Consider the following 144179-nt stretch of genomic DNA (forward strand, 5'->3'; position numbering starts at 1 on the left):
CACCAGTTCTAAACATTTCACTGGCTCCTTACTGGAAGAAAATTAGGTTGGATTGGAACAGAAACACACAGTACACCTAACTGCAACAAATCTCCCTGGTATCCTCCCAATGAATTGATCAGAGTAGTAACACCTCAGAAGTAAAAGGTATTCACAGAATCACAGAACTGTAGGGGTTGGAAGGGACCTCGAAAGATCATCGGGTCCAACCCCCCTGCCAAAGCAGGTTCCTCAGAGCAGCCTGCCCAGGTAGGCGTCCAGACAGGCCTTGAATATCTCCAGAGAAGGAGACTCCACAACCTCCCTAGGCAGCCTGTTCCAATGCTCCATCACCCTCACTGTGAAGAAGTTCTTTCGCATGTCAGTGCGGAACTTCCTGTGTTCTAACTTGCAGCCATTGCCCCTTGTCCTATCCCCACAAACCACTGAGAAGAGGTTGGCTACATCCTTCTGTCCCCCACCCCTCAGGCATTTATATACACTGAGGAGATCCCCTCTCAGTCTTCTCTTCTCCAGGCTGAACAGACCCAGGTCTCTCAGCCTTTCTTCATAGGGAAGATGCTCCAGGCCCCGTATCATCTTTGTGGCCCTCATTCCTTGTCAGTATTTTGTCATGTCCAGATCCTAAGGAATGGGCACTCTCCAACATCAGCTGGCAAGGTTGTTGGAATTTATAAACGCTTATAAAGGCTTAAATCACTCAGCTGTTCCCTAGTGGGAACAACCTTAGTAAATTACTTAATTCTCTCTTAACACCAATATACAAACGTATGGTATTAAGGTGGTTTTGGCTGGGACAGCCAAATTTTCTTTATAGTAGTTTCATGGTGCTGAGATTTGGATTTATGATGAAAATGGGGTTGACAACACACCAATGTTTGAGCTATTGCTGGGCAGTGCTTACACAGCCTCGAAGCCTTTTCTGTTTGTCACGCTGTCCTACCAGCAAGCAGTCTGGGTACGTACAAGAAGCTGGGAGGGGGTACAGCCAGGACAACTAGCCCCAAATGACCAAAGGGATATTCTATGCCATAAAACATCACATCCAGCAATAACAGCTAGGAAAAATAAGGAGGAGTGTTGTTGGGGGACTTTTGGAGTTACAGCTTTTGGCTTCCCAAGTAAACATTACATGTGATGGAGCATGTGATGGAGCCCTGCTTTCCTGGAAATGGTTAAACATCTGCCTGCCAGTGGGAAGCAGTGGATAAACTCCTTATTTTTCCTTTTTTTTTTTATTTTTTTTTTTTTAATGAGCTTCCCAACTCTTACTCTTCTGATTCTCTCCCCAGTTCCACCACGGGGAATGAGCAAGTGGGTGTGTGGGACTTTGTTGTCTACCAGAGATAACCCACAACAAAAGGAAAATAATTTTTTAAAGAAAAAACTAACAAACCTGTCTTCAAATAGCACAGAGATAGATAGCTTCAGGCATCACCTTTCCCCAGACAGTGTAAATTACCATTTAATCCAGTGTCACATCTCTGGCCCTCTTATAAATTATTGAAGTGACTGTTGCGGTCAGAGTTTTAGCTGGAAAAGAGATAAGCAGCCCAACTGCGATGAGATCTGAACTCTCAACTGAGATGAGATATGAGTTATGGAAATTCATGTAGTCACAGGTTCAATTCTGCTAGATGTATATCCTTACTGTTCTTTAACATGATTATAAATGAAGATTCAAATCCTGACTGTTTTAATCTTTTTGTTGTTGTTGTTGAATAAGTTGTTTTTTTCTGCAAAAGATGCCAAGACTGAGTGGATGGGTGAACTGGGAGCTATTTAGTCTGTGTACTTCCTGAAAGAATTTACAGTACTTGAAAAGTTTTCTGTGAGCCAGAATCAAACTAGGAATTTATCAGAAAGGCCTTCACCTGAGAAACGGTAAGGGAAACTTAGTAGGAACTACTGAATCTTGTGATGCTTGCACATGTGTGTCTACAGCTGAGATGTGATGGGTTTCTTTGGGGTGACTCAAGGTGACTGGTGACTTCCTAGCCTTACATCCCAATGCTCATACGGTTGCTACTGGGGTACCTCTGTTACAGTCCATCCTGTGCCTAAGACAGTTGTTCCAACAACTCAGCTGCCCTCAGGAATGTTCCCAGTGCACAACTGATCTGTTCTATCTCCTTCCCAGTTTCCAAATGCATGCCTTGAACTCCCAAAGACTGTTGGAAATTACCATAAACAAATGGGGAGAAAGCAAACAGAAAGTAAAAAAGCAAAAATGTTATCTGGACATACAGTAAATGAAGAGCTTTAGGCTCCATCATAAGCTCTTTCTACTCCCTTCTTGCACCAAACACCTGTCTCTGCACTTATTTCGCATTTCTTTTGGTCGTATTAAGAAACATGGCTATTGTCTCTCACATGTTCTCACACCCCCTTACTTGAGGAAAAGGATGAGTTTTGGTTTTGAATTTATTTACTGCACACTTGGTTTTAAACATGTGCTGGACCTAAAAGTGGTAAGACTGATATGTAGGCTGGGATGATTAGTTCCAGAGAATCCATTTCTTCAGACTTTGTCTAGTTTTAAGAAAGTTCTGTCCCAGGGCTGAAGCTGTTGATTGACTATACCTGCAGAGTACAGTCCGTTTGAAAATCTCCCCAACACCAGCAGGTGCTACAAAACAGGACACAGATATGTGCACACTTCACAATTGCGTTCTGAGGACAGAATACAGGAGCCAGAGCTACTGAATTTCCATCTTTCCCTTTTGCATCACTCTTAGGATTCATCACTCATAAAGGCTGATCCTGGCCTGCCTGAGCTACTGACCTCCATAACCAGTTCTTTGGCAGTATTGCACAATGTGAAACACAACGGCCCCTAAAAATGAGTGGAGCTTTACATCTGCACAAACCTGCAGATGCACAAATATTTGCAGCATCAGTGTTATCCCATATGGTATCTCTTCATCTAAATTATCCAAGTAGGATATTGACTGGGCGATGCCTCAGCAGAGCGATGCATGTGATAAACAACTGGTTTCTTTCCCATACATGCCTACTCAAACAACAGGTAATCATCTGGCAAATGCAGGAAGAAAATTTATGAGAACCGTGAGAGTACTTGGGAAGAGGAATAGAGTTCAAAGATGAAGGGAAGAACACATACAAACCATTTCCTTAAATGAACTCTACCTTTGTATTTTATAGTGTTTGCTTGATCTTTCTAGGGAATCTGCTTTGGCAGGGGGTTTGGACCGGTGATCTCTTGAGGTCCCTTCCAACCTCTACAATTCTGTGATTCTCAGAATGAATGCCTGAGAAAACTAAGAATCATCCCTAATAGCCACCATGCTTTTGCCAGACTTTGTAGAAATATATTCTTCAGTCTGGTGGCTTAACATGAAAAACATCAACATGGTATGTACAGTTCTCACCAGCTCTATCAAGAACTTAAGCTGCTGCTCCCAAAACCTACCTTCAATCCTATAGTATGAATCCTCAAATTCTGTTAATCTGCATCACACTGCAGCGAACAGCCCCCAGTACCAGCCAGCAATACACTGGCAGGGCATCACTGCTTTGCTCCTCAGAAGAGCTCTTGGCATCATCCCTTCAACGCAGAGCTGTTCCACCACAACCCTGCAGGCTGCCCTCTGCCAGACCTCACATAGGGCCCTGTCTCCTTGTTCGTACTCTGACTGCTGGTCTCATCAGAGATCCTCTATATGATGGCACACCATGGAAAAGGAAATTAAAGTCCTGTTTGCTTCATGTTTCTAGCAGCTCTTTGCAAGCCTGCAGACCATCATAGATGTGGTTAGAGGCACAGGATAACTAGACATTTGACAGACATTGGGGGTTAAGACTTTTAGGTACTTCATGTTATGTTCAGCTGTAAGCCAGACTACCTGAACCTCAAATTGTTGCTCCAGTGTTTTCAAAACTGAATAAAATCTATCTCAGTTGAGTGGTTTCTCTGGGTAAAGGCAACATCACATGTCCTAGGAGATTTCTGTATATCTTTTAGGCTTTGCGTTTCCTATGCTTTTTTAATATGCATTACTTTCATTGTCTCTTTCCTATGTCTCGTCTTTTTCCAAACTAAAAATAAGGGACAGTACTCAGGTTCACCTATCTTTTGCTCTTCATCTGATCCCTAGTATCTATCAATATCAGAAATTACATAAACTTTGTACACCCCATATGTTGGTATGCGGTAGAACTAGGTAAAATGTAGATGATTCCAGCCTGAACTAAAAATGTAGCATGGTGTTAGCTCAGACTTTAGCAGAGCACTCATCTCTGTCTCTCATTGAGCAGAGATGTCAGAGTTACCAATCCATAAGATCTTTCATCAAGCAATCACTTTTTTGGCCATTCCACAGACTGCTCACTACTTCATAAAGTAGACTTGTTTCTACAGTTTCTCTAGGTTCTGTTTACTAACAAAGATTTGCTTCACTCTGTTTCCCCACATGAGGCAGAAGATTATTAGCACCCACATTCCAGAGAACCTGCTGCACAGGCATCACTTTCCTGTGGTGTTCTTCTAAAAGCTCATCTGTCCATAATAAACCACAAGTCCTTCTGAAGATACTTAATAGTTAATTTGCTGAAGAGACTGGTGCTCATGCAGGAGGATTCTATTTTGTTTGTAGCATACCTGCCTAAGGATACAGAACATGTCCTTCTGGCCATGGTCACAAAGCCAGTTTCAGTGAGGACTGAGCCCCTGCGCTGACTATAATTAATTCAGTGGTCAGCAATGTTTACACGGAGTTCATGCAAATTGTTTGGAAGAAACAAGAAATGTTGTTAGCATCCTGTCTGAGGAGAAGTTTATATGATGTTTTCAAACTTCATTCAAAACTTGGGAGTCCCTACTGGAACAGGCTCATTCAGAGCAAACTGGTCTTTCTGTGTTGTGGTACTCACCGACCAACAGTTTTAGGGATATATGTGTAATACCAAGTATATTCCTTTTAAATTACCTCTATTTTCATTCTAAGATTACCTAACAAAAAAGAATTGTCCCCAGGAAACTTGCAAGTGCAGTTCAGAAAACAAGTGGCAGGTGTGGAACCAAGGACCGTGCCAGCTTCTGTGCAAACCACAGTAGCAGAGACCACATTCGTATGTAGAAAGTATTTGAAAACAGCTGGACTCATCCCCATCTTCATCCCAGAATAACATGATCACTGCCCGAGACGAGCAGTAGTACAAAGCAAGACCTGTAACAGCCTCAGGGAACATGAACCCCCAGGTCCCTGCTAAATAGCCTAACCACAGATTAGGTGCCTCTTAACCTTTCCTGCTCCATGGTGCAATTTGGTCTTTCAGTATGTCACGCAAAGGTGCTATTTATCATAACATATCTCCACTCCTTAAGTACTGCCAAATCAGCACTTAAACGTCCTCGCCTATACACGCAGACAACACACAACACTCTATTGCTGCTCTTAAGTGAATTTTGATTTCCTTTTTTTTTGGCATAAGTTTCTGCCAGTGAATCAGTCCACTAGCAGAGACAGACAAGGGACTGCAGCAGAAGACAGTGAAAGGCAGTGAAAGAGAAGACAGAAGACAGTGAGGCAGTGAAAGCAGAGGTAAGTTGCTTGTATGTATGTGTTCGTGGTCTCTGTCTCCATTGCCTGTCTCCATAAGATGTGCAGTCTTGGTTTCGTGCAGTTGCTTGTATGAGCAAACAGCCTGCATCCTCTCTGATCTGTAAGCCTGTTGCTATGCGTCTAAGTGCATGTTTTCCAAACTTGAGTAGAGGAAGAAGTATTTGATCAGCTAAAGCAAAAAAGGAATAACTAACAGTTTCATCTTGCTCTGCTTATGTTTATTTTTTTCCTGAGACCATCATTGTGGTTGAGTGAAAATGTCAGCATAGAAAGAGTGTGCATAAATTGGCCATTTTGCACTCAGTCTCAAATGCACTTAAGCTTTCCTCATAAGTTAACCATGAGACTCAGATATCTTCTAATTGTCCTGGTGGCTTTCAGTCCCACTTATAGTTGAATGCGAAAAAAAATATTATGACTCTCTCAAGAGTATGTTGATGAATTTCTAGAAGGTTTAAAGCTTATTTTCATTAAATATCAAAAGTTTCCAGAAGTTTGGAATAGCCTTTTTAATGTACCTTTCAAGTGGTCTCTTTCATTACTTTTTTTGTTGTTGTTTTGTTTTGTTTTTTATTAAATATTTGTTAATTTCAATTTGCCATTTAAATGCTTCCCTTTACCATTGTTTCATAAGATAAAAAGAGTAGATTGTTGTTCAAGGTTCCTACAGTCAAGACTTTACCTCTGAAATTAATGAGACAGCGTGTGCCAAGCTTTGTAGTTAATTGGTGTTCTCTATCTGATTTAGAAAGCATTCATCTGGAAGTGCCTTAAAGCACTAAGATGGGTGACAATATAGGACATGGAAAGAAGTATACCTGAAAAGGGGCAACAATTTTGCTACCCTCTTGCCTCATCTGTTAGTAGAAAAACAAACTATGACTTAAGTTGAACTTCTGAGTTTGCTTCCCAAACTACGTTCCACATGCAGACAGACACAAAGGAGCATAATTTACTTCTAATAGAACAGAATAAAACAGTAGAAAGCAGTGAAGAGTGTCTGCTATAAAACTGTGCTACCAGTGCACACAGCTGGGAGGATCTCCCTCTGTTCTATTGACAGAAGAATGGAAGCATTTGCCTATATAGTGAATAGACTAAACTTGGATGCTAATATTAAAATTGAGGGTATTTCCCAGCTTTTATTTAACCTGATAGTTCTAGTGATTGAAGGGGACAAAATATTTAATAAATAATTAAAAGAACTGAGAATGCCCTCCCTCATTAAAAAGTTCAGACAGAATGAATCTCTTGGTTATCCCTTCCAGGCTCTCCCAACTCTTAAAAGTTTTCCCTGCAATATGCCAGATAGTACACTGTTTTTACAACCTGTCTGGTGTCTCTGTGCTGATCATAAAGGTGGCTACAGCCAAAAAGAACATGTAACAGCTGACTGCTGCCAAGCAGGGCACTAATGAGATAGATGCCACTCTGCAATTTCTATTCAGCAACACTGCCCAGTGACCATAAGTTAACCCCCTCCAAAACACAAGAAAAGGGAGTCTTACCTCTAGGTTGCCAAGACACATATTTACAATAGGAAGACCATATGTGAGAAAGAAAGGAAGAAACTTAAGGCACAAGCTATCACTAATGTCCTACAAGAACATTCCCTCAGGCCTGTTCCACATCCTCCTGGAGCCCCTGACTCACTCCTGACCCTTGTTACCTGACATTAACTGTAGACAGTCCCTCCTCACAAAGGTATGTGTTTCTGTCAGCCCCTTGGGGAACACCCGAGGCAACCTCCAAGAGACTCCCCACCTGGGTCTCCCTGTGGAATTCCCCAGCTCTCCCTTCCTACAGCAAACGCACATGCCTCTGCTCTTTCACACAGCCCCGAGATGTGGTGCCTCCTCGTGCTGCTCTGCTCCCAGGGAGCTGCCTTTTCAGCAGGGTTCGCAGCACCCTTCACTCTTGGCTCAGAGGGAAGACAGCACTTGAAGCACCGCAACCCTGAAGACTTTATGAACGTTGTAAGTTGTGGCACTTTCTCTGCCTTTCTTTTAAAGTTTCTCTCACAATACCACCACCACCACAGTACCAACTCTAACAGCCCATGAGAGAAGGCTTCAAGAAGGGCCCCCTCCTGGTCACCCGTTTTCCCAACCTGCCTCTTTCAAAGCCACTGTGTTAGGGCCAGGACTGCTGTGAGCACCAGCTCGGGATGGGCCAGGGACAGATGGGACCCTTGTACATCACACACAGCACCAGAGCAGTGTGCTAGCTGCCCCTTTTGGCTCAGAGGCCAAGCAACTCCCCAGAACCTGCTGAAGGGCCCTGGATATCTGGGTTGCTGAATTTTAACCCCAGCAGTAGGACTCAGCTTTAGACTGTGGCAGAGCACACACAGCACAGCCAGCACAACAGGCTTTTTCTGCCTACATTTAGAATGAGCCCCAACAGATGCATGAACATGTGGCTTATAACTGTGACACCTGCTTGCACAGTCACCTTCCTCAACACACCCAGATGTTTCAGACTAGTGCACAAAGAAGGGGAGGGTAGGATCCTGGCAAGAGGACAAAGATCCTTCCAACATTTTGATAGGGAGCACCCACGTACAAGAAACGTCGACATCTTATCCAAACAGTCAGAGCTGCCAGAGAGAGACTCCTTTGCAGCAGAGGCAAAGGTTGGTTTCTACTCTCAAGAGAAGCAAAGTCCTCCCCTTTAACAACCCGGTTCCTCAATATGGTGGCAAGGGAAGTTGAATCCCTTCTTAAAGCAGTAGATTCTCACAACACAGGGTAATCCAGGACCCCTTGTTCTGACTCACCGAAGCTTTCCTCACAGAATTGGCAGGAGTGTAAGAACAGGTGGTACTGTGAGTTTGTAACAGGAGCTCCACCCTACACAGCTTACCTAACCGCACTTTGGCAGGAAAGGACTCATTTGGACCAAAGACTGCATCTTCTGGCACAGTCTAATACTGATACTGCTGCATGTTTACCCTCTAGAAAGATACCACCTGTATCAGCCTTGCAAAACAGGACAAACTATCTCACTTGCATTTGCTGTGTGAGCTGAAGCAGTCTCCCCTTGGGAGGCAGAACCTGAAAACAGTGAAACCTGACTTTTCACGTTCCTCTCCCCAGCCACCAGACTTCAGAGCAAGCAATGGACCTGTCTGCTTTATTTTCAGACATGCAGGTCTAGTGAGGAGGATGTAGGTCTTTTTGGCTTTGTAACACACAAAACGCCAAGCACAGCCAATGCTACCTTCCTGCCTCCCCCTGTGCATCTGCTTCATGCAGTGCTGAGGGACAGGACCCTGCTGAAACACAGTTCTGGCATTTCTGCTCTGGCTGGGTGTGACCCAAGAGCTGACTGAATGCAATGCTGCACTCAGGCAAGCAGCTTAGTTACCCAGTACAGGTCTGCTCTGTCTCACATGTCATCAAAAACCTGACCACTACCACCTATGCAGCTCTGAAGCAGGCTTTTGATGCATCTTTTTACAAGACCTGTAATATTTGTTCTCAGCCCTAAGCCTCGTTACATATTATGGTCCCTGCAGCCACAGCCCTTGCACTACTGCCCAGGAACAGCAAAACATCCACACCATTCATCTTTCTTACACTCCAAAATGGGATGCTTCATCCAAGCTGTTTAACTACATCATCCTGCAGCTCCAAAAGCACAATGATGCATTCAGGAGAGGTGGTGGGAAGCACTGGTATGGACAAGAAAATCTACTCCTCGAGCAGTCCTAATACATGACACATTCAAACAAGCTCCAGAGCCGAGGAACATTCTCATTTCCTGCACAGGCGATCTTTGTCATCTTACCATTCTTATGAGCCTGAGTAGTGCTCAGGTACCACTGCCACAGCAATTACTACCCAGCCAAAACCTAAACAATAGTAGTGTATGTCTGGAATGCTCCAAGTATAATTAGATGCTTCTACCCGGGCAAACTTTGAGAGATACAGCATTAAACAGCATACACAAACCACATCAATCAAAGACAGGTCAGCTTCTCTCACTGTTGTTGGCATCCTCCAGCCTCCCTTTCATGGCTGCCTCACCATATATATCTGTTCATCCCCAAGAGAAACACGGCCAGAAAGCTGTGCTGTCCTGCAGGAATCTCTGTAGGGTCCCTTCCTACTAGTGTAACACAGGAAAATAGAGAATAGTCCAGCAGCATGGAATCGTGTTCATCTTCCTGGCGTGTTCTTGGCTAGCTGCACATCCTTGGACAGAAGCAGCCTCTGGACACTTTTTCCATCAACCTCTACACTGTAAGTGCATGTTAACAAACTTTCCTTTGGCTTCCCACAGAGTGAAATGATCAGATATTACGGATACCCCTATGAGGAGTATGAAGTTACCACGAAGGATGGATATATACTTGGTGTTTTCAGAATTCCCAGTGGGAGGAACATGCAAAATACAGGTGTGACACGGGTATAGGACATAAGGAAGGTCTGAGATCCAACTCCTACATGGGTCCCCCACCTTTCAACTTTGCACATGTAATGGCATGTTCCACAACTTTCCACCTCAGAAAAAGCACCTAGTCAGGAGCACGGTCTGAATTCTGAATCTATCTGAAGACCGCAAATTTAGTGTCTGTGTTCAGACTTCAAACTTCTGTGATTTTTTTTTCCATAATTCCCCTTCTTGTCTTTCACATTTGGTACAACTGTTGGCAATATCTTTGTTGACAATAACTCTCTGAGTTGACATTGAAATAGGCATTCCCTGCCTCATGAAGGACAGTCAACTTAAAGTCAAGAAGGTGATTGATTTTTCTGTATCCATCTATTGGGTAGAAATCACGTCATTGGTTGGGAAGAAATAGTTTTTCAAATTTTCTTAGTAGAATGACAATTTGTTCCTGGAATTCAAAGGTCATAAATGCGGGACAGTGCTGCTCCATTTCCTGCTCTTCCATTGTCATCTTAATATGCTATTTTGTCTTTAATTTTTTATGTCTAGAAATCAAGGGATCTGTAGATTGGTTTCTCTGTGAAAATGGATGTTGGCACTGACCACTTGAATGTGTTCTTTTTTAGCTAGTCCTGACATGAAATAAGACAGCTTGCATGGAACCAAATCCTCCACGCATCTTACCCCAAAACCCATGGCCAGCATCCATCAGTTTCTTGAAGAAGGAATGTTAAAAAAAACACTCATATAAAATCATATTCTGCAACTCAATTTTAACTACACATTACTTCTTACTATAACATAAGAAAATGCTCTTCTGTTTCAGGGAAAAAGCCAGCAGTCTTGCTACACCATGGTACTTTTGCAGATTGCACTTACTGGATATCTAACCTGCCCAGAAACAGCCTAGGCTTCATCCTTGCAGATGTTGGCTATGATGTCTGGTTGGGAAACAGCCGAGGAAACACCTGGTCTTCAAAACACAAGACCCTTAAGCCCTGCCAGAAAGAGTTCTGGCAGTTCAGGTACTCTGTGGAGAAAGAATATCTGAAGACAGCAATTTTCAGGGGACTAACAAGTTTGGGCAATTAGTATTGGTAGACCCCTTCCCCTTCAGGCAACTGGTTTTCATGTAATCTGACTTCAAGTGGGATGTACAACTTCTAAGGGGACCAGACCAATTCTTTGTGGATGCAGCCACACTGGGCTTGTCAGGGAGATCAGGGGAAGGATTTGGCTGGTTGGTCTGGACAGGCCTTTCTGGAATCAGGACACAAAGAAGCACAGCTGGAAGTAAACAGGTCACCCACCATCTTTGTACATATGCAGGGCTGGTTTATTTTGGGGAAAACATTTCCAAAACTGGGAAGAGGCATCTTTAACCTGGTGGTCTCTTGCTAGACATCATTCTTCCAAGTATGGACAGGAGAGGACAATACACAGCCGAGTCTAGAAATCTGATCTATCACACCTGACATTAACTGACAGAGAAATGAATTTTGTTACCCCTGCTAGTGAAAGGACTCAAATCCACATCCTGGACTGGCACCTCCTCAGCAGAAAGTCCAAGGCATCAGGCAGCCTGTCAGTACAGTTGTGTCCTTCTGTCCCCTTCCCCAGCTCACAGAAAAGAATCCAGACAAAGTGTGCATCCTCATCTTTGAACGGGTCCGGCTTGGTGTTATGAAGAAAACTGACATTCAGTAACTCACGCTGTGATAAAGTACATGCCCCTCTGTCAGCTTTTTGTGTTTCTCCTTTTTAGCTTCCATGAGATAGGTATATACGATCTCCCAGCTGAGCTGGACTTCATCATGAATAAAACTGGACAGAAGGATGTATATTATGTTGGTCACTCAGAGGGTTCAACTGCAGGTAATGTTAGGACGCCTGAGTATGAAATAGTTAACGTCACTACCTGACTGGAATCTCTCTCTCTCTGTCAACTATCTTCTTCTCTCATAGAAAGTTATTAAAGGGAGACGTACTTTTAACTTGACACTTGCAAAAGGGGAGGGGGGGGGAAGAGGGGAGGGATTTTTTTCTATGATCTGTTGTATCTGAAACAAGCAAGTAACAGAGGATCCAGAAACACGTTTAACTTCTGAAAGGATTACTGATACATAAAAGCTAGTATTTACCAGGTACAGTTTTCTAAGTATCCTTTTTTATTATACTCTTGCCATTTATTGTTATTTTTTCAGAGTCTTCTAGCAATGGGATATTTCAGCAACAAGGAGCTTTTATTAATCTAAATTCTTAAAATGTATACCTTATGGACTACAATAATCCTCAATGGATTAGACCCAATAATCCTCATGGATTAGATGTAAATACAAAAAGCAACAATCCATAAAACAGTTCTAAGGACAGGAGACCAAAACAAACAAACAAACAAAAAGAACACAATAACAAATTAAATGTCTCATGACCTAACACCAGACTTACTATTTAAAACGTAGTTAATGTACAACTATAACTCAAAACATTATTGTTTTAAAACAAATTACCAGACACTAGAAATTAGAAAAGAAATACCAATGCTCAAAACTTCATTGTTATTAGCTCCTCTGTAACATCAACACACTTATGGTCTTTGAATGTTGTTAGTGTTTATTATTTATGCATAGGATCCATGAAGAGATACTGAGTTTTATGCTATTGTGTGTCATTGCCATTGTATAAAAATAAACCTCAAAAACTGAGGAGAAATTTGGTTGGGGGGGGGGGGGGGAGAGGGGTGGAGTTGTATTTGGCCATTTTATTAGACCATTATTTTCCTTTTCTCTCATAAGAGCATTCTAAGTTTTTGGAACAGAATAAATCACTCAGACCAAGATATCGTCATCCTTGTCCACAGGTACCTCTGTTTTAGGCAACCAGCTAAGATTGTCACCAAATCCATCAGTGGAAAAATTTGGACACATTCAGAAAACAAGATAGGATGTACCCTTTTTGTTTTCCTTTCCTTCCTTTCTTCCTTCCGTCCTCATAGGGTTACTTTTCTGTGCATTCACTTTCACCTGAGTTTACACTTTGTTGCAAGTCAAAAATTCTGCTCTTAGCCTCCCAGCCTTCAGGTATTTATTGCATTACTGCATGCCATCATCAACATACAGAGACTTTTAGAGACTACAAGCTGAAAAATTCATTATGGTATTAGAGTTTGGGGAACTTTAGCAGGAATCTGAATTCAGAAAATCTGATTGATGTATCATCTCCCAAAAACCGGCCTAACAAAAAATTGTCAATTCTGAGAAAATCAATGTTTGGACATCCTCTAATGAAGATGTATCCTTAGAATGAACTCTTTCCCCCAAATAAAGTTTCACGGATCAAACACTTTCCTTAGGTCTGCAGCACAGAAGAGGACAACAGACAATGGGTTGTTATTCTACTGTCATTTTTTATTTGCCACCTACTGCTTTTTATATATTTGGTCTGTGGAAGATCTCTTCACTAACTTGATTTGTGTCTCCTGTGTTTGCAGGCTTTGTAGCATTTTCTACATATCCTGAGTTGGCTCAAAGGGTTAAAGTGTTCTTTGCTTTGGGACCAGTAGCCACAATCACATATGCTACGAGTCCTTTCGTAAAGTTTGCACGTCTTCCTCAGCCACTGATCAGGGTATGTCATTCCTTCTAAAAGACCTAAATGCCTGCCTTGTCTCTACTGGATTCACTCAGGCTGAACTGAGTTTTAAGGGGGTGATGAGTTAAGAATGAACTTAGGGCATCAGAGCATTGATAGTGCTGGTAGACTTCAGACTTTCCACAAAGATAAATTACAAAGCTTGACACAACATCTCTTTGGAAGTTCGTTAGGGAAGCCAGCACTCTTGCACCATTACTTGTTGAAATCAAATATTTTTGAAAGAAGCTCACAAATGCCATAAATAAAAGGTATCTACATAATCTACTAATCTGAGCCTTAAGCATTAGTAGAGAACTACAAATAAAGTATTCCACAACTTAAATTCATTAGACATACCATTGCTTTATGCTCATGAAATATTTCTTTGTAAAATTATAAAGGAAATTTAAAGGGAAATTTAAAGGAAATTTAAATCTGTTTGACACCATAATTTGCCAATTTAATAGAATGTTCTGGAAATGGTAGAAACCCTGTATGCTGTAGTTATATGCCAAACTACAGAAGCTCATGCTCTTTCTGCCCAAGCTGTACCCAGTATGTGACTATAGAGTGCCCACTTCTATACCCTCTCATTTGTCTTCTCCCCCTTTGCTTAGTATCAATATTCAGATTACAGTTTTGTGCACCTGCTTGGAAAAAGGACTGGGGCAAAGAGTGTCTCCCTATACTCTACAGCCATGACTGCAGCCAACTGCCCTTTCTCATTGAGGCCTGTGCACTAAAAACAGATGGATATCAACCTCCAAGACTCATATCCAATAATAAGAGGCAGGAATAATGTTCTGTGTGCTCTGGGGGAAAATGCACTTTAAAGGATAATGGAATGGCAACCAGTTTCAACCATCTTAGTTAAGAGGCTATGCTGTTGGAGAAAGGGAGAAACAGTTCCCTGCATGTTGCTCCTGCAACAAGAAAAAGAAAAAAATTGCACTTTTTTGCCCCTCAGTTACTTCTTGGCTGCAAAGGAGTTCTTCGCCAGAATGAACTGACAAAAGGGCCTACAACACTGCTATGCGCAACTCTGGGAAAACTTTGTGCCAGAATCTTCTGCTTCATAGCTGGGGGCAGTATACAAAATCTGAACACGGTAAGCACATCCAAGAACACCTTTATACAAGTAAAACTGAAGTAATTTTGAAGAAAAATGATTTTTCTGCCTTATGTCTATATAAATTGCGGGGATATATAGAAATGTGTTGGGGTTTTCAAATAATGCCAACTAGGGTCTCAGCTGATGATGAAATCAGCCACCTGACATTCAGATCACACAAGGAAGAAAGGCTGAATTCAGCCTAGTTTCATCTTGCAATGATGTACCTCTTCTGGGACTAAGCCAAAGAAATATTGGCCAGATACCAAAGCTCTCTAAAATGAAGAAATGGATGATGGAGAAAGATCTTTTGATTTTGCAAAATTATGATTTTTCTTCCTAAATAGGATGACAACCAGATCTTATGAACATAGGAGACTGTTTATTTTTGGTCCCTACATGTCAAAACTTTTCCAGCCAAAACTCAGTCCTGAAAGTTGTTTCTTCACACTTCTCCACTTCTCTCAATGCCAATATATCTTTCCTTGACTTTGGCTGCTATCTTTTTTTCTTTCCTTTCCTTTTTTTTTTTTTTTTTTTTTTTTTCCAGACCTTCCACATATCTGTTCTCGGTGGCTTTTGCACACTCGTTTTTTAACAAGTCTTCCCATAAAAAGCTCACATACATGGAGTCTCATGTTCAAGTCAACAGCCTACTAACAGTCCTTCTCTAATGACTGAGCAGAGAATTACTTAAAAGCATCATGCAGACTGTAAAAACTCAGAAAAGATAAAGCCATACATACTCCTTGAATGTAGCTTTCCATATGACTAAGCACTAATGTGGGAAAGACTCTCTTTGTCTTTCAAAACAAAGCATAAAACTCTACATAATACCTCCTACTGTAAAATCACATTATATGGGAGTCGACCATTAATTTTGTTTAATATTTGAAAAATATCCTACAATATGGTCAGGGCTTTAACACAGCAGCTATATGTTGCTCAGGTCCTTCACAGCTTTATTCTGTTACAACACTGAATCTCTGCTTTTGTAACACTTCTGCTTTCTCTCCAGAGTCGAACAGATGCATTCGTAGCACATTACCCAGCTGGAACATCAGTACAGAACACTATTCACTGGCATCAGGTATAACTGTGTACTGACATAAGCAGACTCGTACTACTGCTTTTTATGCAACTGACAGCCTACAGGGAAGTCCACAGGTGCTGGTTCTGGGAAATTACCCAACACGTCTTCTCGCACAGTGCCGTAAGCAGCTGCCACCAAGGAAGCACTGCTTCCCGTTGCTCACCAGACCATTACCCACATTGTCCCTTTCATGTCAGACCTCTCTGCATGTTAGGGTCTAGTGGCTTCCAGCCTTCAGCTCCATTTGTGAAGGCAATTGCCTTAAAAGCTGCAGAGGAGCGCTCGAGCACAGTCGAGGCACTTGGCAGGCAGTAGGAAGATAGCGGAAATGTGAACAGCTAGGGGATGAGCCAGAACAAAGTGATCCAGGTTAAAGCTTTTCTCCCAGAAGGCTAATTGCAGCCTGGATCACCTCCCAAAGCCAGTTAACCACACAAGCACTTCTGCTGGCACAACGGGAAAGTGGGGATCCGCCTTTCTTGCTGGAAACTTACGCCACTCTCAGACCTGAGCTTGAATCAGACCAGAGCAAGAGCAGGTCTCAGAAGCTCAGAAGCATGTTACAGCACGTGCTCAACACTACGGCCATTTCTGCCAACACTTGGTATGGTCTTAAGTATGTGCATGCTCCTGCATTCAGCCCTGACTAAAATTTCCACCATCCAGACACTCAGCACACAGATCCAGCAAATGGAGGCAAGGTAAGAGATATCCAGCACATCCTCAATTACTTAAAGACTTGAACTCAATACACTTATCAATAACTGAGGAACAATTTCATAATGACTCTCACCTTGCATTAGATAAAAACACTAACAAATCAAACCACTAATCAGGTTTGGAATTTAAAAAATGCACTCACCTTTTCAGTGACTTTTTTTTTTTTTTGTAATTCAAAATAGATTCCAGACTACTATTTAGTGATAGACTATTCACACCCCAGACTACTGTCAGCAGACCAGACACTGCTGACACACAAAACAACAACTTGTGGGAGGAGAAATCATAAGCTACACTAGATAGCCACTGAGAGCCCTGACAGGTACTAGACAGCCTGGCCCTCCCACCAAGGTGAAAACTGAGCACAACTCCGCATCACAAACGGGAACACCACCTTAGTTAACTTAGTCAAACAGAACTTTAAAAACAAAACATAACAAGGGTGATAGTTGAGGATGAGGAGAGAACACTAGCAAGGGCAAAGGCAATAAAGCCTCTCATCCTACGACCCATCCTCAGTACCTGTGGAAATCTGAAACTGGAGGAAGGGGTGGGAGGAAGCCACAAGCCACCATCTGAGCCTTGGGTCAATCACAGGGAGGAAAATACCTTCTGCACTCTGCTCTGTCTCTTATCACTAACACTTTCATTTTATCTTTGTTAAAATATTCACAGATAGCACATGCAGACCGATTCCAGGCTTATGACTATGGCTTGAAGGAAAACATGAAGAAATACAACCAGGTAAGGCAATATCGTTTTCCTGAGAACTCTTCCTTGGGTCCTGGCAAAACTAAGAACAAAGAACTTCAGCTTTTAGAATCCATGAGCTCCACTGCTACAGAAAGGAGAGAATGCTCTGAGATAATGTTTCACCCAAACCTAATGTTGCTATGTGTAAAAGTCTATTCACAGACAGTTCCTTGCGGGCAGCTAATAGAAGTTCATTTTCCCTTCCCTACTGGTGCAGGGATGTATCTAGTGACATGCTGATTTACCTGCCATTCCCCAAAGGCTCAGAGTCACAGCCTGGCCATAAAAAGAAAAAAAGAGAGAGAGAGAAGAAAATGCATCTCTCACCTTGTTTTTGGAAAGCTTCTTATGAAATAGAAGGGATGCTTCAGAACAGCACAGTGAATACTGCTGTGGGGAACTAATGTACACTGTACAGAAAAAAAGGATAAAACAGATAAAAACAGATAAAACTTGGTTACTGCCTAGTCAGCCCTCAGAAATGCTGCTCTCCTCCCGCAACACTGAGAACTGGTCTGACAATTTTTGAGATTTGATCAGATCTGTTGACTTCTGCTAATATTTGTGAGTCAGGGCAGGTTGTTTTACATGTGGCATAGGTGGATAAATATTCCAAAGTATATTTCCATCTATTTTATAGGTGGAAAAACACTCCAAAGATTTCTCAGACACTTTCCATTCATATACGATCTTTAAATACCAAAGTTTGAATTTTGGACTGGGTGAAGTTCTATTCCCAGTACACTTAATGTTTAGGAAATGGTCAAAAAAATAAAAAAGCAGACTGAGAAATATAATAGAACTGTGTTTAAATAACAGCAGTCAATTTAAAATCATTTTTTGCTATGGAAATAAACACTAAGAGGGTTGGCTTACTGTTTTCCTGTAGCGAGTGCAGAAGGGAAACAGAGAGATGTCTGCACAGCATCCTTTCTCTAAACACAGTTTCTGATATAACAGCATGCACTAAGGTCTCCTCCCTTTCTTGCAGCCTACTCCTCCTGCCTACAACATAGAGAGGATAAGCACACCCATTGCTGTTTGGAGTGGCGGACAAGACAAATTTGCAGGTCCAAAAGACATTGCAAAGCTACTTTCTCAGATTACTAATCTCTTTTACTATAAGCACTTTCCTGAGTGGGGACATCTTGATTTCGTCTGGGGCCTTGATGCAACTGAGAGAATGTATCGGAAAATCATTGAACTAATGACAAAATACGCTTAAAGCTTCATTCAGGGAGCTCATTCATGCAGTAAACCCCCTCCATTTTCTATTTAGCAGCAGAATATAGGCATAGGGACTGGTATTGGGGTTTGTATTTTCTTGCATTGTTTTCTGTGGCATTACAGTATTTTGGTGACTGGAGTCTCTCTGAGGAAGCTGAGGTACATGGGGATGACCAGTGAATATACAAACATTAGAAGGCATGCTTCAGAGGGTGGCTTGCTTTTTTAAAACTGTTACAGGAATGAATTTGCTATAACCAGGCTTTTATTTTCTCTCCCTTGTATATCAATATTACATGTTCCACTTGAGACAGAGGTGATATCACATGAAAACATAAAAATTGAATATATTCATTTCTCTGTTGAAGTATTGCCAATCTTCGTTTAAATTAAATCATCTATTGTCTTGATAAAGTTGCTGGTCTGTTTTTATTTCCTCACCTTATCAAGGCTGAGCCACAAGACCTTCTGCCATAAGACTACCCTGCCATCTAAACATACAGGAGCTGGCTTCAGTGGCACAAATCCCAGGAAACCCAACCTCGGAAAGTCTATGCCAGAGAGAAATCACTTAACCGTTGGACAGACACAGATGCTCTCTTGTCTTTCATGCCCACACACCAGTGAATAGTTTGTTCACCCCCTGACTACAAAGAGCACAAACATCTTCACATCCATCACTTGGCAGCTGAGGATTAAGGATATGCAGACATACCAGGCAGCCTGCACACCAAGGACTAGAGCACCCATCCCAAGAAACATTCCTGACACTGCCAGTGAAGTTGATCGTAATCTGGGAGACTGACACCAATATATAAGCAAAACATGTTTGTCTCATGCAATATACAAAACATATGCAAAGGAGATGACACAACCTGTTTGGCACCTGTGGTACCAGGAACTGGGATCACAGTTTCTGGAGAGGTTTGCAGTCCACAGCTCAGAGCAGCTACTCTCACCTACACCATATTGCTTGTGACCTGAGCACCCCAGAGCTCAGCAGAGGCCTAGCCCTGCTCCTCAGCGTAGCAGAGGAGACATGGCTTTACACACAGTACAAACAAGAGCTCCAGGTCTGAAAGGCAGGGAGCAGGACCAACAATTTGAGCTCAGGTAAAGAAGTGAACACCTCTTTAAATGGTCTCTCAGCAAAGCCCCTCGCCTCTACTCGCACCCTCCTGCAGCACCACCTACACTGACACAAGCTGCACACCAGAACCTAGCAGCGTGAATCTGCACAAAACATACGATAAAAGGACCAGAGAACACAGAATCCCAACACCAAACTCATCCCACCCTCACCAGGGGTGCCCTTTCCCTGCTGCAGGATCGGGGCAAACCAGGAACTGCCTCAGACCCTCCATGGACAGAGCACACAGCTCTGCCCGACTGAAGAGAACAAAGGGCAGGCACTGGGGACCGTGCTGTGTGGGAGGTGAAAGAAGGGGGACCTGGCAGCTCTTCAAAACCTGGCTGTGTGGATACAAGGCTGACAGCAAGCTCACTCAGCTTGGGAGCAGCCACCAAGGGGCACTCAAGGACACTGGCATCTCCAGAGAGCTTTCAGTGCTCTGCAGGAAGAACCAGCCACAGACAGACACACCCTGCAAGAGGTCAGAGGGAAGCGTTCAGGTCAGTGAAACACCGCTCAGAAAAGAAAGCAACATGCAGTGTCTTGCAGACTGAAAACCTAAGTGTCATGATGGAGAACTAATGTTCCAACCTAACATCACCTCTGACCCAAATGACGTTTACAAAGGGTTGCCAAATTGTCTCATGGAAGACAAAAACAATTTCCAAATAGTTTGATCGGAACGCTTGCCAATATAGTTTCCTGCAACCAGTCATTATCTTCATACTAGAATAGATCATGAGTGTAATCCTGTAATGGACAGTGTCTGGACAAAGAAAAAAACCCACCCTTTATACCTCCCCTCACAAGACTGTCACCCCTGCAGCACTGCGAGGAGCCCATGCTCCTCTGCGTCAGGCTGGGCTTAACTCAACAGTCCCCCCAGCACCAAGAAACCACACTGTTATAAATGAAGTCTCAACTCAATCTGAATTTAGTAATATTTATAAAAGGAATATTTATAAAAGGCATAAAAGGCAAGTAAACAGCGCTGGTTGTGCGGGGAGTCTACGCTCCACCAACACACACACACAAACATAACATTGCTTTTACATACTAAAACCGAGTACGCCTATACATATGTACAATCAGAAAAGGTAACAAACAATCCTTTAAATTCCATGACTTAACAGTCTCCATTTTCCATTCCTTTTCTTGATTACAAACAAGTCTCCGTTTTCCATTCCTTTTGAACAATATGTCTTGCTTTAAGTTGTCAAGCAACTCAGTCTTCGGGCCTTATGTATCCTGTTCTTCCCGAATCGAAGAAAAGCGTATCCATCTCCTTTTCAAGGCCAACAGGGCCTGGGTCAAAAGGCACCTCCAGGTCAGCAGGGGGCGTAACAGCAAAAGCCTTCGATGGCTGTAGCAGCGGAAGGGCCCATGGCGTAGCAGTCAGATCAGTAAAGGAGCCCGCAGCTCCCTCACGATCTGGCAAACCACACGTGTCTGACTGTGGTCCCACATGGCTCTTTAAGGCCTCAGAGACTGCTCGCCAGGTGCCGAGCAGTCCCGCTGCTACCTTGTCGTTTTTAGTAGCAGAGTCCCACACCTTGACCTCAATTTGGTCCCATATTTCAGGATCATAAACTGTCTGACTGTTAATAAGGAGAATAAGCTGTAAGGTTACCAGGACAGTCTTTGTTTCTAAGAACGTATGATTCCCCATAATGTGCAGCTGCTTACCAGCGAGGGGCAGTTGTGTGTATGGGTCCACTTCTCTCAGTTCAAGCTTCTTCCCAGCTCCAGCATGCCTATTTCCAAAGACTTCCTGTACGAGCTTCTCTGAGTGGTTTGCTGAGTTTGGCTGAACCCATATTCATGAGGCAATCAAAGTGCCTGTTCCGTCTTGGTCTCTGTCCTGCTAGCCTGTTCCTTTTCATTCCTTCTTCCTACTTCTTTATTGATGACATAACTTCATTGTGTTGCCTTCTTTTTTTTTTTATCTTGAGGGCAGGCTCCCCTCTTATACCCTTCTCTCCACAGCAGTCCTTTTCAAAACAATTTTTCATTGGTCAAACAACTTTGCATATAACAGCAACAGCAAACACCCAGAAACTTCCATGCCTTAATGGCTGGAGAACAAGCAACCCTGAGACTGCATGGAGCCTCCTGAATCACCCTTCTTTGCTCCCTCTACTCTTTTACATTCCTGATGGCCTCATCGTTCAGAGTCTAATGTTATCATCAACCACAGGGCTTTCCGACCCCTATGGCCACATTACCACATCTCCCCCTTCTTTACTAATATCAACCATTTTGTCGACACGAATTACCACTCCATATATAACACACACCATGGGGCAAACTGAAGACTTTATTTTATAACACCTGATTCCACATTTTGTGAACCACCAGTTGGAAATATGCAAGCAACCAAGGCAAGACAGAGCAGGCTGGCAGGGTGAGCAGAGAATCTGTCCCTTGACACGCTGCTTAAGCCTCTCTCAGTGCCACTGGGCGCTGCCAGCTCCCTTGCTGCACCAAACGTTCGCCTTGTTCCAGCTTCAGCTCCGCAGCCTTGGAGCCCTTCTGCAAGCAGCACGCTGACCACGGCCTCTCCCCTCGGTAACTCTGCTCCCGCCCGGCTCGGGGCTCGGCCCCCACAGCCTCCCGACCGAAATGGCGGCGGGCCCTCGGCAGGCGGGGAGGGGACGAGGCCCGGCGAGCCCCGCCGGGGGTGCGGGAGTGGCCGCAGCCCCCTGCCCTCGCCCCCCTCAGCCCCGGCGGCCGTTGGGCTGCAACGGCGGCCCCGCGGCACGGCGGCGCCCGCGGCCGCAGGGCAGGCAGGCGGCCCGGCGGCTCTGCCGGCGCTGGCTCCTCCCTTCGCCCCGCTCCGTGACCCGGCTGCGGCTGCGGCAGCGCAGGGCGTTGCGAGCCGCTCCGCTCCGCGGGGAGCCCCTCGCCTCGCCCGGCCCCGCTGGAAGCAGCTGCCGCCCTCGCGGTCGGTGCCCGCGGCCGGGGTAGCGGTGCCCGCAGGCAGCCCCGGGCCCGGTGGGGCGGGAGCTGCCGCTGCTGCGAACCCCCCGAGCCTGCGGAGCGGCGCCCAGCGGAGCCGAGAGGTGAGGAGGGAGGCAGGTGAGGTGGGAGGGAAGGATGGGGTGCCGGCACCCCGCTTGTAGGCGTCTATTCCGTGTAGCTCGGAACATAAAGTGAAAGGTTTTTTTTTTTTTTAAAAAAAAAAGGTGGGGGGTGCGTTGCTTGGCCGTCTGTAATCCTCTCGTAAGGTGTTTCTGCTCGTGTGCTGCGTTTTGTACCTACGGTATCTCCGCAGGACCTAAGTTGCCTCCCCATAGCACAGCAAGCAGCACAACGTGATGTCTCCAAGGCGTGGATGCACTTTCCCTTTTCAGAAGGGCGAGGCAAAGTCTCTTCTAGGGGAAGTCCTTTTGGTTGGGAATTTCTTTTGTTTAATGTGCATGTGGTTCTGCCTATGTGTCCGGGAGGTCATGGGCACGCTTCATGCTGAAAAAGAACGGTGGTGGGGTTACGTGGTCTTGGGTGGCTGGTGGCTCCTGGGGCTTCTTTCCTCAGGGCAATTTGGAGGAACTCCTGTCTTCACAACTGGGTTTCTCCTCATTGTAGGCTGAAGTGGCTGACTGTCCAAGCTGGAGTCACATGTTTTTAATAAATTGCTTTGGACCAGCAGGTCCTAGAAAATGGGGTACAGATCCATAATTTCATGAAGTACCCCTAGGAGGAGGCAGTCTAGGTTTGTTGTGAATGTTGCTGAGGCAACATAGCATATTTCTCTGTAACAGCTGGATTTTCTGAAGCCCCAAAAGCATTTATGTCTTGTGTACTGTATATCTGTGTGCTCAGGGTATTAACTGAATCAGAGGCCATTGCGGACCAATCCAGAGATCCCTAGATCATGGAACAGAGTGGAAAGCTTTGTTTGCAAGTGCTATAGTACAGGTGCAAAATTCACGTTTATGTTTCTTCTGTAATATTTTAAGCACTTGTAATTGCAGGAATTTTATTTTGCAGTATTATGTTTAAAAACAGGGTTCGGTGTCTTGATCAATGAGAACACTGTGAAGGCATTTCTCATGGTTTCCTTTATGTGTCTAAGTAAGTTCAAGATTAGGCCGTAAGTCACTTCCTGGAAGTTAATCACCATGCTGGGGGAGAGTACAAGGTGAGGGGTGTCACGAAATCTTCAACTGCTGCAGGAGTTGCAAGGTGACTTACACATGAAGACACTGAGCAAATGCAGTATAGTAAGAAATGTTTGGTCTCTGTTTGCCTAACTTGTATGCATAGGTTTTGTTTTTGTTTTTTTTTTTTTTTTCCTTGGCCTTATCTGACTCCTGATATTTTATTTCTATATCAAAGGTTACACATCCAGTTTGTGTGCTGAAACTTAGGTTGCTGACCTGTAATGAAAGTCTTTGTCTACCAAATTTTAATAAACATGTAATGTTTTGATTGCCTTGCCATAAAACATATTTTCTGGTCAAAGTTTTCATTGTAACTAGAAGTATCGGTCCCTGAAAGCAAGTGATCATGCCAACACAGTACAGATCCTGAATGATCTGGTGCCTGAAGGGTCACAGTGGCTTAGTACTCTTGCTGCACAGGCATCCCTCTTATAAAGATCCACCATTTTGAATCATATGTGGATGATGATACCTCGTGTGATGCCGTGAGTCAGGCACCTGCTCAGACACGACCCTTTGCCCACCACTTCCTACTGGTAGTTCTATATGACTGACAGTTCAGCATGCAATGTGTTGAAGTGTGTTAGGGAGGCAGTGGGCTCTCTACATAATCATTGCAGAAAGTGCCTCCATCCTTTAGTGTCTCCAAATCACAGTCAGAAGGCCTTCAGAGATTTCTAGCCCTTTCCATTGATAAGGAACAGAGCTTGGATAGGCTGTAAAGATCATCAGACTCATCCTGAAGGGACAAACGATGAATTTGGAAATTATTTTGGCTCAGAGATAGGCTGTGCCTATCACTGGGATGAACAGCCTGTTGAGCTGCATGTGTATGAGTTAACTGCACATCACTGTGCTATTAACTTTGAGACCCTGGATAATTGAGCCAAAGTAAAACCAGCTTACAGGGCTGCTTGAGTTACATTCAGTGCCCCTATAAAGCACATGCTTATCATTGTTAATCTTAGCAAACTTACAAAAGAGAAAATATGTATTGTAAGATACTTTTTTTTTTTTTTACAAGTAGAAAAAAAAAAGGACTAAAGCACATCAAATTCTTCGTATAAAGTCAGACATTCCTGTTTTTTTTTTTTTTTCCATATACTCATAGCATGAGAGATCCTCCAGCTAGGTCAGAGCAGGAGGTCAAAGACTTCATTATGAAATCAACAAACTGTAGTATCTTGTATGTTTCTGTAGTATTTATGTATGTTTCTGCAGCATGATGCTTATGCCTGGTTAGGTGGTTACTTGTGTTAGTTGACTACACTCCTTCCTGTAGGTAATAGCACTATCAGTTTTTTTACCAGCACTTAACCATTAGTGCACAAAACAATCAGAATCCATTGAAGTAATGCCCCAATTTGTGTTGTTTTTTTTTCTTTTCTTCCAGATTTGAGGCCACAAGACAGGCATCATTCTTTACAGATAATTTAAAAGACATGAGGTGAACTGTGAATTTGTGTCAAAAATATCTGCTAAACTTAATTCTCCCTTTTTTGTTACCTATGTTATGAGCCATAACAAATAAGGCAGGATAGGAATTTGTCATCCAGTAGAAACAGAAATTGATTGTTGCAGCTGGTTACTTGCCCTATTAACAAGTGTCCTAATTAGAGGTTATGGAATGTCAAACTGTTACAGAATTAAGTAGCAAATACTGTCAAACTGTTGTCTTTTATAGGAAGAACAGGAAGACTTCTAAACCTTCCTGAGGCTTTGTCTCTGAGAGAAGTAGGGCTACAGGCAGGAAATCTGTGAAACCTGAGAATTTGCAAGTAATCATGCTTTCTCTCTTTCTTGGAAATCTCTGAAGTGTTGCAGACCTCTGTGCTGATCTTAGCCTCTCATTTGTTTCCCTTGGCAACACAGCTTCTTGTCTTCATGATGGAAGTTAGTTTTATCCATGATGATATGTGTTGCAGGTATCTTGCTTCAGTATGTCAGCTGAACCATCAAAGAACAAATCATATAATAATAGGCATTTCTTTTGTTTCTTCCCTCTTCTGGCTTAATATGCCCAGGTACACTAACTTTTATGGGGGACTGTTGTGGATTTCCTAAAGGAAGAATAGAGCACTGTTTCTCTATGCAATGCCTAAAATATCCTTTTAACGGGTTATTGGAGAGATGCTGTCCTGTGTTGCATAAGTATATTTCAGTCACTGCCTAAAAATGCTACTGATCTGTAAATCCAGTTGTTCTGGTGATACTTTATCAGTTACATCAAAATTGCTTTTCTGCTGAAATTGAATGGTGCTACCAAAAAGGGAGAGGGAGAAATTGTGTTTTGTTTTGACAGAAGAAACCACAAGACAAAGAACCATCTGAGTTCACAGGCCGCTGGTTCACAGGTGCATGTTTTGGTGTTCAGAACCTCCGGTCTGTTTTTCCAGACATTCCCTTAAAAGCAGCTAATAATTGGTGTAGACAGAGCATATTAATAAATCAGGTAGCGAGCCATCATTATCACATACAGCACAAGTGCACAGGGTTATGTAACAGTAGCACAGACGTAGCAGATCTTGACTTCAAAACAGTCTGTGTAAAAAGGAATGAGAAAATAGATGTGGGTCAGAGCCCTTTGTACTCTGAAGTGATGGGAAATGTCTGTGGGTTCCGCAGTCATAGTCTTTGTAGTGGTGGTGCTTCTCCCCAAAGTGATTAATTCAGTTTCGTAGTCAACTTACTGATACCCTAAGTTTAAAACATGCATCAGCACAACCCTCCCATCTCAGTCACTGACCATCAGCAGTTAACCTCCGTCGGTTGGATCAGTGTCCTGCCAGCTGAATAGGTAAGTGCCAGATGTTAGGGAGAAACCGAAAGAAACTGTTCCTAAATTAAGATCATGGCAAAGTGGAAGAGGTCTGAGTGGTGGAATAAACTGTCAGTTTTGAGTTACTGCTTGAGACGGCAAGTGAGGTTTTCTTTATGTGTGCTTCCTTTTTGTGGAAGGGGAAATAATGAGATGGACTTTATTACCCATGGGTAAAGATAAGAGACTTTGCACATGCATTTGTGTTGTATGATTTTCTTCCTTACCAGTAACAGAAAGCGTAGATGAGAAAACAGTTCTTTCATGTGTCATGTTGGGCATTATTTGCTTGTTGTAGTGGTTTATCAGATTCTCAGCAGACCTGATAGCAATCTAATTTTATTGAAGTGGTTTCTTAATGCAGTAATGTTTGTATCTGTTCCAAAGGGAAAACTGTCCTTAGAAAACAGCCGATGGTATGGAAGTAGCTACATTCACAAACTGCAGTCAACCAAATGTTTGCTGAGCAACTTTAAAAGTCTTCAAAGAATTGTTCTCACTTTTTTAGCTGTTGAAAAACACATTCTTGTAATTCATCTTGTTTAGATGAAAATAAAGCTCAATTTTGTGATGTAAGATTGAGCAATGAGTGGTGTAACCATACAGGGAACATTTGGGTTTGGCAGATCAGTGCATGGAAGATCTCTGCACATGATTTCTCCCTCTCAGTACCAAAGGGGGTAAAGATGATACTGCTTGTACACCACCAACAGTCTCCAGAAAGACCTTTAGGCAGCATCTGGGGAGGTGTGTGGGACTGGTCCTTCACAGGAGAAGAAAACAAGGATATAACCATGACCCACAACCAGGAGTAAGCATTGTGTAGCTCAGCAGGTGCCTGTAGGTGCTAGTGAAGCCTAGGAGGAGATCTTGTCAATGCTCTTTAAATGTAGCCACAGGGCCAAGAGGCAGTGTTAAATTATGAACCGTTACTGAGACAGGCTTTTCTAGTGCCAAGACTGGTAGCTCCTACTATGAAGAGCAACTTCTCCATTGAATGATGTGGGGTTGTCAGCAAATGGTTCCTTGTGGTGCTTCTCTCTGAAAGGCCCTTCTGTTGTTTTGTGTTAGTTGTGGGATTTTTTTTTCTCTGCAAAAGAGAATGATCTTGCCATGACATTCAGTGCTTTGTTGTTGTGTTTTTTTTCTTTTTCTTTTTTTTTTTTTTTTTTTTTTTCCAGAAGAGGCTACTTACTATAGTAGCTGAATCACTTGTTGTAATGGGGAACTGTTGTTTCAAAAAACATGCTGACAGATAAACATGCTGTTTCTTTTTGGAGAGAACCAACAGAAGGCAGTTTGCTGTTTAAGCTGTTTTTAGCATATTTTACATCAAACCCATGTGTGTGTAAATGATTATGTTCTGTACCAATATGCTTGACATTTCAAAAAGGGCTTGAATGAGATAGGTGCCTGTATTTCACTAAAGACAGTTTACATCCACTTCAAAACACACAAGTATAGGTATCTGCATGACTTGTTGGCATGAAACAGTCATTTATCTTCATGTAGCAATGACTGGATGTGCTCTATTTTGGGTTTGCTGAGACAATTGAATTCTATTATTGGCAGTTAAAAGGTGTTTTTGCACTTGCTAATTTGACTATTTTAGTGAGGACGGGCCTCTGTGGTTTGAGACATCTTTATTCTATAGTCATCACACCTGATAGTGTAGTAAAACAGACTATTACTGTTTTAGCTTCTTATTGCAGTATTAAAGTAACCTTTTTCTTTTTTTATCATAGAAAGAATGTAGAGCAGTGCTCTCAGGAGTAGCTTATAAAAAGTGGAACTGTGACATGTTTTAGATCTTTTACTAGCAAATATTTCTAGACCCTAATCACAATGAACTGAAGTGAATGGTTTCTATGGGCATCACATCTGGGCTCTAATTCCACCAAAACAGCAAACAAAGGATGGATATTTCTAAAATAATTTACTACTAAAATAGGCAAAGAATAAGGTCACTGTTATTTTTTAACAGAATCATAGCCAGTGCATTAAAAAGTGCTGTGGAAAATTTTACCAGTGATCTGTTTAATGCAGCTTTTTAGTAAGACCAGCATTCTAACTATTGACAAGAGCTGCTGGAGTAGTGAAATCAGCGTGCTATGACTAAGCAAGACCCTTGAAATTGAAAAAGTATGTTACAAGGGGGGAAAGTGGAAACTAATGATTAAACTAATACATTGTTAAGACAGGCCGTTACTTGTTTATAAATCTAAAAAGCTCATTCAATATCTAAAAAACTCTTGTGAAGACAGAAGAAAGAAAAGCAGCCTCAAGGCCGGAGCAAGGAGGGGAAACCCATCCTGGTGCTTCTGCAGCCCAAGGGTCTCAGGGCTGCTGTCACCCCAAGCCCCCCACCGGGCCGTGCCTTCCCCAGCAGGACTCGTCAGAGCCTGGCCATGCGGCCTGGCTGTGCTCGCAGGTCGCACGTGGCCGGGTTGTGCTCCCGGGGCGTTTCAGAGCCTGCCCAGCTCTGAGCAGAGGTGGTACACACTCCTTCTGCCCAGACTGTGAGCTGGTCCCACACAGGCATCGCAAGCACAAGCTGTGGGGCTTTGTTAGCTTGGTACTGCACCGGAGCTAATTGGCCCTGCTGTATAGCCCTGCGTACCGCCTTTCGCTATCACAGGGCACGCTTCTGTAGCTTCCAGAATCAGCTGAGGATGTGCACAGGCAAAGGGGCTCTTGTTTGTCCACGTCCACCCACACTGACAGTTACAAACATGCCAGTGCAGCATCCTGTGAGGGTGTTGGAGAATTTGTGGTGAATTATGGTGTTGTACCTCTCAGAAAACCCATGAGCGTGTGTTCATCTTCTCATTACCACCTCTGTCTCGTTAGCTTACTCTCGACTTTTGATGATCTTGAAATACTGTATGTAGTTTGATGTGCTATTTGCTTAAATATGCAATACTTCCTGATAAAATTGCTGTCTTTCATTCTCCTTTCACTTGGTACCATGCTTGTTAGCCTGAACAGAAAGAATGATTTTAATGCCATTTAAAGTTCTTGCTTTGCTCTGTTTCCTGTGGCTGAAGGCCTTTGATTTAATTAAGCTGGATTTTCAGAATAATTAATCTGTAGTATAATAACGTGGACTGAATAGGAAAATAAGTGGTTTTCTTTTTGAGATGGAAATGGGATTTGGTAAGGAGTGTCTGATTAAATTAGGAAAAATATCTTAACTGTTGAATGGATGTTACATTCTTATATTCTTATAATGATTTTCAGAAAGTTCATCATTAGAGAAAACTTAGCATGCTAAATCTACAGACATTTCTTCTTAACCAGATGTTACCTATGTCCCTCTAAATTAGCTGGAGTGCCTGAAATCGGATAGCAGAAAAATATGTTTACTCTTAGAATTTAGAGCACTTCACACTCTAACAGACTCTGACAGCTCCATGCTGGTGTTGCTACTTATCCCACATGCTTGGGGCTGGATTGTGGTTTACTGTATTTGCATAACTATTTTGTATATCTGAATATAGTTAGTTTCAGTTACATGGAGAGGTCTCCTACTTGCCTTTGTCTTTGCTCTTGTAGAGTAAAGTATGTGTTTATTCCACAAGATAAGTAGTCATTGCTCAGGACTGGGCAGCTCTTGGTAGACTCTGTACAAGTTCATAGCGGGCATTTTTAAAGCCAGCTCCTGCCAGTCATGCCCTCTGAAAGGGGCAGTCTGTCTGTCACCACCTCCACCTTTCTACCACCTTCTGTACGTCCTGAGGTGAGAAATCACTCAAAGGAAGTAATTAATTAAAATGAGTCTACTTAACTTGAATTTAGGTTAGATATAACTCGCCTTGAAGTCACTATCGTCAACAAAGCAGAGGTAGAAAAAAATATGGCAAGGGCAAGAGTGCAAAGCTGCAGCATGAGGAACATTATGCGTGGAGGCATACCGGGGAACTGACAAATGTGTTTGTGGGGGTGGTTTTAGTAAAGCTTAATCTTCTGCCTTTTAATGATTTATAATTCTGGCCAGTGTGCCTGCATGTTAAGGGTAATATATAGTAGTGCGATCATAAAGCAGCAAATGATCTTTTTAGGACTCTTTTTCCTTTTTTTTTTTTTTTTTTTTTAACTATGCAGCCACTTGTAATAACTAATGCATTTGAATCTTGTTTTGCATTTTTGTAAACGTGATACAAATTCATCCTAGTATTTCTTCTTCATTTAAAATGTCTGGGTGTTAACATGCTCCTGAAGCTAAGTTTAAAAAGTCCGTTTCCTCTTTTATCTGAGGCAATTTTTTTGCTAACCCCTCGCGCGGTGACCTGACTGTGCTCGGTGCCTTGCTCTCTGCAGGGCTGCTTCAGCTTTTCAAAGCCCTGGCACACTTTTGAGGAAGTGTGAGTTTCTGCTGTTACCAGATGTCTCTTGTTTAAAATAACCATCGTTAGTTTTTTTTTTTTTTTCTTATTATTAATGATTCTTTTTGTTAAAAATTTAAATGAGAAATGTTTGCAAGTAAGGGGTTCTGTGATGCCTTCTTCTGCCAGTTCAAAAGATTTTGGCTGGGGGATACCACAAGCTTCTTTAGCAAGGACTTATTTGAGAATGCTAGCAAAAAATAAAATAAAATAAAATAAAATAAAATAAAATAAAATAAAATAAAATAAAATAAAAATGGTGGTTTCTGTGTTCCCTACTTGCTACACTAAGATTTTTCCACTTGTCTACCCACTAGGCTGAAAAGTCTTCAAGCTGTGTTAACAGTTGAAAGAAGCATATAACCCATATCCCCTCCTTTGACTGTTTCCATGCTGGATGTTGTAGAAAGTCCATAAGGACAGTGTTTGAAAAGCAGTTTTCTTATATAAGAACTGCTAATTGAAATAGAAGTAATTGAAATAGGAATTGAATAAAAATACATTTCTGCACCCTTTAATTTTGAACAGTATTTTCTGGAATAAATTGAACGTCTAGACCATTTTGCAGCATGTCATAGTTATATGCATACCTTAGATCAAAGCCAGCCTTCCAGTCAGTCATTGTGGATCTCCCAGTTGCTATTAGGGGAACTAAGAAAAATATTTTAAATCTGCAAATGATGGATAAGGGAATAAGTGGTTTTAAAATACATGCTTTTTAGTTCTGAGAGTGCTTTTCCTTGTTTGTTTGTTTTATTAATGTTCCTAAGCCACACAGAACATATGAATGCAGCCTCTTACTGAAGATTTGTTCTGAGCATCTGAGCTACAGGGACAGAAAACTAATGTGAGCTCTGTGCTGACCTGGCTTGTAGTCCTCTCCTTTCACAGCCTACCATGGCTACCATTTTCCAACTAAGAAGGCTCTCAAGTGGAACTAGCCACAAGGCACTATAAACATAGCTTTGGTATATACTAAAGCAAAAATATTTCATTATCATGGTCCCATGAGATCTTTCTGCAGCCTGTGAATTGGCAATGAGTAGGGCTTTCCTGCCAAGCTAATCCAGTTTACACCAGAGCTCCATCTTTATAAAATGAAATTGTTTAGAGAACTTTTTCCATCAGTGCTACCACCTCAGCTAATGTTGATATTTTGAGTGCATAAGCCAAGCTCTATTTTTTTCTTTCCAAAAGGGTATCACAAATCATGCAAGTGTTTTGAATGCCTTGAATTGAAAGAAGCTGGCCTTGAAATTGCATTCACAGGTCTGTGAGATACCAGATGAAGAGAATAAAAATCTTGAAAATGCAAAGCAGGGTTGTAAAGTCAAACAAGAATATATTACTTGAGATTAGGTCATACATAAAAACGGGGTAAGGTTGATTCAGTAAGTGTACCATTACAAAGAAACAGGATGATTCTGATTATTTTAAAGAAAGCATCTTGCTTAAGTGAATGTAATGTCTCCTCTAACATTTGGTTATAACATTAACACTAAAGATTAAAAGTAAAGGCTGACCTAATAGATAGATGTTGTTAGTTTTGAGAAAAATGAAGACCCAAATACAGAAATCAATACTTTAGGAGCCAGCTAAAATGTGTTAGGATTGTTCTCCTCTAACCCAGAATTGCTTTTAGAGAAGGATGTGCCGAGAAAGTATCTTCGCTGAACCCTCTGTTTATGCTTCTGTGAAAGCATAAAGCATATGGATTGCAATATATGAAGTGTCTTTGACATTTGGAATCAGATCTGTTTGGATTGAGAGCTCAAAAGTGAAAGGCCACATTAGCAGCTTCATTTTCATATTTCCAGTGTAATTTAAATAATTAATTTCCCTTTTTTTATGATGACCATGCCATGTCTAAATATTTGTCTTTACTTGTTCAGAGCTGTGCAAGGAGCGACTACTATCAGTCAACTTGTCATATTTCATTGTGTTTTGAGTGGTGTTGAAGTCAGCAAGTTGTACAGGTGGAGCACAGAGTGCTTGAAATATTTCCTGTATGTTATATTACTGATATGAGTTTATGTGCTAAGTTTTATTTATAATTATAGGCGTAGTAGGAAAAAAGGTGCTAGATTGATGCTGTTTATAAATATGTTTGTCAAAACATATGCTCAAGGAAGCAGATTTTGTGCTTAGCCTTTGAAGTTTTTTTCACTTAATGCTTGAAAGTTGGCTTGCTTGTGTGTTTGTGCTTCTTGGTTGCGTTGTTGTTTGTTGTTTTTTTTCAAGTTACTGTTAAAATTGTAGAAATAATTTGCATTTGAATCCGCTGTAATAATGTTAGGTCAACTAGCGCACAAGTGTCCTGCAAGGCCTCATGCATTCCTACCTTAAATTCTAGATGTCTCCTAAATTCTAGATTGTTATTAAGTATGTAAGTATTGTGATACTGAAGTGATGAGTGGGTGCAGGCATGCAGACTGATGTGACATTTGAATGTATTTTTAATCTGAATGACTTGTCCTATTTCTTCCAGCACCCAACCACAATCAGCATATTGCTGTTAAGTTTCCCTTGGACTAATAGACTCAGAGGCAGCCTGCTGCAAATATTGAACTGATTGATACTTCAGTCATCCTGTCCTTCACAGTAAGATGGAGACTTCTGAGAAAAAGAGCGATCTTGGTTTGCAGACAGAGAACAACGTGGAACAACCATTCAGTATTAGTTCCTTGGTATGTATTACGAAAAATGCTTTAATGGCTTAGCACCCTCTTTCAAATAAGCAACAGTTTAAGACCTGTTTAGCAGTGCTGCTGTCAGCTGGAAGGCTGTTTTCTCAAATTCTGCAAGTTCCTCACATGTTCTGCTTGGTTTCATTGGAATTTTATTTCCATGTGTTTGGCTTATGGTGATTTAGCTTGTTTCAGTGATCACGGTTCTAAGAAGTTGAAGTAAATGTTTTGAATAGAAAAAGTAAACCTTTACAACAACATAAGGCGAAACAACTTGCAGTAGCCACTTAATTTAACCACTTAACAGGAAGGTAATGATTACAATAAGCAACTCTGCTTCTTCTTCAGTAGAATCACTTTTAGGTTCTTCGACTCTGCTTCCTCTGAAACTGTAAAATTAACTGTTGATTAACCAGGAAAACATACTGCTTTTTGTTAGGTGACCTGTACCCAGAAGTCATATCCAATATAACATATAACAGTAGTTGGCTTAGTCATGCAGATTATTTTAGTAACTTAAGGTAGAACCTTACCGAATTTCATATTTGGGGGATTCTGAAGAGGACGCACTGTTGTTTTTGATCACTTCTGCTGAGGTTTACTGTTGTTTTTTTTTCCTTTTATATGTATGCATTGAGAGGGAGAAGATTTGAGGAGAGGGATAAGATAATTTTTTACTTTTATTGCAATTGAGAAACATTAAAATATTTTAACTGTTGCTAGTAGTGAGGAAACTGATACCTATTTTGAGAAGCTGAAGATTTCCCTTGAGTTTCTTGAATGACATCATTTACTGAAAGAGAATTGTAGTATCTGGCTCTCCTTGCTAATCTCTGTTCTTTTTCAGAAAAAGCTAGTAGCTATTCCTGACCATACAGACATCTCTGTAACCCCAGAAGAGAGAGTACGTGCCTTAAGCAAACTTGGCAGCAATATCACAATCAATGAAGACATCACTCCACGTCGTTACTTTAGATCTGGAGTAGAGATGGAGCGAATGGCATCAGTATATATGGAGGAGGGAAACCTGGAGAATGCTTTTGTTTTTTATAACAAGTTCATAACGTAAGAAAAAGTTTGTGGTCATTAGAGCTTACAGTTCTGAGTAAATTAAAACGAAGATTTGCAGTGATAATGGGGCAACCCTTTAGATCAGGAGAACAATGTTTACTGTTTTCTTGCAGAATAGCTGTGCTCTTTAGAGATCTTTACTCTAACCCATCTTTTTTACAATTTCATCTCAACTGTTAGGGTAATATTCTTATCTGTCTCTTAACTAGCAAGTGTGAATTAACCTCATTTACAAAGGCTGAAGTTTACTATACTGTAAGCTGTACAAAAATCGGGACATAGATGATAATATTGCACAGCGCTATTTAAAAAAAAAAAAAAAAAAGATTTTTGCCTTTCTTTTTAGTTTTCATCCCCAAGCGGTTTAAGCATATTTTTTTTGGAAAAATATATTGATAGCAGATTTAAACTTTTTGTCTAGCTAGCTTTGCTGTAGGATTGGTTAGTTTGTTTTGATACTTCTAAAAGTATGCATATCTTAAATTATTTTTTTTAACAATAAGAAACCTCCTTCCCTCCCCTAATTTTCATCATACTCTGAAAAACTAAGCCAAATCTTTCTTATTCGACTTTGTTTTAAATGTATGTATCTCTATAAAGAGGGTCTGGAGGTGAACATTGCATAAATTGCAGAAAAAATTATTAGCAGCTGAGAATCCTAAACTTTTCTGCAGCTAAGCATTGACAATTCTGTGATAATTTAGATGTCTGGATGGGTTAATAATACTGCAGTTAGCTGTGCAGCTTAGTCTGGTAAAAATAACTACTTTAATGATAGTCAGCGCTTTATTTAAGATTCAGCATTTCAGCTAAGGAGACAGATTAAGACAGCAGAAATAAGATTTAGTAACACTGGCCATGGTGGTTTTTTTTTCAGGTGCTGAGTTCTAGTTAATCCTGTTTTAATCAAGCCCACTACTAAAGAGAAACACAATATATTCAGGTGTAGAAAATAAGCTCCTGTCATTATCCTTTGTGTCCATACAAGTCCGTACAAGAGATTAAGTGGTAATTTAAACAGATGAACATATAGAAACCTGCTTGGAGTCATGTGGAATTCGATGTCTAACAGTTATAACTTGTGAAACTGATTTCTCTGCCAAAGTAAAAGCTAATGTAGTTATTCCTCTGGTTACTAAGACAAACATGCTGTTTAATTTTCTAGCTTGTTTGTGGAAAAACTGCCCAGTCACCGAGACTATCACCAATGTGCAGTACCAGAGAAACAAGTTATTATTAAGGTAGGGTTACTGTTTCCTGAACTTCAAGAAATCTTTCCTCTATTTCTATTCTTTCCTATCAGTCCTTTTCTCCCAGTGCAAACGTAGTCCAAGGCAGCCAATGCAGTTTGAAATTCTGATAACTTTGTCAAGTCATTTATGTTTTATTTTGGTTTAACCACTTGATCATTACTGAAAGTTAATTTATCATTCTATAAGGAGAACAAGAATGGTCTCTGAATAAGTCAGTACATTGTTGGAAACACAAGTATATTTCTGAAATAGTAGTTGGCCCTAGTTTTTTTTATAAAACACATCTACATCAAAAATGTTGGTTATCACACACCTGTTAAACAAGACAGATAACAGATCACTAGAAAAAATGATCTTTTCCTAAGATAGCAAGTAGTCTTGTTATAGGTAACTCCTTTCACTGATAGAAACTAATACGGCATTATTTGAAATCAATGTACTAAGCTTAATAAGCTGATGATTTATTGTGTATTTCTTATTTTCTTTCCTGGGAGAAGAGCAGTATTTTTTTATTATTTTTTTATTTTTAAATCCATATTACAGATGAGTGGTTTTCAGGTGGTCCTTTTATGAAGTAAAAAGTTAACTTACCTGTCTTTCTACCCTACCCCATCCCACCCCACCTAAAGAAACTGAAGGAGGTTGCATTTCCACGGACAGATGAACTGAAGAGAGATCTTTTAAAGAAATATAACTTAGAGTATCAAGAATACATGCAAAACAAAGTAAGTTTTATGTGGTTATGAAATCGTTGTTGTATGAATATTTTTCTATTGTATAAAAATTCTTAAAAATAAAGCAGTAAAATAGCAGTTCTGCAAGACCATAGTCACCCAGCAGACTGTTTAGAATGACTATTTACATATTGATAGTCAAAGAAAATCAGAATAGGTCTTCAGTACACTCTGGTTCAATTTTATAGATGGTATTTTTCAGAGATTTTTGTAAGTATATAGAAAACACTTGTTGACCCTGAATTTGTTAATTTCAATTTATCCCATTTGAGTCTTTAAGTAACAGTAAATACCTGCATATTTGTAATGAAGTCAATGAAGACAGGATCTGCAGTTTTAAAAACTTGTCTTGGAAAAGAGTGTCTGGGGAAAAATATCTTTTCTTTCCTTCCCATGAAATGGACCTAGGGAATTATGGAGAGGGGGAAAAAAAAAAGGAAACCACCACACCAAAAAAAAAAAAAAAAAAAAATCCTGTCACTGATTTGTTTGAGGCTTACTTTCGCATTATATTTGGGATGATAAGAAATGACTTTGTTCCAGTTTTCTTATTTGCTTTTAAAGATGCTTGGTGCTCTCCCTGTAATGGGGGTAGGAAAAACTGTTGAAACCTGAAGCTTCCCTATCTGGAAGAGAAGTTGGCCCGGGGACTGGGGGCAGAGCCCAGACAGGTGGCAGAGATGGCATTAAATGTGTCTGAAAGTGGGGAGGGCATGCACAGAGAGTTGAGATAAGCCCCTGTCAGTACAAGGAGCAATCCAGGGAAGGCTAAGGAAAGAAAGAAGCAGGAGAAAATTGACATATCCAAACAGCAACAACAAGCAACAAATCAGGTAATAACATGGATTATGAAATCTACCCAGAAAAGCAATGTGCATGTGGATCTCTTGCTGCACTGCAAGTTGTAAGGACTTCTCATCTCTTTACCACCACTGTTCTGAAAACTCCTTCACTGCCTATATTGCAGTGGCTTAATAAGGCATGTGCTCTCACTACTGAAATAAAACACAGAGCATCATAGGTAGGCATGCTGCAAGCTTTGTGTTGGAAGCTTCCTTGCTTGTGGTGTTCCATTCCATATCTTGCTGCTCTGGGGGCCAGAGCTGTATTTGGCACTTCAGCCAACAGGTTTCAAAAGGCTTTTAAATGTTAATGACAGGGTTTGATGGTTTTGTTGAACAATTGTATTGCTTCTTTCCTCTCATTTTTGTAGTTTATATGTATATATATAAAATTCTGAGAATGTAACTGTTTTGCATGTTTCAGAACAAATGTAAAACTGAATTTCTGAAGAAACTAGAACAGCAGAGGCTAATAGAGGCAGAGAAGAAAAGAATCGCACACATGCGGCAACAGCAGCTTGAATCAGAACAGTTTCAATTCTTTGAGGATCAACTTAAGAAGCAAGAACTAGCTCGGGATCAGAAAATTAAAGACAGCATGGTTATGTCTGAACAGATAGATGGAAGTATGCTATCTTGTATTTCTGTACCTGAGAACAGTTCCTTATCTACCACATTGCTTGAAAAAAATGAGAAGAGTGGCTCAACTGGACATTCACCTCCAGTAAACCGGGCCCTAAAGCCAGCAGCTGCTTTAAGTTCTGTTCAGAGTAAGTGCACAGATTTTGTACTCTTTGTCTGCTTATAGCAGTCCACACATTGTATATGCATATGATGATGGTTGGACTTGATGATCTTAAAGGTCTTTTCCAACCTAAATGATTCTATGATTTATTCCCTTTGAGTGTGTCTGTAGCAAAATAAGCATGAATAGGTTAATGTACACACAACAGTTCTATATATTTTCCTTGTTTTAAGAGAAAAAAAATTCACATTTTCCATCTGAGTGCCAGTAAATGGAGATGGAACCTCAGTTTTCCTATGGAACGAAGTCTGAATATTGTCAAGGGCTTCAAGGGAACAGAAGCAGAACCTGCAGGGGTCTCAGTCAGAGAGGCTTTTTGAAAAACCCTGGCCTATTAAATGGGATCAACTCACTGTCACCTCAGATGCATGCTAGCTAGGTTATACCTCACTTTGGCATGATGTGCTTGCACTGTAGATGTAGTCTCATTAGAAATGTGTGATGTGATAATTCCTTAATCTTTAATAATTTCCTGTAACTGTGTATATTGCCTTATTTTAAGGAACTTCACTGTGTAAGCTACATATGCCTTTTTATTTCTCTCTCTCTCTCTGTCTCTCTCTTTTTGGTTTTGTTTGTTTGTTAGCTCAATTGGCTGAAGCACTCAGAGGTGTAATTTTACCCAGGGATCTCTGTCACAAATTTCTGCTGCTAGCAGAGGCAAATACATTAAGAGGAATAGAGACATGTGGAATTCTCTGTGGAAAACTGGTACAGTTCAATCTTCAAATTCATATGGGGAAGACATTTTTGGTAGTGTAATATTTTCCTGTAATATGCTGACTTCAGAGCAAAAGAAGATTTAAACAATTAGTCTTTAATGTAACTAACATCATATTATAACCTGAGTGGTCACTTCACCAGTGTGGCCTGCAGCTCCCCTTATTGGGGGAATACTTGATCAAAGAACCCTGCTGTTGTCATAAATTTTAATTTTTTTCAGTATGCTGTACAATACAGGCTTTTTCAAGTACTTTCTTAGCATTCATCTAAGCTAAGTGAGGTTTAGTTACAGGACAATGGAATATAAAGACTGTTAGAATCTACTGGGGTCATCAAATTCATAACAGCAACAGAACAGAAAAGAAACCACCACCCCTATCAACCTGTAGAACATCTGATTTTCATTTTTTTTATTTTTTTTTTTCCTGTTTTATTTTTCCCTTGACCTAGATAGCAGTGTCCTTTCAGAGCAGGGAAAGATGTCATGACTAATGCTGACATACAAAGAATTTTGAAGATGATGTCCAGTTGTATTTAAATCACGTAAAGAGAAAGAATAGCAAGAGTAGTGATGTTCCAAGGTGCACAGAAAATAATAATTCTCAAACCTCTTTTCATTCCAATGTTTTTATTTTTTTTAAATGACATCTTTTTCACAGTGGTTTCTGTGACCATTTCAATACAACAATCTTATGCTGTTATTCATAATACCCTGTATGTTTCCATGATAACATGCTAGGGCATGTTTTCAGGTGTACTAGGTCAGCGTACTTTTCAGGTGTACTAGGTCAGGTAGTGATGTGGCAGTCACTGCAGATACACCACTTTGGTTTAGCTGAAAGGCAGACCTGCTTCAGATTCTCATTCAGCGTTTATTCAGTAGTTCAATTGTTTCACTCTAAGTTATCTCAACTTTTTTTTTTACAGACACACAATGAATTTACTATTACCCATGTAATAGTGCCAAAGCAATCTGCAGGACCAGACTACTGTGACATGGAGAATGTGGAAGAATTATTTGGTATTCAGGATCAGTATGATCTCCTCACTTTGGGCTGGATCCATGTATGTATATCTCACAGATTCTGGCTTTCTGCATCAGCTCTGCATACTATATGTAAACAACTCTGTAAAAAAAAAAAAATAAAGAAATAACTGGCATAATACAAATGAATTTGCTCACCTAATTCTAATCATAGTGATGTAAATGAACTTTAATGTTCTCCGCAGATAATGAGAATCTCTTAATCTATGAAGTTGAGGCATCCTGTTTACACAATAGAGCCTGCTTTTGCCATTGCAACTTTTGTTTATGTCTGTTTGTGGGTATTTTGTTACATTCTAATGCTATTTCTTTTCCATTGTATTCAAAATCCTTTCAAAGTTTTGGGGGTACTGTGTTGCTTAAATTCTGTATTAATTACGTGGAGTGTGATTTCACTCTTAGAGATTTTGAACAATCAAGTAATTTCCCTTTTGTCCTGTGCTTCTTCATTCTACTTTTTTTCCCCACCATGATGAGAAAACTGCTTGTACATCTGGGCATGAATGTGTTCCCATGAACTTCATAATGAAAAGCTACTCTAGCAATGTAGAATCTGGGTTAATCGTAAATTAAGAAACCAATCTGGGGAAAGTACTGATGCATTTATGAGTTAAAAATTATTGTTTCTTCTCGAATGCATGTTGAGCTTGACTTATAAGGAGTATTTCATGATGTTGAGTTTTCCCTTCCTTTTTGTAGACACATCCAACACAAACTGCATTCTTATCCAGCGTTGATCTTCATACGCATTGTTCTTACCAGCTAATGTTACCAGAGGCCATTGCGATTGTTTGTTCACCAAAACATAACGAGTGAGTTCTGATTTTTGTAAGTAATATGGAGATATATTCCCCCACTCCTTATCTTAAAATGTGATCAAATGCAAACAGCACATGTCAACTGGGGTGAAGGACAGGAATGGGCATATCATGAGTTTTTCTTTAGTCTGTTTAGACTTGCATTCCAGTCAGTCTGTATGCACAGTATTGTTTCTGGCTTCTCTCTCCTCCCCCGTTTGTAGCTCCAGGTTTTAAACTTTGATTTATTTTTATACTCTACTTAACCAAGTAGTAATAACAGGAGCTGTTTTACTGTAGACTTCATTGCCTGTGGCTTACCACAGAGCTCTTGTCATTCTGTCTGATGAAGGAAATGGAAGGGTAAGACATTTCTGTGACTAGAAATTTGTAGGATGATATGAAAATTGCAGTTTTGGGAGTAGAAAGATAAAGGACACTTTCCCTATTAAGGTCCTATTTTCGTATTTCATAAAATGCAAGCAGTAAGTATGTGGAAAAACCTGGAACTGTATAACAAATGATGTGAAGATTTACAATGTAATAGGCTATACAGAAACATTGTTAAGTCTCCATCCTTGGAGATAAAATTGAGTGGAATAAGGTCCTTGGCAACTTGCTCAAGGTGATTCTACTTGAGCAGGGAGTTTTGACCAAATTATCAGAGGTTCCTTCCAACTTTGACAACTATGTGATGATTCTTTGGTGTGCTTGACATTGCAAGTCTCTGTGGCTAACTCCGTTGTTTAGTTTGTACCTGTCTTCAGCCTGCCTTTCTGGTCTTCTGCCCACATAGATGACTCCTATTATAGTTGGCCAACTTCCCATATGGGCCATTCAGGTAGCAGAGCTGTAAATAAAGCTTGAGTGATAAGTGCATGAACATTAGGCTTTGTGACTTTGAGCAGCAGCGTTTGCATACCTTCAGAAATCTCTGGCCTTGTAAACTGCTTTCATAGCTTTTGCTCGTCTGCTACTGCTGTCTGTAACATTAATTGATCAGATCTTGTCCTGCAGTTTTTAGGTGATTACTTTTTTGTGAAAATAAGCATAGGTTTAGGTGTGGCCATGGTAAATCAAATAGATAGCAATCAGCAGTAATGCTTTATAAGTGTTATATACATTATATATATATATTATATAATATTATATATATAATATTATATAATAATAATTATATATATTTTATATATAAGCATATATGTTTATACTATATATAATGTTTATTATACATATTTATATATTAAATGATATGATGTATAATATATAATACTTTATAATTCAGTACTACATATTGGGCTACACTTTGATACATCCTCACTAGATATTTCTTAGATTTTGGTGTATCTCTTTTTTGGAACTGGAAGTGTCAAGCTGCTTCTACTGCACCCTAAATGCAGCAAAAATGTTGCTAACAGGACTAGACTCTGGTCAGATTTTGTGGCCAGCTGTGACTGTGCTGTAGATGAGTATCTATGGAGCATTTTGTTGAGAAACAGTTACAGCATATTGGCACGCTTTGAGGTAGGATTCTTTATGCATCTGTGATATGCACAGCAGTACTCTGTGCCAAAGCATCATCTACATGTGTCAAAAGAGGTCCTTACTTACCAGTATGCTGCTTTCGTTGGTCTAAGCAAGATCCCAAGCGTATGTAAATAAATAATGCAATAAATGCTTCATGCTTTTGTTTTCTCAGTTTCCAAATCTTTTTCATCTGACAAAATAATGTTGATTTCATGGAGACTTCTTACCTGAATATAGATTCAATATCCCTCCAAAGCCAGGCCTTTGAGTCGATCTGTAGAGGCAGTGTTGTTTTTTTGTTTTTTTTTTTATAGATGTGTGGTTTGTTTTTGTTTGTTTGTTTTTAAACTACTTATTCTGTACTCAAAGTAGAGTGTTAGATCATATATATTCAGCAGTGTTCTTTTTGTAGTGCTTTGTATTACTTGATTACCTAAAGCTACCTAGAAGAGTGATTGGGGAGGATGTATACTCCCAGTAGCTACTTACAGGGCTTCAAGGCTGTTCTTTTTGTGTTGCCCCTCTAGAGTTCAGTGAGTGAAATGCAATCCAGAGCAGACATGGATGCTATGTGGCTGTTCCTATATGAATTTACCTCCTGCCTTAGTGGGCTAAACTGCCTAATAGGAATAGCACCAAGTATTTTGTCTTCTCCCCCCATTTCCTCACCGCGTCTCCCTTCGCTGCAAGGTGACTCCTATAAGGTTCAACCCAACCTTAGCTCCAGTATATCAGAGGTTATTGAGTACCCTCACATTGTCCTTCTGTTTAGCTAAGTATGTGAATATGTGCAGTTGTATTATGGGGACAATAAATAACAGTAGTTCCACCTTTTGCTTTCCAGCACTGGCATCTTCAGACTTACTAATGCTGGCATGCTTGAAGTTTCTGCCTGTAAAAAGAAGGGATTCCATCCACATACAAAGGATCCTAGGTTATTTAATGTAAGTATATAATCTATATAATCTGGTATGTTTTTGACTATTCAAATTCTTTCCCGTGGTTCTAATGCAAGCAGAAATTGTAGCTGCTTCAGATTAGGTTTCCTTATACTTTCCCCCATCTTAATAACTCCTTATGCATACTTCTCTGACAAAGGCAGACATCAGGAATCTGTTCAAGCAGTTGGTAGCAGCCCTGACATGACTTTTGTTACACACTGCTATTGAGATAGTGGACAGCCAGAAGCAGTTGCTATCAGTTGTTTTCAGAAGAAGCAAAAGCCACAGATTCAAGTAGGAGTTGTTCCTGAGTGCTTCAGTTTTTAAACAAAAAACAATTGTGTTGTCCCACCAGAACATCCCAGCTGCTAAAAAGTGCAATTATGAGTAGATTAAATCCATTTCCTTCATTTCCCATTTTCTTGCAGCTTCTCAATAAGCTTTTCTCAGTAACTACCACATCTTTTAATGTTGTAATAGCATGATATACTATATGAATGACTGAACTGTATAGTCATTCAGAATTATCAGAAATGCCACTGCTATCTGGAAGAAAACCATATTTATCTTTGAATAATTAAGATTTTTTTTTTTTTAAATGAGACTCTGTTAAAATAGACAACTAGTCATACCTCTAACTCAAAGTAAAATGATTAAGAGCAAGTAATACTAAAAGATGACTTTACCAAAAAGAAGTATTTTTTTAGAACTTCCAGAATATCAGTACTACTCAAGGAGAGTTTATGTGTTTTGCTTTGTTCTTACATCATTGACCCTAGGGGTATTGAGAAGGTAGTCCAAGTCAGAAAAAATATTTATGCTTTTGTTCCAGATAAGCTCTTTTGGGTAGTCCTTTACTGACTTAGTTTACAAATTAAGTTACTGGCCACTTTAGCACATTTATAAACAGTAGATGCATTGCTGGTATCACATATCAAACAAATATCCTTGCAAGTACAATCCCCAAAACATATTTATCTGCCAGTAAGAACAGTAAGATCACAGACATTTTTCCTGGAGGAAAAATATCAGGGGTGTTAATATAGGAAGCTTCCTGAAACCTGACTAGAAGAAATCTAACATGCATCTGTCAGGTTTCTTAAAAAAAGCTCTTATCCACAGATTCAACACATGCTGTTACTTAGAGAAAGGCTGTGGCTAAAGACACAAGCTAGTCCTAAATGCTTAAAAAAAAAAAAAAAAAAAGTGGGCAGATAGCTGAAGCTACTGCAGAAAGAGAACAGAGTTTATGCTTCCCTTGCTGTTGCCCTCCATGCACCTGATCTAATGCAACACGCAGCTCCTTCTCTCTCCCTTTCAGATATCCCATGCTGTGATATGTAAAGCATAGCACTGAACTATAATCTGCTTCAGAAGCCAAGCACTAAACTATATCCTCTGTAGAAATTTTCTGTTTCCATGTTGTAGTCCTTGCTTTTATTCAGCAGTCTACACCTGCGAAGGTAAGGTTTGCCTGTAAACAGGCACAGTGATAGGTATAGTCCAAGTTGAATATATAGCACATTAAGCAGGCTCAGAAAATTAAAAAGAAACTATTGTCTAAAATACGCAATTTTACTGAAACTTATTTGTGAGTAATGCATTGATTTCTTCTGCAGCCATGTACCCACGTGGTTGGAAAAGACATAAAGATAATTGTGCTGGATCTGAGGTGATACAGATGGACAATAACAAGTTGCTAAATAAGTGGTCAAAAGAGAAAAATGGCTTCCTGTTTTTCCTACATTTTCAGAAATGACTTTTATATTTATACATTTTAGATTGAATGGTTTGATATTTATTGCTTTAGCCTGTTTTGGAGTTATTTTGTTGCTCTGTCAAGATGGAGTTACCCCTGAATCTGTAAAAGCATCATCTCGCTAAAACCAACAATAAAACAAACTTCAAATAACAGAAATGAAGTCGAAATAAGTAATGCTTCCTTTGTCATTTGTTAGCAGTAATTGCTCTCTGAGAATTATAGTTTTTTTTTTAACAGCTTTTTAAGACTTTCAGCTACTTAAATCTATTCACTGCTTCAGTGAATTTACATTATATGTGGTAGAGACAAACACATTGGTTCAGCGATTTTTGTTTTCATCCTTATATAGCTCATGTTTCGACTAAGCCATTAAACAGAAAACACAAGTCCTTTACCTGAGTGCTGACCCTCATAACATCCTGGAATAGCAGAGAGGTTTTGGAGTCCCGTGGAAAATTGTGTTTTCTCCAGCAACCCTCTAGCAGAAACTCCCATTTGAAATCAAGTTCTGATTCTGCAAGGGATTCCCTGGGTCTGTCTAGAGCTAGATTAAAAGATCTGTCTAGAGTTAGAAGGAAGAATCGTACAAAAAATATTTGCTCTTACAAGAGTTTATTTAATATCTGCTCCAAGAACCTAGATGACCTATACTTTAAATAATAAGGTTAGTACAAAAACGTTTGGAACGTGCTAACAGTCAGAAGATGGACAAGATCTGAAACCCAACAGTTACACAGTCACAGTAAATAACAGGTGCTATTGCAGAGTTTACAGCTTGAAGATAAGGAGTAACAGGTAAGTGAGGTAAATAAACTATTGAGTTTAAGACAGGAAAAGAGGTAACAAAAATAAATAGCATCCTTTATCCTGAACTCTAATGAATACAGAGTGCAGCAAGTTCCTTAGAACTGACCTTTTCCAGGTCTGCCTCGTGATTACTTTATTCATACATATATATATATACTTGTAAGACAGTAGTAGTACTGGCTTCAACTTCTATGCATATACTTCTATTTTAATATCAATTTCAATGTATTTAAGACATAAGTGGAATCAGAAAAGTCACAGAAAAAGAAAAAATTCTAAAAACATTTTAATCTGCTCTGATTACATTATATCCCCTTACGTATCCCACCCCACCCCTGCAAAAAAAAAAGTTCTGAAGAGCAAGTGTATTAAGCCAGCTTAATTACCCTTTAGACCTTGCTAGAAATCCAAACAACAAAAATAGACTACACTCATCCTGAGGACATGTAATAGAAAAGTCACGTGTTCAATCTAATATCAGAACTTAGGTATGCTCTAAAAGAACAGGTTTTGTTTCTTTAAAGAAATCACCTGGAATTGCTGTATAAAGCATTGTACCTCTGGGCCATACAATGAGAGAACTTCTTCTAGCATGACAGCTGTGAATTAAGTGATGTAGACAGATAATATTTCTGGTTAGAGCAGATGCAGAGCAGAATGCGCATGCACATCCTGGTATCGAACAGACACTATGCTTCTTTAGTGCTGCCCAGAGCTTCAAAAATCAAGACTAGCTCTGCTTGCAGACTAAAATGCGGCTAAACATCAACAACATGCTGCCTGATAGTCCAGCATTTTCTAGCACTGATACCATTGAGCAAGAGGTATTTGCTACTTTTTCTATTAAGCCCAGTATAGTGTGGTAACAAATTTACGCCACAAGATGGAGCTTCACACCAGCTGTAATGGTACATCCAAAAATGTGTCTTTTTAAAATAGGCGCAGCAATCTCATTTGCATATTTAAAATTTATTCCAAAAAATACATAGTATCCAATTAATGAGTCATGATGAAGGATTTATGGAATGAAATTATAAGAATGTATTTTCCTGAATACATTCACAGTAATACACTAAAAAGACATATAAAGATAAAGCAATTTAAAAGCACTTGCGGTGAACAATGGATGGGCCGGCTTCATCATATTCCTGTTTGCTGATCCACATCTGCTGGAAGGTAGAGAGGGAGGCAAGAATAGAGCCTCCAATCCAGACTGAGTACTTACGTTCAGGAGGAGCAATGATCTGTTTAAGAAATAAAAACATTAAACACAACTTTCAGCTGTGAATTTGTTATACAGAAGTATTAAAGCAGTGATATTTGATATTAATGAAAACAGTGTATTTGTACACATTAGTGTCATCCCTTGCCATCCCAGTCAGCAAGTCATAAAGTTAAAAAGTTGTTATTGAAATCTGAACCTAAGTCCTCAATTTTTACAACTGAGTCAGTTTGACCAGTAAGAGTGTATTCATGACTGCAAGTGAGAAAAGAGGAAAAGCAGTTTTCATATAATATATGAGACAAAACACGCAATGGTAGCCAAGGAGGGTTTGGAAGAATGAGTGACCTAGAACACCCTTACTGGTATAGCTGACAAAATGTTTGCAAAGCAAGAAAGGGGGAAGATTCAAAGCAGCAGAGAGAAGATTGGCTGGTGAGAATCTCTTTCTTTACTGAATTGTAGGCTGAGGGCAGAGCCAGTATTTCTCCTTCGTTCCCCTTTCCCTTAACCAAAAAGGGCTAAAGAAGCTTGATACAGCCCCAGGAAAAATTATAATTTATGCTGTTAGGGCAGTTTGCAGAACATAGCATGAGAAAGAAAGTCAGAGGAGAGATTATCTTCCAGCAACCAGGGTGATTCTTATAGTTACCAAGCAATTATTATTTACTATAACATACAGACTTGATTGAAAAAGAATTTTGTGAAGTGTTACTGTTTTTCATTAGATTTTTGAGGATGTTGCACATGCCAGCTAAAGTAGTCTACAAGTAATTGTGCCATACCTTGATCTTCATGGTGCTGGGAGCCAGAGCAGTTATTTCCTTTTGCATCCTGTCTGCAATGCCTGGGTACATGGTAGTGCCTCCAGACAGCACATTGTTGGCATAAAGATCCTTTCTGATGTCTATGTCACACTTCATGATGCTATTGTAAGTGGTTTCATGAATGCCAGCAGACTCCATGCCTAGAGAAGTTACATCAGAACACTGAGGAAGCAACTCCTTACAGGGACTTTAAATCGTTAATACAGAACGGACAACATGAACTGCAGTGTCTCTTTGGAAGACACCAGTCTTCAGAGCTACAGAAACTGGAAAGTCTTTCTGCAGCTGTTTAAATTATTGGAGTTCCTTGAGGGTACAGCCCTCCCCTGCTTACACACACAACGCCTCCTTAAAAAGAAAGCCAGGGGTGTGGGTGTACAGTCTCCACTAGGCTTTTGCAGAAATCTCATAAGTCCAAAGAATTCCTTATATGGTCCTGGAATCATTTGTTGTTTTTTTTTTTTTTTTCCTTCTTCCTTTCTTTAACTGAGACAGCTCAGAGACAGAACAGTCAAAATATGTCCTAATACCTCTAAGTATGCAGCTACTGTATCAGTTTCTAAGCTGAAATTTACCAATCAGCAGAAACTACACGGGATTTTTACATGACCTTGCTGCAAGCCTGCCTTCATAGCTATTGATTTGCTCTGCAAATGTACAGAACCATGGATTCAGGATTTGGAGTAGTCTTTTGGAAGAATAAAAGTACTGGGTTTTGTTTTGTTTTTTTTTAACCCCTCCCTGCAAGCACATTCAAACTACAACCCTCACACTATTTAGAAAAATGTCTCTGCAGCCATACTTTTTGTAGTAGCCAACTCCATAACATACAAAATGGTGTGGGCCCGAAGCCAGGAATAAACATTCAAGGTTTATTTTGGGAAAGTATTTTGCTTTACTGTTTGACATAAAGTTCCTCCCACTGTATTAATAGTGCTGTTTTAAAGATTAGTTTATAATGGGCAATAGGACACACTTGTGTATACATCTAAGTGTGCTAGCAAGGTGTACAATCAAACCAAAACAGGGACTTAATATTTATGTGCAGCTTACCAAGGCCAAACAATCACTCAACCTACCAATGAAAGATGGCTGGAAGAGGGTCTCTGGGCAGCGGAAGCGTTCATTTCCAATGGTGATCACCTGACCGTCAGGAAGTTCGTAGCTTTTTTCCAGCGAGGAGGAAGAGGCAGCAGTGGCCATCTCATTTTCAAAGTCCAGGGCCACGTAACACAGCTTCTCCTTGATGTCACGGACAATTTCACGCTCCGCTGTTGAGATGATTGTGTTTAGAATGGTGCTTAGAAAGGGCCCAGATGTATCAACAGGTGGTTCCCTTTCATCCTCTAACACCCTCCCTATTTATTACTCTAATGCCAGTCTTGCTCCCCTTTCCTGTTGGATTCTTTCTTGCTAAAAATCAACTGCGGAACCACTGCTATCCCTTCCAAGGCCACTAGAAGCATTGCACATTAAATAACTCCCCTCCTCATTTTAGTAGCATGTTCTTACCAGTGGTCACAAAGGAATAGCCACGTTCTGTCAGGATTTTCATGAGGTAGTCTGTCAGGTCACGGCCAGCCAGGTCCAGACGCATGATGGCGTGCGGCAAAGCATAGCCTTCATAAATGGGCACGTTGTGGGTGACACCATCCCCAGAGTCGAGCACAATCCCTTTGAGGAGACAACACGCACAATTCATTCTCAGCTGCACACCAAAATGCTTTTCTATTTCATATGCCTATGCCACCATCTCCAGAGGCCTACCTGTGGTACGTCCAGAAGCATACAGGGACAAAACAGCTTGAATAGCTACATACATGGCTGGCACGTTGAAAGTCTCAAACATAATCTGAAATGAAATTAAGATAATCAGTTTAACAGTAGGGATCTTAGCTTAGTTGTAGCCATACACTGAAAGAGAGATTTTCATATTTATTGATAGTTGGTAATAACAAGGAAGGAAAACACATCTAAATCCATATGTATTTGTCCTATAAGACATTTCCCTGTGTCTGGTCTATATCTATGATGTATGAATAATAATACATGCATATATTAAAGATCATTTTGTGATAGGCCTAGACAAAAAAAAATAATACTAATAAAAAGATGAAGGTGATGTACGCTTGAACAGACCAAGGCTTTCATATTCAGAACTGATATGTTGACTTTTTAAAGTAAATGCAATAATGTACAAATTTGACACATGGTCACACTGCACTTTCCATCTTCCATTACTAAGAGATGCACACTACCGGAAAGTCAAGCTGACATGACTAACTGAAATTATGAATTTCACATCCTGCTGAATTCACAAACTTGGAATTATTCCATAGCTTCAGAGTGAGATTACCTGGGTCATTTTCTCTCGATTGGCTTTGGGATTCAATGGTGCTTCAGTCAGCAGAGTTGGGTGTTCTTCAGGTGCAACACGGAGTTCATTGTAGAAAGAATGATGCCAGATCTGAGTGCAATGGAAGAAGGCAAAGGAGAAAGAAATACCATCAACTAGCAGCTCAGAATCACTTTCAGACAGGTGCAATGCTCCAACATTCTGCTTACAGCATTTCAGAGACAGATAAGTAATGTTTCACATACAGTTGTTCTTGTTGCCTCCATAGGTATTACAAAGTAACATGAAAAAGAAAAACACAATCCTCAGGTTAAATATATCACTGCTAATGGTATATGATTTCTAAGAACACGCTAGTAAATGAAAATAAATACATTCTTACAGTAGAAGATACAGAGCCAAATAGGCTTTATTCCAGCTCGCTGTTAACAAGCTTTTCATTAAATCACACTTGATAGCATGACACTTTCATCTCTAAAATTTATTGAGTAATCTGTAAACATTTGGTTCAAGTGTTTTTTTTTGTTTATTTGTTTTTTACCAGTGATACACATCATTTCAATGCTGAAATACCTTCTCCATGTCGTCCCAGTTTGTAATGATGCCATGCTCTATGGGGTATTTCAAGGTCAGGATTCCTCTTTTGCTTTGGGCCTCGTCACCTACATAGCTGTCTTTTTGACCCATACCAACCATCACACCCTATAAAATAACACAAATGGAGTTATTCCCTCAAGGAGAGGTGTCACAAACACTTCTTATAACAACATTGGCTGATATAAATCCAGTTGTCAGTGATACTAGTAACAAAATACTTTAAGAATACTAATTATTGGAAAATTACACATTGCTCTAATTTCCAAAATGAAATGTTTAGCTAACTTAAACCTCTGGAGTTCACGTTTCCAGTACAGTAAAAACAAAGAGCACACAAGTACAATTTTTATACCATGGTAAATTACATAAAAAAGTAAGTACAATATTAAATTCATCAAGATGAAGTAGAACAATAGGCAATTTATAATGTTCACTGTTTAGGGATGACCTGCCTGTTAAAGTATAATAAAGTGGAGTTAAAGCGGAAAGCGACATTGTGCCATTTAAGGGCCAAGATGCAGCAATACACACTTCACATTTTCCAAAGCTTAAAATTATTATGATTATTTTTAATTTTTTTTTTTTTTGAGACTAAAATATTGCCATTAAAGATATAAACAATTTAAATCTATGAGTACAGTTTACACTTTAGGGTATTTTTGTGGATCCTGTAGAAGTGGTCCTTGGACCAGAAACTGGAAACTACTCTATGTATTAAATTAGAAATACTGTCAGAAGAACCAACAACTAACAAACAGTATATACTAGGATGCTTTGACTACATAATACTCCTATCTGAACTTTGTCATTACATGCTCCAAACCTTGGCTTCTCTAACAGTTTTGTCTTGGAAACACTTAAATGTAAAACCTGAAGCTAAAGAAAATCAATCCTAGATGAGTGCCCATTTGTGCCTATAAAGCTAAATGAATAAAGTCAGGAAGGCTGATAGGAAGCTGACTGAAACCTTCTCCTTCCTCCTTTAGCTCTCCATACATCATCTATCACCAGCTTTTATGGCAGTCAAAAGTTACAGATGCTTCTCTATCAGGCTTGTTTGCTTTTAGACTATCTTTACTCATCAAGTTCTTTGGGTGATCCAGAATCAAGGGACAGGAAGAAGAGAGCATAGAAGGAAGTGAAAAAAATTAAAAGGATTCCTCTCACAAGACTAGACATTGCTTTGACTCAGGTGGCTGCACTGCTGGACTTCTACCTGGGAGTACTGTGTTACACTGACCTCCCAGGGCTCTATTTGCACCAGACGCAGGAAAAGGTGGCTCTGGGTGGTCAGCTGGGGATGGGGCAGCAAAACCTTCTACAAACCAAGTGTGGAATAAATAAAGCAGTTCATCACCTGGTGCCTGGGACGACCCACGATGGAGGGGAAAACTGCTCTCGGAGCATCATCCCCAGCAAAGCCGGCTTTGCAGAGCCCCGACCCATTGTCACAAACAAGGGCAGTGCTGTCCTCTTCCTCACACATCTTCTATGTCAGTGTTCTCAGGACCTCCAGACAGGAAACAGACCTATAAAAACAGCAGGAAAATAATTAGGAAAAAATATATATATAAAAAAAAAAAAAGCAAACCTCAGAGAACCAGTCTTGAAGACAGAGAACTGTATGAAAGGAACCATCACACAGAAATACTGTATGCAACAGACAGTATTCAAGGGATTCCAGAGGAGAATTCCAATCCTGCTGCATGGACAGATGGATCATTACAGCTCTGGGACAGCAAACGTTTATCTAAATTTGGTCAGAGAAATCCACTGCTGGGGGGTGAGTGGGAGATAAAAAAGACTGCTGGACTGACAGCTGCAAAAACAAAGATCCCTTTGCATCAGATTTAACACAACATCCCCTGCTTTTCTATCATTTTGATAAAACCAGTGCACGTGGAAAGCTAACAGATGTAAGAGCACTTTAGCCATCACCATTTAGTCTTGGAGTTCCCAAAGAATTAGCACTTCACCTGCTAGTCATGTACCAGTGGTACACAACGCAGACATTATACAGTGATAAAGACACATACCCACTGAGTCAAGATGTCCAGCTAGGATTATATTTTTCCCTTTTAAAATAGAATAAAGGTTCCTAATATAGAAGGAAAATAAATAAATAAATAAATCAGCCCTCAGTTACTCAGACAAAAAAAAAATCCCAATTTTAAAATGAAGTCAGGGACAGCGTGTGTTTCAAAAACTGGCCATAGCATATGCTCTATCATAACTTCAAGCCAGCTAAAAACTTGCATTTAGAGTGACAGAGTAATTTATACTAGCTCCCTGTTTCAGTAAAACAGAAATTGTTTTCCTCCTCAGACAACAGGAAGATAACATGAGTAATAAAAATGCTTTGAGGGTTTTGTATTAAAGTCAGTTATAGAAACAAGCCCTGAATACCAGCACTCAGAAGAGCTATTTGCCCACAATTTATTGTGTGGTAGGGAACCACCTGACTACCTGGGATCCCAGGCTTCCATGCAGAATTAAACAAATTACAGTGTGTTAAGAGCTAAAGGAGACAGCTGTCATCTACCAACCCAACTGGCTCCTCACACAGTCCCTAAAACCTTCTGCCACAGAATATTGGAACTGGAGGACAAAGTGGCAACGGGGTCAGTGAGAGCCATGGCTGATGAGCAAGGGTGTGTACAAAGCCGCTCAGCCTGTACCCGGGTGGAACAAGCAGGGACAGCCTCTGCCCATCCTTCACTTCAGATCCCCCATCCCGTCCCAGCCATGAGACACGGCTGTAGTGCTGCTTCTGTAGGCTGCATGGGTGTAGAAGAAGAAAAGGACATGGAAAACCCAACTTGACGTGCTCCAGATACTTCATCGTTATTCCCAAGAAAGAAAAGTAGGTTGCATTTATTAAATTTACTCTTGGGGAAACAAGCTCTTTATATTGAAGCATTTACTCAATGGGGCATAATTGTTATCTAACGTGAATGAACAGAGTGGTTTAGACAAACCATTTCCTAATTAGGAAGCAGGCTTTTCAACTGGCTGTTTTTGGAACAGAGCTAGAGGTCAGGGGGTTTGCTCAAACCAATCGCAGGGAATGCGATGCCAAAAATCACTTGGGGGAGGGGAAAGAAGGGGGCAGGAAAGGCTACATTTCTGAGCTCAGAGGACTCTAAATGAAAACCATATTTAGTAATAAAGCACAAAAAGTTGAAAAATCAAAGCTGAATCATTCAGCCAGGATTCTCTGCTGCCAAGCAGTGCGTTACAGCTCAGGATTGCTGTGGCATGCAGTAGTAAAACCCTGCAGCAGCAAATGTCACTCAACACTGTGGAATAAAGCAAAATACTCTCCCAAGCAATTAACACAGTATCTAGCCTCTTACCTCTACCTGCTTTACATCTAAAGATAACCAATCCCTTCACCAGTCTCCACAGCATACTATTAAGAGAACCCCAGCCTCACAAGGAACACTGTGTGTAACCTGTTCCTTACTAAAACATCTGGCATTTAGCAGAGCATTAGTATCACATACATGAAGACAGGGGTATACATGTACATACACATGCATCCTCATTGCATCCTTTTAGATACTGATATATATATACATATTTTTTGCATGCTTCCAGCCCTTATTACAGTCATAATTCTCCAAAACACTCGTGTCACCCTAAGCTAAGAGCAGTGAGGCAAACCTGCTGAGAAACCCTACTATACAGTGGGCAAATTTACCACCCCCTCAGGAACTCTGTTGTGTCCAACACCAACAGCCCAGGGGCACAGGTTCACTGAAACACAAACACAGCTATCATTCCAGCTGCACCACCACACAGCCTGTGTGCCTTTAGACAGTTTCTGGAGCATTAGTGGAATCAGCAAAATCATCAGGTTGATTTCCCTTTCAGAAGTGCCATAAAATAAAAACAACTCAGTGTAGATACTACAAGCATTTTATCAATTCAGTTCTACTAAGTAACGCATAAGCAAACTGCAGTACAACAGTACATCCTCCTGAATCACTTCCATCTGACATAACTTAATTAAAGTCCTCCACAAAACCGTAAATCACACTGTTGGTTCAGTGCCACTTACCCTGACAGTGCTTGGCTGCGGATAGTGGCCCTGGGATGGTGCTCTGTGTATCTGAAAGCACAGAGATTATATAGCCCCTTCAGCTCTTCTCCTCCCACCAGCCTCCCAAACAAGGAGCAGAGACAGACAGAGACAGAGCCGAAGTCTCTAACAAAACCATATAGGGACCTTATTACAAAAACCTCTAATCTGGGTGGCCACAGGCCCTGGGTCTCTTCCACTGCATTCCAATGTAGAGCTCATGAAACAGGAGGAGACTTTCAGCTGTGTAAGATAAACACTTTAAAACTTCAGGAGAGTGGCTAACACAGTGAGACAAAGCGTGTCCATGACAGGCACCCTCTGGCAGGAAGAGCATGTGTTCAGATGACAGAGGTCCAGGCCTCGACAGAAACATCCAAGAGGCAGAGTAAAAATCTGGAAGACCAGTCATTTATGACAGGGAAGGTGTTTATAAGAAGACACTTCACTTTGATTAAAGATTTTGACAAAACCAATGATAATATTTCCAGCAAGCTGCTGAATTTTGCTACAAGTTCTCCTTAAAAGCTTAGTGTTTTGCCTGCATGCTAAATGTTGCCCATAGTTTTAGAAGTACTGAAAAAAAAGTACCTGCTGTTGTGTAGGGTTCACGGTGGTGTTTGAAGGCAGTGGAAATATTCTGTTAAAAGATTATGATCAGCTTGTTATAGGTGAGAATCAATTTTTTCTTTCCCTATCAGCTTATTTTCAAAGCCCTAGGAACTGTGGGCCAACTTCATCCTAGTGTTACTCCAGTGATGGCCACAAGTCTGTGTAAACTCACATCTCAAAATGCTTATAATGAAGTTATTGAATTGTATAACCTCCAGCTAGCTCTGCCACTGAACATATTTTTAGCGACTAAAGCAAGGGTTCTCACTGTACAAGTTATTTTCAGAGCACGACAGGATTTTTACAGCTGCGGCCAGCTGTTCTCTAGACAGGCTGACTTTCGTGGAGCTGCCCTTTCATAGTCAATAATACATAGCCATTAAATTACTACTAAAGACGAGAAATCAGCATGTCTAAACTCCATCACTAGACAATTACAAACTCACAACTGGTCTATGCACACGAGCCAAGAACGACGTGAAAATCCAAGAGAGATCCTTGCTTTGTGAGTCTTGTTACAGATGAGAGCAGTGTCATGTGTTTGCTTACAGAGTGCTGCCTAATGGAGTAGTCTTAATGCCAGAGATCCCCCCTACAACCGCAGAGGGAGTTGGTCCGGTGCAGAGGTCTGAGGATTAGGCAACATGTAAAGATAGCAGTCAGGAAGAATTATGGATTGAAAACCAAAAGGAATTTAACTTTTAAGGAAAGGAACTTTTAAGGAATGTAATTGCTTTGAGGGTCAGAAACAGAAGCTAACAAGTGTTGGATCATGAGCCATGCAAAAGCTATTTGTGATTTCCACTTCTAGCATTTGGGCAAAAGATAAGAGATATTTTTTAAAAATAACCAAAAAATAATAATGATAAAAAAATTCCCACAAACTACCAAGGTAAGCCATCCACAACAGAGGATATAAGCAGATACTTTCTTGCATATCTCCAACTGACCCTCAAAGAACAGCTGAAAAGAAATACTCTCTTGTCAAACACTCAAAGACATAGCTGACAGAAATTATGTACCTTTCATAGAAACATAAGCGATCAGCAAAATCAAGTCAACAGAAATGAGAATTTCACACAGGAAACCCCTTCACTGCAGTATCATGTCTGATTTTGTTACAAGCACCAATTACCCCCTAGACTGGAGGAAGCATAGTCCAAAGTTTTCAGAAGCATAAGCTATTACTACTCCTTGGAAATATCTACACTGGGACAAAGATCCAGAAGAATCTAAACTCCTTACCTGAATGAAAAAGGTTCACTCACCCAAAAAAAAAACAAAACAAAACAAAACAAAACAAAAAAAAACTTACTGGTGATGACACTCTAGTGGATACAGCACTTATGAGATTTCAAAGCCAAGTAAACACCCCTTCAGTAGGGCTGCCAAGCAATTCACACAGCACCCCAGTGTAGCTAGAAATACAGGCAACAGTTTTTTTATGAGACCTCTGTGGATATCAGGGGACAGTGTCTAGCAGATACCACAGACAGCTTCTTCTCTCTGTTAAACTTCATCATAGTCCCAGAAACTTAGCCTGGTGCATACCCCAGTACTGGCGGTGGCAATGGCTGCAATGAGGAGTGGTTCTATGGATGGGGAGTGTGCATCATTTTGAAATACCTTGCATGTCACAGGCATCAAAGTTTGGGGAATCCCAGCTTTCAGGGTGTTTGTGAAGGACACAGCAGACACAGGTTCTCTCGGAAGGGGCAGTTGTCGATATGACAAGAAGGAAGATACACAGGTATTTGTAGGGACCTACCATATGCAGGATATCTGATAGAGATAGGATTGTGCAGACTGGAAGGGGTAAGCCAGCCTGACTGCTTAAGAGACTGACTTAGCAGTAGTGGTGGGTACAAAGGAACACAGCACAGCAAAACCCTAAAGATGCTGCACAACCATGCATTCATCACACAACTGCGAACCAGTGCTCAGCAGGCAGCTTGTCTCTAGGGCGTTACGCTATGGAAGGTCCCGGGGCAGGAAGGAAGGAAGGCAAACAGGTGAACTATGCAAGGAAATGAGGTCAGTCCAGCTTGAAGGGCATTACAAAAAATAAGTATTTCTTTTGAGTGATCTCATTACTCAAGATACGATCATATAGATATTGCTAAATAAAAACACACAGGAAAAAATGACATTAGTAGTTTATGCCTTTCTTCTCAGCAACACAGGTTACTGCCAGAGGGGTGAGGGAAAGGGGAGGAATGTACATGGCATGATACTGGGATAAGAACATAAAAAGAATGGAACAGAACAAGTCTTCTGACAACCAAGCCTTAAATGCTGAGGATCAAATCTCTGAACCTTCCTCTATGGCTACAGACACATACCAACTTAGCCCAAACATGCAACTATTTTCACAAGACAAAGAACAAAATACCATTCTTGAAAGGAGCTTAATTTCCCCTCTGGAGACCACTTCCTGCTGCCTACCTTTCAGCACTTACCCTGCTCATTTGTATAGAAACCACCACAGTGCAATTTGCCCAGGGTGTGTACACCCTGAGGTTGTAGCTCTTTCATTGCACCCATAGCCAAAACGTGTATGATTTCTCTTTGAGTTCCTCCAAGATCTTGACACTTACCCACTCAAAAGTTTGCCCTTTTACAGCCTACATCACATGAGCATGTCCAGCATATGACCAGAGAAAGGAAAACAACAGGGAAAAGTAATTCTGCTTTTCTTTCATAGACTTTCCCCTGTTCTCTTTACAGTGATACTAGCAAGTTCCCATGTACATTGAGAGCTTCCTTGTTGACTTCAAGCATCTTTCAAGGTACCAGTGGAAACTCAGAGCTACATGTTTCTTAAGTCAATCTTTTCATTTTTCAGTAACTTATGCAAATTGTTGTATGAACAGAAAATGTACTTGAGACTCCATGCCACAGGCGCTGTATAGCTACCACGCCTAGGAAACAGGCTACGGCTGTCCTGAAGAATGCAGGCTCTGAGGCCATGCACTAGCTTGTAGATGTCATACTTTTTTGGTAAAGGAGGACAGAAGTTGCAGTCTTATCCCAACTGCTATAGAAAACTGGGAATAAAGTAACCTCTTTACTCATAACATTACAAGCCATTACTTTATAAGGGAAAACAACTTCTCAGATGTGCATGGAGACCTTCCTGCTTAGATCTAATTGGCTGCTTAGGAATGAGGCTCTGCTAAATATGTCCCCGCTCCCTTTTATTTGGTGATTCCTTTCATCTTCTCAGCATTAGCAGAATCTCTAAATGTTTTGGTTTGTCTGGCTTCAGGCCCTCTCCTCTACCTCATTGATAGGCTTTACACTTTTATTTTCCCCCTCCCTCTGCCCTTTTGAGAAAGGCAGGAATAAATAAGCTTTAGGGAGCAGAAAGTCCTTCAAATAACCTGATTCATTGCAGCTGTCATGCAGTGTGCATCTGTAAAGTGCCAGATTAACCATAAGCTGTCAGACATATAGACTAGCATGCTTTATCATTGCCAGGCTCTATTGTCTTAAGACAAAATGTCTCTAATCATTCTCAAGACAGCTACTCAAATGCGGGAGTTTTCAACCTACAAAGTCTGGAAAATAGTTTTGCCAGTGCTGCCCAAGAGCCAAAGGATACACTTTGCCTCCTGGGTGGGGTGATGAAGCATTTTAATTCACAAACTTCATTCATCCTCTTAACAAGGCATCTTTCTCCATGATAATGTTAAGTAAAGTTTCCCCTCATTCAAAAACAAAGGAACGTACTCAAAGTAAAAATGAGCTAATAGTTCCCTCCTCAACATTCTTTGGTAAATAAACAGAACATAAGAATAAGCCCGCCTGGGTCAGGCTGATATCCATCTAGCCCAGTATCCTGTCTCTGAGATTTCCTGATAGCAGAAGCTTAGGATAGAAAGGGGATATCTACAGCAATAATTTTCTTCTTATACCCTTCCAGCCTGCTTATGTGCAGCGTCAGAATGTCTTGAGACAGGAGTTTGTACATATATCTTCATGTGTAATAGGTGCAGACAATTTTTCTCCATAAGCTTGCCTAATTTAAACACAGTTTTGGAGATAGGTTGTCCTCCATGATGTTTTGTGGAAATAAGCTCTACATTTCATCTGCAAGGCACCACCCATAGCTCATACTCCAGCTGGTGTGGACATGCCTCATATTAGAAAGAAAACTTCAAATATATCAGAAGCACAATCCAAGCAACAGTCTTAATACCAAGAGCTGCAAATCCACCAGAGATCCTGGATAAGTACTCAGGCTACTAGCCAAGGCTGAGCTTGGCCCTGCTGTGCGTTAAGGCAGCAGCTGCTCAGTAGCTACTTCACCGCCCTTGAAGAGTTATCTGCTCTAGCTGACATTGTATACAAGGCTACATGATAATGTTGCACTGGCAAGTTTCCTAAGAGCTATGAGAGAATGGATTCCCCCAGACTGTTAATCAGAACCACTCTGGTAACATGCTATCTAAATTTGTCCAAACGCAAAGGGAATGTTCTTTATTACTGTGAGAAACAAGCACTGTACTTTAAGGAACACAGACCTGCAGAACGTGTGCATGGGGGCTGGCAGGAGACAGGGGTTCTTCCTCCTCTCTTCCTTTCACAATGACTTCTTCACTTCCTAATCAATGTATTCCCAGACTGGCAGCAATAAGGAGACCAAGTCCCCACCACACTTTTGGAAAGGGCTGTGTTGAAGAGAAGCTCCATAATTATCCTACCAAAATTAGAAAAGTTTCAAGATGAGCTTGCACATTATGAGAAACCAGCTAGTTCCCATTAAAGACACACACTGGAAGCCGGTTTCATGAGGCTATTACTTACTCATTGCATGCTTAGTCATATCACAGTTTCACAAGCCTCAGTGCCTGTATCATCTGGTCAAGCTGATCTTCCAGCAGACACCAAGGAAAAGGATCTACAGAGGGCAATTTCATCCACTCCTGAATTTAACAATTTTCTGTAGTTGTCAGAATTTCACTTTTTCTGACCAGCGCACAACTCCTGTGCATGTAGGCTCTGGATGACAACTGTGGAGTCCCCCTCAACCCAAATTTTACCATGTGGGTACGTACCTCTCCAGATGGGCCAGCCAGTTTCCAGACCCTTTCTCCCAGCTCCCAGGCTGGGCACACTCAGCACAGTTAGGTGGCACTGCTGGGTAGGACAAAAAGACATCCCTGCTGCAACTTCTTTGTCTTCTCTGTCAGCCACTCAGCACAACTGAAAAACAAACAACTCCTGAGAGCACAGATGTGCTCTTTTTTTTTTTTTTTTTTTTTTTTTTAAACTTGCATGAGAAACACTGTAATACAATGAAGGAATGAGCATTAAATGGCAAATATATTTTTTTATTTTTATTTTTTAAAAAGAACATCATACATAAACTACAAGGGGAAAATCTATGACCTGCAGGACTAAAGTAAAGACATACTTTTTAAAATATCCTAGATGATAAAAGAATTGTACTTTTGGAATTACACAGAAATATGTGCTGTTATATAGACTTGTAAAAAATAATGCAGCAAACATATTTAATACACATGCATTTTCTGCACCAGAAAAGGTCCACGTGTGTCCAAAGGACTGCAATGCAGTCTGGGACTTTCTATTTCAACTCCATCACAAGAGGATGCTAAAAGAGCAGTCAGAAAAGTTAGGCGATGAAGTGCAGAGGGTTTGGATAGCCCATATCCATCAAGGCATTCCTAGAGAACTGGCTAAATTGCGTCCATAGCAATTAACAGCCATTCTCATCAGCCCTTAGAAGTGCTTAAGGGGATTTCAGTGAACAGGAAGAAATACAGTTCATCAAAAATTTCAAGCTGTAACTGGAAAGAGTAGCTTTTACAAACATCTCAGATGAACACAGTGCTCTAAGCCAAACTGTCACAGTAACCAACATAGAATTCAATTAATAATAATAAAAAATGAGACAATATAATAGATGTTGATCAATATGGTTTTATGAAAATGACTTCTCAAACATTTTTTAGAGAAATATTACAAACTTAGTTGTAAAAGGTTCCTCCTAAAACCTTTAACTTTCCAAAACAATTAATCTAAGGCTAATTCAGAACTGATGTACGCAGAGAAGCATGGAAGCTGGCTGGCTGAAGTCTCACAACACACCAGCGTAGGGATGTCACTGCTGAGTGGGTGTGATTCCATGGGACTTTCTCCTCTCACCGTTGGCTATGACCTTTAATACCGTTATCAGTGATCTGATCAGTAACATAACAATTATAGTTAAACAAAGTGTGGGCAAGTGTATTTACAACTAGCCACAATCTACATTTTAGATCTATAAGAAAACAAAGTCCTCCCTGTAGAAAGCTGTCTATTACATGAAGCCTTGAGAACAATCTTTGCATCTCTGACCTGTACAGAAGTGTTTCCTCTCCCCTCTATAGCATTTTTGCCGAGTGTCACTTTGGCCGATGAAAACAAGGTGCAGACAAACACACCTGGCAAAGTGGTGCCTAACTCACTGCAGGTTGCAGGAAGGACAGGACCGCACCAGTGGTCCCCTCTGCCCACAGTGCAGTGTCAGCCTGCCTCTGTCACACCTCCCTGCAGATGTCCTGGCCGCTGCTTGGGCCTGCCAGAGCATCCTGTAATCTACCACAGTGCTCCAGAAGACTGCCAGGCAGACTGTTGGTCACTTAGCCAGAAGGAACTGGTTATAAAAAACTGATGTTCATGGGCTAGCACATACAGTTTACAAACCTCTCCCCAAGAGGGACTCTCCTCAAGCCTCACAAACAGACTGAGATAGGCAAGTTTTCACCTCTGTTTTGCAGATGCATCTTATTTACGTTAGGTAGGTTCTTCTTCCTCTTTCTTGCAGACAGTCATGACAACCACAGAAAAGATAACATGCTATTTTTGTTTATTAATTGCATTTGTTTTCTGAAAGCGTGCCAGTATCTACCAGCCAAATATTCTTTGTTCCCTCTCCCACTAAATGTGTTATTACATGCCCACCTTTAACTATTTACACAAATTCTCTGTCAGATCAAAAAATATTTTGCTGGTTTCCTTTTAGGATTGTAAGAGAGACTTGGACACACATTTCTGAAACAGATATAACTGTATTTCAGGAAAAAAAAAAAAAAAAAAAAAAAAAGGATTCCACAAAGTTTTCATTCACTCCAACCCATGTCAAGGCCAGTTGCTGTTCACTGGAATCAGTTGCAAGACAGCCATCAGCCTCACGGGGGATAAATACTGAGCGGACTCAGGTATAACCTGCCCAGGTCCCAGCTGGAATCTTCTCTGACCTCAACTGCTTTCCAATCCATTTCTCAAGCAGTGTAAGAGGACAGACACTGTTCTGTATTGCCTGTACACATATAATGTGCATACACTGGTACAGATACAGCTCTGGCTGCACACAGGTCTGCGTTCCATAGACGTAAGGCTGAAACTTGCCAGACTACACTGAGGCTTTCAGGACTTCACGAATATCTCAAGTCCTTACAAGCAGAAAATGATAAAACCTGCTGCCTCATGTTCTGTTCTTCCTGTGAGTCAGCAACAGTACTAAATAAAAGACAAGCTTTTGTAAGCCGCTGTCTCAGAATCGCGGTCTCTACCATATTGTCACTCCTTTAAGCACTTCCCATATTTCTTTCTTTCAGCTCCTCGCTAGTAATTTCTTGAATAGATTTAGCAGCCATAGCTGCAAAATACTGTTGCCCACACATCTTGGAAATGCCTGGGTAGTGTTCACAGGAGGATACCAGAACTACACACGTGTTTCTCAGCATCCTAATTAGAGCCTGTCACTTATGGCACTGTACTTAGCCATCTCTGGGAATTCACTTACAAGGTCAAATTCTCATACCTCTTCAACAAAATATAAATCTTTCCTCTGCACTCCAGTTAGTCTGAATTACACAGCATGAGCACATTGCTTAATAAAAGGAGAAAATTATATAATTAGCAGGTCTACAGCACAAACACATTCTCCTTCCTGAATTGTGTATAAACAGCGTTGGTATAGTAGTGGCAGCATTAAAAACTGAGCACCACTTACACTGGAAACAGCCTGGTCTTCTCAGAAAAACAGGCTCCAGGAGAGGGGAATGAGGGACAATCACACTTGGGAAAAAGCACTTAACACCTGATTTCTTTTTCTCTACTTACAGTACAAGCTTCTGTTTCTGTGAGGGCCCAACGTTCCCCATCAGCCTGATTTTAATAATTCATAGTTATTCTTCTGCAGACCTTTTTGCCAGATCCTGTTTTTCAGGTGGGCCCTCTGAAAAGAAAACAACATGTGGGGTTTTGGACCAGATCACTCAGGAACAGCAGGACAGTAGCTGGGAGACCAAAGAACAAGCTCCATGTGTCAAAAGGCCCTCATGGCCCTGAGCAGGGACTCCTCAGGTGTGAGGTTCCAGGCAGAGCAGGCTGCCCCTTGGCGGGGCTGAGGAAGAAGGGGCTGGCAGCCAGCCCTGCCCTGCCCAAGGAGGTAAGTCCCCAGTTACTGGCATAATGTGTCTTTCCATCCGCTTTGTGCACATGCAGTGAGATCTCAGCTTCACTCGAGACAATGACAGAATTACCACTGATCTCATGTACGGCTCACCAAAGCGATTCAATGAGAACCGAGCACCCGGTCCAAAGCTTCTGCCTCAAAATGTAAGGCAACTTCCTCGCACTGTTAAAGCAGAGGGACACAAGTCCCTCTTCATTTCTCACACAGCACTGAGGAACCCGCCTCCTCTCAGCAGGCCACAAACAGAGGGGGTTCAGAGCACCCTGAACCTGGGGGAGACACACAGGGAGCCTGTGGCCTGCACTGACACCGCTCTCCTGCCCACCTGAGTGCAGAAACACCCACCCTGCTGCTCATTGCCCTCCTGGCAAGCTCCGTCCATCCACCTCTGCACGAGACATGGGCTGATGGCAGGAGGGAGGCAGCTACCATGGCGTGTGGAAAGAACGCCACTTCTGAAATGTTTGGCTTCAAAGAAGTATGCGATAAATGATTCAGCTGAAAAAGTATCTCTAACATCTTATCTGGGGACTTAACAGGATGATCTATTAGAAGCAAATGTTAGCGTACCCCTTCTTGTTATGACTGCCCCTGGAGACACACAGATTTCTTTTTTTCATTTAACTGCTGATGAGAGCCACCGACAGGCAACAACCAACTGCTTTCTCACAGAAGCATAAATCGGTCTGTACCATGTACTCATTTCGTTTGCTTCATGCTCATAAGAGCTTGACTCTGCAGCAGGCTGTGCAGCTGAGCAGGGGAGATATGACTCACTCCTGTAGCTGCACGATCTACCCAGACCTCTGGTCTGTTGGCACAGATGTGTGCTAGAAGTGGGTGAAGGCAGGGAACAGTGACAGCCCCACCACCTCCAAACCTTGCTCTTACCACAACAACACCTCTCTACAGAAATTTTGCTCTTGATCATCTACCTGAAGCAGAATCCCCACTAATAGCACACAGAGAAGTGCCAGGAGACACACACTCAGAGTGAGACCACTGCATCCTGTTCTTGTTCTGAAGACTGTTTGATATTGCAGAGGATGCCAAATTGCATCTGAGACGTTAGTGGGAGGGAAAAAGCCGTCCCTCCTCCCCACCCCCACAAAAAAAAAAAAAAAAAAAAAAAAAGATTTTCAAAGGTTAGGTGATATCAAAAACACAAGAGAGTTGGGAGTCTCAGCCACAAGGCATTGCTTTATCTCAGTGTGCTAATCTCACTTGTGTAATCTCACATCCAGAAACAGGAGCATGCCAGAACAAAGCAGCCTGACAGTCCTAAATCCCCAAAGGCATAGTACCAGTTACAGTTTCAACAGATCAACTACAGTATGCTAAGATACTTCAAAATGTTTCCTTTAGTTTCTCCTCCCCACCATCACCTTTACTAAAATCTGTTTTAGTTAACTTTAAAAATATTATGAAAATGTTTTTCTCTGAAGGGTGACTGTTTGGGTGTCACTTACTCAACATCCGAAATAAAGCCATCTGATGTGCTTGTTACTTCCATCTTCAGAGCAGCAGTTAAAAAGCAAAACTAGAGATTTCCTTCAGCTCCTGCTTACCTTTAAATTTCAGACATTTCTCTGCAGATTTTCCTCTCTCATCCTCACTACTGGGATTCAACCTTGGATTTAACTCACAGTTGCAGGAACTTAACACAACTCACAGACTAAAACAGCCGTGTTATGCCCTAGCAGTGCCTGAAGGGAAAAAGTTCAAATAGTTCCTCACTCTCCTCTGGAGAACATCTAGCCTCCCTAACACATTATCTCAAGAGCTTTTAAATTCATCTGTTACACATTTGATTGTTAGCATTTGCTTTACACTGAGTTTATTATCTTACTATATTATTTATACTAGTATTATCTTACTATAGTAATACCATCCTCAAAAAACAACTAAGAGTAGCTAACCTGAAAAAAAAAATAAAAAAAAAAAAAAAAATGAAATAAAAAAGCCAACCAGCAACCCACTGAAGCTAAGCTGTCTGCTGCAAGTTCTGGACAAAGACAGAGCCCTGCAAGACATTTCAGAGATGCATTTACAACATATCAAGTCACAAAGTTAAATTTTAAGCAAGCCAGTGTGATGTGCAAAATATTTGCTAAATTGTGCAGCTTTCAGGATCTCAGCACACACTCATAAAGCACACACACAGAGGACTGGGACAGGACAGTCCCACGGCTAAAATAAAGTCAATAATCAAGCCTAAGATAGAAATACATCTACATTTATGGTAAGGTTATGGTGATTGGCTGTGAGAGCCACCAGGCAGCCAGCCAATTTGCTTTTCCAGTCTAAGAAAATGCTCAGTTTGTTTGAAAAATGATTTTTTTTTTTTTCCAGCTGTGAAGAATGCATTAACGTCACCAAACTGGGCCTGTTAAACAAAAGCGTGGATCTAGGGTTTTGTCAAGAAGCTGAATTGCAAGAGAAAGGATGCACATTTATTTTAGCTTTCCTTTGGAGTGTCAGGAAGGGACTATTCCCAGTTTTCTATATTCACCCCCTCCAGAGGACAACTGCTAGAGGGACAAATGACTTATAAAAAGTTTCCATTTCCCCTTGGTTTTGTTCCATCAACCCTACATGCACAGAGACTCCAGATAAAGAGAGGCTCCTGAGATCTTTTGTTAAACAGAGCTGCAGCCCTGGATCTCACCTGGGTTCAATCACCTACATGCTCCATTCCAACAGTCCTACTACTGACTCTTCTATCACCTCACGGAGTTTTTCATTTTCCCCTCTCCTTTTTTTTTTTTTTTTTTTATATATATATACACTATCATTTACAGCTCTGCAGGCCCCATTATCCAATTACAATTTGCACGCCATGTGCCAGAACTCCCTGATTCATTTTGATTAACACCACGCAGCCGCAGCCTTGCAGGACACCACAGTCAGCAGCAGTGTTTGTAAACACCACTTTCCCCACTTCTACGCTGCTGCATCAGCTTCCTCTCTGTGCTGGGCCAATACAGGGCTTCTCTACCACATCACCCAACCAAGGTGCTTTCACTGCATCACTAACCCCAGTGATTATAAGTAGCACCTCAGAATGGGCCGAGAGTGACACTGAACCTTTAGAAGCAGGCTGCATCACACTGCAACAACGCAGCCAATAGCTACAGTCATTACAGAGCATCTCTGGTCCTCAAAACCACAGAACAAAGCATGCAGCTGGTGGGTGGAGCAAGGTCACCATTTTAATGTTTCAGAGATCTGAAGAGAGGTGATCCTCCCCTCTGCTCAGCACTGGAGAGGCCACACCTGGAGTACTGTGTGCCGTCCTGGGCTCCCATGTACAAGAGGGACACAGAACTTCTAGAGAGGGTCCAGCACAGAGCCACTGAGGTGTTTAAAGGCTTGGGGCATCTGTCCTGTGAGGAAAGATTATGTGAGCTGGGCCTGCTTAGCCTGGAGAAGGGGAGGTTGAGAGGGGATCTTAGCAACCTCTATAAATACCTGAGGGGACAATGTAAAGTGGATGGGGCCAAACTCTTCTCAGTGGTGCCCAGTGATAGGACAAGGGGTAATTGGACTCAATAAGAGCTGATGATTTAAGGACTGATTCCACTCAGGTCTTTTAGCAAAAGGATCATTCAATGTTTATAACAAAAATCGTGGAACCAAAAGGGTTTTGAACCAACAAAAAAGAGGAGATGGTGATTGAGTAACCCACCCACAATGCTCTATCTTGCTCTTAAACCGAAAGTCAAATCAGGTTGTTCTGAACATATACGAGGGAGGGAAGAGGCAGAACAGAAAAACAAAACAAAACAAAGTTAGAATGTGAAACAGAAGTGCTATACTTTGGGTCTGATTATTAATTTATTTTAATTAAATCCCCACCCTCCCCCACCTTTAAAATTCAGGTTACTTAGAAAACATGAATCACATAACAAAATGTTTCATTTTATTATGTCTGAAATGTATGTTCTGTATTCTCTCCTATTTTCCTCCCTTTTCATCCAAACCAAGTTGACCAAATACAAGTTTTCTCCCCTAAATTACATTTCAAGGCAAACTTACTGTCTACTGAAAGACAGAGGTATAAGTCAATATACACAAGACAAGAAAACGCAAAGTTAGCATGAGGACAATTGTATCGAGGAGTTCATAACCCTTCTCAATTTCAACAACTCCTACATTTAGCGTGTTAATGTACCCCAGTCTTCTGTGCAACAGTAATCTTCTAACATGTACTATAGGTCAAAGGATAATTTACGTTTAATGGAACCACTTCAGTTAAATTATATTACATTAATCTAAATTGCCCAATCTTAGCACAAAAGAATTGCTAAATAATCACCAACATGCAAAAACAAACCTAAACGAATCATTAAAAAAAAAAAAAAAAAATCAGTAATTTTAATTTAAAAAACCTGCAATAATTCAACAACCAAAAAAAAAAAAAAAAGTAAAAAAAAAAAAAAAGTGGTAGAAAACAAGTTAGATCTTATGCTTTTTTCCCTCTTTTATTTTCCCTCTAGAATATACACGTGGATTCAACATTTTGAATTAAGACAAATACAATACACAGGCCCCTGGGTTCCTTGATCATGTTTTATTTTACCTTAACAAATTTTCATCACCTGGAGAGACTAGTTAAGTTGGCCTTCTCAAAATACAGCAGTTTACAATGTCATAATATCCTAATGGAGTCAGTTTTTCTAGGTGCAAGTAAGTTTCTGGACAGGGACAAAACAGTTTGATGCCAATTAAGGCTTAAATATTATTTCTAGCTTAGTGACTCTCAAAGTCAGAACATTGCAGTAACATGTCCAGATGTATTCCTTAGGCATTTCTACAGCTATTTTTAACAGAATTTGCTATGATCAGTGCACATACATGGACATAGAACAACAGCAAAACCCCACACACAAATCAAAACAGCACAGTGAGTAGGCCAACAACTTCACCTTAGTTCCAAAACCTGTCATTTTCAAAGGTGGAACTGCAAAGAAACTGAAAAGTCAGCTTGATACATGTTAACTAGTCCTGGAATTTGATCTTTCCATGCCGTAATCCCTCTTTGCATATTAGAAAAGGTTCAAGGACATCTACTGGTAAGAAAAATAATGCAACATCTCCCATTCTCACTAAGAGCTTAACTGACACGTGAATCAAACTTTAGATGATGAGAGAATAAAGAAAACAGTCAAAGCTGTCACTTCTACCAGCCAAAAATGCTGCCACAACCCAAAGATGAGTGCAAAAGACGAAAGCACAACTCCTCAATGCCCACCAATATCACCTCGGAATAATTAAACAAACAAATTGCTCTCATGGTTTGTATCTATGACATCACCAAAAACCCAAACTGCTGCAGTTATCAGCCATGAGGTATGACTCCAAATCACATGCAGGCACTGTTGTTTTCGCGAGAATCTGGTGGCTTTTCAAACTTATCTCAAAGCAACCTACCAAGACAAAAATACTCCACCACAAAACAGATATACCAACGCACTCAATTGCACCTCGGGAGGTTGGGGAGGGGGGGCAGGACAGGACAGGGAAGCATGCAAAGAGTGCATGCATCCAATAGACATTTATTAACCTAATGGAAGATACCCAATAATTAGGGAAATAAAAAGACCTAGGTGTTGTTAAATACTAAGTGATGCCTGCTGAGGGCCCAGTGACGTTAGGTTTTGTTTTCAGGGCAAACCACAACCCCCTAAGTGATGAATTTGGAAACAACTCTACTGAGCTTTCTGCTGCAGCACCCATCTAGATCTGGGTGGGGCTGTTTGCAGTACCCCCTCCGCCCTCACTTGCGCACAAACTTCCATTAAAATTAACAGCCTCGGGTTCACCAGCCTTGAGCATGTACCAGTTTGGGTTTGGCCTGCAGGCACGCAACACAGGTACTGCATCAAGGACAGGTTTCTCCCCACCGTACTCCATACTGCCACGTGGGAAGGAAAAGAGCTGGTTGTTACAGGATACTCTGAAGGCATCATCTCCAACACTGGGTCACTACGGTGTCACCTCCTAGTTTTATGCGGAAGTGATTAAAAAGCCTGAAATATTTAAACCAGCCGCTGTTTTTTGATGATATATGAACTCAGCTTATCTGAAGGTAGAGTTTATCTGCAGGTAGGAGCCACACCAGCAGAAAATCCAAAGAGGTGATTCACAAACTACTGAGAAACAGTGCTTAAAATGAAAGCGCCAGCTCAGTTACAACCATGGCCTTCTCGGGGCAATGGCATCACGTGAAATATCAAGAAATGCGTCAATAACTGACAGCGCCCTGTTACTCCTAACGCTACTGAGGAGGCCAGCAAGCTACTGACACTTCAAACCACTAAAAGTTTGCAGAAAACAAAGCGGCTAAAGCTAGCTACAAAGCCGCAGCCGCCCTTTTGATGAGCTCAGCCTGCCCCAAATGCCTGCGGATTGAGGATTCCCTGCCCCAAACCCGGCGTCTCCCGCAGAGAGACAGTGCCCTCGGCGGGGGGCTGCGAGAAGGGGGCTGCCTCGGGGACCCTCACAGCGCCCAGCCCGGTCCCGGCTGCCTCCCTCAGCGGGGCAAGGACGGCGCCCGCCTCCTCCAGGCCCCTCCGCTCCCCGGCGGGCCCGCCTCGTGTTTACCAACATGGGAGGAGCCCGGCAGGAGCCGCGGCGCTTTCGCTTCGCCGGTGGCTGCGGGACGGCGCTGGGGCATGGCCCGGGGACTCCTCGCCCTGCTCCTCGTAAGTGGCCGCCGGGCAGCGGGGCGGGGACGGGGCGCTGCGGGGCGGCCGGTCGGTGGCAAGGAAACTTCTTTTAGCTGAAATCGAGGTGAATTGCTCAAGTCTGGTGGTGCGCGCGGTTGTTTTGTTTGTTTGCTTTTAATTTTACGATCCCCCGAGCTGTGCTCTCCGCTGCCGCAGCAGGAGGGCAGCGGGCGCCGTGCAGCAGCCGGGTCTGGGCGCCCTCCACCCGGGGCCGGCTGCTGAGGGCTCTCGGCCCCGAGGAGAGCCGGGCAGGGCTGGGCAGGGCCGTGCCGGCAGCCCCAAGCGAACAGCTGAGCTCTGGCCCCCTGCCAGCAGCGAGGCAGGGAGGGCTGGAGAGGCAGGCGAGGCTGAGCACGGTGAAGTGCGGGCGTTTACCGGCAGCGGGGCAGGGCCTTCCTCTCGCTCGGGACGAGGCTCGGCAGCTTCAGGGCTCGGGTCACCCGGCTGAGTTTGTTGGTTATCGCTCCCGTTGCGGAAGGCGGCTGCCAGCGAGGGAGGTAAGGAGGTGCAGCAGTACAGGTGGGTTAGAGCTCCAGGTCTAGGACCTCTAGAGCTCCAGCATCAGGGCTCCTTGGCCAAAGACCCTGGCACAGGCAGCAGAGGGTGAGCAGGGACCCTGCCCGTGGCAGCGATCCCTGTGCCATAGCAGAACCGAGCCCTGCATGTGCCTGGGGTACAGGTTGTGTCCCCAGCCTCGCTCCTTGCCTCCTCCAAGAACTTGCTGGAATTCCCACTGCAAGAGGCGTCACAGTGTGGTTACACCGCTAGTGAACAGTGGCCGCTTGGGGGGAGGCAGGTTATGTTCTGGTGGTCAGGCAGAAGTTATTCAGTGTCTCATCTGATTTGAGATGCAACCCGCCATAAACAAAGTGATTTATAAGGTTCTGCACAAAGCACCAGGGCGTAAATACAAAGAAGAATTTTCAGCTGCTGAGGGAATTGTTTATTATCTGTCCCTGTATGGGAGCAGCAAACAACTAGCAGAAGTGTCAGTCTAGTTCAGTATCTTAGAACTACTCAGAACATAAATTAAGATAAAAACACCTTCTCTTACCTACTCCCAGAAAAGGAAGATCATTCCTATTCTCACGTTCCAATTGTTTCCAAGTTTTGCTATCCTTTGGAAAGACTGCAGCTCTCCCACATGCATTCTATTGAATATATATATGTTTAACTAGTATGTTGTTCCACTACTTATAAAATCAGTAAACCTGGACAACATTTGACAACATTTGACTTGCTCACTTGATTAATCCAGAACGTGAAAGTAGATTGTTGAATTAAACCTCAATTTTGCAAGCAACTCCATAGTGCGCTGAAGTAGAAGCAGTTGCAGAGCAATACAGCAATGGCCTATATAGCTAGAGAACATCTAACTTTGCCCTGTAAAACAGGCCACAAAACCACATACCATTCAGAGACGATGGAGAGGAACAGGCCACCACAAGACTGTGAAATGTTACATAAATACTTTGTAAAGTTCTGATGGAATTATTTACAAAGCAGGCGGTCTTCTGGAAGAAGACATGCCTTTGGAAACAGGACTCCTACTTTACTATGCTGACCCTTATTTCTTATTTCCCACAGGACTAATGCACATTTTAAATGTATACACATAGGCAGCCATAAAGCCATGGGATGACCCAAGACTCGAGTGAAGAGTATAAGCACTCCAATTCTGAAAATGCTTATCTGCTCGTGTTTCCACAGTTAACTGTCTTTATACTTGAGGCAACTCACTGAGCAAAGAGAAAGAAGCTACAAGCAAATCGTATCGTGTTACAAAAGGAAAAGGGGGAAAAGTTTGTAATTTCTGTTCTGTCCATCTCTTACTCACCCTTAGCCACAATATCATCAAATTGAGGTGGAAGCTGTTAATACTGTTCCAAGTCTCTTTAATTCAATAGTATCTCTTATGTGTTTATTAGCACAGTGCTCCTAAAAACACAAAATTAAAAACAACCAACCAACCATAGTATCCTTATCCCCCATTATACTGCTGTGAATTGCATGTGAGACAGCTGAGATGTGAAATAGTAATGGACTGAATTTGGACAATTACTTTAAGACATGACAGTAACTGAGGGTTATTAGTCTTGCAGGCACTGAACCCATGAACCTCACTTGAAATTTCAGGAGGCTACGATGCTTCTATCTGTGGGGAAATACCAACTCTCATTGCTAGGCTTCAGAAAACAGAACTGCACTTAGTCCTTCTCATAAAAGACTTTAGAATGTAAAGACATACTGTTTTTAATGGCTATTTTGGTGCTAACTACCGTCTTCTGCCTTCGTGGGAGAAAAAAATAGATGGGGAAAAATTGATCCTAAAGATAGCGGAGGCAGAAATGAATGTCATACTAGAAGAACTAAGTAGAGAATCCTCTTAACTAGCAGTGTAAATTCATTTCTCTGACGAAGCCATCCTGAAAGGGGTTAGCACAAGGGAAAATAATTACATGGAAAACTGTATTAAAATTGAGCTAACTCTAGCGACCATTTGTCAAAGAAATACCAGAAGCAAATCAAAAATTAGACAACAAGTTTTTCTTAGCTCCCACTATTCAAAAGAGCAAGAAAAATCCTCCCACACCCACCTGTTTGTTTTGTGTTTTTTGTTTTTTTGTTTTTAAACCACTTAGCCCCAATGAACTAATGCACATTACCCCATATAATAAATGTTGGAGGAAAAAAAAGGCCACTGTGTGCTGAAGGCATCACCCTTCTCATCTGTAGGTGTTTATGGTTTAGAAATGGGAGAAGCAGCTGACAAAAGTCAAATGTAGAGATAACAGGAGAAAGAGAGGATTTTTTACTTAGAGGGTGAAATGTTGTAAAGCTCGCAAAAGGCCTGTATGCAAATAACATATTCACACGCTTCCAAAGTGATCTTGCAGCCCCACAAGATGAGTCTGCTGAAAGGTTTGCATCCAAGGACTTTGACCTATTATGAAGAATACTCGGATGCAGAAAGAATCTGAGGACAGAGTCCCAAAATCACGTGACTTTCAGGAAAATAAAGGTCCTGTCGCTGCCCTGGGAGCATAGATGAAGACAGGTTTTCTACATCTCCTTAGCAGATGCCTGTTGCTAATAGCATTTAAGGATGCTCTAAGAGGGAAGGAAAGGAGGGGAAAGAAAAGATAGAAATGTCTCACTCAAATGCTCAGGCATTTGAAAAGCAATGCAAAATGAGTGAAACCAAAAAAAATTGTGCCAATGTGATAATTCTTACAGATTCTGCTAAGGTTAGATATCCCTGACTGCTTCTACTCCTATGGGCTGCTCAGTTCACTCCATCTTTAGGTTTGACAACAGTTTTTAGTTTACTATGAGAAAGGTAGAACAGACCCTCTGTGAGTCATTTTGGACTGAAAACGCACAGCCTCCCTTTAAATATACTCATCATAAAAAAGTACCTATCACCCCTGCCTCTGAAAACCCCTGCAATGCTTTCCGCTAGTAGCACTTGCTGCTCAGCAACAGCAAAGAGGGGAATTGAGGTATGCTCCGGAAGCTAAATGACTACTGACTTTTTTTCCTATATGAAAGGGCAGACCAACACTTTTGTATAGCAAACTGAATGATTTTAAGAGGGTGCAAATACAGGAGGAGAAAGTTTTATTTTAAATTAGGGTATTACTTTGAAAGCTAAAATCTCCAAAAGTTTTCTTATTATTCCTTATGCAAGAAAGCACTGCAGGGAGACTTTACAAGCTGAAGTTATGTAGGCTGTTGGGGCTGCTTAAAAGTCAATTTCTGAGAAATGTTCCCCACTTCTTCTAAGTGTAGAGGTGAACTTCCTGGTACAAGTGACAGTGGAGGGCTTCCATCCAAAACAAATAAACAAACAAAAAAAACAACCACCACCACCACACTGCTTCCCTCCTAACTCTGTCAGCCTAGCTTATCAATGTAAGCTTGAGTTTTGCTCGAGGGAAGCTTGTCCATGCACGCACATGGTTGAGCAGACCCTAGAAGCAATTGTACTAAGTTTTATTCATAATAGTCATTTAGAAAGAGTGTTGTTGTTTTTTCTTTAATTTTATCCTCTTTCCCACACAATTCTCTATACATTTTCCTTACACTAGCATAGCTCCGAGTCTCCTCTTTACTCCCCAAAAGCCACAGGTGCTGCTTCACAGCTCTGATGTGGGAGACGCGTGTGCCAGAGCAGGGTGGGTAGCTCCCCAGTGGGCACAGAGCTTGGCCAGGTGCAAGGGCAGATGAGGAGGAAGGAACCAGCCTAGTGCTGCGGCAGGGTAAAGGGTGGCAAGAAGTGGGCAGGCACCTCCGAGTGCTGGCTGTGTGCTCGGGAGCAGGTCGGTGCTGTGCCACTTGTCCCCGCTGAGTCACAGTTCCTCCATCAGAGGGGAGAGACCGAGCAGTCATTTCCCCACCGACTTCCTTATGCTGTGAGTGCTGCTCACATCTGCCCTCCACATGCCCCAGCCACGCACCTGCACGTGGGGCGGAAAGCCTGGCACCATCGGGCTTTCTGGGGCTGTGATGGCTGCCTTGGGGTTGCCAGAGCCACCGGCCCTGGCCTCTCCACCCTGTTTCCAGACCCTCACTCCAGTCGGGGTGTCACAATGCACCTGGTTCAGCTCGAGAGACAGTGCAACCATCCCCTCCCATCCCTACATGTGGTGGAGGAGCAGAGGCGAGGGGCTTCACCCTCATCCAGGGAAAGCCAAGCTAGGCTGGATGGCAGCCGCCCCGCAGGGCTGCCGTCCAGGCCTGGCTCCCAGAGGTGGTGTGCAGCTGGAAATACAACCCTCTCTTTTTTCAGCAAGTTCCGATAACTACAAGAGTTTTCTACATCGAGCTACAGTTACAGCGGGCATCCAAACAGTTTCACACAACTTCATGAAGACTGAATGAACCAGCCATTAAATATCACCCTCTGTCAGGGAAAATAAGTTATTAAAAGTCTAACAGTAAAAATAACCAGTTTTCAAACCAGGAGAAAGTTGCTTAAATATGTATATAGCATGTCCTTTGCTGTCAGCATTAATAAACACAATCAAGTTTGTATTAAGCTGCAAGTCAAATGTAAGCTAACCATTCAGAATTAACCTCTTTCATATAGTCAATTATTCAAGTTAAGGTATCTTGCATACTGATTTAAAATGCAAGCAAATGTGTGATTAGCAGGACTTCTGTAGCCCATCCACTGTGCCATGGGTATGAGGACTACACATTTTATTGTGTCTCGTTACCCTCTAATCCCTTTCTGAAAAAAGGGACTCTATCCCTCTCCTTCATAACTGGCCTGTTCTTTCATTTTGCCAAGGACAATAGCACTGGTCCTTTTGTTTCCAGGCATTATTTTCCCCTTCCCCTCATAATTTATATTTTTATGTCTATTGTGAATTAGGAAACAGTATTCTGTAATTAAAGGAGGAGCAAGAACAGCAAATATAGAGCGTAAGTTTGCAGTTAAGACTGAGAACACTTCAAGACAAGGACTGTCTTATTTTTTTTTCCTGTTACAACTCCACACAGATAGTATCAGAAAAATAAAAAGGTCAAAATGTTCAAATCAGTCCATAATATCAGCAGAAACTGGGCTAACTAAAGGCAAGTTTTCATTTAACTCTCCTGCATAATAGTATTTCTGGGATGGAACCTAGTTCTCCAGCCAACGAGCTGTCAGCTCATTACATAGCTGTGCTATGTAGACAGGAGACATGTCATACTTAGCGCATGCAAGTCATCTACAGAATGTCCCACAAACTATTGTGAAGAGTAAGGTAAATCATGGTAGATCCATCCTTCTCTTTCCCTCTTTACACCCAAAAGAGAAAAAGGAATGGTTTGGCCTCTCTCTGGTACACAGTACTTTTTTTTTTTTTTTTTTTTTTTATACTATGAAGAGAGGGGACAGTGATTGCTAGTAAAGTTACTATTGACTAGTAAAATAGGAGAAAAAAGCATCATACAATTTAACTTGAGAATGCATTCAAAGAAATGGAAGAGCAGCATAAATTAGTTTGGAAGACGAATTATATTCTTTTAGGACTATATAGGCATCATCTGCTAAGGAAAAAAATAATTGAATTGGAAAACAAAGTGAGAATGAGAACTTCAGTAGGGGGTGAATATGAATATTTTAATGTAATATTCATTTTTATTAATATTTTATGTAATATTTCTATGAATATTTTTAGTAACGGAATGACAATGCTGATGTAGCTCTGTGCTAGTAGTAACATGCATCTACAGTCCTTGACAGTTTCTTGTATAATTTGATGTTCTTCTCTCCTAGGTGGCTGTCTTAATTATTGAAGCAGAGTGTAAAAGTGATACTGAACATCCCATACACGTAGCATACAATAGATCTATTACAAGAAAGAGGATCATTGCTAAAAGGGAAATTAAATGTACTGAGGATGAGTACAATTTAAATGGTCAGTGTTGCAAGAAATGCGAACCTGGTGAGTATGGCGACTTTTCAAGACAGCCTTTAAAAGTGGAAACCACAACATGCACAACTGCTTTTTGCTGAGATAGCTACATGGCATGCTGTGGCTTTCTGGTTGCAGTGCTTCTGTCTAACCATATCTTTCTCTATTACAGGACATCAGACGCTTCAAAAGTATTTCTTGAGCTCAGTGCACCAGTAACTTCTCACCACAGATAGCAGTTCACACATTACATGCTCATGACAGAAAAAAAAAAAAATCCTATATTACTTAATACAGCTTTCAAAAAGTTTTTAAAAGTGCAAACACAGGGTTTTGCCAACAAGATACTCCATGCTTTCATGGGTTTTTGAGTTTTACACATTCAGTTTTGTTTGGTGTGTTCTCCTCCAGTAATACATTGGAGGAAGAGGAAAGGATAATCAGAACTTGATGTATACTACCATCCTGAAGAACACATATGTATGCATAAAGAATATGGATTCTGTTTGTATTTGTAAATCAAAAGGTATTAGGGATTAAAACTAAAACCTGGTAGAGGTCTTACAGCTGATGGCTTTTGTCCAAAGGTATAAATCTTATTCGTGTTTCTCTGTCTCTACAGGTTACATTAAAAATATTGACTGTCCAACAAACGTTGGAGAACACTGTGTATCATGTAAACCTGGAGAGTACATGGATCATGCCAATACTGAGGACAAGTGTAAGAGATGTGCTTTATGTGACAGCGAGCTTGGTATGTTTATAGAAATAGCAGCGAGTCTTACATGAGACAAGATTGAACTGAAAAGTCTCTGTAATTCACGAGCAATGGATATCATGCAGATTAAATTGTTTTAGTAGTAAGATATGGAGGACTTTATTACAAAGTCATACGTTTATCCTCTAGTTTCTTTTTGTTAAGTACAAAAAAGGATGAAGAACAAGCTATGTTGGTCTATTATTTCTCCTTATATCTGCCTTTGCTCAGCTAGGAAACGTTTGGAGAGTAATATCCCACCTCTTTCCACACTTGCCTCTACGGCACCTTTCTTTACTTTGCACAGAGGCAGATAACCCACCTGTTCCAAGATACTCTGATGTTGCTAGTTGGATTTACAGTAGTTAATGCTTCTTCACCAGCCTCAATTTTGGATTATGATATGTTCCTGTCAGATTATCTCACAAGCACTGTAATATTTTAGGAGTTATATTGAAGGACCCTACAGATAATGCATTTATTTGGTATGCAGTAGCCTACTCGTGGCCAGCATGACAAGTAGCATCTCTCAGTAAGTTCACTGATAACGCAGTTGGAAAAAAAGAAAAAGACAGGATTCTACACCTTATTTTCTTTATCAGTCCTGAGGATACCAATAGCTTGTAAGTTCTGAGATCTTGTGTTCCCAAAAGTCTCTTTTTGTCCTCACACACCCTCATTAGGAACATAACTTGATCTAACAAAAGATGTTAGTTCTTCTGAAAAATTTGTCTTACTAGATAGTTTTCAAAGTTATGGTGGAGATGTGAACTAGGACATAAGAATCAGCTTTGTTTTCCCAAAGACATTCAGCTTTGAACACGGGCTTTTCAGACCTTATACAGACTGGTTAGGGTCAGTGAAGGAAAGCTTGCTCTCTCTTGTTCATCCTCTATTTAAAAGAAAAAGGGTGTTGTAAGAAGCAGAGAAAGGAGCATTCCCAGTGATCTCTTTTGTATTCTCTCAAGTAATAGATAATATCTAAAATTTCTGGAGCTGACAGGGTGGTGTTTTTTGATATATCCAGTGTGCTTTGTGGGATATAGGATCAAATCACGAAATTATAAGGCATGTGGCGTGCCTTAGTGGGTCAGGCCAGTGGTCCCACCATCCCAGTATTTGGTGAGCAAGAGATTCTATTTAAAGAAAAAAAAAATACACCCACAAACCTAATTTCTGTGTTCTGTTCCCTGCAAAGTCTCCTAGCATCCACATTTATGGGAGGGAACATTAGAAAGTTCACCTCCACATAGTCAATTAAAATCCATTTATGAGCCCTTTGTGCCTGTTGGGGGACACCAGATTCCAGGAATTCACTATCCAATGCATAAATACCCAGCATAGATTTTTTTTTTTTTTTATTTTAAAACCATTAAACTGATCTCCTACCAGTTTCACCAGGTGTCCTGTAGTTCTAGTATAGCTGGACTTGCAGAATGATAGTTCTTCATTCTTCATATCCAAAATACAGTTTCGTAACCAGAGAGACAGCTCTTAACTCCAGTATGGTTGTTCTCAGAACACCTTTAGGAATATAAAGTTAACTTTATATGTAGTTAGCTTTACATTAGCTACTATAACAAGCATTTTTAGATGGGTAATGAAGATTACTATAGTGAAACAATTCAGTTTATGTACAGTGCCACAAAGGAAGCTAGTTAGTACGAAACTAATTAGAATTAGTTAAAGCTAATGGGATGACTATTTTGTATGGGATAATGTGAGTAATGCTGTTGAAGAGAAGTTAGTAGAAAATATTAGGCAGGAGGAAGAGAACCCTTCTTAGGATCATTCATGTTTGGTATTTTCATGAATGGCATCAGCACTGGTTTAGCAGTGGATTTAACCAAATTTTTGAGAGAATTCATTTTTCTGTTACAGCAGGTCACTGAATGTGCTAACTCAAAAAATCCCTTCTGGTCCTATATACCAATGAAAATAGCTTTCATAGTAGATAAGTCTACTTACAGAAATTCTTTATGCAGAAATATTTTTTTCTTAAACAGTGATCTCTTTCTCATATACATTGAGGACAGGAGAAAATTAATATACTTGTTTTAATATTTCCTATTGAGGGTTCTCAGGAAGAGATAAAAACTTGCTATCTGTCAGGGGGAGTAAAGTAATTGTCTCAGATGTAAAGCTGAGAGATGGGGTACACGATCTTTTGTGGTCCCTTCTTTATACTTGTGAGAAAAAGAAGCTGACAAGCTTGTAAGTGCCAAACGAGTCCTCTAGCAAGTACTTTGTTGTGTGTGGTTTTTTTTTTTTTTTTTTTTTTTTTTTTGAGATACCGGCCAGCAGAGGTCTCTCTCTGCCACCCTTGTGTTTCCAGTACTCCCACAGCAAGGTTCCTTATAAAAGCTACATTCTACTTACTAAGGGTTACCAGTACCAGCAGTGGTAGAGCTAAAAACACACAGGTCTGACAAGAGCTTGTGAGCAGAGGCCTATTTTTTCAAACTAACAAACTTTAAGAATTCGTTTTAGGTTTTAAGGTTGAAAAGGATTGTAACACAAAACAGAACACAAAATGCGTCTGTGCGGAGAACTATTTTTGCAGTTCTGTACCATGTACTACACATTGCGAGCCATGTACCATGTAAGTTTATGCTTTCATTGTTAAATATAACAGTGATAATATATTATCACACTTATTTCCAGACAGCTTCAAGACTGGGGCTAAGATAATGTTAACCTGAGGGAAAATATACTAGTTTTCCTTTGCACTTAGCTTGTTCAGCTGGCTTAACTCAGTCAAAATAACTTGCATGCAAGCAAGCTTTCCAAAGGCATGCCTAAAAGTCTGTTTACATCCAGCAACTCTATATAGCATTTTCAAAATAATTTAATGTAGTGTATAAGCTTTCCTATTGCCTTTTTGTGATCTCCTGTTACATCTAGAAAATCATTTACACACTTTTTGCCCCACACTATTTTCATACCTGTTAAGTTCTATACTCTAACATTCTGTTATAGGACTCCTTTAGCCAACAAAAAGCATTAGAGGATTTTTATTTGCTCTCTTGACACTTTATAAAGAGAGAAACAAACCCCACAATAACTCATCTTTTCTGCAGATGTGAAAGTGCCCCAGTTGAAGAAAAATGTACTCCAACTTCAGACGCTGTGTGCGGAGTGGAAGGTACCATTTTAGACCCTAGCATGGTCTAGCATCTGCTGCATTTTGAGAGGCTATTGCAATTGTCATGTTTTACACAATGACCCATAGTGATTCCTGACTGCTAAGGGGATTTGTATCTGCTGGGCCCTGTACTGACCTATGAAGCACAATTGCCCTTTTCTTCTGATCACAGTAGAGATACAGGAGCTATTACTCCTTTCTGGGGTTGACTCACAATAGTCAAGACTTTAACAAAGTGCCATCAGCAGTCAACAGAAGGGCCTCTACAGTCTGATGCAATCTTGTTAAAAAAAATAGTGTATTGCTGTATTGTGTTTCTTGGCTTAGCTTTCATGTAACGTTTCCAATGTTCCAACAGGAATGCCATCATGGGGCATTGCAGCTGCGGTCATATCTGTGATATTATTATTAGTAGGATCTGGAGCACTATTAATATTCTGTAAGTGATTCCCCTTTTCGTTATACCTAACATACTCTGAATAAGATATTCAGCTGCTTACTCAGATGTAATTTTATATTCTTGGAGTCCAGAGGAATAAAGTGACCTGGATTTTAAGAGTGTTTTGTGTTTTTCTGTTTCAGGCAAGAGAAAACGTAAGGGTATTACTTGCCTGGAGAACCCAGGTGAAACACACCCTGAAACAGTAAGTGGTATTGCTTAGACCAGATAAAACTCAGCTTGATGCAAGGGAACTTTGTTCCATTTAAATTACCCTGGTACTGCCTGAGCACATGCATGCCTCTCTTCTATGAGATCAATGAATCATAAGGAATCTCAGGAGAAGTAAGAGAAATTCTGGGTTATTTCTTCAGGGTTTGTCATTGTGCTCAGTTACATGACCAAGATGAAAACCTTACAAAGCATCATACCTCCACTGATCTAGGGTACCTGCTCCCCATGTGTATTTTTAGGCAATAGCAATTGTGAGGTGATTCTCCAAGCTTACCCAAGTCAAAATGTGTCCAGTCTGATTCCCTAGCTCATAGAATAGGGGAATCATCAAGAAAACTGTGTCATGACATCTGTTTATCCATGTTTATCTGTTCATACATGGTTGGTACTTAACAAAAACGTCACGTACTCATTTCTTGCTTTCCTCTCTTTTCAGATTATACCACTTGTATATACAGGTAAGAGACAAGTAATTTTTCAAAATTTAGTAGAATAAAAAAAAAATACAAACATGTAAATCCTACTCTAAAGAAAGGGTATTTTTGTGTAGACTATGCCACTTCCTAGAGCTGTGACTCAGCACAACATTGAACACTTATTAAAGAAGTGCCAGCTTATAATGTGCTTATTAAGGCACACCTTTTGCCTCAGGTCTGTTGTATAAGAAGCAACTACTAATTGACAATAGGTGGATTTCTTTTCTGCTTACAGCACAGACAACAGGAGGCAGCAAGCTGGATTTCTAAAACCATGGATAATTTTAATAATGGAGTAGCCCTACAGCCAGCAGTAGAATCACAAAAACACAATCCTACCTTATGATCAAGGGCAAAACCACTGTGGTAACACCCCATAGGAAGAGAATACAAACTCCAAGGCTATTATCACAAAAAAACTGTCCCATTCCAGGACATTTCCCAATACTATTTAGAGCAAAACAGGTACAGGAGTCATGACCAGGCTTGGATGATAGAGAGGAATGAAGAGGTTACAGAAGGAATTTAGTTCTTTTTAAGATGCTAGAAAGCAAGATGGTTACAACCCTGGATATTTCAATTATCTTCATTTGGTAGGAATGTGTAAAATCAGACCTGAAATATATTGCAAAATCACACATAAAACATACAGAGTCATGAATACCTGAAACTTGGCCTGTTTTGTATAGAAAAAGTATCAGCTCTAAGCATAGGTGCTTAAACAAGCAAAGAACAGTAAGATTTCAGTGCTAAGAGCATTCATTTCCTTTTATGCTTCTAGATGTTGACCTGAGCAGCCATATCCCCATTATTGTGGAGGAGATGACACTCCCACAAGTCAAGAAGTTTGTCCGTTATCGCCAAATATCAGATCCTGTCATTGATCAAGTTTTGCAGGACAACATTAATGATGCATCTGAACAGAAGATTAAGCTGTTTCAAGCCTGGTATCAAAGTCATGGGATGAAAGGAGCCTATGGAACCCTACTAAGCAGCCTGAGAACGTTAAAAATGTGTGCTGTAGCTGATAAAATTGAGGAAAAGCTGAAGACAGTTGTTTCTAGCAATCAGGAAGGCGGACAATCTTATAATGATAATATTGAGCAAAGCAAAGCCTGTAATCAGGAAGATGAGAAATCCTATCATGATAATGCTGAGCTAAGTAAAACCTATTCTGATAGTTTGGAGGAGACATAGCATGGAGTCATTTGAAAATTATTTCTGACTGAAGTAGTATTTTTTAAGTACTACAGCTAACAAACCTTTTAAATGCCATTTTTGTTGGCAGCTGTGAAAGTTTCAAGGTAGTTATAATACAAACAAGGAATAATTATTATTTTCGTGGAGGTATGTTTCCTTTAAAAGAGTCTTACCTGTTGATTTTGATTGTTAAGAACTGGGAGGATAAGTTTTCTGGCTTAGTTAATAACAGTAGCAATCAAAGATTTCTACTATAGGACTTGCTACAAAAAGAAAATACTAGTCATTGGCAGAAAGGTTTAGTCCAAATGCATGGTCCTGCATACAAATCAATGGATTTTTTACATTAAAGTTCTGGAAAGTTGCGTTTTTGAAGGTAAAAACTCCAGTGTTAAGAGTTTATGCAATGTACGATGTAGTATTAATATATAATCACATTTTGCCCTGTTGTAAATGTGATTTCTTCTTTGTGCGAAAGCACCTGTGTGTGTATATTTATATTAGTTTTCTGTGTCAAATCCCCCAGTGTTAAGTAAAAGTATTATTTCCCTTATTATCTGCACTGACTTCAAGCCTATTTTGATGTTAAAACCCTTGAAGGAAGCAGGAGCTGGTGTAGCAAAACAAAAACATAGATTTTTGAAGGCAACCTACACCAGCTGTAAAAGTCTCCAGACCCAATCATGCAACAGCCAACGTTATCTTTTCTAATGCAGGAACTGGTACAATGAAAATACCATTAATAAAATAAATAAATCCAAGTAGCACATGACTTCTCTTTTCCTTCTTACAAGATAATCTATACATATCATCTTTAAGTTTTATTTTATTCAAATCAGTAAATCACAAAAAGGGAGATCATTCTCCTGGGGAAGAAGGAAAAAAACAAACAAACAAAACAAAACAAAAAAAAGCAAACAAAAAAACAACAGAACAACATACCTGTCTTTCATCACAGATCTCAAGAGGGCTCCTCAATTCAAAGACTAGCAGTACTGAGCTACTTTGTAGGTAAAGCCTTTCCTGCTCCCACACCAATTCATGCAAAGTCTCACAAAACCTTTTGGCAGAAAAGAAGACCGTCCTAGAACAATCTGATTTTTTTTTTTTTTCTAGATCCACCTGTTAACAGGATAACCTTTTTCTTTGGCTCTTCCATCCATTCCCTAGGAGGGAATCTCCAGTTAAGTGCCAAGCATCAGCCAAAACACAAGAAGACCTGCCTGAGGCTGCTCCTCGCTGAGCAAGTGTTGTCAGCTGGAGTGTGTGGACAAGTCCAATTGCTGCCACCTGGCCCCAGGGTGTGGAAAGGCCAGGACAGACATGCCAGCAGGTGCTTGGAATCAACCCCAGGGCAATGCTGCGTGTCCACAGCTGCAGCAGGGCTGCTCCTAGAGGTCATGCTGCTGGCAGGAGCAATGTGCCTGCCAGGGCAGCACCCGGCCCTTGAAAATAGATGGAAATGCAGCCACAGTTCTGTGTGTTGTACTAAGTTGAAATGAAAAGCAGGGTTTACATTAGTAGCTTCAAAAACTGTTAGACTTTTATAGACTTGTGGACTGTGCGAAAGCCACTGAGCCTATTCTGTTGCCAAGCCATGACCTGGTTCAGGATGCACAGCTCTTCCTCAGTTCTCAAACACCAGATAGATGCTAAGTGCTTGGAAAAACCTTCTCGCCAGCTTTGCAGCCTCTTGCTTCTAATCTTTCTGCATTTTCTACATGACCTAACAAATTAACATTACACTGATTTGCTGGCTATGCTGCCAAAATCCCCACACTGTGCTGCTTTTCAAAGGAGAACATTCAGGCAGCTGTAGCTGGACAGTTTAATATCTATGCACCTGAGTTGGGCATCTATGGACTAACTGCAGAAGCTGATTAAGGCACAGCATTGTGCCTTGTGATCTGACATGCTGGGACAGCGTGCTGCTCGCTGCTGTCTTTTGGCCAGACTCCACATATACAGCAATAAATTATTGTGACAGAATAAAATGTCTGCCTTTTGGCAAAGCAGCACAGCACTGGCGTAGGCTGTGCCATATTGGCTTCCTCAGCTGTGGTTGTGCAGAAATACAGCTGAGAAGGGAAGGAAGGAAGGCTCCATTCTCTCACAGCCCCTGGTAGACAGACTGCTCCCTGCACTATGTCCCACCTAGGAAGGCATAAATGTCACTTAAAGGTATGTTGGCATTTGCTTGACGTGAGCATTGGGTTTTCTTGGCATCTGGCTTCATCCCTTATAGCGAGGGATCTGGCCACCAGAAACCAAGGTTGTTAGGACTTCCATGTCAGTAAATGTAACTGGGCTGAACAAGACAAATCTCAAAATGGATGCAGCAAATCTCATAAGTTTGTGGTAGTGAAATAAAACATGAATTTTTTGTTTCAACACACTGGAATTCCCCAACCTCAGTACAATGAGGATGGATAAAAAAAATAAAAATAAAAGTCCCTGAGCAATGAGTCATTTTCTCCTTAGGAGACCTCTGTAAGACTGAACCCCAGCTGCCATGAAGTCTAGTGGTTAGCATACATTGCTTTTTTTTTTTTTCTTAACCAGAACATTGTGCAACAAATAAAATGACTGATGATGCTGTGCAGCTGGTTTTTCAAAGCAGTGTGTATGGTCTATGTTGTGGTACAAAGCCATCTGATCGAGCTCAAAGTAACTGTACCAGAAGCAATTTAGTTCTGCTGAGGCATGTTAGCACACCCAGATTTCCATTTCCTCCTGCTTCTGGCCTCAAACTTGGGCTGCACAGGGAAATAATTCTGAGCAGGTTATGTTAGCAGTTTCACCTTTTGCTCTCACCGTTCCCTCTCAGAAAGTGCATGGAGTGCCATGCTGCTGAGAAGGCTGCTGCCACCTTAGGTGCCTGCTGAAACCTTTCTGGTATCTTTACCCCATGCCCTGCAATCTCCATACTTTCAGGGCATACAATGACTAAATGACTAGCCTCTTTCTCCCCAGTGACAAGGCTGGGTAAGCAGACGGCCATGTAAAGTAACTCTTTTCTCAGCCTTAGGTAGGATAACAAAAACAAAAACAAGAAAGAGAAAAAGAAAGCAACAGAAATGTCTTTGAAACTAATGAAACTCTCCTACTCTATGGAATCCCAGCATCAGAAAAGCAAATGGAAACTGAAACAAAAACTTGTCCAGGGAATGAGTTGACACATTTTTGAAAAGCAGATTTGAAAGGGGAAGCTCTGTCTTCAGGAAATGAAAACTGTGCTAAACACTTGCATTATGACTTAAAGAGGAAAAAAGAAAAAAAGAAAAAAAGAAAAAAAAAAAAAAAAAAAAAGAACATTTGTTATTTTAAAATAGCAGCAACAGAGGAACAGTATCATAGGAATAAAAGGCCTGAGGGATAATCTAGGTTCAGTCCCCTGCAGACTGTAAATGACCATACAAGAGCCAGGGTTGCTCAGAAGCCCCACATGCTCCTTCTCTGTGTGCACCCACCCCATCCTCACCCACACTGTGAACCACAGAATAGCTCCTGCAAGCAAGCCTGGCACCTGCAAGAGGACAGCAACCAGATCACTATGGCAGTGTGACAGACACCAGGGGAAGGCATGAGAGGTCCAAGACAGTTCCATTCGCAGTACTGCTACGCTGTGAAACTGCTAAAGTTGTACTGCAAGCTGCCAGTTCATGAAAAGGCATTGCTGAGAAGTGAAGAGCAGAGCACAAACAATCCAAAATGTGTCTTTGCAGACAGCATGACAAGCATATTAAAGCATGAGAGAGCTGTAGGCTTATTTCCTGTATGGAGAGGAGGGAAGGAAAACAATACAAACAAATCTGTGAGAAAAACAAAACTGTATTGGGAAAAGTCCCTGAGTTGGACAGATTTCTTTTTTGAGGGAAGATACAACCTCAAAACTCACATCCCTCTCTTACTGTTTGTCAATACTCTGATTTTGGACTTGAAAGGGAAGCTTACATTCCTGCTATCCCACTGCTACCGAGACGAAAAATGCCCTCTGTGCATATCTAGCCTCCAGTACAAAGCTGTGGTTGAGGATTAAAAGGGATGTGGGAACAATGACAAAACTTAATGTACAAGCAGTATTTTCTGGAGAGCTTTTCCGTGGTTTTAGTTCATTTCCAAGCTGCAAACATGACTTTTAAGGCAGACAGTGCTAGAGGGCCCTTTCCCATAGCCTAAACAGAGGTCTTGCTCCTCCTGTAGCCAGCAACTGTGACAACGTGCTATTTTTCATTGCAGACAACCAGCAAAAAAATGTCTGTGATTGCAGGCATCCTGAAAAGAGGGTCCTAAACAAACACGGGAGGAGGAAGTGATGGAAAGCCATGGCAGGAGGGAGCTGAAGGTGCAGTCCCTGGAGGGCCAGCATGCAGCCTCCCCTCTGCCGCTGCACCTTGGCAATCGGTGCGTTTGTCAGATGTGAATATCTCAGGTTTTACCTTCCCATTTTCCTGGTCCTTCCTGCATGCTATGCCAATATCCCTCTCCGAACATACTCCTGGGATAGCTGAAACTGTCAGAAATATATTATGCCCCCCCGGCTTGCTCGGACGCACCATCCTGCCAGCACCCCCGCTGTTCTGACCGGGACTGCGACTGTCACAGCAGTCGGTGGGGGAGGGTGGCTGCGATCCGGGCCGATCTCAAAGGGGCTGGAGGCATTAAAACCGCATTAAAAGGGCAAGTTTCTGCCCGGTATGTGTGTGTCCGCGTTACTGGCGGTGCAGGGCCACCAGTGCCCAGCAGGCGGCAGCCGGCCCCCGCACAGCCCACGCGTGTCCCCTGCTGCTGGGCTCGGCCCCACGGGCTGTTCCCCACGGAGGGGACAGAAGGGACTCGGTCCTGGAGCCTTGTCCAGGCAGGGCAGAGCCTGCTCCAGCTCCTCCTGAAGATACCTCCACGGAGGTGATGTCCAGGAGCTCCTGCAAGGCTCTGAGGAGGAGCACAGCCTGCCTCAGCCTGCCAGGGGCAAGGGGCTGCAGAGGGGCCCACGCTGCTGGGTCCAGCTCTGCAGCAGCACAGCCAATGACCTGGCACCACCGGCTTTAAGCTTAATAACACATGGAAAAAAGCTGTAACGACGAAACATCCGGGCTGGAAGTCTGGAACTGGCAGCGCTACTGACGTACGTGCGGCATGAACGTGCTACCTGTGCCAGCGTGAACGTGCGGTGCAGCGGGACTCAGAAACGCTCCCACAACACTTGACCATGGCTTACCCAAGTGCCAAGATGCTACTCACACAGATAAGTGGCTGAAAAAAGCCAAGGAAAGGCGGGATGGCCGGCCTGAAAGTTGGCCCCATAAGGGCAGTCTCTTGTGTCACTGTAACCGAGTGCCAGCACCGCTGGTGTGGACGGGGTAGAAGGGTGGGTGGTGACAGCTCAGAGGCTTCCTGGAGAAACTGGCTGATGAATGATGCACTTAATTGCTCCAACATGCTGTTGTAAATGGTCTTGTCTTCTTTCTCTTCCAGACTTGTAAGGTAGCCTATCATTTTGAATAAATATACATTAAATGCAGTTTTAACTTCTGTTCTAGCTATAGAAACTTTGGGAATAACAACCGCAGGGACCCTGCTGCCAAGATTTTTTTATATATTACAGGATCTGTGGCTGTTGCTTCAATCATAAAAACTGGAACAATCGTGACTGCTTAAAAATACACAGTTCTGTACCATGGAGACATCAGAGCTTGCAAAATACTCCAGGTATTATGCTTTTTGTTGACTCTATTTATGTGCATTGAGCAAGCAAGCTCTATCTTGCATGCAAGGTACAGAGCTCCCTCACTGAGACATTTTTTCCTGAGAAAGGGCCTTCTTCAGGAGCTTTGTTCAGATCTCCCTCCAGCACCCAAAAGCCTTTCCCTGACTTCAGGCATGCTGGTGTAAGGAACTTCCATCGAACAGGGAAAGAAATGAGCAGCATTAGTCAGGGCAATTTAAATAATAGGTTATGTGGGCAGGTATTCTTAGGCACCCTTTGAGGAGGCATGTGTGAAGTGATTTGTGGTATATCTACACTAACAGGCACCTTCAAGGCTCCCTGAGATGTGGTCACCCCCCAAGGTACTTGGGAGTCAAGGCCTATGGACTGCAGGACAGTGTCACATTTACTTGGTGACAGAAAATTTGTTTCTCCTCCCCTCATTGCCTTCCTTTACAATTGTGAGACTCTTAACCTGCTGTCAGTGCAACTTCTTCGGCTCTTTTTTTTTTTTTTTTTTTTTTTTTTTTGTAAATGAAAACAGATGAGTAAATTAATAAGTTGGAATTTTGAGGCTGGACACGAGATAAAGGCTCTGTTCTGTGTAAAGGCTGAAGTCAAACAGTCTTCCAGAGACCAGCTTCCTCCTCCAAAGGCATCCCTACATACATCACAATAAAAATGTACAGATCCTCCAGGAAACACAGTTCTCAATGTCCCTGCACTCATCCAAGTCCAAATCAACGACCAACAGAATGTATAAAAGCATTTCTCAGAAGGAAATACTGTTTTCATACTTTCTGCTCTCAGCTGTGGACCTATTCCAAAGAAAGATAGTCATGTATTCTTTTTTTTAAATAAATGGAGGAAATGGTTCTTCCAACTGTGACTGAAGATATTACTGGTTAAAGTAAATCAATACATTATGTTTGGACAGCAACCAGATTAAAAAAAAAAAAAAAAAAAAAAGACAGAAAAGACAGCTTTAGAAGTTGTAAGTAGTCCAAAATAGGGCTTCGTGTGAAATCTTACTCTATGTGGATTCAAATTTGTAATTGGAATCAAAAGAGCAAACTAACTATCACTAAAAATCAAGAGAGCTTTTTCTTTTCTAGGCAGCATTCCACCTGAGTATCTAATTAGTCATCAACTGATACTCACTGCTTACCCTTCACAAATCTGGGCAGATTTACAGACAACCTTAGAACAGATAAATCTACTGGAGGAGTCCATGACACAACCAAAAAAAAAAAAAAAAAAAAAAAAAAGCAGGCTTCTTAAATCCGAAAATACTAGCACAGCCTTCTTGGAACTGAAGGCAAGGCATGGCCTCAGATGGGATGATCTCTTTGGTGTCTGGTGTCTTGCTGCACTATCAAACACAGAAAGGCAAGTCAGATGTCCTTCCCCCTTCTTCCACTCTATCCCAATACTAATTAGAATAGCAGATTTTAGCACTCCTGTGAGACATGGCAGAACCTGGCTGGAATCCACTCTTCAGTTTGGAGCAGCAAATTGCATTCAAGTCTCCCACCCCGCAGAAGCATGAGCCTGGGCTATTTGAGGACATCTCTTGAAGCTGTTCCACTGTGCATAATTAATATTCATTGGTACGTACATTTGAAATTGATTCTTCCTTCCAAGAAATTTCTAAACTATTGGGTTATCACATTAGTTATCCAGTGGCCTGAGAGCCACAGCTAAGACAAGGAATTGTCCAGTTGGTGAGCTCTGCTAAGGGGTCAGCAGCTCAGCACCGACAACTTGCTTTTAGATGATGAAATATTAGGTACTTAAATTCTTCTGTGGGACTAAGTTTATTCAATTTGGATCAGATTACAGGTGGCAGCAAGAGCAAATAACTTGTCATTAAGGTAGTGTTACACTATAAAGTTGTTGAGTTTGTCACACTACACTTTTTGTTTGTTTGTTTTGTTTTGGTCAGGTGTTGTTTGTTTTCAGGTGCAATTTGTTTTCAGGTTTTGGTTTTGTTTTGTTCTTTTTTCCACATAAAGTATCTGGGACTTCCTTCTTTAAGAATACAGTACTGCTTCTGATATCAAACAGGAAATTAAGGTTTCCAGCTGAGGTGAAACCCAAGAATTTTTCCTGTTGAACAATGGACTCTAGTGCGAGTTAGAAAGAAGGAGCTGGAAATTCCAGTCACCTTAAAATAGACATGCACAATCCTGCTTTAAAAGCTACCAGTTACTTTCTGAGACTCAAAGGGCTTCAAAAGGTCATTTACTCCAGTCCCTTTCCCCGAAGCAGGATTAACTAAAATGTTTTTGCCCTGTCTCCAGAGACAGAGACTCCAGAACTCTCCAGATAGTTCATACTGATGTTTCTGAATCTCTACTGTTAAATTGAAAAGTCTGTCTTAATATCAAAGTGAATCTGTGGTGCATTTGCAGTCCCCTGCATCTTGTCACACCCACTATGACACGGAGAAGAGAGTGTTCCTTTTCCTTTTCACAACAGCCTTCGCATATTTCAACATCGTTATCATGCTTCCCATCACATCCTTTCTGTTCCTTTAGGCTACATGGCACCAGTTCGTTTTTCATCAAAGGGCACATCTTCTTCACAGTAACATGAATAAAAAAGACTGAATTTTTCCTGCTCTTCTGCATGATCCAATGGGCATGGTTAAGCCTGCTAATTCAGTTACCCTTGAGTTTCCATTTGGTTCTCTCTCTGAAACATGTCCCCAGAACAGGAGCATATTTTAGGTGGATACATTTCTATGTACTTTGCAATCCAGAATTAAGCAAGTAGGCACTTCTGGCTCCTCCTCACGTGGTGGTATGTATGTTTAGAGGTACATAGAGGCTACCCCAAGATTATTTCTGAAAATGTTATGTTCAAAAAATTGCATTGCAATTTTGCAAAACTTTCTGGACATAGAAAACACAACATATGTCTATCATTATGTGAAGATGAGTAAACCCAAGCTAACAAAAGTAATTCTTATGTGTTTACAGCATCTTTGCAAGAAATTTAGGAAAAGAAATGGTATAGCAGAGTTGTATAAATTGTCTACCTCTTCTAACAATTTTCAGTTACAGCCATAAAATATTTTAACTCTAGACAGGAATTTGCACAAGTGCTGGTATGTTATTAATGGCTGTCCATGGTCTATATGTCATTTTGGACACTAGATTCAGTCAGGTTTTGTGTATCCATTTAAAATATAGAGATTATCATATTTCCATTGGGCCTTCTTTTTAAATATAGCTACAATTCTGCAGAAGATGTATTATTACCACCTCAACAAATGAAGCTCTAACTGCATAAATTCTGCTTAAGTTCCAACAATAGTTGGCAGAAAAATTATATAACGGCTGAAATGAATTTCCTTGGTCCCTAAACAGGCACCTTTTGCAAGTGTAAAGGTATTTTACACACTGCCAAGTTTGCTGTCACAACCAGACCTTAGCCTGTTCTGGCACATTTTCACATATCCTCTAAATATTACTCTGCAAGGAGCCCTGTGGAGTTGGGCTCTGAACAAAATCATTCGGTATTGCAATGCCTGGGATTTGAATTTCCAGGGGAAATGTCATATTCATCAGTATGAAGTCTGTGTTCACCTAGTTTAGATATATAATCTATAAGAGCTCTGTGCATCTGATTCCTTTAGTCTGCCATTGTGCTAGGGATCTGCTGGTGAATTCCGTCTTTCCTGCTTCATCCTTCTTGTAAAAATGCCACAAAAAAACAGTTTATTTATTTAAGTGAATGTCCATTTCTGTTATGTCAGGACCTATATATGTTTCTTAACTTTTACTCTATTAGTAAGTTACTGGGGTTATGTTAGGAGTTGTGACTTCAAAATTTCAAGATTAAGATGTTAACATTCTTTGCTAACCAGAGCCCTTTGACCCCTGACATGTCAGCTTTGCCATTTTATCCATTTTCTCGGTAATTTGTTAGAACACCGGAACATTGCCATAAGAATTAATGGATCTTTGACTTTCCTAACAGTTCTTTCCTGGAATTAGCCTATAAAATTTAATTTCAACAAAAGCCCTATAGTCTTTGAGACTGCTGCTCTTTATGAATCATTTAAATGAGTTTCTGAATCATTAATTAGTTCCTTCTCCCCTGCTGGGACATTGGAGGCTGTTGAAAAAGGTTCTGAGCTGTTTTCCTAGGGCGTATCTCCTGGCATGCCCTGCCTCAGCTGCCAGCCCCCAAGGTAGCCAGCACACCATGCCCACCTGTACATCATTATGCTGTTGGCAGCAGCCAACAGCAGCAGTTACTGCAATCTTCCAGTGCTCCCAGCGATTCTTCCTTCCACCCCCTTGCCTGTGCATGAAGCAGAATCTTTGGAAAGGTATCAGAACAAGACGAAAAGCTGAGAACAATGCATTTCAGGTAAGATGTCAGGTGTTCATACATGGCAGCAATATGAAACTTACCATTGCATGGATAATAAATGAGATGGAAAAGCAAACAAAATAGACATAGCTTTAGATTCAAATTTAAAGTTTCCTCTTGAAGGTCAGTAACAAATGGTCAACCTCTTAGGAAAGCACCCCTTCCCTGAGCACACAAATTGAGGAACTGTCTTTCAAAGCAGGTTTCAGGATGTGTGTAGTTAGGAACTCCAGTTTCACACTGGAGAACACTGCTCAGTGCCAGAGGAAGATCTTTTTAAAATACCTTATCACTGAAATAAAATATTAATCTAAATAAGATGCACATCCCGGTTTTGTCAACACAGTTGATGTATTGACCACACAACTAAGACCCAACAGATGTAATTATTTTGTGATCTATCTCTGCCATGAAGCAGATGAACATCAATAACACTGCTGAGTCAAGTTGTTCCCACTATAACTTTGGATTCCAAACAGCTTTTGGAGCATGAACCCTGACAAGAATCTAATCTGCCATTTGGCTCTACATCCCTAGAGATGCTACGTGAAAAAAAGTAAGGAAGAATAAAGTGCTAGAGGTTTGCCAGCAGTCACTTAGCTAAAACACATCCAGGTTATGGCCCACCAGTTACAATGTTTGTCATAAGCCAGAAACACATCCTGATTCAGCAAAGCAATCAATCACTGAACACGACCAACATCTAAGAAGTCATTCTGAGGACTCATGGGTGTGTTGAAATTTTAGATATTGTAGCACACCCACTAACCTGCCAAAGCTCTACATTTGTAGTGGCATTTAAACATCCATGTTAAAATCTGCAGAACATTACTGTTAATGCACTGTAACTGCAGACATAGATATGTCAATATGTTGACCTTCACATGAGATCGCTTTATGTGGCCACGGTGGTACTGATGTCCAGAATGCAGGCAATGAATGTCAAAATTCACTTTCTGCTTCGGGATATGTTTTTCTTTTTCCATCTGCTCATCTGTTGATTTCAGTTATGCCAGGTGACGAAAGGGTGGGGGCATCTCCAGAATGAAAGCAACAAAGGAGACAGTGCCTGACAGATGTGAACACCTCCACTGGTACAGCAACACCACAGAATCACAGAATCATCTGGGTTGGAAGAGACCTCCAAGATCACCAAGTCCAACCTCTGACCTAACACTAACAAGTTCTCCACTAAACCATATCACTAAGCTCTAAATCTAAACGTCTTTTAAAGACCTCCAGGGATGGTGACTCAACCACTTCCCTGGGCAGCCTATTCCAATGCCTAACAACCCTTTCCGTAAAGAAGTTCTTCCTAATATCCAACCTAAACCTCCCCTGGCACAACTTTAGTCCATTCCCCCTCGTCCTGTCACCAAGCGAATGCCTCCTCGCCTTACCCTGAGATTAGCAGCACTGGTGACAGCAGGACATGGAGACAGCAGGTCTCTGCCCGGGGGTTCAAGATAACATTGTCATAGAGCGGATATAGGACAGATTGGCTTGAGACTGTAGGGAGACACTCCTAATAATTAGAAAGAAACGTAAATACATGGTAGGGACCCAGCTGGAAATCTCAGCTGATTACATACGGGATGCAAGCAGGAACCTAAGATGAAGCAGGAAAGGACCTGGCCTGAACCCAGGCTGAAAAGGAGGCAGATACAGGATAGGGGAGTCCCTGGAGAATCTCAGAACGGGTCTGTACTTTCACAGGAATGCTGTTATCACTTTCAGATTGGTCGTGCTGCCTAAACAGAACCTAAAGAGGAGTGTATGCAGGCACCACACTATCACTCACCTCAGTCCAGCACCCCACATTCACTGGTGAACATTTCCCAACTTTGCCTTAACATCAGACAACAGCAATTTGATCTCCTTTAGGAAAATATCCTGCATATCTACACTGCTACTTTCTCCAAGGCAAGTATAAGGATTGCCTTGAGCATCCTGACATTGGACTGCTTTCAGCTAAGTGACAGATTTCAGGATCCCACGGCTTTGTCTGTCAGTACACTGGACAAGTACCCGGAACACCACTGTGACTGCACTAAATGCGGGCACCTTTAGGCTTACTCTGCAATAAGGTGGACTTCTCACCACCCTAGATGTGACAGCACTACTTGCACCAGTGTGATTACACTTTAGTGTGTCCTAGGGAGGGTTCATGTGGCATGCCTACAGGGTACAGGGGACAGTTACCCTGCCAGGTGGAATTAGGGACAAGCAGATCATCTAGAGAGTGAAGCAGGTACAGGATCAAAGCCTGGCAGCGCTGAGATGTGGCAGCAGACTGCAGATATTGCAGGAAGCAATGTGCTGATCCATGAGAATATGGAGGCTATACAAGAAGAAAAGCATGGGTAAGTAGTTGAAGTATTTAAAATAATAATAAAAAGATTTAACTGCAAATGAAAGGAAGAAGTGAAGGATTCTACTGAAGCACAAAACAAAACAGGTTTTAGGGCTGCCATCATGCTTGATTGTCATTTTTCTGCATTGGCCTGACCAAATCCAGGATAAAGTGTTTCCCACACAATTGTTTTAAGTAATGAAGCTAAACACAGCTAATTATGCATTATCTAGCCATAGTGAAACAAAGTCCTTCCTTGTTTACAGTAGGCCCTACATCAAACATAAACTTATTAAAAGGAACAGTCTCTGGGAAATGAACCTGCCCACCTAGAGCTCCCCAGCCTCTCCTATCAGGTACGTGTGTGTCTTCTTCTTTCTTGAAAACTATCAAAGTGAAACAGCCCAAGTTGCAGGCACCTTTGTGGAACATTTCTGGATGTTTGCTTTTCTGCTGGGGCAGCCTAACGTGCCTCTTGCTTCTCTTGCCCAAGGGACAGGCAGTGACTCCCTTTGACTCGCAAATTCACAATGACATACGCCACCAATGCATCTCCCAACAAATACTCCACAAAGAGAACTGATTCACAGAACTGCTGTCCAGAGGGAATTGGCTGGAGAAGAAACAATAAGCCATTTCCAGTGTCATAACTCTCTTGTTTCCTGCCTTCTCAGTAAAGTGGCCATAAGAGGTCTGCACTCAGTAGGAGCAACCAGGCTAACACCAAGGAGATGAAAGAATAGACAGGATATGTCTATGGAGTTGCTGATGGCTTCAGCTGAGACAGGGACTCTGAAAACAGACACGGGGAGAAAATGTGTTGAGTACAGACAAAGGAGAAGAGCTGAGTGACTGATTATGTCTTGTTTCTGGGGCAGTAGCTAACAGAAATGCTGTAGACACAGCTGGACCACTGTAAAACTTGACTTGGGTAATTTTGAAGTACATAGACTGCTCTGCCATCTTGATAAATATCTCTGGAATGCCAGGTGTTTTGCCAACAAGATGGAAAATGTTTACCCATTAGGGAGTAGCACTAGCCATTTTTTCCCTGCTTCTATCATTATTTCATGACAGAAGATAGGGATCTCAGCCCAAGTTCCTCCACTGCTCATCCAACCCAATACAGCAGCACCTCTTCCTTGAAAAAAGCCAAGAGGAATCTTCCTCTTCTGCCCTTTAAAAATCAAATATCTGGTCAATCTAACCAGAGCTAGCTAAGTCCCTCCATCTTCCCACTCCCCCACTTCTCATTTGCCCTTTGGTGCAAGGTTTTATAACCAACCATCTCCATGTTCCACCACACGGTGATACGGGCACTTCTTCCTTCAGATATTCCACCCAATGTGGCTGAAAAGGAAAGAGAAGTAAGATATCACAAGTGGAATCAACCTGCTAAAGGTCACATGTGCTGCCTCTTCCTCTGAGCTTGGTGTGACATACTGGCCATAGTTTCCAGAAGTATCTACGTGAAAGCGGTTTGGTTTCATCTGGCTGCTGCTTGTAATTTGCTTTCTCTGTTTGTTTGCTTCCTTCGCTCTAAGTTCTCATCTTAGACAAAAGTTTTGTTGCAGTGGTATGCCAATCTCTCTCTGACCTCTATAAAACCATGCACAGGCTCCGTTCCTTTTCCGTCTTTGTATGAGTTGTCTTAAAGCCAGATGCAAAACATTAATGCACTACCCAAGTGCCTTCTCAACTTGACTTTCTCTCTCTCTCTCTCTCTTTCTTTCTCTCTCTCTCTCTCTCTTTCCCCCTCTCTCTTTGATTGACCTTGCATAAGACCATTCAAAAATCAGGGAACAGTTGCTTTATTCCCTCCCACCACACACTAAGCAAGAATTCCTCTTTCATCTTCTTGCAGGACATGCCAGGCCCTTGCCCCAGGATGTCACCTACCTGAGGATGCAGCAGGAGACCCTGGCCTGTGAGCCCTGTGCGAGGCCATTCCCCGGAAATGTGCCGGGCACTGCGGCACCCACGCAGCTCTGAGAGCTGCCAATATAATCCCACACCACAGCCACTGTTTCTGCCAAGCCCCTCTGACTTTCCATGTGCTTCAGGCTAGAGTTGGCCTGTTTCCTGAAAGCAGGGTCAGAACCTAAACATTTTTTTTTTGTCCAGACCCTGCTGAAAGCATTCTAGTTCTTAGCACCAGGTGGAACAGATCAAACTCAGTGATCCCTGCAATATCTGCAATGAACAGTCATGGAGTTTTAAGCCCTCACATCTTAGAGATGGTTTCATATCTCAGAGACTGTATTAAGGATAACTTTTGGTGTTGCATTAATGTCATGATTTTTCTTTGTTGATTAATGTAGCAATTCATCTTCTGTGGTATTTTTTTCTCTCATATAGAATAGGAGCAGTCCCCAAGGGAAAAAAGAAAACAACAAAATAAACACAATCCTAGTTACAAAGTTAGTACCATCTCAAACTCTGCATCTTACTTTTACTAGGGAAACTATTAGAACATTTGGTCAAAGGTCAGGAAACAGCAGGGGCTACTTCGGAATTTCACCATAGTGAATTAATAGATTCAAATGGAAATGCGATTGGAAAATATGTTTTCCATCTCAAATAAAAATCACCCTACCAGGAAGTCTCATAAGAAACAAAAGTATACTACACTCTGGGACAAATAGCCCAGCAAGTCTGATCTTGTATGCACTGAATTCAATGGGACTTATTCCAGTAAGTTCCCTGGAAATATGAACAGATCGTGACTACCCTAACAAATTATAAGCAAAAATAAAATATTTTTAGTGAAGAATCATTGTTTTAATAGAATACTTTACATTTGACTGATTTGCAAAAACCATTCTAAGGCCTGTGGAAGAGAAATCTCCCCTAATCTGACAAAAGACAAAAAATCCCAACTTTCCATGGATCAGTATTCCCCTGGCACTGACACCTATAAGCATAGCCGTAGGGTAGGGAAGTCCATTTGCTCAGCAAATAAAACAGCAAAATGCCTAGGTTTTGTTCTGAACCATAAATCACAGTCATGACTTACATAAACTCCTAATTCTATTGAATTACACCCCAGTTTCCTCCAACTCCCAGGAGAATACGAATGGTGCTTGCAAAACCTTCTCTATTGCATACCTGAGAGTCACAGCCCAGAACTTCACCTTCAGACCTTCCTGGAGCTGTTGTGCAGCCAGAATCTTTTAGGGGTGTGCATATATTAGTACAGGTGCCAGTAGCTGGCAGGCTCCTTGATTTTTAATCTTGTATACTTTTTAAAAATTTTGTCTCAGCAAGTTGATTTGCACATAGCATTCCAAATATAAAAAAAGTCACAAGTATTCTTCTTTACAAATGCCCTTAGTACTGTCTAACCTACCTGGCAATATCAATAATGTTACGTAAGGGTGATGCAGCTACCTATTTGCCAACAGAAAATTCACTGGGCATTACTATAAAAAAAAAAAAAAAAAAAAAAAAAAAAAAAAAAGAGATAGTGCCTGTGGTCTTAGCAGGTGCTCTCTGTGCTATTCTTGGACAATGAAGATCTGAAGATCTCCCTGGATCTGTTGTGCACATAAATGCACATTTACAAGACAGGCAGCTATAGATCCCATGACAGAGAAACAGATACTAAGAAAAGCTTATGAAAAAAACTGTGGAATAGAAAATAATTTCTGTGTATCACATTGCCTTTTCAGTTACTGCCATCAGAAAACTTTTAATCAATGTTTAATTCTTACTAATCTCAGACACACACAATAAGCAACACAGGATTGAAACCAGTTATGAATAGAAGTCAGACCTCTGTGGATTCACAGTCGTCTCCAGGGCTAGGCTAGAATTATATAAAACGATAAAATCTGACTGCTTCCATTCTATCCAAATTAAATACAGCAACATACCAGCAACTGACTCTTTAATGTCAAAGGAAAACATCAGGATGAGAGAACAGACATTCAGAATGACCATGCTTACATTGCTCACCGAAGGATGGGTCAAGTGGCCGAATTCCTGAGGCAAGGTCTGTGTGATGGACAGATTCTGTGGAGTGACCTTTAGCTTCTTGTTTCCTGGAAAGAGATACACAGAAAAGCCAGCTGACTCCTCCAACACCAACATCTCCTCCACTTTACAACACCAAAGATTTAAAGTCCCTATCCTCCCACAGATGAGAGCCCGTTAGGGCTCAGCAGTGTCCCCAGAAACACCAAGGCAGAATACACCATACCCCAGCCTACACTGATGCAGCAAACACTCCTGCAGCTGTGAGCTACATGAGAGGTTTATAGCGAGGGCAGCATATCCCTTGCCACAGTTAACCTTCTCACAAACGCTGCTGTCTGCTTCAGAGGAGAAAGCTACTCAAAGCAGGTTTTGCAAGGATTAAAGAATTCCCCTGCTTCACTTCCTCTGCTCCACTCCATCCTCCACTTCCTCTCCTCCACCATGGGGCAGTAAAACTGCAGTCCTGTCACTGTTAACACCAAGGTTTTCATTATCACTCTGCCTCTGTATGTTAATTTTGTCTCTGTGATGCTGTTGCCTGCTTTTCTTCATCACTTTACACCTTCTGACCAGTATAGCAGCCAAATACAGCAATTTCTCCAGGTGGCACAAAAACAGACAAGGAGAAGGGAGATTTTATAACAAAGAGGAGGTTATGGTGTAAGTGCCACTTATATTATCAGGGAATCAGGGAATCCAGGCATACACACCAACTTCGCAGGAGACAAGTATGCCATTAACACTGCTGCTTGCACAACACTTTGACAGCCATGCCTTCAGAAGCATTCAGTCCTTTGGTTGTTTATCCAGGGAGAGTGGGTATGACATCACTTCAGGAAGTCAAAATAAGCCATTAGCCTTGCTGTGTTTTCACACCTGGAGAAACACTTTCTCTAAGATCATAATGCCACCATAAGATGTGATTGAAATTGGTCTAAGGGTGTGTGGGAAGCTGCAGGGAAAACGGGGTCACCAAATACAAGATGACTGTATTAGTCATTAACTTTATTCTGTTTAGACAGAGTACCAAAGAATAAAAATGGTGGTAAAAAGAGTAAAGTTAGTTCTGGGAGTGTTTACTGATGAACCAGCTCCTATAAACACAGAGCTTTTTTCAGAACCTGTATATAATTTGTAAGGGCAGTCCAAGTTTCTTACAAACAGATGGTTGTTCAAGTGCCTTTAATATTACAGCATTAGGGAAAAGTCACACATTTTATAAGAAACCTTGGATTGTTCTTTGTAGAAAAATTCTTTCCATTTCCCGTCTTCCTTTTTTTTTTCTTTTTTTTTTTTTTTCTTTTGTGTGTGCTTGTTGTTGTTGTTTTGTTTGTTTATTTGCTTTCTGCCCTGGCATTCAGTAATTTATCATAGAATCACTGAATGGGTTGGGTTGGAAGGGACCATGGCGGGGACACCTCCCACCACATCAGGTTGCTCAAAGCCCCATCCAGCCTGGCCTTAAAACACTTCCAGGGATGGCACATCCACAGCTTCCCTTGGCAACCTGTTTCAATGCCTCACCACCCTCTGAGTAAAGAATTTTTTCCCTATATGTAATCTAAATCTCCTCTCTTTTAGTTTAAAGCCATTACTCCTTGTCTTATCACTCCACTCCCTGTCAAAGAGTCCCTCCCCAGCTTTCCTGTAGGCCCCCTTTAGGTATTGGAAGGTTGTTAGCAGGTCTTCCCAGAGCCTTCTCTTTTCCAGGCTGAACAACCCCAACTCATTCAGCCTGTCTTTGTAGGAGAGGTGCTCCAGCCCCTTGATCATCTTTGTAATCAAATATATTCAGCTCTTTGTGCCTCTAAGGAAGCTGACATGAAGGAGAAAATGTACTGTAGTGATTCAGGAAATCAGAGAAATAGTGTGGTTATCCACCACCACCTCATGGTTTTTCCAGCATCTGCAGGAAAATTCATATTGTGGTTTTGTAACACAAATCTTTGGTGGCAATAGTGCCTCAAAGTAGTCCTGCTCAAGACTGTCAGTCACTTACTTCTGCTCCTGGCACACTGCCCCAGGCCGCTATGGCAGACCATATCAAGGAACAAACTTTGGAAAGAGAAACAAAAGATAACCCTTCTTTTTTCCCAGAGTTGTTTCTCCAAGGTAGAAAAACTTCATGATGTGGTTCACAGGACAGCTGGGCAAACCCCTGTTTCAGTGCTCCTGCAAGAGCAGGGACACATTACAGGTGCCTGAGCAGGACCGGGTGTACAGTCTGGAGCTGGAGCAGGAAAACTTTTGCTGGTACTGACACTCAGGATGTCATTCTGTAAAACCTCAACCTCTGGCTTCAGTTTGATTGTATTGGGCTTAAGTGGCAACGTTTTAGTAGTGGGGAGCTGCAGGGGTGGCCTCTGTGAGCAGAGCCCAGGAACTGCCCCATGTCAGATCCAGACGGCTCCAAAGGAACCCACCACTGGCCAGAGCCAAGCCATGAGTGATGCTGGTTGGGCCTCTGGGAGGGAAGATTGAAGAAAGGGAAAAAACTGCTGTGCTACAGCAGCTGGGAGTGAGAAACATGAGAGAAATATGAGAGAACCAGTGTTGCAGACACCAAAGTCAGTGCAGAAGGAGGAGAAGGAGGTGCTCCAGGTGCCAGAGTAGATCTCCACGCTGCAGCCCGTGGAGGAGCACCTGGTAGAGCAGGTGGATGTGTCCTGGAGGAGGCTGCGGTCCATGGAGAACCCCCACAGGAGCAGGCCCTGGGCCGGAGCTGCAGCCCATGGAGAGGAGCCCAAGCAGGAGCAGGGGGTCTGGGGGTAGCTGCCGCCCATGCGGGACCTGTGCTGGAGCAGTTTGCACCTGACAGATGGATCTTGTGGTACAGACCCATATTAGAGCAGTTCTTGAAGAGCTGCTGCCTGTGGGAAGCCCCCGCAGGATCAATTTGGGAAGGACTACATCCCATGGGAGGGACCCCACATGGAGCAGGGGCAGAGAGTGACTGTGAAGGAGTGGTGGAGATGAAGTGTCAGGGGCTGACTAAGCCTCCATTCCACTGCACCTCTCACCATGAGGAGATAGGAGACAGCAGGATGGGGGCAAGGTGGTTTTAGTTTACTGTTAGTTCACACTGCTCTAGTCTGCTGGTAATAGTCAATAAATTACATTAATCTCCCTACATGGAGACTATTTTGTCTGTGACAGTAATTGGTGAGTGATCTCCCTCTCCTTATCTCAACCCATGAGCCTTTTTTATCATATTTTCGCCCCCCGTTCTCTTAAGGAGGGGGAGTGAGAGAGCGGCATGGTAGAGCTGAGCTGTCTATCAGTGTGAAACCACCACACCAATCACATGCAAGAGCTTACTGCAGGCCTTCTGTGGCAAAGTCGTGCACGTCACCAGCAAATCATCAAAACATCTCATCTGCTCCAAAACATCTTGGTGGTTTGCAGTTGTACCCCCAGGATTTATGGGAGCAGGTGCTGCCCACGAGACCAACATTGCCCTCAGGTCCCCAGGGTAGCCCACTTGTATTTCTATCAACCTATTCTTTCCCTCTAAAGTCCTCTGCTCTTTAAACACAGGTGTATACCTTGTTTTTTTACATTTCCTCTTTTCCCCTCTTACTGATCTTTGGACTTCCACATGGTATGCAGATCCTGCCACATCTTCCAGCTCTCCTTTCTCAGCTTAGACAAGCCAATCAACCACTCAGTGAGTCCCCGTGTTCTGTTTCTCCTTTCAAGAAGTGAGTTGCAGATCAGATCTTGGGTATTTTTTGCTGATTCAAGCTCTGTTAATAGACAGGCAATCCATAAGAAGTTGCCTGGGTTTGCAAGTTTGCCAGGAATGTTGCCACAGTCACCACAACTTTCACTGTCTGTCTGCTGTGACACCTCTGCCTTCCACACATGCCTCTCAAAGCTGTGGAATCTCATAAACAGGATGTCCCCAGTTGATGTTGTCTTTTGGTCCTGTTCTTTTACGTCAGCCAGACTAGGAAAAGAATTTTTCATGTTTTGATCCTCTGATGCAACACTATGAAGCAGATGGATGACTGAACCCATGGTATTTCATTAATTAGTTGGTCAGTATATCTTATAAGATTGTACTGGAATATTATCACAGCACTTCACTCATCTTCTGCCATAGTGTCTGCTATTTTGCAATGCAGAGAATGGTGACTTCTGGTACTTGTCCCAAAATTCAACTTTTATACATATTGGTTTGCTGAGGACTCTTCTGGGTGAAATGAGAGAGTGTACGTAAGAGATAGAGGTAGTGAAAAGGGATTCCTATTATCCTATTATCCTTCACTTTGGCATTCAAAGGCCAAGACAGAGGACATAAATAAATACCAAGTTACTATTTAGCTAACAAAGTTGGCTAAAAAGTGAATTCTGTGAAGGTCTAGGTGCCTAAATTCCTCTGTGTGTCTTGCTCAAACATCTGGAGACAGACCAAAGTTATTTTATTCAAAAAAAAAAAAAAAAAAAAAAAAAAAAAGAGAATAAGGCTACAAGTGTAACTGATAGAGGAGAACAGGAAGGTAAGACTATGAGAGCAGAAAGGGAGTATAATTTATAACTACTTTCCTAAAAGCAAAGATGACTTGGAATGTAACATGCAGAGAAAAGGAATTAAACAAGTATTGGCACTGCTATGTCAAGAACTTCAAAGAAAGTATGTCTGCCTGGCCCATCTGCATATGGGCCAGCAGCAGTGGGAAGGGCACTGCAACCGTTGCTGACCCAGCATGGAGCTGCATGCCAGGGAGCTTTCCCAGATATCCCAGAGCACCAGTTACCCACCAGTGTGGCTAAAAAGGGCACATGGATAGGTTGGAGGATGCACTAGAGAAAGTGAGTACTTGTTATGACGAGGCAGTGTCTAAGCTCATCGGGTCCCTAAATACACAGATGATGGAGGACTCATGCCTCTTGGATGAACCTTAAACCTTAAAACCTTAATCACCTTAAACAACACTGAACTCACATCAGGATAAATGTAAAAGGCAAATAAAAGTGCATTTGTTCATAATATCCAAAATAGACAGAATTTTATAGACTTCACAGACATTATTGAGAGAATCAGAAAATTCTTACTCTGGTATCCAGATGAATTGTTTTTAAATGGGATTAAAATATATTGCTCTTGACTGAGACCAGATGTGACAAACCAATTCAGGATGATCATTAGTTTGGAATGACTGTTCCCTTTTATTTTATTTATTTATTTTTTTAATGCTGTACCACATTCTGCATGTATTTCATTAAATAAACTCCATGGAGTGTTTTTCACAGACTGGTCGCAAACACCCAGTCTCTGTAAGGACACACTGAGACACTTTTCAGAGTCATGAGGGTTAAAATAATAAAAAAGAAAGGCTTGCTTTCTCTTTTTTCCCACCAACAACAGCCTTGAAGTCTCTTCATGTCACTCCTGTGCCTCTTCCCCTCTGCCATCTGGTCTGGCCCTGGACTCCTCGGCATTCAAATCAAGTGGCTTCTTCCTCCCCATGGCTGAGACAAGCTGGGGCATAGGGAACCAGCTCTCAGTTCCTTTGCCCTTATGAGTCAGAATGGACCAAGCCTACACAGTGTCGAGACCTTTAGAAATTTTTGATCTTCTGTTTTAAGAAGCCAGTGCTGAACTACTTGTAAGTGCCCCAAATGTAGGACATTTTTCATTAGAAAAGTAACATGTTTGTTACAGACCCAAAGGCCACCCCGCCACCAATTTTTGAGGCCATGGTCTGATACACAAGGGCAAGATAACATCTGAAAGAAGAGAACATCAGAGTATTTTTAGCATTGCAAACAAACTCATTCTCAATCCCTAATGTGAATGTATTCCTTTTATTTATCTGCTACTTGATTTAATCCACTGCTTTTAACTATTCTTAGTTTTATCCTCCTAATCTTAAGGAACAATTGACATTAAAATATTTGGAGCAGACTGTGCAATGCCTTTTGTGAGGGGACAGCTGAGGATTTTTATAGTTTACACTACAAGCAAATCTGTCCATTTTGCAGGGCTGCATAGTTTGGCAACATATCTTGTGCTCCATGTAAAGCTGTGTGCAAAATGTACAGGATCTTGGATGTCTTTTCTGGCCAGGCTCTTGGTATCCTTAGTTAACAGTACATCACGTGTCTTTGCACAGATATGCATATAGACTGTATATGTTTCTGCTGAGGTACAATTGCTTTTGCTGTGTGGTCTGCAGAAAAGAACTGTTGAAGTTTGGCCTCGGTGCAAGTTGCTGTCACACAACTATGACAGTAAGTGGTCAGCTACACAGTCCTTTTTGACGTCAAAGTGGATGTCCCTAATACAATCCCTAATAATGTTCTCAAAAAAGCAATAATAATCTGAAGCTATTTCCAGCCTTCTGTGGAGCCAGTTTACAGTACTTAAATAAGAGGAAGGTCAGACAGACTGCACTTGACACTGCTGGGAACTGACAGATGTTTTTGAGGAAAAATGAAAAAGGTCATCTAAAAAAGCAGCTAAAAGATTCCCAATTGTTTACTACATTGTTAATAAACTGAGGTTTCAGAAACACTCACAAAGGAGAACTGGGAATTACCCAACATTTTAGAAATTGTTATCCATCTATGTTCCTGTTCATATTTACAGTCAAATACACATCATGTAACAGATAGAAGAGTGTTATAGTATGTATCATTAGCCAGCAGCTCATTTTCAGCAATTGAATAAGAAATTAGAAGTGAATAGAGATAGCACAAGAAACTGGCTGAAAGATCTATTCAGGAGATAAGTAACTTAAATTCACAAGAGAACATTGTTTCAACTTTTGTATTTAATATTAGACCAGTTTATCTAAACCACATCAGCAGTCACAGAAAAGAGCTGGGCTCTCTTCCAGGCCAGTTGGGCTTTACTTATCTGAAATACAGCTACAAACTTTCCTGGTTTATTAGTAATTCTATTCATAGTTTACTTGAGTTTTCCTCTGACACAGAGGCATATGCAGAATGAGCAGTTCATCAGGTATCAAACTGAAAGCACTGAAGGGGTAAAAGGAGGAAGGTAAACACATGGATGCAGTCAGACCTGGCAGTTCAAGCACAGGGCAACAGTGGAGGTTAACAGCAAGCTGCTGAGAGGGCAGAAAGATGTTCCACATAACATACATCAGATCTGTGCCACCCCCCCACCAGCCAAGCATGAGCTTCTGTTTTTTCCCAGGACTGTACAGAATTGAGCAAGAGGAAAACCCAAAGAGATATCTTAACACTCCCTGTTTCAAGACAGAATCATGAATCCATTTGGATCTTAATGGATGTCTCTTTAGGCTGCTCTTTCTATTGATGATGATGACAGAAAACCCTTCTGAGAATTATCTTCTAGCTTTTCGTGGCCTTTAACCTCAAAATCTTTCCTAATGTCTAGTCACATCTTCCTTTATTGCAGTTGAAACTTACTGTTTCTATCCTACTTACAGTAGATACAGAGGAAAAAAAAGTTGTTTCCTGTCTTTGAATCAGTCCTTTATGCATTTGAAGATCAGTATTAAAGATCAGATCTCCCCTTAATCTTCCTTTTTGATTAAACAACTCCAGAATGCTACTTTTTCCATCTTTCTCATAGCTTATGTACTCTAGAAGCCTTGTTGTTCTTCTCTGAATTATCTCCAAACAGACCACATCCTTCTTGCAGCCATGCTGCTCCAACTAGACATAGCTCTGCAGCTGAAAAGTGGAAAACCTTCGTGTCCCGTGCAAGCTAAGCTCGTTGTTTATGTGTACAAGGATTTGCCACTTGCACAGAATCAGTACTGTTGACGCATTTTCAAGTTTTCACAAACTCAGTCCTTTTTCTGCCACTTAACTATTGACTCTCCACTAAAACCTGTGACTGTCTGTTCCTTGTGTTTGATTTGATTTAAACTCACATCCTATTTTATCAGATGATTTCTTCAATTTGTCAATACCATTTTGAATTCTACTTTTCTTCAATTTACTGGAAATATCATTGGACACAAGACATACCCATGAAGCACCTGATTTTTCCACTTCATGCATCCTGTAATAGACTAATATACATCATGTTTCCCTGATTTGTTTATCTGAACAGCATTAAAAGCCTCAGTAAAATCAAAACATCTGAAACCTACTCTTTCCTCCAAGCTCAGAAGGCCAGTTCCACAAAATCTTAGAAGCAAAGGACTGATCCACTTAGAAATAGTTTCATAATTTATTCTAACTTGAACTTAAATTAATCTGAAGTGGTTTAGTCTTCACTTCTTCCTTCCTACTTTCTTTTTCACTACCATGAGGAAAAAAAAATAAAAATGGGGCCTGAGTGGTGGATATAAGCATGTACTCAGCTCAGCTAAGAACAATTTTGCAGATGAAGTCACTGAAGTCAGCAGTATACAAGGGGGTAACAGAAGAAAAATGGTTATAGAATTAAACTAGGATTGGTTTACTGCACCAAGGCAGAATCTACTGGAAATTGATAGATTTCATAGCTAAACAGCAGATAACAAATGTTCAAGGAAATGGTGGAAAATCACACCAAAACTGCATGAAAATTGTTAGGTCAATGCTGAAAAATGCTTCTAAATTGTAATCTAGAAGTGAGTTTAACAATTGGAGGAAATCCTGTCATTTCCGCGAAAAGAGAAAAGCCTTTTTTATCTTGTTTAGTTTTTCCTGGCAAGAAAAATTAAAATTATATTTCTAAAACTGTTTTCAACTCAAATACCCTGAGAATTATGACTGGATAACTCACTGGAAAAAAGAAGCCAAGTGTCTTTCTTAAACAAGAAAATTATTGGCTAATTATGCCTGTTCTGAAAGTTGGTTTTAATGGCAGGATGGGATCTGTCTCAACTACCTATAAAAGTGCTTCAGTCCATACAGTTAAGTACATTAAGGCCAGTTTTCTTTTCATACAGACAACCATTCTATAGCTTCCTACTATCGTGAAAATGAAATATTTCACTTTTCATCCTTCGTACCTCATGAAATCATTAAAGAAGTTAATTAGTTAAAAGATATCCATTTGGGTACCTCAGAATCACACAGTCACTGAAGTGGGAGGCGATTCCTTGAGGTCCTCTGCTCCAACCCCCTGCTCAGGGCAGGGCCAGCTTCAGAATAAGCAAGTTGCTCAGGGCCTTGTCCAGTCAATTCTGAAACTCTTGTTCATATTACTATTATTATTACAGTAGTTATTCACCATGAAAGCCTTGCTTGAGGAATACTGTTGCAATTTGTCAGGTTGTTTGACTTCATCATGCATACTGCATGTGGTACGGCCTTGGTCCTCTCACACAGATTGCCACCAAACCCCACTACAGCAGTAACAGCACTCTATTTACCACATACTTTTTATATTTCATTCAAATAGGCCCTCCTAAGAGAAGTGCTGCCAGAATATGTGGCAAGAACTGAAATGGTTAAGTAGCCTCTGATTAATGTGAAGATTTCCTTCTCCTGTAATATCTTTGTGCTTACAGAATCACCTACAAAAACCTTCCAAACTGTATTAGAATTACACCTTACACACAGTGTTATGGTATTATTTAGGCGGGATTTGGCATCAGCAAACTATTTGAGAAGGTTTTCAATTTTACACAGAGCAAAGAGAATTTGTCTGTGAAGTAACTGTGCTCTGCAGAGCTATGCAAATAGTCCCTGGGGGGCAAGAATATGTTCTGGAGCACCTCACTGCTGGAATGGAAAGTATGAATGCCTCGGAATGCTGACAAAAGTACATGTAGGAGTGTAAAACAGTTATATTTCACCTAGTGAAAGTCCACAGTCCTACTTGAGTTTCAATCACCTGACGTCAGCTAGTAGAAACAAGTCTAATACAGGCAGGTCTTCCTGTAGCATTCATGGCATTGCTGGAGGGAAGCGTGGGTAGACAACTGTTCTCATTATCAATGTTTCCATTCTCCTGTTCATCTTCAAGAAACAGGCATCCCTTATAAACTGAGAGCGATCCTCCCACATTCTTCCCCATGTGTTAGGGCATGCAGGGAGGTATCAGGATCAGAGCACTTGGATTTAATTTCTTTAAATTATCTCTTCTCTTTCGATCTCTGTGCAGGAGGAAGAACCTGACGTGAGAAAAAATCGTAGCATTGGTGTATGTGTTTCTTGGGAAAAAAATATGAACTGAAACACACTTCAACTAATTGTACCACTATTTTCAGCCTACCTCTTTGATCCACTATAGAATTGCAACCAATAAGAAACCCTCCAAATCAAAAACAGACAAAAAAAATTGCAGAGCTAATTTCAACATTTAGAAGTCACGATTTTAATTTAGGCTTCTTAGAGAAATATTAAGAAATCAGCATGGTCTCATCACTGATTGTCCCTGTCATTACTCAAACTAAAAATATATCTGTGCAGTGCAACGAAGCCTCCAGCTAGGCTTACCAAGACCCAGCTTCCTCCAAAGAGGAAAATGAATGGGCTGATTCTGCTTCATGCCCTCCCTGTTCCCAGGAGCCTAACTAGATGGACACTGCAACCAGTGAACTGCATTCTCTCCCTGTTTGCCATCTTACTGGCTGACAAAGTAGCCCTTCTTTCCACATTCATAACATCCTCATCACCACTGCAATCATGTTAATCCTGAATTTGTATTTGCTAAGAGTCATATTCTACAAAGGCTTTCAGCCTTAAGGCTCCCTCCATACCTTGCAAGAATGAGATGCATTTTAGCTGTAGTTGAGAGGAGGGGAATGGAGAGAAACTCAGAGACTTAATACTAGACACAAGATGTGATAGCTGGGAAGTGGTTTGAGTTTCTGACAGTAGGTATCAGATGCACAGATACCAAATACCCCTGCTAAGGAAATGACAGGTTGCTAATATTTCAACTGAGGAAACATCTCATTAATAACCTTAGGAAAATAAACACTTAGCCTCACTACAAAGGAGAACTCTACTGTGTGCATTCCAGTCCCTCAGCTTTTACCAGAAAGGAAACCTTTAATAGTTCAGCACAGGCATGATCACTGAAGGAGACAACTTAATGACTCACTGTACATGTTGAGATCCCAAACAGAAGGGCATGTCCCCAGAGGAAACATCTGGAAAGATCAAGGGCTTTTTACCTTGTTTGGTTCTGGAAACCATAACCTTTCAAACCCAGTTTGTTCCCATAAATATGCAAAAGTTGTCTTGGTAGAAGACTAATTTTCCCAAGAAATAGGGTTTAATTGCAGTAGGTATATTTATTTCCTTCACCAAATACAACATGTGAGCGATATGAAGAATCTTTCAGAGATAAACACATGCCAGGAAAATTTCTTTTATATCAGAATTACTTTATCTTTTAATTAAAAAAAAAAAAAGGTATTGTTTTCTGTACAGTGAAAACTGAAACCAAATTGATTTTGTTTTCCAAAACTCACGACCTACTTGCCAAATTACTGTCTCTCCTCTCAGGCTTATGTACATTTAAAAAGTGGTGGAAGAAACATCAGGGATCATGCTGAATCTTTGAAGACTACCTGCGAAGCAAATGCAGACAAATTGCTCTGACTTCAGTGTTCACTTTTCAGATTAAATTTAGTTCAGCACTGGATTACAGATGTCTCCAAATGTTTCTACTATGCTGACCACTCTGCAAGTATTTTCTGTGATTAGATCCCATGTATTTTGCTAATGTTTCTCACACAAAGAACCATGACAATTTGGTTGTCCCTGCTGACAGGGAGCCCCAGGACATATCCACTGCCTGTTGGCACACCAGGGGAACACACGCACTATCTTCCTGGTCATATCAATAAGCATCGCTCTAGAAAAAAAATAATTCTTACTCTCACTTGATAACAGCACCAGGGGCTGTCAACATAATACAGTGAACACCTGACAGTTAGATCCGCTGCACACTGAGACCAGCTCAGACTAATTACTCTCTTAAAATACCCCAATACTTCTAACATTAAACTTGTCATCTCTACTGTACACAGGGGAGAGGCACGCATCCAAAGGAGCAGGACAAAGTTTGGAAAAGAAGCAACTGTTCTGAGTGGGAAACTATGGGTTATTCAATAGAACGACATTTCTGAAAAAGCAGCTTTCAAATATACAGTTGGAGTTCATTTGTGGAGTTGGCTGCTTCCCCAAGCACTTGCTGTGTTCTAAGGAAAACATTATAGAATTATAAACTTACACTGTATTTAATAAATTAAAATGTTTAGACATAAGTCACTGCTTAATGCAGCAGTTGCACAAAATATTGTTTACTTATAATTAATGTATCTTATAATTAAAGAAAGGTATCCAATTTATCAGTAAACATTGCCTTCCTATGCAAAGACAGTAAAGTTTAGCTTTTCCTGTTCATTGATCCTTGTTGTTGTTATTGGCTTGTCTGAAACTGTTAATAGCATAAATCATTCCCCTCTTAAAAATCATGTATTAGTCTTGAAAACACTCGGCATATGGGCTAATTTAACGTGTTCATGAAAAAAAAGAGTTTTACCATGGTGCTGGCAGGCATGTTTCCTTTGCACCTTGGGCACAAGTTGAAGGGCAGGTCCCAGTGCCATTCAGTCCATCACTGTTAGGTTCAAACGAGGAGAGAGTCAGACTGTGAAACCTAGCTGAAAGGCAACAGGCACTGCATCTGCTAAGAGGCCATGGTAAAAGTGGCACCCAGCTGCAGAAGTGCTTTTTCATTATCTCAGGGGTAAGTGACTCCGAGAAACCTAATTCATACCTGCCTTAAACTAATGCATTTGCTCCTACGAGGGAACAGAGAAGAGCACTTAAACAGTCAGATGGTTGCACAGGATGTTAATTGTTGTAGTTTCCATTGCCCCTGTTGGAAGGGGCTTAAAATATCCTGAACCACCGCCTGTCCTCTCACCTATCGCTCCCAGTTGGCTTCCAGAATGGAAACAGGAAGTCAAAAGGTGCCAAAAGATGGGCCAGAAAAATTAGCTGCTTGAATGATCCATAGAGCAGCTCAGAAGCACTGGCCCAACACATCTCCCTAATGCTTAAACAAGTCACGGTACTCCACCACTTGATTTACCATTTATTTTCTGGTGTATCCAAGCTGTGTATTCTGCAGAGAGGTGGGGCTAAAAAACAAAGCCCCGTTAAAGTCGGTGAGAGTTTCACCATGTGCCTTCAACTGGAACAGAGCACTGCCCGGAGGGATCTCTGGGAGTGACTTTCTCAAGACCATTTTAAGAGCACCTTGTGTGTCATATTTACCAATTAGTTACATTTCAAAAGTCTCGGGAAATGATTGAAAAACTGTTTGCTAGGGCCAGCTGTGGCCCGTTTAAAAGACGAAGCAATGTACTTGATTAACCCTCAGAAGGACTTTGGAGGCCAAGTGCTCGTATGTCTTCCAAAGAATGCCCTGAGTTTTTCTTGCAGGCAACTGAAACATTTCCAAGATACACACACCCCTCACTGTTCATGGCTTCCTTGGAAGTACAGCTTTTGAAAAAAAAAAGAAAAAAGAAAAAAAAAAAAAACACAACTATTTAATTTAAAAAAAAAATACTGTCTTCTGTGAAGACAATGTTCACCTGTTACTAGTGGCACTATTTTTGACGCAGTAAATGCTGCAATTTCGAACCCTATCTGGGAAAGTAAGTCAGACAGATTCCCAGTTAGAAGGACAGCTTCCTAGGGAGGACATGCTCAGGCAGACATCATACCGAACCCAACTGAAGGAGTGAACAGGTCAGGTTTCAGGCAGGGCACAGGACAGACTGCATTCTTCTCTTCTTCCAAAAGCCATGCATTTAGACCCATGGATTGTAAGAAACCTGTTCCTCTCCAATTTGTTCCTGGCCTTCTAGAGAGTTTGAGAATGACTTAAACTGATGGAGAGATTCAGATCTTTAACAAGAGGGGAAAGAAGCAGCCCAGCTGAGTCACACAGATAACCAGGTGTTCATTATTTGGCTGAGCACAGTTCTGAAAACATAACATATTCTCCAAACATACCTGCTGCACCTCTTATGGCAGCTCTGCTGCCACTGCACCTGCCTGAATACACTTTTGTAGTAACTCTGGTCATGGAAGAGGCCCGTGTAATTAAAAGACACTATGTTAAATAAGGGATTGAAAGTATCTGGGAATAGCACTGTACAGAAAGGCATTTTTGCTATGGGTTTCTCCGAATTAGCGTTGGTTTTGATATGGCCAGGAATGTGTGAGGCCAGCTTTATCTGAAACTTGTCAGCCATCCAGATATGAAGCCTGAATCCAAGCTGCAGCTGACTATCCCATTTCCTCCAAAGCTAAAATGTTTCCTAATTACAGTCATTTTATTTTGGTCTAAACAAATACCATAAAAGTTAATAAACTGAATCCTTATGAATCTCAAGAAAAGAACATGTATGCTCATGTCATTCTTTGCCCTCCTCTGTACGAGTGCAGTGTTTGGTAGTGAACAGATAGAAGTCTATTCAAGACCCAGGACTTGAATCCAAAATTCAATCATTTTTGATCTCTGACTGTTAAAGGTGTGTGCCCTCACTGGGGCCACTGAGATCATTAGACCACATAATCTGACCTCTATATATTACTGGCCATACACTTCACTCAGCTAGAGGTCCAAAACTCTTGATCAGCACCAAAGACAACCCCTAAAATACATACAGAGAACAGGAGAAATCAGGAGTGGTAACTGTTGCTTGGGGCCCTGGTGGCACTAGGCAGCTGCAGGGGTAGGCAGGTAGTGCCAGGGTGACTCAGGGCATAGGGGAGGCTGAATGAAAGGAGAGAAAAGGGAACAAAAAGAAAGATAACTTTGTCTTCATCCAAAATGGACTCTACTATTTCTTGTCTGATTCTCCTCTCATAGCCCTCCTAAAACGTTCTTTCCCTCTCTCAGCTTCCTATTTTAATTAAATAGTTGTGTTTTTTTGTTTGTTTTTTTCAGCTTTCACCCCAAACTCCACTTCCCTGCTCTCAGCCCTCCTTCCCATTTTCCTCTTCTGCTGACCTTTTCTTTTTGTTGCTGTTATTGTTGTTACTGTTAAAAACAAACAAACAAACAAACAAACTTGGAAGCCTCCACTATTCTCTGGGTAGGAAACTCAAGCTGGCCTGCCTAACTAAAAGGAGTTTGGCTGCCTCTGTCAACCAGGTTTCCCAGTATATAAAGACCTGCTAAATGCGAGACTTAGAAGTCAAACTTTCATATCTACATTTTCATAACAGATCCTAAGTATAGTAACAGAAGTTGTTATTATGCTTCCACAGCAGAGTCGTTCCCTAATTTCCTATAATTATAGCTAAGCCTCATGCAGAGAGGGTATAATTAGAAAAATAAAGATGTCTGTCAGAGCACTCACTTGGTGGAACTAAAATTGTAGTTTTAAGTGAGATGGTTGTGCTTTCTGAAAATTACAAGCATCACTTCTTGTAACAGGAATATGACATGAAAATCATTATTATATAGTAATATCGGGTCAGTTCTATATTGAAAATTAGCTTTTTCTGGAATGCAGAAACAGGAGACATTGCTACTCAGCCTATTCCTTGTCAACGTCAGCAGAAACTGAAACTGACTTCAGGCAGAGCTGGTACAAACCCTCCAACAGAAAGAAATCCATCGATATGAGTAGGCCCCTCTCCAATCTGTGCAGAAATGAATTTGTGCTTTTTTGTATCAGCTAGAAAAAAAAATGGCATTTTGTAAATATATTTGTTTTCATACTCCTGCATTCCCATGTATAATTAATCATCCCCTTTATTTTTCAAAGGAAGAAATAGGACATGGGAGAAAGTACTTGAGCAATCTGGTCGGGGGGGGGGGGGGGGGGGGGGTTGGAATTAGATGGGCTTTAAGGTGCCTTCCAACCCAAACCATCCTATGATTCTATGAATTTGGATATTGAGATGGACTCTACCAGAATACATCTAGTCAGGGTGGTACTCATCTTTAATCAAATCATTTCACATTATCCCTGAAAAAACTCAAAATGACTGAAAATTCTTTGGAGCCCCACTTCACTGTCAGAAGTGCCATGGAAATTGTCCAATTTGAAAGTAAAAATGTCTATTAGACATTCCTCACAGAGCCTTGTCTTTAAGAGGTTACAAGGATAAGTCTCAGCAACAGCGATAACTTGCACAAATTAGGAAACTACCCATGTGATAAAGGAATGATATCAGCTCCCACACACTGACAGCCTCTTCCTTCCCTCCCGTGCAGAAATTAATTCAATTAATTAATCTGCCACCTCCATAACTCTTTCACCACTGAAAAAATATTCCTACCTCCTATAGCCCACAAACATCTGGAAGCTCTTTGTGCTGGTGGGATTGTGAAATCCCAGAAATGGCACAGCTGATAGAAAACAAATATCATATGAAGACGCTAGAGCTTAAAACATCCTACTGGATTAAAAAACAAACAAACAAAAAAGATAATATTAATAAAAGAAAATACACAAACCTGCACTTCAAAACTACGGAAAAGTGAGTTATAGGCATGAAGAAAGCTCAGTCAGTCCAGCTGTATAAGGCAGAGCAACTAAATAAGGCAGAGTTGACTAAGACATGGCTGGTTGACCTCCATCTATGAAGCAGACTGCAGTCCAGTTCAACCTGCATTCAAACGTCAGCCACCATTCTCTGACATGTTATCTGGACCCTCCAGAAACTCTTCCAGATCTAAGGACAACAGAAGCTCAAATGAAAGCAGGCACATTAGCTGCACACAATTAAAAAGGAATGAGCAGCTATCATCCTAACCAAAAACACTGTGTTAGCAGATCCTAAAGGATCCTACCCCAAAGCCCCAGTACAGCTATCCCCACAGATACAGCAGAGAGCACTGGCTCCCATTTCTGTCTCTGCAGACACTACACTTTCTAGCAGTTAATACCATTTTCTAGGCTCTGTTTGCTTGAAGCATATTTCTAAGCCAAAACCCCACCCTAATTGTACAGCTCACTATTGCTTCCTCCTCGAATTAAACATGATCTCTGGGGGGGGGGGGTAACAGGTAACAGCAAGCTCTCTCTTGATGTTACCATAGACATTTCCTGAATAAATGGCAAGCTGCCTTTCTAGACTGCTTTCTCAAACCCCAGTTCTAGCCCCAAAACTGAAGGCAGGCTTAAGCACTGTGTGGAACCCCAGCCAGCTGCAGAATACAGCACGAGACGTTTGCTTTCAGGGATCCCAGTGTCTCCTCTTTCCTCACAGATGTTTCAGGATCCAGCAACAAGCTTTGCTCTCACAGTCCTACTTGCTCAAATGTTGACCCTGAACTCAGCTTTGTATACACTGCAGCTACCCCAGCATTTCCAAGAAACAAGCATAAAGCATGTGTTCCCAGGTGCTTGGGGTCCTGCCCCAGCTCTGGCCTGACAATACCCAGCTACAAAGCATCCCAAAGCATCCCCTACAGGTCTCAGCTCCTTCAGCCTTCTCTCTAACCCCAACCCTAGTTTACCCATCTCCATAACCAGAGATTAGGCACTTCTGTTGTTACCAGACCTAAATAAAATACACCCTGAGGCAGTCAGTCAGCTCTTTATTTCTAGAGTTTTCAGCAGCAAACCTGCCAGACCACCTCCTGCATCAAACAGGAGCCTAATCCCAAACAACACACTACCTCTCGCAAGCACAGGCATCCCAGCCAGCAGCTGGCCTCAGTGTAAACTCTACTTTTCCTTTGGTACGTGGTTGAAGCTGATCTTTAGAGGTAATACAGGCTTCCTCCTCATGCAAGCAAGAGAGACTGGTGGGGGAGAAGCTATCCCAGGATGACCTGGGCAGGGCCGCCTCGTAAGGCCCACATAATGCAGCAGATCCAACTGCTAAGTGTGCACTTCCACAGAGAACAGATGGGGCAGGAAAGGGGCCAGCCCGTATGGTAACGTCAATGTTAATTTTACTCAAATGATATAAACACAGTAATCTGTTCATGGAAAGAGGGAGAAAGAAATGCTCTTCATAATCCGTGTGACAATAATTTCACTTCCTCGTTTTGAGGTACACATCGCTGATTACATTTTCCAATTACATTCACTGAGCCAAGCCTTTGTGATGCGCTTTAAGGAAAATGAAAGATGATGCATGTTATGAAACTTCCTGTCTAACAAAATAAAAAGGAAAAAAAAATCATTTCTGAGTGTCTTTTTAAAGGGAATTTGTACTACTCTTTCTTTATCTGTCATAGCTGGAGTGACAAGTATAACTTCATAAATCTCTCCTGATGTTTCCAGGGGAGAAGTTGTAAAACACTTCTTCAATGGATTTTGCTCAGTAAATTTAGCTGCCAGTAAGTTAATTCTCAGTATATTAGCAATTCTCAAACCATGAAATCCATTCTATGCCTGATCTAGAAATGTCTCAAAGGTGCCTTTGTTTCTTATCTTTTGGAATACTCCTTGACTTATCTACAGATCCAGACCTAAAAATAAAACCCTAATCAGCATTTTTGTAACAACTGAAACCTACAGCCAACATAACCACAAATGTGAATAGTTTCAGTAGTTTCAGCCAAAAAACACAAGCAGTAAGAATGCTTTTTGAAGGGCAAGAAAGCAGTTAAGAGTCTCAAAACCATTAAAAAAAAAAAAAAAAGAGTAAATGAATGCTTGGATTTCATATCATTTTGTTTCAGTGTTAACAGTTACTCACGGTAACAACATCGATTTATTTTCTTGAAGGAAAAACCCTCATTTCATATCAAATCTAAATTAAATATTTGGGTAATGAACATGTTATCAGACCACTGTGTGAGGTACAATAGGCAAAATCAATTATTGCTGAAAATACAGATTGCGTTGGATTTTCCAGTGTCATTGGCTGATCTTTCAAATGACAAGACTTCTTCCTACTCTGTTACTCATATTTATAACAGTTTAAATGATTTTGTAGTCTGCTTGGCTTCCTTCCTTTCTTCCTTGCTAAAACTGATTGTTCATGCCTGAATTTGTCACCTTCATTCTTCCTGAAGCCAGTAGTGAAACCAAGTGTTGCTCTAAATCATGGGTTTTAGTTTTCCTTTTTTCATTTTTTGTTTTAATGCTAATTTTTAATTGTTTGAGTTCAAGATTGGGTCAATCTAAGCCAAACTGCTCGAGGATCTTCAAATATAACACGAACCTCTCTTAGCAAACCAGGTGTTAGTGCTTCTACATCCAGACACAAATTAAATCTTTCAGTGCATTTTTTTTTCTCCTGACTTCATAAGAATACAAGAGGGAATTTTGGAAACCATTTGCACAGTCTGATGAGCAGCCTCACAAAGTCACTGTCATAGACTCCTTTAAAGGGGCTTATTCAGAGCAGGAGCCTTGCAGGTGATTTGAAGTATCCCCTGTAGAAACCATGTCCCCTTGTCTAGAGAAGGAGCACTATGCATTAAAAAAAATGTTCTTTGTGACTAACCTCTTGAAGCTGAATTCCTGTGAAAGTAACGGGCAAGAGAAAGAGAACTTTTTTTTTTTTTTTTTTTTTTTTTTTTTTTTTAAAATATCCAGGAGCAGGTTTAAGATGTTCATGTCACATGTGAAACAATTCCACACAGAAAATTTTAACTGCTGAGCCCTGGTAAATTGACTAAATTGACCCCCACAAATCCTCCTTGCACTTAGCATTCACAAAGTTTAATTAATATCCTAGGACACAAAGGCTTCTAATTTACATGCAAAAGAGTCATCCAGCACCACACAAATAAACAACTGCACACAAAAAATCTGAGCCCATACTTTGGTTTAAACACTAGGATACCAAGAAAGGCAGTTTGATGAAAATCTTTCCTAAAGAAAAAAGTTACTGTTTATTAAGGAACTCTTTATTTACTATGTAAACTGCTCTCAGAAGCATATTTGAGCAGTTTTGCTCAAAGCAGAGAAGTGCCACAAAAAGGCAATTGTATGGAAGTCTACAACATGGAACAAAATACATTGCCACTGGGTAGAAAAAAAAAAAAAAAAAAAAAAAAAAAAAAAAAGGAAGAAAAGAAATAGCCATTTTTCAACCTCCTGACTCCAGGACTGGGAGCAAGAGAGGCATGCTAGCTATGAATGTCATAAAGGCTCGATGTCACTAATTATTTGTAATGCTATTAAAGCCAGATGGCTGTACAATAGGATGTCTCTTTTCCCTTTCTTTGTTACAGCCACCAAAGTTTCTCATTTGATCTCTCCCTCCACCTACTTCATTTGTTGTCATACTCCCTCCTGAGCATGTCCCTTGATCTCTTTCATGCGTCACCACATCAGTTCCTGTTTCCTCCTAGTTCTTTACAGATATTTCCCCTAAAAACGGCAACATGCCATCAGTTCTCCAGAATGAACAAAACCCAAACATCTCCCAGGCTTCCTTCTGCCTTCACCTCTAAATTCTTTGAACAGTCACCAGCTGAAAGCAGTTTCTGCCATCCTGCCTTGTTGCTACTCCCAGAACTCAGCAGAAGCTCCTCCCGGGCTATAAGCAACCTGAGAACTAACCTTTAATTCTTACACTTCTTGAGCGTCCACTGTTTTCCAAGCTGTATCATGAGTACATGATCCTTCCAGCTTCTCCATATAGCCCTTGTTTCTAGTAAATCAAGAGCATTGCAAACTCAGCTCCCATCCCTACACAGCATATAGATCTGCCACTGAACATCAGGTCCTTTTGTCCTAACTACAACTTCCATGTGTGATGCATATTCTTGTACATGTTAAGATGATGTCTCAAATGCAGCAGAATTTAAATGGGGCTTAATTCCCTTCCAAATATCTGTCAGCTTTTTTTCTCGGTCACTATATCTAAAATGCATCACCATTAGTAAAGCATTTAGGACATCATTTCTTACGCTGGACAGCCTTTAAGTCCCCATTTTGAGGGTATGTCTAAGTCTTACCTGTTCATTTTGTACAACATCATCGAGAGATATCCTCCCTTAACCTTTCACATATCTAGGATTTACTCTTTAGTGAGTCATTCCTAGGCATTGCATTAATACTGGTAATAATAATAACAAACAAAATGCAAATCCAAAGATTTGTAAACTGGAGAATAATTTAGACAACTGAGCAAATTAACCACAAGATATAGCTCTTCTCACTGAGACTGAACTAAGGAATGGTTAATTCCTTTGCATTAGTGTAAACTGTTCTGGTGGTTGTTTGTTTTGTGGTTCGGGCTTTTTTTTCAGTATAAATTTCTCACTCTTCCATGGCCTGGAAGACTCAGAGTGTGATCACATGCAAAACAGTTTCTCCAGAATGGTAAAATTCCTCTAGGAGCCATTCAGTCAGAGCATGACAAAACTCTGTTTTGCCCTTCTTCAAGCAAGGAGTTATTGATAAAAAAAGCTAAAGTAACTATAGATTTGCATGGAACAAGTACTTTTGACACTAGAATGGATCAAATTCTCTAAAATAAGGGATATGCAGGAGCTTTATTTTAGTTGCAGAAAGTGGTACCCTTTATTTTATACACATCTGAAATTTGATATGAGGGCGAGGAGGATTTTCTGTTAAATGAAAACAGCCTTCGGGGAGAAGGGCTTGTTTGGTTTACATTTTTTAGCCATGACCTTACTTGTGAGACTTTGTGGTTTCAGCAAGTACATTATTGCTAATCTGTGCTGGAAATTTAAAAATCTTTAGTTTGAAAGGGTTATTCCCACATTAATTTTATTATTTTCCAAACCCCTAAAGATAAAGAGATAATGAAGCTCTTAGTTCACACACTGGGGGAAATTTTCTAAAACAGTAATTTCAATATAGAAAATGAGTGTGTATGACAGATTTGTAACAATTTTAGTATTGGGAAGCAATTATGGTATGTCTTAATATTACCAAAATACTCAGGGAAAGCCATAGTACTAGGAATAGTAGGAAAGACATACAAAAAAAAAAAAACAAACACCACAATTATTTACTGTATCATGAATTAGGATTCTATAGTAGCTAAATACTGCATCAAACAGAGCAAACAAAGCCTGCTCTTTGCCCCCTGCAGATTTTGGAAATTAATGCTTAATTTGGAAAAGGGATTACCAAGCAGAACTATTCTTATTCGTGAAAGGAAAAAAAAAAAAAAAAGTTTCTTTTTTTAAATAAATGTGTTTACATAATTGAGAGTCATCTGATATGCATCAGGTCAAAATAGGAAAAACAGAGAGGGGAAAGGGGTAAAAGCAGTTTCTTTTACATCTTCACACACTATATATATCAAAGAAGGAGAAAGAAAACAGGAGAACTCTCTGAAAACACTGAGACCCCTTTGAGACCAAGAACCAGTACAATTACACCAGTCACCTTTACATCCATGTTCAACACTTCGCCTGTGGTGTTCCCCTACAATATGTAAAGCGTTATCCCTGGAAAGCAGAGCAGGGTTTCAGCTATGAGATCTGTAAGCACTACTTCCCGTGGGGATTTTTCCAAATTCTCTGCCCTTAAGCTTCACTTCCATTTCCAAAGCTGCTCCTCTCAGAACTAGTTACCCAGCAATGTCCTCTCCCAAATGTTCCTCAGGCTTCACCTACTGCTTATGCAAAGCCCTTCACTTCTCCCTCTTCTAGCAGGGCCTGACATCCTGGATCTCTTCTCTGATGGCCTGCTTGGCTCTGACTCCACTCTGAGCATCTCCCTGTAAATGGGTAACTGAAGTGTACAGCCCTTCCCTATTTTCACCCATGAGGAGGTGCAAATATGAGCAGGAAGAAGTCTGATTTAATGAAGAAAAAAGCTAGGATAAGCTTGCAACCATGTGATGCTTTGTTCCATGAAGGAGGACTGTAGCTATGCCAGATGCATGCTCAGGGAGCATTTCAGAGGAGCCTCCTTTTCTGTCCAATCGGGCTTATTTCTAATCTCTAGGGATTATCAACCTATATAGGGATATCAACCTATATGTGCTGACCTATTTGTCTCACCTTATTAATGATCCATTCCCTCCCCAAAACAACTGACTGAGAGAAGAAAGGGACTGAGATGTACCAAGTGCTATCTGCTTCTCAGACACACTCCTGTCCCCCGCAGGCAGAATCCTTATTTTGAGGCAAGTTTGAACAAAGCAAGGCAAAAGAAAATCTACAATGCACATGTCAGGATTAACATATACATAAATCAAAATTAAAGCTAAAGATTTTAAACAGTCACAGATCTCAGCACAGCACTGTCCTCAAAGCAAAGTTACTTCTGGTCTGCCTTCCCTTAAACCCAGAACCTATTAGTACTAAACCAAAGGGAAAGCACTGAGCTCCATTACAAAATACACCTTCTGCACCGCAGGACATGGAGGCAGAGAACACTGATGCTGCTGGGGCAGCTCATGTCCTACCTGATGCTTTGCAAGGTGCTCTGGTGCAAAAGAGAAACACAAGCCCAGCCAAGCAGAGCTGTGCTTACTGCAGAGAGGCAGCAGGTCGTGAAATCCCGCTTGGGAAATTGCCTTTTTTTTTTTTTTTTTTTTGCTGTTTCATACTTGTTTTGTACTGTATGCTCTGCCTGAAAGGGTAGGCCAGAAGAATTTTTAATCATGAAGTTACTACTGGGAAATTTTTGCTAAAAAAACCTCCTACAGCTTGTGCACTGAAAACTGTAGCAGGAAATGTAACATAAAAGCAGCACAGTCAGTAAGTATTCTAGTCAATGTAAAACCAAAAGGGAAGAAATGCAGCTTTAAGGGCTATACCTGACAAAGTTCCCACATCAGCTTTCATGGGTTTACGCTCATATTTTCCTTTAAAGAATTTTTTTTTTCCTTCCTCTACAGAAGAAGCCACACCATCATTAAAGGAAACTAAGCAGACAGTACTTTCTCTATAGTCAGGCTCAGAATAAATCAAACTGGAAAAAAAAATGCATTGATAGTTTGGTTTTAATTTCTCCCATTTAGCTTATAATTAAAAAACAGTAAATCAACATTTCATTGTTCCCTGTGCCGGTTAGAGTCTTTACTGAGGTATTTGCCAATCTCTTCGAAAAATGGCTTTACCTACAACCTGATTTCTGTGAATTGTTTGGGTATCAAAATTAAACACGCCTAAGTGCTTCAATTTTTAATACTATCATGCTACCTGCTACCATTGTGAGCTGCCTCTTATTGACATTTCTAATTTTGTAGCCTTTTATTTCTGTGCAAAGGCAAACAAGCCCTCCCAACAATCTGATACGTAGTATTCAACCTTTGTGATGTGCTTTGCACTTAACAGAGGACTACTCCATCACCATTAAGCAGTGGACAAAAATTATACACTCTGAGTCTAATTCTGATCTGTAGAAAACTTCCCACCGCGATGTCAGGCTCAGGCTCCAAGCAAAAGGAGACCACCAGCACAGGGAGGACCTGCCCCCCTCTGCTCACAGCTGCTCTGAAACAATGGGCAAGAGGAGCCACTGCTCTACTTCATCCACTCATGTCATCCTCCTTCCCTGTATTGTGACCAGACTTACCCACATGTCACTAAGATGGGAGCCACTCCAGTGGCTGCTGAGAACAAGGCCAAGAGGAATAAATTGCCTGCTTGCCATCTGTATGCCAGATGAGAAAAAAAATGTTCCAGCTCACCTGAGGGTGAGTAGATGTTTGGGAATGTAACCTGTTACAACTCAGAGGTACTGCTAGCTCACGAGCTGGTTCTCCTACGATGCCAACATGTACTTTGATTGCCAGACTTCCTGCACAGAAGGGATTTTCACATATGGGAGTATTTGCAAACAGCCATGTAAACATCCCAGCAGTACAGGCCTCCAATTAAATTTCCATCTGTCAGAACTGCAGAAGTTTCTAATGCATGAGGAAAAAAAAAAAAGAAAAAAAAAAAAAAAAGGGGTGTGAATCCATTGTAAAAGTAAGGGTTTCTTCTCTTTGTTGTCAAAAGCAAAAGCCCTTCCAGGGCTACAAGATCTGCTTCAATGCTTTTAACAACCAAAGCTTATTAAAATATGTTAATGTTTAGTATTTTAAAATATTTAAGATGTAGTATTTTTAAATGTTTAATAGAATCAGAGTAGGTACCTCTAAATGAAAACCAAGGGCTGACGTATCCCCTGTGGTGTATGTAAGGCATGAGGTGTAGGCAGCCAGAATTCCCCCCATGTTTCCTGCAGAAGAGACACACCCTCCTGCAACAGCCTGGCTATCTGGGGAAGCCCTCACCTTCTCATCAACGTGCCCGATGAAGGCAAACCCTTGCCCTGTTAGAAACTGAGCCCTGCTAGGACAGCGAGAAGGCTGCTGCATCCTTAGCACAGATTCATCTTAGTCTTGACTGGTATCTGACAAACTCCAGATAAGCTAAGGTGCATGTTAACATCCCAGTCACTTTCACACTATTTGTCCAGGTCAAACGTAGGGAAGTCAAACTTCATCAAATCAAACCTCAAAAAAATACCTTCTTTAGTCTTGCAAGTGGTATCCAAGTGCTGCAGACAAACACCACGCCTCCCTGCAGAACTCCTGAATTTTGGTGGTACACCAAAGTACATTTAATTTTGCTTTTGTTCAGTGCTGGGGACCAGGTGCTGCAGTGTAGTTCAGAATGCTCTCTCTCCATTTTATGACTTTCACTGCTTTCTCTAAACTCATCTTGCACCCCATGATCACTGCCGGCCTGCTCCCCCTGTTTTTGACTTTATTCTCAGTGGAAAGAAAGAAAAACAAAAAATGCTTGTAACACAAGTAGCCTGCTCAATCTGCCTATATGCTAACTCCTTGTTGTCATTTTCTATATTCCTATGACTCAGTAATTTAACCCCGCTCTATTTTCAGCAGATCTGGCCTCTCTTTTCTCCTTTCCCTTTATGTGCAAGGCACAGCCTGACAGCCAGTTCTTATCCTCTACCTCAAAGTGTTGTTATCTGACCTCATAATTTTACGAGACAAGTTATGGAGATAAGAAGTTTGTTGACAAACTTCAATCTAACGTACATAAAGCCAAAAAGGGAGTTAATGTATAACACACAAAGGAAATGAATGAAGAGGCAAGCTCCTAGTAAAACCCCCTAAGAATGTGTCATGTCAGAGTGTCAGCATACTGCAGCCCCAGCCCTGGGCAAGACTGATCAATAAAGAGCTACAAAACCTCCTGTAAGGTAAGAGCTGCGATTTGACTGTTTACTTTTATCCACCCAGGCTTAATTTTTAATCTAAACCAATCCCCTAGTTTTCCCCTACATGCTTTTCAGAGCTGGCAACCACTTCCATGCATGACCCCATGCGAACAACACTCCAGCTCAGTGGCCATACAACAGGAGAAGTCACAGAGCACATTTGCACCCAGACTACAAGCTGGCGGCTTCAGCAAAACTAAATAGAAGCTGTACGTTAATGGACTTCTGCTTTTGACAACAGAGAGAAGAAACCCTCACAAAGAAGTAGCTCAAAATGGTGGTTTTAGGCTCAAAAATGATGACAGGGCTATTGTGAAAGGAATAATGAAGCTCAGATGTCTGTCACAAAGTGTTACCAAAAAAAGCAAAAAGTACTATATTTGCATCCTCAGAAAAGCTTGTAGTTCCTCTTTCTTGTCTGTCTCCTCACTCCAAGTTATACCATCTGCCTCCTGAAAAACAGGGGAGGAGACTTGGAGACTTGCTTCACTTAAGTCTTCAGGTTCAAGCCACTGCCAAATCTCAGCAGCTCTTTGTCTAAGACATTTCCTCCTGCAGCCAGCCAGCCAAAATCCTACCCATGTTCTCACCATGTCAACTACTGCATCACCCTTTTCTCAGGAGTTATCAAGCACAGTCCTTCCCTGCTCCAATCCACCTAAAAAGTGACCATGAAGATCAGCTCTTTTGTCCTTTCTCCACTGCTTCCTTCCGCTGTTGGCCCCCATTGATACCACCTGAAATCGAAGCTCTTTTTCTTCCCTTCTAAAAGGGAAAACTACCTGCCCACCCGCACAGACAGCTTAACTCCCAGAGCTCTGGTCATCCTTCTTCAAGCATATACAGTCCCTTGTGTCCCAGCACGCAGACAGGCACTGACCAAAGTGTCCTCCCTTCCTCCTCCCACCTCCTTCTCTCTTCCCCTCTGACCGTTTGGACCTTGCTGTGACCCTTGCTTCATACCTAGCATGCTGTGCTGGGAAGGGGGGCGAGGAGGGGCAGGAAGGACATCGTGGGCACTGTGTTTACATAGCTCTGGTCACAAGAGAGGTCTCCATCCAGAAGTACATATCCCAGACACTATGATAATAAACACACGGTAAGAGTGTGGTCGGCAGAGCCGGGCTGCCCTCCCAGCCCTGCTCCCACCCCTGGCCTGGAGCAGCCCCAGGCAGCCACGATCCAAGCCTTGGAGCAAGCCCCACATTTAGAGGTTCCTTGCCCACTGACCAGGCCCCCTCCTGCCCGACGGGATGTCAGGAGCTCAGTGTTTACAGTGAACAAGCAAAAGCACGCCGGGTGCCCACGCCTGCATCCCCGCGACGTGATTCACAGCTACTCAGTGAGCGCTCTTCTGTCCAGCCGACTGCCCTCCCTCCCTGCCTTATACACTTTCAGCTGACATGCTGCCAGCAGGTTCAAAGGGCCAGCGATCCTGCAGCAGGGGCTGGTGGAAGGCGACCAGCAGAGCAGGCTTCAGCAGCACCACTGAAAAGGAGGAGTGATGCTGCTGCATGTCCCAGAGGGAGCAGGGAGGGAGGTCGGAGCTCTAGCAGGTCCTTGGGGGGCATCACTCGTCAGCTCATGGGGGTTTAGTAATAGAAAAGTCAAATATTTGTAGTAACAGAAATGGGAAATAGCTTAAACCAGGCTGAAGCATCACAGGAATGCCTGCAATCACAGTCTAAGGATACCTCCAGCACACACACGTTTGCTCCTCCACCCTGCTGCTTTCTCTGCATCTTCTGCCAGATGCAGAGCACTGGCTGCTGGAAAGCCAGGCAGCCTCCTCATCTGTGTGCAAGAATAAAAGCACACAGAGCCGTGAGAAGCCACTTGCACAATGAAGACATCGTGTTCCTGACTTCTTCACTATCTGTGCTGCTCGTGGAGGATCTGGGGGCAGGGGACATCAAAACCCTCAGTATGGGAAGCATTTTGATTGACATTCAAGTACAGCTTCACTCTGTTAGACACTTTACCACCAGAAGTGATTACATCAGTCAGGAATTGAATACACCCTGACCTACATTTTCAGAAGCCAATAAAGAAGATGGGTGTCACAATCCACTTTCACAAGTATGTGCTGGTTATTTCAGGATGAATCAACACACACAGACAGTAGGTTGAGAGCTAGATTTTGGGTAAAAAATGCAAAGCCATCTGGGTAGAGAGTGGGAGAAGTAGGAGTTTTTCTTCAGTATGCCTGGGGAACTTGTATCTTGTATAACCGTCTGAGAATCAGCAGGAATATTGCAAGCAAACTGGTCTGACAAAGTTAATTTCCTGGTCCTGCTGCTGTGTTTGTTATTAGCTTTCATTAGTTATGAGTCAACTGATATTTGGATAACGATTCATTCCGAACTCATTAGCAGTAAAATATCCTTTTTTCTTGAAGATATTTCTAAAGTAAACTTGAAATAAGAGCATAAGGGGAATCTTACAGGAATCTTGTGTAATGCCACTTTGGAAAACTATCTGGCAGGCTGGGGCTTTGTGCTAGGTACCATCAAAAAGCTGCTGTTGTCTTACAGGGATTTACATTGGTAAGGGACAGAAGAAGCCCCATTTCTCGAAGTATGAACACATAAATATATCAAAACTTTTCTCAAAGAAGTCTAAAGTCAGAGTTCATACTGACATGGAACTCTAATTCCTTGGTTGAGAGGATGAGTGATGTTGTAGTGCTCATCTATTTCCTTTGATGATTTTTGGTATCCCTTTTTGAGCTCTGAACGTGAGAAAAATGTTTCTAATGCAACTGAGTTGGCAGGGAACAGATCTCCAGCCTCTCTGTGAGGAAATGTTTCTGTGACCACTCAGAAATGGCTCAATATTGCAGTCTACTTTCAATTTTCACTCTTGTGTGTGTGCAAGCTTATGCAACTGAGCAGCATATGATTGCTATTGTCTGTCACCAGCTCCTTCCCCAGCATCGCTGCATATCCAGCAGCTCACCTCAAGACATCCTCCACCTCTCACACAGGTCATACCCCACAGCCCTACCGTCTTTCCTTTCACACTGTGCCCAGCTCCCCACCCTGTTCATCATTTCCCTCATCTCCATAGCCCCCTGCCTCAGCTTGTTTTCTAATCAAAACATGATTAGAAAAATCCATGAGGAGTTCGTTTCCGTCCTCTCTAAGGAAAACAGTGGCATGTAAAACTACTAAATTGTCCCTCACAGGAACCAGAGTTGTGTTGTTTTGTGGATTTATTTTCTTTGTTTGTTATCTTAAAGAAAACAAAAGGCAATGATGCCAGGACTCAGTCTTTCTTTGGCCTCACTTTCCAAGCTTCTTTAAACATTGTGGAGCATCATTAGGAACCTCAGCTCTGACTCCAACCACACTTTTTTGCAGAAAGTGGTGTCCCAGGCTGCTCAGCTCGAATTTTTTTTGCATGGGCTGCCCCACACTTCGCCCTATTTCCGATAACAGGTTTTAGGCTCTATTTCTCTCTGCTCCAGCTCTGCCCAGCATGTTCCTGGGAGTTTCTTTGCTCAGTCTCACCCTTGTTTGTGCATTATGCTGGGAGAGGAGAGCAGAGGAGAAAAAAAATGAACAACAGAGTTCAACAAAAGAGCTTTGTAGGCCAAACTCCTATAAGCATTTGTGACTGCTTCAATAAAGAACTAAAGATTATTATTAATTCTGAAACATGTGATCTTTCCTATGCCATCTACAGTCACCTACGGTCATGACTCCTGTCAAGTTAAAAGATGTATTCAGAAAAGATTAAGCAAGCAGGAATGAAATTACTTTGGATGTGGCAAAATAATTCTTGGGTATAAAAAAAACACAGCAATTAGGGAAAGAACTCAGAGTTTATGTAAAGCAAACAAGAGGGATGATTCAGCTGTAAAATGCAGAATGATCAACTGCTTTCAGGAATGGCTGGATCCAGACTTTTACTCTCACCATTGAAGAAAAAAAAAAAAAAAAAAAGAAACAGGATTGACTTCTAGATAATCCAAAGGAAGTCTCAAGCAGAATGGGAGCCCAGTGGTAAGATGTCATTATTTTCAACATCTGGTTTATGTAAATTCAATGTACAAATTGTGCACAGCACCCTCAAAACAGAGGCTATGCCCTGATAACATCAAGTAATTCTTCCAGAGAGATTACAGGATTAAAATATCCAACAAACCACAGTATGCACTGTAAGTAGTGCAGCTCGGAAAAGCTTTTCATTAGCAGGATTACTAGAGGAAGCATACATAATAATATACAGAAAATAGATGTCTTGCATGTTTACCTGCTTGCGATACAGTATCAATAAGACAAACCTGAGTAAGGAAATGTAAAGAAAGAAAGGAAAATACACTGTGCTTTGATGTCAGCTGGAATAGTAGAACACGTCCTCTAGAGAGAGTATCATACATACATATCAAATTCTCACATAGCAGACAGGTGATTTTTTTTTCAGAATAAAACTAAACTCTTATTTGCTGAATAGTTGCATATTTGGATCATTAAAAAGAACTAGGAAATCTCTATTATTTTTGCTGGGCCTAAAAGTCTCGATTTTAAAAAAGTAACCAATCACATGATTTGTTTCCATTTTTCAAAAGCAAATGCTTTTATTATTGTTTAAAAATTAAGCTAATATTTTTGCAATCATTCTGTAAAATATCTAAAAGTTATCAATACCAGGAAACAGACAGTGTTACCTTCCTTCCAATAAACGGAAAGAGGAGAGTCAATTTGGTTCGATTCCAAATGCCTATTTTGCCAAAATGAGACAATCAAAGCCACAGAAAGCTCTGCTTTTGCTGTGATGCTTACAGCTGTTTCTGGACAGCTCTGCACATCTGCATACCCCTTCCTGTGTGGCCCCGGAGGAGGGAAACCAAGGCTGTGCCCCTGTGGACACCAGACAGAGCACAGGCTCTGTTCTAGGCTTGAACCTGCTGCCCCCTTACAAGCTCTGCTGCTGCACCAGCCCAGCTGCCATCAAGCTGTCTCTCCTGCAGAGCCACCCTGAGTTACTCCTATATGGTGTCATGGGCTCTGGGAGGATGCAGGAGCTCAAGATTAGAAACAGCAGATGCTAAGTGGAAGAACAGGAGTCCAAGGACAGAGGAGTAAGAGTATGTGGTACTGGTAGGTAGGGGCAATGCACATATGTTACAGGGTGGGACAAGATGAAATGAAGGAAGAGGAAAGAAAACTCCCCAAAAGACATTTTTAGCAAGTACTTTTGAAATGAAGAGTATTTCATCATTACATTAATACATTAGGCTTTGCATCCTAATGAAGTCATAATGTTAAGTTGATGTTTGCACTTTGGAATGAGTTTTAAGTAAATGAAATGTATTTCTTGCAGAATACATGTGTATCATCAAGCTGGCATGTCCCAGTAGGAAAGTAGATGCATCAGACAGCTTTAGTCTCTCAGTCCTCACCTCATCTGAGCAGGAAAGGAGCTTCCAGTTGCCCTTCCACAGCCCTTAAAAAGGGAGGTCAAACTGGACTCTTGGCACATTTTGTGCAAGCTGCAGCAGCTTCACTGCCTAAACAGAAAGCATGTCTGTCACTTGAAGCTGACTGTTTTTGATCTTTCTTCTTCAAAGTCTTCCATGCAGACTGGTTGACTGTCCTACACAATCCTAGAAAATCACAGGTCTTCATTATAATTCTGGACTGTCTCATCATTAGCATCACACACCCCTCTTTGAAGCTGAATCTGCCCTTTCCATTCCACCTGTGGCCAGCCTGCAGCTTGGAAAGCAAAGTACGTGTGGGCAATACCAGTCATAGCTCTATGCAGAATACACACAAGTAAGATTTAGCATATGTGTGGTCATTAGGAATGACAATTAGGACAATTAGCCAATTAGATCAGGAATGAATGTCTCCAATCAGACGAAGTCCAGCCACCTAACAGCCTCAGTACAGCTTCTAATTTTCTTCAGTTGTGCAAATCTCCAAGAAAATCTTTCAATTACCCTAAATTCCAGAAATATATTCCAAAACGTATAACCCATCCATTCAGTAAAATACATATATATACATGCATTCATCAGTGATACTTATCTGGCAGCAGATAAGAACAAGACACCTCAAGATCCTGGTTGGTGAAGGGCCATGACACAGTCACAGGTTCGCAGAATCACACTATCCTTAGTTTCTGGTTAGAAGAGGTGTGAACTAGCATCGCTTCTGGCTGCTGATGGTTTTTCAATTTCCACTCAAGAGGAGGTCTAGCGACAGGTAATTAGGTTGACCAAGAACCAGAAAGCTTTTGGAGGCCAGACTAGCATTGCAGAGTGGTGTGGCATTACACAATAGAAGATGGAGGGAAAAAACGCTCAAGAAAAAGAGGATGAATGAGAACTATTAGGACAACACGTCTATCTTAAACACAGAGCAGCTCACCTTGCTACAAGACAGAGCGGGAAGGGGAAGGCACAGATAATTAACTTCAGCCAGTGTCTAGCCTAGCCATTTCCATAAATTTTGTTCTACCACCTTCACAATCCTGCCTAGGGTCTCACACAGAGTTTTGCATGGACAGGAAACTCCCCCCTGACCACAGGAAAAATTCCACTCTCTCTGTCCTTGAAGGCTGTTATTCCCCTTTTCTTTTACAAAGTTGAGAAAACCCCTGAAAACGTTTCAGATCCTTGTACTTTTGAGTATGCATTTTTTTTCCCCTTCCAGATCCAAATGTTAGTTTCGGCTTGTAGGAAACGTTGCTGAAGTCTTCATCAGCACTTCTGTTTTTTCAGAGGGGTGGTTTAATCTTGACATGCTGCAAGCCAAAACCAATCTGAAAGGATTAGGGCCCACACAGTTACACTTTCATTCTTTCTGTTCTTTACATGAGAGAATTTACATGTGCTGGGATTACACAACTCGGATCAATGCAATACCTGCAGGCAATGGTAAATGCTTTCAGAGTATTGCTCAAACAAAATAAGTGCAGCTCATCGTGACATATCTCTGAAAGAGGAAGTATTTTGAGAGCTGGTAGCACAGTGTCTTAACTAGTTGTCCCTGCCTCTGGCTGACATCGAAATGCTGAAGAGGAACTACATTAATAATAATAATTAAAAAGCCACTGTTTTAATTCTCAGATATGCTGCAGGGCTTTTTCTCTCTCTTTGCCAGGTGCACGGACACACTGAGCCATGTAGGAGTGGGAGAAGGGGAGAATGGGGAACTAGCTGGACCTAGGAGGTGCAAAGAGGTTTGTGGTGCCCGGGGGAACAGCTGGGCTGGATGAGGATGAGGCTAGGATGAGGATGAGGATGATTGCTAGGGTGCAGGATTCACAGGTATTTGTAAAATAAGAGATGGAATGGAGTGGACAGTGCGGATTGCTACAGGCAAAGAGGGAGGCTAGGGACACCGTTTGTGACAGACCGTATGGATCCATGGGAGAGTCACGTATAAGAAGAAAAAGCCAGCTGAACTGGATCTACCTGAGCCAACTTCCTGACCAACCTACTAAATTTTCAAAGACCTTAAAGCATTAGAGACAAGTAAAAGCAGTTTGCAATTTCTAGGACAATTCTTTCATAGCAATTTCACCTCCACTTAATCTGGAATACGTTTAGTCCCAGAAAAAGATTGTTCATTTGATGATTAATGCCTCTGCTCCCAGGATTTATGATAGTTTATAATCCTATCATCCAATCTTGGGTCATGAACTAATCTAAACTATGTAAACAAAAAGAGAGGCAACTGGCATATAAGTGGTGCTTGCGATTACACTGCAAATATTTGTGATGGTTTGTGACGATAAAAAGAAACACACAAAGTTACATGGTCATGCAATTGCAACACTCACTTAAAACTGCTGCCATTCTATAGCAAAACGTCATCACCTACAATATTCAGTCCTGAAATATAGGCTGTGAAGTCCACAGAAGTCCTTCCTTCATCAACTTCCGTAGACTTTGGAACTTGATTTTAGAACAAAGATTACTTAGTCCAGGCTTAAACTACCTTTCTCAGTGAATGTCAGGTAGACTGCTACCCTGCTAGTGTTTTTAGCCACTCAAACTACCACTGCCCATCAGATGAAAAGGAAAGTGATGTCATTAAAGATAGCTCTGGTCATGTTCCTGCCTTGTTCCACTCTTCAAGTGGTTTCTGAAGTTGTGCATCCCTAGGCACACTATTCCTCTTTTTTCTCCCCACCCCTTACTCTTTCTTTTTCTCTCTCTTTTTTTTTTTTTTTTTTTTTTAATTAAATCAGCCTTATATTTGTTTTGTGAAGCCTCACCTGGTGAGGTTCTTTTTAGGCATTGTATCATTACTGAAAATGCATCAGACTTCTTGAAGAACAACAGCAAATAAATTAAATCATTCAAGGACTGTGTATCTATTGCACACTGCACTACTTTAGTTAGCTGAATCAAACAGCTGGCTGGCTGGCTGACATGCAGTGAGCGCCTAAATACAAAAAATACAGCAACATATTTTTACTCACTGCCAGGCTTCTTGTTGAAATGAAAGCTGAAGATAAGATTCCTATCATAAAAGACTCCTGATACCATAGCACATCAAACAGACTTATGGAAATACGCACAAGTTGGTGTTTAATATGCACAGAATGTCTGTCATATGAGCCACCCCCTAAAATTCACTCTGCCTCCTATAATTCACTCCATACTCCTCATTGCTAATGTTTTCATGGGGTGAGCCTGCCCCAGTTTGCCCCAGCACTGATCACCAGTGAAATCTCCAGTTCTCCCGTTTTGAGAGCAAGGGTCACAGCAGTGGAGTTCAGCTTCCTTTGAATCAGTGTGATACAGCTGAGCTCACCGTTAGATCTTTTCTGTAGAACTGTTTAGTCTGGATCACGAGTTAGCTCTCTGATTGTGTCACATTTGTCTTCACTCTTTTCAAAAAAGAAAGGAAAGAGATGCACAGTCCAAATCTAAGCTGCTGATCTTGAGCAATTCCTGTGAATTACTCTCCTTGAGATTTACATATATCTACCACAAAACCCACAGAACCTCTGTCAGGTCCCCTCTGAGACTTCTCCAGGTTTCTAAACTGTCTCCAAGATCCTCAGTTCTGTCCTAGGCCCCCAAAGCCCACCTTCCCGTGCTCGTTTTGCCTCCAGTGTCACTCTCTTGTCATGGTTAGCCTTTTATCCAAAGAATAGACAGTAGAGGCTGCAATTAACTTTGAGCTCCACATTTTCAAAGGGGCTGGTAGACTATGTCCGTGCAGTGAACTACAGTTGGTTCCTTGCTACTTCTTCGTAACATGGGGTTGTAAATATCCCTCTCCTCTGTCCAGCTACAATTTTCATAGAACCTTTGAGTACCTGCTGTCTTACAGCTTCCCCTGCTCTGTCCAGTTCTGCCGAGTTGCATAACCCAAGTTACTGGAAGACCCTAACAGATGCTGCAGTTGCATAACTGTTGTTTCCTTGTGAAACTGGGCTATAAATGACACTATCACCACCATGAAGAAGTTTCAGTTGTCTTGTTCTCTGTCAGCATGTCTTGACATGGAGGAAAACCCTGAGGTCACTTCTGAGGTTGAGCATATCTGCCCAGCTCTCCCAATCAGTGCTCCTCTCCTGGTCCTCTGAGAAGATGTGGAGAGGTGTGCCTCTGCAAAACTACGATCCACAATGCTGGTGTGTTGTCGTCTTCAACTCTTTTATGCCATACCTTATACACCACAGTTTTATATGTATAATAGATATATATATCCACACCATCATGGACAACCTCACATGTTGCTGGGCAGTCACTGGAACAGCCACACGTCCATTCTTAACAATCTCATCTGGGAATTCCTGCCAAGCAGAATGAAAATGCAATTCTTCCCCCAGAAGCTGCTGGCAAAGGTAGTTAGACTAAACACCAGTTACTTACCTCTGCATGACTTCAGTCCAAAACTTGTTTTGGTTCTTGTATTAATCTTTTTTTCTATGCAGCTGTCAGCATTTTTTCTATTAGCAGGCTGAAGCACTGTAAGTCATGACAGTTCTCAGAGAAACATTACACAACACTGGATTTTATACTTTTGTGTGCATTGTAACAAGCAAAACTGGTTTCCAAATCCCTCTCCTTATCACAGCCAGCTGTAAACTCAGTAGGTGCTACATCTACATTAAATAACCAAAGTTTGTAAAAAGAGCACTGGGAAATAAATAATATCCTGTTATTACTTGTTTTGTTTAGATGTTAGTGCTTTGTTGATAACACACACCCATCAGATTTTCAGGCATCTGAAAGGACCAGTGACAGCTAAGTCAAATTCAGATGTTTACATTGATTATGTTTTAGTTAAATTCTGCTAACAAAGATATGAATATGGCTTACACAAAATACGTTATAGATCTACCTGCTCTTGTTTCATGACTTCATTGCAACCATCAGGAAGGCGTAAGTACCAAGAAAACTGTTTGGCATAGCATGGAAAAGCACACAATTTATCTTTTCTGCTAAAATAGTTGGAAGGGTAAGAGTAGATATTTACTTTCCACTGCTTTCAACATATTTCTGAGCTTAAAACCTCCTACAATTTTAAGGTTCCCTCTTACTTTTACTTGCTTACTTAGTTGGAAAGACATACCCAGTCACAGAGGAAGAAGAACATATGAAGCATAAAAACCATCAATTTACTTTGGTTTGCTGTAACTGTAATGATTAGCACATAATTAATTCTCAGCAAATACGTAGGTCTCAGAACCAAGTCTGTCAGCAAGAAGTAGGTGCAGTTGATAACTCATTCCTGAAGGTAGAAGGTCTTTTACTGTGCCTACAGCCTCCTGAGAGGTACCTTCTTATTCCATAGAGCTCTTGGCACCCCATCTGGCCAGGGTTTCAAAATGATATCAAAAATAACTGTATTTGTAGTGCTGACCGCAAATTATTAGCATCTGTCAGGTTCTAAGAACATGACCACTAATTTATCCCATTACTCCGCGATCCTGTGAGACCAGCAGTGCCACAATAACCTAACTAAACAGGCAGAAGAAAGGACTTAGAGTATCGTCAGGTTATTGCCTTTCTACGCACACAGCACTTTGCCCTTTTCTTACGACAAAGAGAATAGATGCACACATAAATTTTCAGGAGAAAGCCAGCATTCCTTGCCTAGCTGTAACATGTGCAGATGAAAATGAAATCCCTGCTTCAGTTTCTCAAGGCACCAGTCTGAGTCACAAAAAGCGCAAGAGAAAATGGTAGAAATTGTATATAGCATATGGGCTAAATTACACAATTTATTTCTGGAAGAGAAGAAAGCAGAGCAGTAGGCCTTGGGACTTAGATTTGGCAGTGGCAGGAGGGGGATTTTTGGTAACAATGCAAGGATTGGGACTTGCTAGAAAGTAAGTACAATAACCAAGCATGAGCATGGCACTTCCAGAAGAGGGTTGCTACATACCCTTGCTGCCTGCCAGCACTTTCGCTCCAGTTGCTTGGCGTGGGCAGCCGGCACACTGCAGGGCAGGAAGGCTGCCAAGTGGGAAATCAATCCCCCAGGCCAGCCACAGGGAGCACCGGGTGCTGCCGAAACCAGGGCACGCCCTGGCTGTGGGAGCAGAGGAGGGACATCGGCTGGAGTCAGCCAGCCCTATAAACCTGGGCATTAAACGCTCTTTGGCTTTCCTCAGTGCCCAGCACAGTCACTAAACCGTCACCCTCACACAAGCCTTCCTGAGTACAGGCTCCACGGGCTTCAGGTTGGGCCTGACCACAATGAAATGGTGGCTGGCTCCCCCAAGCACCACATCCTGCGGGTCTAAATCCACATCGCCCCACTAACTCCCAAGACATGGCCACGACAGAGCCCTCAGTCCCTGATACGTCACCTACTTGGCTTCCTCACCAGAGGACCCAAGGGAGAGACCGCGAACTGGAGCGTTTGAGCTACCCCAACCCACAGACATACTTACATGACTTACAGTCACTCAGCAAGTGCAGAGACAAACCGTGAACCCCCAGGACTGGGACTGAGGAAAGCTTGCTCATCTGCCACTTTGAGCTTGGTTTCTGCACAGCCCAGGGATGAGCTGGGCTCAAGGGAGGAGACAGGAAGGTAACAGGAGGTTCTCTGCAGGGAGAAACACCTGAAACGCAAGCTGGCCTGTACGGAGCTGAGCACGAGAGGAAAGAGGCAAGCATCTGGCTCTCAGGGCAGTGTTTTAGGACAGGTTGTGAGATATGAGCCCCAGTGTGCAGCAGGACTTGTACATGTATTGCATTAGTTGTTTTCTCTACCTCTGTGTTTTCCAGGCACAACGGAGCAATCATCTGACCGCCTAAGTGAAAAAACACTACAAACCTGGCAAACCAGCTGGCAGTGCTCAGCCAGTTTCATGAGGGGAGCAATCAGCAGCTGGAAATCGTTTGGAAAAAGAGAATACTGGTACAGAAGACACTTAGGATGATATGGGGGGGGGGGATGGGGAAAGGCAGCTGGTCAGCATTTGCTGCCTCCATAAGCTCAGCTGATAAGGCCACCTCTGAGCTTGCAAGTTGTATAAGCTCAAACATAAGCAGAGCATGCTCAGTACTTAATTGTTCCAGCCCTCAGCACCCACGTCATTCCCATATTTGTTTTTTCTGGCTAGCTCGACAAAATGTTGAGTCAGATATTTTGAATGGCTCTAGAAGTTTTGTAAATAAATCATTTAAAGGGACTTTATAATTACCAAATGTTGTTACTTAGGGTTGTAATCTACAGCTTCTGTGAAAGTCTGAAAAGGTGTATAAACAGCCTTACATCAACACAGTTTCTAGGAGTACTTTTTCAGATTTTTTTTGATGGAGAGGGTACATCTTGCTCAGCTTAAAACAGATTTTTCACTAGCTCATCCTAGCCTTTGAGCTACTTAGCCCTCCAAATTGCTCACTATTCAGTACTGAGGTCAAATTAAAGTACCTGCTATCTAAACTCTTCAGGAAGTACTGGTAATGTATCCTTCCACATCCCTTCAAACTGCGTATCTATAATACTACAGTTTCTCTCCATACATTCAAATCAAACTAGCCGTGTTTCTGCCTGTCTGGCCTACCAACCATCCAGCTTGCCATAAGGAAAACCTGTTATCTTAAAACTCCAGTTCATGTGTTTGTGTGTGGTTTTTGTTTGTTTGTTTGTTTTTGTTTTGTTTTGTTTTTTAAACTTAATCTTATAGCTGACAGAAAGGTATACTTGCATTTATGCTGACAAAAGGCAGAACCACCTGTTGCATTTTGACGTATTTCTCCTTTCTCTCCTTCTACTGCCTTGTCCACACCTATAGTCTCAATCATGGCAAGCTGTGCAGTTTGGGGGATGAGGTGATTAGTAAGCTTTTTCAAGCCTTCTTTTAAAACATTAGAAAGTCTGAAAAGAAATATTTTATTTTTTTTCTCAGTGTTATTTTCCACAGCTAAAGGCCTCTCTATATTCATTCTGTTAAGTGTCTGGAATGGTTGTGTTAGTTGCTTTGGAGGTGTGGGGTATTTGTGTGTCCCGAGCAACTTCCAATTTCCAAAAATTAGAAACATATTTGAGTTTTTGGAAAGCAACTCTCTGGTTGTTGATGTTTTTTTTTGTTTGTTTTGTTTTGTTTTTTTATAAAGAAAACATAGAACAAACAAAACTCCAGATTTTGTGGCAAAGACCTTTCCGATTGGATCATACTGAGCGATGCAGGACCAGCCTAAACATTGGAGCAAACCGGCACATCCACCAAGCCCAGCACACAAACCCAGGGTCTTACATGTGGTCTGTATGCAAATGTGACAGTAAACTCACACTAATTAGTCTGTCATCCAAGGTGATCTGGGAATAAATCCACAGGGTTTTTGTAGTTTGTAAGAGTTTTTCTTTTTAAACTCAGATGACTGATTTTTCAGAAGCAGCCTTATAGGTGCTTCAAAAAGGAGTGAATGGATGTATGCAGGTAATAGTGGAAGCTTAATTGTGGATTAAAGCAAGGATAAGTAAAATTTCTGAGTTCACTAAAGTAAAGCCACATCACAGTTATGCACTGCTTCCAGTAACTTGGAGGGGCAATGAATGACAATTTAATGTTCTGTCATTAAAAACTGTTCCAAAACTGCTTTAGAGATGGAATAGTCTGATAGTCTTAAACATAACACACTAGATTAACTGATTCACTAAACCCAGTAATGACTAATTTTTCAAATCATAAAAAATGATGACTGTAGACTGTGCACTGTGCTGCTTTTCCCTGGAAGGTACTTGCATTTGATCAACATGAATAAGGACAAAGCAATTTCCAGAAGTGAATATTGACTCAGCATGGCTCTAAACTTCTCAAACTCTCTGAGGGACCCAAAGAACACATTTTCCTCCACCCAATAAGCAAAAAAACAAAAACAAACAAAAACAAACAAAAACAAACAAAAACAAACAAACAAACAAACAAAAAACAAACAACAAAAAAAAACACACACACACAAAAAACCAGTCTATTTGCAGTGTTGTGAATTGTTACTTTAAATTTGCAACACCTTTAGTCATTTGAAAGCCTCAGCCTAAATTTCAATAGAAGTATAGTGTTAAATAACTAGTGAGAATTTCAGAACTCCTGCAATTTATAAGATCAGACAAACAGTTCAATATTCAACCATGTGCCACTTTTCAGAACTAAGATACAGCTACGGAGAGATGCACATAAAATCTTATTTCTTTGACCTTCATTAAGTTAGGATTTTGAGAGAGATAAAGAAGACAATAGCAGCATCAAGTCTCATTTTATGGCTTCAAAGATCTGTGCAAACATGCACTATTTGCTCACAAAGCACAACAGATTGGCTTCCAAGCAGATTAGATAGAAAGTCTGTGGCACATCACACCACATTGTAATGAGGAAGGAAGCTAGGAGAATTTTGGAGCAGAAGAGAGAAAGTTGGTTTTGGTTTTCTGACATAAACCCTTACAATAGAGTGTCACACTGTTCCATTTGCCTGGTAAAATCTTGTGGCAAGACTATGAGGAAATGCAAATATGGGAAGTAACATCTGTAAAATCCTGTTTTAAAATCTCAGCACCACCTCTACACAAAATTTGCTATGCTCTCATGCTCACTCAGACAGTATATGCTGAACTTTCAATGAAAACAGGAAAAAAAACACAACTTTTATTTGCTTTGCTTTCAGTATATGTTTTTGCCTATATTTTGCTTTTTATTGAATTGCAAAAGCCTGAAGTTACATGTTTTTCTGAGTCTTCTGCTCACAATTTTTTCTCATACATACATCTAAAGTTATATTATAATATACCATTACAGAAAGTGCTTCAAAGTACATACAATATGAAAACATTTTCCATCCCTCGTGATATAAAGCCTGTGTTACCTACAAAGCATTGGAGAAATAGGGACAAGGTACGTTAGGATCATGTATTGATGACAAAGTACAGAGCTTTCTAACGTGGAATGTAAATAAGCCATTCTGAACATGTACTTGGAAAATTTTACATGACAATTAGTCTTATTTTTATTTTTTTAGTATTACAAGCTCATGCAATAACAAGCCTTTAAATCAACATTCCCAGCCTGATTGGCAAGAGGTTCAGTATAGATCTAATCTGAAAATTCTGTATTTGAGGAAATGCAATCTTGGTATCTGTCTGAAGTCATGTAAACAGGTAGGATGTGAGGAACAGAGGAGTTGGTGGAATTGTCATGACGTACATTCTTCCTTTGCATTGCCACCTTGAGCCTCCCTGCTGGTTCCTCTATACTCTCAGTGTTGACTGGGACTATCCCACTTGGCTTGATAAGTACAATTATAGTTTAGTCTGTGGGTGACTGGGACTCTTTTTCCTGTATTAAAGCGCTTGTTACATATAATCTGTTAAGCGTCACACACACACACAAAAAAAAAAAAAAAAAAAAAAAAAAATCAGAGTAAACCCCATGGGTTCAATTACAACTTTGTGGAATTTGTTCATAGGCTCCTTATAGAGACATACCAAAGTTAGCCTTAACTCCACTTACTTAGAGAGTCAATAGTACGTAAAAGAGACTATTAGAGTGCAGTTACAATACATAGTTATATTATCTAGCACAACCCATTGAAACCACAAAGTATCCCCACCAGATGTTCGATATTTGCTGAGCTGAATTCAATGGGATTTGTAGAACTGAGTGGGTAACTTTGGGATACCTCAAAACGGCTAACCAGCTCAAGGAAATCAGAGACTGTATTTTGCCTCCTGCGTTTGGCAAAAGAAAAGAATACTTACTTTTCTTTGTAGCACACCCCAAAATACTTAAGATTATAATAATCAGAAAAATTGAGAATTTGTTCTTTCAGCTGAATAAATGCATGGCAAAAATTCCAGTTCTGTAGACTCTGCTTTTGCTCTCAGGATGCAATTTTGTGTCATGCTCTTACCGCTGAAAGGAAGCATTGCACTTCTGTGATACCCAGAGAGCAAAGGCAGTAAGTCATATGTAATGTCTGCAGCACTTCATGCTATTTATGAAGAAGTTCATCAAAATTATTTCATGTTATCAAAAAGAGGCAGAATGTCCAAAAGTACTGCTCCCGTTATAAGTTCACATTATGGGAAATATTAAGGGCTCTGTCTTCTCCTGGACAAACAGCCTCTGTAAGGTCACAAAACCCCCTAGACTGAACAGAATGACTATTACATTTCTGGGTGATGATGTGTAAGCATTCATTACACACTCCCTATGTTACTTGCTCTTTTCCTTTGCCAACCACTTTCCTGAGTAGCTTATCAGTAATACAGAGGATAGAAGGCTATCAGCATTATCAGCATTAAAATGTTCTGTAGTGAACACAAGAAATCCATGTGAATTTCTGCTGGATGAGCAGAATGAGCAGAAGACCTGCTTATCTCTTCACATGTTTTTATTGTGTTTTTTCTTTTTCGCTGTGATTTCTCTGAGACTTCATGGTTAATGTTTCATACAGAACTCCTCTTCTAACAGCATGTATCCACAGTCTCACAGTTTTGATTGCATTCCCCTGAAATCTGTATGAAATATTCCTCTATTCTGTAGAAGCTTTATTTATATTTCTTGCCAGGCTTTTGCATGCTAGTACCAATTAAATGACACGACGGTTGCAAAGGACCAATACAGAACCTGCTCCTGTTCATTTAAGGGCTGCGTAATGTTCTGCTCTCACACTGCAACTTCAGTGAAAATAATTCAAGCTTCTTAAAAATAACAAATTTTCTCCCTGACTTTTAAAACTGCATTATTCAGTTTCTACCAAATCAAGAACTATTTAAAAATAACATGATTCTGGAGGGGAAAAAAAAAAAAAAAAAAAAAAGTGACTCACTTTTGAAACAATATGACAACATTTTAATAAGAAACCCTGATGTCTGAAACTGAAATAAACTACACCTCTGCAAAAGAAATCATACATGTTCGTAATATGAACAGAGGAATGAATAACATGAAATGAAACACAATTTTAAAAGAATGAGCATATTTATTTCCTGTTCAAAACAGACAGCACATCAGGATTTATAATATAAATATAAAAATTATCACACAGTCAGAAAACTAGCTTTGTTTGGCAGCATTTTTTTTTTTTTTACAATATCAGTGTACAATAATATGCTCTGGCAGGTTAAACTCCACAAAATCCATGCTGTGTACCTTCTCTGTTTACATCTTACAGCAGTAAGATAATTTTTTCTGGTGTATGTATAAAACATCATACATAATACAATACATGCTTTATGAAAGCTGAAAAGAAGGAAAGAAGAGAGAACGTACATCTCTTAATGCTTCCCTTACACCTATGACTCAAACAAATTTAAGTAACATATTTACTATGGCTTTACAGTCATATAACATAGGAAGTTCCATGTATGCATACAAATACATATATATTAAAAGGATTTGTTATAAATAGCTATGGACTTTATAAGTAGCTTCAAATATACAATCTTCTGTATGTCATTGAAAAATTAATGTCCCAGTTTAGTTTATCATAAAAAAAAAAAAAGAGTTCATCCACAGGCGAATATTCTTAACTAGAATGTGACTCTGTGAATGTCCCAAAGAGTCTGTCCCAGTGGGTGAAGTAAGGAGCATAGTTTGACTTGAATTTCAGATGATGGAGATCGTGATGTGGTGCTCCTCCATACCAACCAAATGGCACAAGTCGGTGAGTTGACCATGGAAGGTCATATCCTGAATGGTCCTCCACTGACAGCCAGATATTTACAA

General features: G+C 41.2%; 5 protein-coding genes across 8 annotated transcripts in view; 3 read left to right on the forward strand and 2 right to left on the reverse strand.

The window, feature by feature from the left end:
* Positions 1 to 7426: 7426 nt before the first annotated feature.
* On the forward strand, positions 7427 to 18518 carry LOC116491463 (lipase member N-like). Its single transcript, XM_032191440.1, has 9 exons — positions 7427 to 7561; positions 9873 to 9987; positions 10810 to 11008; positions 11749 to 11858; positions 13474 to 13610; positions 14584 to 14724; positions 15746 to 15817; positions 17216 to 17284; positions 18285 to 18518. Exons 1-9 carry the CDS (start codon positions 7430 to 7432, stop codon positions 18516 to 18518), a joined length of 1209 nt encoding a protein of 402 aa, XP_032047331.1. The 5' UTR covers positions 7427 to 7429.
* A 4031-nt stretch (positions 18519 to 22549) lies between these two features.
* STAMBPL1 (STAM binding protein like 1) lies at positions 22550 to 45357 on the forward strand. Of its 2 annotated transcripts, XM_032191591.1 has the most exons (11): positions 22550 to 22714; positions 33507 to 33705; positions 34553 to 34770; positions 35942 to 36017; positions 36659 to 36754; positions 38030 to 38375; positions 38997 to 39121; positions 40061 to 40198; positions 40878 to 40990; positions 43347 to 43446; positions 45063 to 45357. In XM_032191591.1, the coding sequence occupies exons 2-11, from the start codon at positions 33625 to 33627 to the stop codon at positions 45117 to 45119; spliced, it is 1350 nt and encodes a 449-aa protein (XP_032047482.1). In that variant the 5' UTR covers positions 22550 to 22714; positions 33507 to 33624; the 3' UTR covers positions 45120 to 45357. The 2 variants fall into 2 exon arrangements, with proteins under 2 accessions (XP_032047482.1, XP_032047483.1); XM_032191592.1 differs by lacking the exon at positions 45063 to 45357 and having other exon boundaries at positions 40878 to 41006; positions 43347 to 43396.
* A 1605-nt stretch (positions 45358 to 46962) lies between these two features.
* Positions 46963 to 60255, reverse strand: ACTA2 (actin alpha 2, smooth muscle). Of its 2 annotated transcripts, none has more exons than XM_032191431.1 (9): positions 60237 to 60255; positions 52372 to 52543; positions 50991 to 51119; positions 50418 to 50528; positions 49829 to 49913; positions 49574 to 49735; positions 49141 to 49332; positions 48020 to 48201; positions 46963 to 47256 (listed from the first exon to the last, which is right to left on the reverse strand). In XM_032191431.1, the coding sequence occupies exons 2-9, from the start codon at positions 52498 to 52500 to the stop codon at positions 47113 to 47115; spliced, it is 1134 nt and encodes a 377-aa protein (XP_032047322.1). In that variant the 5' UTR covers positions 52501 to 52543; positions 60237 to 60255; the 3' UTR covers positions 46963 to 47112. The 2 variants fall into 2 exon arrangements, with proteins under 2 accessions (XP_032047322.1, XP_032047321.1); XM_032191430.1 differs by lacking the exon at positions 60237 to 60255 and adding an exon at positions 55078 to 55112.
* Positions 60256 to 70868: 10613 nt separating this feature from the next.
* On the forward strand, positions 70869 to 84362 carry FAS (Fas cell surface death receptor). Of its 2 annotated transcripts, none has more exons than XM_032191801.1 (9): positions 70869 to 70908; positions 77204 to 77372; positions 77965 to 78096; positions 80590 to 80701; positions 81180 to 81244; positions 81603 to 81683; positions 81827 to 81888; positions 82354 to 82375; positions 83175 to 84362. In XM_032191801.1, exons 1-9 carry the CDS (start codon positions 70879 to 70881, stop codon positions 83588 to 83590), a joined length of 1089 nt encoding a protein of 362 aa, XP_032047692.1. In that variant the 5' UTR covers positions 70869 to 70878; the 3' UTR covers positions 83591 to 84362. The 2 variants fall into 2 exon arrangements, with proteins under 2 accessions (XP_032047692.1, XP_032047693.1); XM_032191802.1 differs by having other exon boundaries at positions 77965 to 78063.
* Positions 84363 to 143461: 59099 nt separating this feature from the next.
* Positions 143462 to 144179, reverse strand: part of CH25H (cholesterol 25-hydroxylase) — a 1343-nt gene continuing 625 nt past the window's right edge. Inside the window, exon 1 of the mRNA XM_032191555.1 lies at positions 143462 to 144179. This exon is cut by the window's right edge and continues 625 nt beyond it. Coding sequence (XP_032047446.1) covers positions 143980 to 144179 — 200 coding nt within the window. The 3' untranslated portion in view covers positions 143462 to 143979.

The sequence above is a fragment of the Aythya fuligula genome, chromosome 7 (assembly GCF_009819795.1).
Source record: "Aythya fuligula isolate bAytFul2 chromosome 7, bAytFul2.pri, whole genome shotgun sequence".
Classification (NCBI taxonomy): domain Eukaryota; kingdom Metazoa; phylum Chordata; class Aves; order Anseriformes; family Anatidae; genus Aythya; species Aythya fuligula.

Bases quoted from the DNA above. Each gene is read 5' to 3' on its own strand.
- LOC116491463 (XM_032191440.1), top strand. From the start codon at position 7,430: ATGTGGTGCCTCCTCGTGCTGCTCTGCTCCCAGGGAGCTGCCTTTTCA. The intron at 9,988-10,809 runs GTGTGACACGGG...CTTCTGTTTCAG, and splicing joins GAGGAACATGCAAAATACAG to GGAAAAAGCCAGCAGTCTTG. The intron at 14,725-15,745 runs GTAAGCACATCC...CTTTCTCTCCAG, and splicing joins GTATACAAAATCTGAACACG to AGTCGAACAGATGCATTCGT.
- STAMBPL1 (XM_032191591.1), top strand. From the start codon at position 33,625: ATGGAGACTTCTGAGAAAAAGAGCGATCTTGGTTTGCAGACAGAGAAC. The intron at 39,122-40,060 runs GTACAGTTCAAT...TTTTTTTTACAG, and splicing joins GAATTCTCTGTGGAAAACTG to ACACACAATGAATTTACTAT. The intron at 40,991-43,346 runs GTGAGTTCTGAT...TTTGCTTTCCAG, and splicing joins TGTTCACCAAAACATAACGA to CACTGGCATCTTCAGACTTA.
- ACTA2 (XM_032191431.1), bottom strand. From the start codon at position 52,500: ATGTGTGAGGAAGAGGACAGCACTGCCCTTGTTTGTGACAATGGGTCG. The intron at 49,736-49,828 runs GTAGGCCTCTGG...GTCTCCTCAAAG, and splicing joins TGCTTCTGGACGTACCACAG to GGATTGTGCTCGACTCTGGG. The intron at 49,333-49,573 runs GTAAGAACATGC...TCATCTCAACAG, and splicing joins CTATTCCTTTGTGACCACTG to CGGAGCGTGAAATTGTCCGT.
- FAS (XM_032191801.1), top strand. From the start codon at position 70,879: ATGGCCCGGGGACTCCTCGCCCTGCTCCTC. The intron at 80,702-81,179 runs GTAAGTTTATGC...TCTTTTCTGCAG, and splicing joins CATTGCGAGCCATGTACCAT to ATGTGAAAGTGCCCCAGTTG. The intron at 81,889-82,353 runs GTAAGTGGTATT...CTCTCTTTTCAG, and splicing joins GTGAAACACACCCTGAAACA to ATTATACCACTTGTATATAC.